The 144179-nt window shown below is 41.3% G+C and overlaps 4 protein-coding genes across 5 annotated transcripts; 1 reads left to right on the top strand and 3 right to left on the bottom strand.

Moving 5' to 3' along the window:
* Positions 1-11696: 11696 nt before the first annotated feature.
* On the bottom strand, positions 11697-34012 carry LOC124148198. The gene is made up of 5 exons (XM_046519175.2): positions 33625-34012; positions 22474-22528; positions 18749-18866; positions 12500-12673; positions 11697-12091 (listed from the first exon to the last, which is right to left on the bottom strand). Exons 1-5 carry the CDS (start codon positions 33953-33955, stop codon positions 11966-11968), a joined length of 804 nt encoding a protein of 267 aa, XP_046375131.1. The 5' UTR covers positions 33956-34012; the 3' UTR covers positions 11697-11965.
* A 24656-nt stretch (positions 34013-58668) lies between these two features.
* On the bottom strand, positions 58669-75429 carry LOC124148197. Its single transcript, XM_048382955.1, has 5 exons — positions 74837-75429; positions 70834-70888; positions 66285-66402; positions 64078-64251; positions 58669-59006 (listed from the first exon to the last, which is right to left on the bottom strand). Exons 1-5 carry the CDS (start codon positions 75156-75158, stop codon positions 58863-58865), a joined length of 813 nt encoding a protein of 270 aa, XP_048238912.1. The 5' UTR covers positions 75159-75429; the 3' UTR covers positions 58669-58862.
* A 10500-nt stretch (positions 75430-85929) lies between these two features.
* Positions 85930-115167, top strand: LOC124148194 (endoglucanase 4-like). Of its 2 annotated transcripts, XM_046519172.2 has the most exons (16): positions 85930-86048; positions 88319-88374; positions 88936-89130; positions 90141-90396; positions 92428-92493; positions 94527-94684; positions 97937-98141; positions 99144-99314; positions 101094-101278; positions 102696-102855; positions 103888-103999; positions 104751-104901; positions 106091-106238; positions 109315-109483; positions 110901-111091; positions 115075-115167. In XM_046519172.2, the coding sequence occupies exons 2-16, from the start codon at positions 88366-88368 to the stop codon at positions 115134-115136; spliced, it is 2238 nt and encodes a 745-aa protein (XP_046375128.2). In that variant the 5' UTR covers positions 85930-86048; positions 88319-88365; the 3' UTR covers positions 115137-115167. The 2 variants fall into 2 exon arrangements, with proteins under 2 accessions (XP_046375128.2, XP_046375129.2); XM_046519173.2 differs by lacking the exon at positions 88319-88374 and having other exon boundaries at positions 85964-86048.
* Positions 115168-134788: 19621 nt separating this feature from the next.
* On the bottom strand, positions 134789-139356 carry LOC124148193. The gene is made up of 4 exons (XM_046519168.2): positions 139258-139356; positions 138557-138734; positions 137503-137752; positions 134789-135615 (listed from the first exon to the last, which is right to left on the bottom strand). The coding sequence occupies exons 2-4, from the start codon at positions 138728-138730 to the stop codon at positions 134849-134851; spliced, it is 1191 nt and encodes a 396-aa protein (XP_046375124.1). The 5' UTR covers positions 138731-138734; positions 139258-139356; the 3' UTR covers positions 134789-134848.
* Positions 139357-144179: the final 4823 nt, after the last annotated feature.

Raw genomic sequence — 144179 nt, 5'->3', positions numbered from 1 at the left:
TCTATGCTTCTCATCGATCTGAAAGGTCTTGTATTGATCAGCAAGTAAGGTTTTAAGTGTACAACCCTTCGAGTACACACTAAGGACAATATGACTACATTTCACTGATAAACAAAAATCATGGACTTGACAAACTCAAGTTAAATGTGTCAATTATAAATCAGCATGTGTAGGATAAAACACGCCTCCTCGGTTTTGGTTGAAAATGTAAAACAACGAGCTCAAGGTTTTACATTTTCAAGCAAACCCAAGGAGGCGTGTTTTGTTCAACTGACGAACCGTCCAAATGCAAGAAATACCAGAAACAATAAGAATATAACGAGACACCTTAGAGTGGAACAATATAGTATGTCGCCGTATAAAAGGAATTTGATCAAACCATGAGAGAGAAAAACACACGTGCAGCATGGACCAGCCGGAGTCATGACATATAAAACTGAACACGTTTTCATCACCTTCCCGGTGGTTCAGTGGGAAAACGGTGGGTTACAACTTAAGTAATATTCTCGACACGTTTCCATCTATATTAATTAAATAATTTTCAATACTTAAACATTCATTTGTTACAATTCTATACATGGATCCTTAGGAAGATGTATCTCTTGCAGCTATCGGGCGGTCGGGTAGCCTAGTGGATAAAGCGTTCGTTCGTCACGCCGAAGACCCGAGTTCGATTCCCGACATGGGTACAAGGTGTAAAGCCCATTTCTGGTGTCCCCTGCCGTGATATTGTGGAATATTGCTAAAAGCGGCGTAAAACCATACTCACTCACTCACTCTCGCAGCTGTCCAGGATTGCGACTGGATATCATTTAGATTTATCTTTAACTGTATTTTAAGATAACCTGTACTTTGAAAAGTTTGTGACATGGTCTTGACAGAAGTTTTGATCTACTTAAGCCCTTAATCTGTAAAAAAAGATCCGCATTGTGCGAGACTCACCGCCAATTAGCCAATTAGCTTGTTAATATCGTGATCTGTTTTAATTATTTGTATTCTTTCATCTTATGCTTTGTTTAATTTTACTTTCATGTATAATGGATTTCTGTATACTCCGTTTGTATCATAAAACGGTATCATTCACGGCGTGTCCATCGATTTGGCGCCCACGGTTAGCAGAATCCCTCGAATTATGAGTTCGACATTCCCGAGACTTTTTGATATTCCAATATGGAGTTCGTTCCCCATGACCGATGTAACAAAAAATAAAATAATTGTTCCAGGTAGTGTAACAAAGGAACAATAATATGTAGTGATTAATTGTGCACAGAAGAGTCGCTCTGGTGGACAAAAGCCATTTTGTCACTCACTGACAAACACAAGTATTATTGTCGTTCTAATTACAATAAAACGTTTTATCCCTGTGACTTTTTCATTACAAGTGAAGGTTACAACGCATTTCATCCAGCCAGCCAGCCAAGACTGCCTCCGTGGTCTAGCGGTAGGGGGCCCGTCCGGAGGGCTAATTATAACAAGCACGGGTCGTTCCTCGTCGCTGTAGTGGTGCAATATTTATTTGTTTGTTTGTTTTATAGATGTAAATTATGGTTAGTTGGTTTGTTGTTTAACGCCGCACTCAGCAATATTCCAGCTATATGACGGCGGTCTGTAAATAATCGAGTCTGAACTAGACAATTCAGTGATTGACATTGTCGCCTTTTACTTTTGCTTTGGCTACGCCTGGATTATGCCAGATGTTAGAAATGTTTATCTTTTTATGTCTCAGTTTAAGCAACGTGTTACCGGTTACAACATCCAACGATGGCATTCATCAATATCATCCAAGCCAAAGCTAACGGCAAATTCAACCTACAAATCGGTTTTACAGACGAAGTGTATCTTACACAAGTCGACTCTACGACTCTACACAATTGAAACAAGCGCTGTCAAGATTTATATGTGGCTGTCATCGGTTGATGATCGAAATGAGCGATCTATCGATCCAGAATGTCACTTGTGTAGATATTGTCTTCGATTAATTATTAGTCTAGTGGAAAATGTATTACATTTTGCACTTGTATGTCATGCATTTAATGAGTTAAGATATCGATACATTGATCCTAAATACTTTGTAAGTCCGTCACTGGAAGCCCTTGTTCACCTGATGTCTTCTAATCCCAAACCTACACTTGTACAGTTATCAAAATTCATATTGAATGCCATGAAATTGTATAACTCACTTTATCAGTAATTGTATTCCTGTAATGTTACATCTATGGGTCTGTGGCCTCTAACTGGAAACAAAGGTGTTGTTGCAGTAGTCGTCTTGTACGGCAAGCAAGGGTTTCTGAAGATATTCTACTCCGCATCTTCAATAGTTTTTAACGCGACGTTTAACCCCATTCCACCTCACCTCATTCAGCAAAACACTAAGAAAAAAATATTTTCTATTTCATATACGACAGCTGAAAGAAAAGCATAAAAAGCTTTACTGATTCACAATGACGCCCTCTTGACGCTCTTATAATTGTCGCCTCTAACAGCAAGCAAGTGTTGCTGAAGACCTTTTCCAACCCGGATGTTCACGGGACCCTAACGACGCATTCTATGAACACATCCAGCGTGTCAAACGAGGAAATAAATTTCTTTTATTCAACTTAAGTTATAAATGATTTGTCCCACAGGCGATATGCCAGAGCTATTTGACATCCGCAGGCATCCGTATATGAATAATATCGCGTTCAATGGGAGCAAAATATATGAATATATTTTTTTGACAAACATGAAAGACTTACTTGAAAGAAGTATAGAAACAAACTTTCCTGTCTTGTTTGTTTTTGTCCATAATTAGTAATTATTCTTATTTGTTTATTTGCTGATAAATATCAATACTATGAAAGACGGAAATGTCAAGGATAGGACAATGGGACGATGTGTGTTGTGTTTTGAAGATCAGTCTGTGTAAATATAAATTAGCAGCACAAACCACTACGGGAAAAAGAGAAGGTTCCAAACCGTTTTCTTGGTTTAGTCTCTGAAGGCTGTTACTGCCTCTGCGGTATAGTGGTAGAGCGTCCGTCCGGAGAGCGGAAGGTCCGGGGCTCGATCCCTGATCGCGCCGTACCAAAAGACGTTTACAGATGGTACTTTGTTGATGGTGTGTCAACGGATCCTGACGGCTTGGATCGTTGCTGATACTATCAATCACTGTGTGACCATTTGAGAAATATGAAAAAAAATGAAAAATACTCCCAACTGCATGTCACAAAAGCAGCAGGCGCGTGATGTGATGACATTGAACTAGGAAGTGATGTAACCATACACCTGTCACGATGTCCTGTCGGGCGTGGGTTCGAAAAGCAGATTCACCCCCATTAACATTGTTGGTTTGTTGGACCCCGTGTTAAACATCCAACAACCTCGTAAAAGTCCACGAATTGCGTCACTGTGTGCTTTGCAGCGAGTTAGGTTGAAACGCTATAATTGTGATATTGTCCAAGGTGGCGTTGAACTAGCTCACTCACTTACACCCATTAAGATCCGGGGTAGAATTGGTCTTCAGCAACCCATGCTCGCCTCGTTCGGGGCGACTAACGGGATCGGGTGGTCAGGCTCGCTGACTTGGTTGATGCATGTCATCGTATCCCCGTTGCATAGATCGATGCTCGTAATGTCAATCACTGGATTGTCTGGTCCAGACTCGATTATTTACAGGTCGCCGTCATATACCTGGACTGTAGCTGAGTATACCAGAGTACGAGTGAATGATATTTTACGTCGCAGTCAATCATATCCCAACTACGAGTATATCATAGCGGTATTTGCACAACTGCGTCTGTGTTGGTCAAACCACTGGTTTCAAGCGATTGCATGAGCCAAGTACCGTCGGGTCAGGGTGACCTGGAAACAACCAGGTCACACATGGTCCCCCCTAAACCCTGATTTGTCAGCTCCTACACCCACCCGTGAAGGCGACTATGCTTGTCGTAAGAGGCGACTAAAGGGATCGAGTGGTCAGGTTCGCTGACTTGGTTGATGCATGGCATCGTATCCAAATTGCGCGGATCACGATATCAATCACTGGATTGTCTGGTCCAGACTCCATTATTTACAGACCGCCGTCATATAGCTGGAATATAGCTGAGTGCGGCGTTAAGCAACAAAGAAACAAACAGCTCTTATGCCAAGCATGACTCACTTGCACTGTACTGCATATACTTCACTCAGGGAGAGAACGAATGAACTGCAAGAATAACTACAAAACCCAGGGGAGCAATGGTGCATCTGGTAACTTAACAGTCTGACACAAAGGAGTCGTGTGAAATACAAGATATAGTGTAGCCCATGAAAAGTGTTGTGTAAGGTTTCTGTACATATTGTGAGCGCCAATGTGCACGCGCTATTACGCAGAAGTCACGTGCCCCAGCTTCGGGAGTGACGTCATGGCTATGAACCTGTGATCAGCTTCGAATAAATCATCGTTCAGTTCAGACGTCTTGTTGCTTGATGTTCCTCCCAATTTAGGTGCGGGTCGTACAAGTACCTGAGCGTGATGTACAGTCTGACAACTTCACTACATGAAGCATACATGTCGACACACCCAACTGCTCGCCCTTATATACTGTATAATAAGAAAACGGAAAAGTCTCACATGGATTTACGAGTATTTTATTTTGAACGTTGTAACAGTTACTCTAATGCAGAGGGCACGGGTGGCCCAGTCGTCTAAGGCGCCCCGATTCGCTGTGCAGAGTAGCGTCCCTGGGGCACGCCAGAAACCTTTGATTGTGAGTTTCCTCCCACATTAAGCAGACACGCCGTGATATAACTGGAATACTGTTAAAAGCGGCCTTAAACCCAACTCACTCACTCACTCATCAACCAAGACAGCGAGTCTGACCACCCGATCCCGTCAGTCGCCTTTTACGGCAAGCAAAGGTTGCTGTAGACCTATTCTAACCTGGATCTTCACGGGCCAAGATGCAAGCGCACAACATCATCCTCTGTCGCGACTTAGAGTTAAGATACCTCTTCAGAACGTATCAGCTACAGGTACTTAGGATGTGAAACATCTCCCGGGCAAGGTAGATACATTAATATCGTATTCCCCTATATGCTGTCGTTGGTGTCTCCTTCAGAGTTTCTTGTCATAACAGGAGTGTGGCATCAGGGAATATTACATTCATATACATAAACATGAAACAAAAACATACGTACCGTATATGTAAGTCAATAATTTTGATGTATATAACACTTGTCTGAAGTAAACTGACGTCCAAAAGAAACTTTACCAGAGTTTGAAATCACTCTTGCTCAAAAACAACAAAACGTACATGCATGAAGTAAAGTGTATTGAGAAGATCAATATATCAACATAATCAACATAATCAACACTGAAAATGACAATCATACCGCGACCGAGAATGACGTCAGAGCCCCCCAAAGTTGGGTGTGGTACAAAACTCGAGCTTTCAGAATCATGCACAATAGGCAGAGTACAACAATCGCTCACGTTCAATAACAAGTCATTAGTAGCGTGTGTGACCACCAAATGCCTCAATACACGCAAAAACTCTTCGACGCACAGAAAAAGTCAGTCGTCTGATGAGGTCACGTGGGATTTGACGCCATTCTTCTTGGGGGGCCAAGATCTGTTCTTGCCGGATGGCTGGAGAGTGGCGTCGTTGTCGAACACGACGATCCATCTAGTCCCAGAGGTGTTCTATGGTGGACATGTCGGGTGAGCGTGCAGGCCACGGCAGGGCGTTGACGTTGTTGGCTGCGAGGAAGTTAGTGACAATTCTGGCTGTATGGGCTCTAGCGTTGTCATGCTGATAAATGACACCACTGGATGCTGTTGGAGAAATGGTAGGACAACTGGACGAAGAATGTTATCCATGTAACGCTGAGCTGTCAAGTTTCCGTCAACGATGACCAGCGGTGTCCTTTCCTGCCCACAGATCCCTCCCCACACCATGACACTCCCTCCACCATATGGTACGACCTCCTGCACGCAACACGCCGCCGTTCGTTCACCCCTTCGGCGGTAAACACGTTGTCTTCCATCAGCCTTAAACATACAGAATCGACTTTCGTCAGTGAAGACAACCCTCTGCCAGTCACGTCGTTGCCAACGTCGTACAGTCCGGGCCCATCTCAATCGCAGACGACGATGTTGCGCTGTTAATGGCTGTCCTCTGTATGGTCTAAAAGCCCTGATTCCATGAGCCCTGAGTCTCCTGGCCACTGTCTGTCGACTAACCCTGTGACCTAAGGCATTTGTCGCCGATGACGTCACTGTCAGGAAGCGATTTCGGAGGTGCAAGGTACGCAAGTACCGGTAATCATGGGGCGTGGTCATCCTGGGTCTGCCTGTTCTTGGCCTGTCAGCGGTCCGCCCTGTCTGTCTGTAACGTTGCTTCAAATTGGTAACGGCAACACGGGAGCAACCGAAGGTTCGTGCAATATGGGCGTGGGTGGCTCCCATCTGTACCATACCGAAGGCTCGTTCACGTAGTTCGACTGTGAATCGTGGCATTTCTTTTGTGTTTTTTTACCACTGTGGATATCTGACGTGCCGTTGCAATCGTTTTATACCCTTACCCGCACGTGCATTTGCAGTTGTCCGTGGTGCACGTGTTTTTAATTTTTTCGCGTGTCATCTCGCAAACATGTAACAGACGATTAAAATTTTCTGCATACACTTAGTTGTATTTAGGTTATGTGTTTTAGATAGACTTCATCGAAATAAAGTGTGACTTCATAACGTCATGACGTCACCCAACTAAACCGTATGGCTCCTAATTGTTTGACTCTGACTTACTTCTGTAATAATAAATTTTCGTTGTGTTATTTGAAATTTCTGCATTCTGATGAGCTGAATTGGCCACGTGTTATTGCATTCATTTCCTAATGAATGTAAAAAAATTACGCCACGCACATCGAGGAGCACTTCTTTTATTACTGGAATGTCGGGGAATCCCAATATTACAGTAGAGGGAACTCCCTTTCTGCTCACGTGTATCGTCATACACAGGGCCTTTAGCGACATTCATGCATATTCATTGTCCAAATTACCCTTACAACCCACAGGCCGAGAAGGAATGAAACAGCAAACGTGCAGGCTCGCTCGCCTGTTTTTCCCCCGTTCGCCTCGGTTCCACAGCTTTCGTGTCTTCGGGTTTCATTTCTAACTAGCATTTTTCCAACTGTGTTTTCCAGTTTTCAGGGAACTAATGTTTGAATCTGGCGGTAACTGGCCATGTCATTTGAAACAGCCGACATATTTCTCCCGGTTCGTTCCAGTCTGACAGTTCGTCTCGCCTTATGCCTTGATTGACAGGTCCAATTAACATTGTTTGGATCCTACTCTCTGTTGATTGGCTACTGACTGTGTAGGCGTGTCAAGTTATGCGCATGAATAAAACACTCACCTGATTCGTGTCACGCCACAGTATGTATTCCTACACTTTGAATGTTTATGAATCTCGTCATTTTTGTCTGCTTTGATATATACAACTGTTTTTGGTTAAACTATTGTCGATAAAACCTATTTTAGTTGTCGAATTTAATTATAAGCATTGACTGTGTATTTTTTCCGGTTCATGTGCACATCGGTTTTTCGATTCATACCTCAATGAACATCTTAATTTGAAAACAAAGCATCCATTCAATCCAACTGTTTCATGACGATAGGTCATTGGCCTATGAACAACAAAGTTACAACAATGCATGTACACTATTCTGTACACAATTGTATAGGCTTAAACATGATGTTAGGATATGTATCTATTGATACTGAAATTATTATCTCCTTCGCAATATAGAGAAAATATGAACACCATCAGGCTCGATGACTTGGTTGATGCATGTCATCGTATCCCAGCTGCAATTGCGTAGATTGATGCTCATGATGTCAATCTCTGGATTGTCTGGTCCAGATTCGATTTTTTACATACCACCGTCATACAGCTGGAATATTGCTGAGCGCGGTGTTCAAAACAACCAAACAAACTTAATCTTCCCTGATATAGGAACTACACGTAACAATGCATCTTGTAAATAGTGTCGCGGACGTCATCAATACTCCAGCTATGTGATGGCGCCCTGTAAGCAACAGTCCACGCCGTTTGGGTAACGATGACAGGCAATCAACCGAGTCTGACCCCCGATCCACCTGTGTGGACGTTTCTTCCGCCAGGTATGCACTGTGTCTTAACCAAGGCTTGTAAACTGAATTTGTCACTTGATTTTAATTTATGTTTTTAGGATGTTGAGGTTTATCCAAATCTTCCATGTTTGCGTTCCCGTTTGGATTCCGGGACAGAATTAGTGCCAACTGTATTGTGTACAACAAGTACCATCTTTTGGAATGACGATGCCGGGGATAGAACCCCGGACCTTCCGTTCTCCGGGCGGACGCTCCACCACTAGACCACTGTGTCTGAGTGGGGTATTCATGTTAAACTGCGGCATGGTATCTCAGTGAGCTAGCACTATAAATCGGCATCAGTCCGGACTAGCACAAGCAGGCACACAAACACACATGTACATGCACGTCGCTATATAAGTGCAATAATCTTGGACGCGACGTTAAACCCCATTTCTCACCACCTCACCTGTCCATGTTTTGCCACGGTAAGGGGGCAGCTGAGCATAAATGTTTCAAAACACAACACTAAGATGCTTGAATCGAAAGCGTTATTTTATCTAAAATACAACTAGAGAAACAGAATCATACCTACGACGATAAAATAGATTCATTATATTTAACTGGTAAAATATAAGGCACTATGTAAATAAAGGCACTTTGTACACAATAAAAATAATGAAAAGCGACAAAAACCTTTCCAATCTCTGCTAAATGTCGTAGATGGTTCCATTCCGACTGGGGCGGTCGGGTAGCCTGGTGGTTAAAGCGTTCGCTCGTCACGCCGAAGACCCGGGTTCGATTCCCGACATGGGTACAATGTGTGAAGCCCATTTCAGGTGTTCCCCACCGTGATATGGCTGCAATATTGCCAAAAGCGGCTTAAAACCATACTCACTCACTCACTCCGACTACATCATTAGCATGTGTTTATAAATCACTATCAAATAGTGATGAGACAATGTCCCTGGTGTTCAATTAAAGCACGGTCTAACCCAGAGAGAGGGAGAGAGAGAGGGAGAGAGAGGGGGAGAGAGAGAGAGAGTGAGAGATAGAGAGAGAGATAACATAAGCGTACCATGTAGAATACGGGGTTACATTGCAGATTATATAACATATTATTGTATTATACATACATCATTATAAGAAGATATTTTTATCCTGCAGATATCATTTGTTTTATTCATCATATGAACCAACTTTTGGGTGATATTTTGAGTATATTTTATTGTTCGTGACGTAAGCAGACGAATGATAGTAAGTTTTCAAAGGTCGCTGTACGCTGCAGTGTTAAGTAGATACGGACCAAAAGTATTTTAAAATAATGAAAGACGGGCAAGTTGAATTTCTTTATGTGCATAAAAAGTGTTAGTGTAGACTTGCCCTGGGTTCAGCAAATAATCTCTTATGTTTTAACATGGTAGATAAAATACCACTTATACAGCAAATGACGGCTGAAGTTCACTTGAGAATTGGAACGGAAAAGAAAAACAAACATAATCTAACTAAGCAACTCAGTCATCACAACAACTGGTAGTCAATCATTATTTAATCGGCGGAGAATGCGATTTATTGATCAGCTTCGTACTAATTCATCTGTTTACTCTTTAAAGGCAGACATCGAGTACTGATTCCAAGCGCTGCTTGATCTCAAAACGAGGCTTTCATTATCGTGTTATGTTTAGCATTATTTCATAATTCTAAACTGGTATTGTAACATTGTCGTGTACAGAAAAGGAATTCAAGTGCGTGTGTTGGCCACGTGTTACTTTAGGTCTTGCAGCCTTTGGGTATCGTAAAATGATGATCAACTTAGAAAGTATTTGTTCGTTGTCATGTATGTATGAAATGGGCTATAACCTGAGGTAATCACCTAACACCTGTCCCGAGGTGATGACCTCACAACGTCCCGTGCATTCTCACCGGTGCAAATGTCACCGAGTTGGGACTGGGCTCAAAATATTTCTGTTATTTTACTTAATTGACATGTTTTTGTTAGTTTGTTGTTTAACGCCGCACTCAGCAATATTCAAGCTATATGACGGCGGTCTGTAAATAAACGAGTCTGGTCCAGACAATCCAGTGATTGACATCATGAGCATCGATCCACGGAATTGGGATACGATGACATGCATCAACCAAGTCAGCTAGCCTGACCACCCGATCCCGTTAGTCACCTCTTACGACAAGCATAGTCGCCTTTTACGGCAAGCATGGGTTGCTGAAGACCTATTCTACCCCGGATCTTCACTGGTCTAATTGACATGTGCGTTGATGGGGTAGAAATTTAAGGATATGTCCTGCATTATATTTGCTTGGAAATATGATGGAATAGTTAAGAGCTATGAAACGGGATGAGTATTGGGAGGTTGCAGTTTTGGAATCCAAAAGTATTTGTTGTTCTACAGATGATTTCTTGAGGTAGCATTTACCTCCGCTGATGGTGGATATGAATCTTTCCTTCTGAATGTTGTGTTTTGTCTTGCTACGAAACCTTTACACTTAGCCAATATAGGCACAACATTGTTGAACTCACAATGTGCCGCTAGCACATATGTCCTGTACTTTACAGGGTTCTTATTTAGCCGAATGTTCTCCATGAGTTGAACGTTCGTTTCATATGGTCTAAAGTCGACAATGTCATATATTCCTGTATGGTCGCCTTCAGACTACTCATGGTTTGGGCGACAGTATCTGATTCCCGGACGTTATATTAACTGGCGTTATCTATGACAATGACACCTCCTATAATAATATCCTTATAAAAATCACCAGTTTTCTTTTTCGCCTCGAAAAGTAGCACACATCCATCACAAAGCCCCATATCACTGGTTGCAGCGTGCAAAACAATGACACGATGACCTTTACCTGATGGTCTGTGGGTGCTCTTTGTCCATCTACCGATAGCCACATGTAGTAAGTGGAATGATTCATCAAGGTAAATTATCTGGACGCCCTGACTGTGATAGTTATGAATGGTGCGGAGATAATGTGACCTCATAGACAGGATGGAATATTTTCCCCTGAAAAGTTCTCGGTCATGGCCACACGCAGTGTATCGAAATCCCATCTCTTGGAGGGCAATAGTTACTCCAGTTCACATTAATTGTATCTTTAATTCCTCCCAAAATCTACTAAGTCAGGGTTACCTTCCGCTCATTAAGCTTGTACACTATACGCCTAATCACCATGTATCAAAGTTGACCAATATCCTTTTACGTCCTAGTTTTGTTTTTGAGACCACCCCTATACCTGTTTTGTTTTATTTATCATAATGTAGACTTGATGGTATGAATTTAAAACAATATAGCTTTGGCAGTTCAGTTATTCACCCTATCTAAATTAATAAATGTTTTCCCTCTATCTCTCCTTAGTGTAAATAACTTGTAATCATATCCACGTACAGACTCCATATCGTGGACCCTGGTTATGGCGATGCAAGTGTAATGTAACATGCATCATAGGAGCAATGTTAACAAAACAAACGCAGCGTCATTTTGTCATTTTAGACGATGCACATCTAGAATTTTCTCAAAATGATTTTTGTGTGTGGATTAGATGTTTTATGAAGACTACATTATTATCATTATAACGGAGTCACGTACGAATGTTTCTATAGTCCGTTTCAGACTGCCATAATTGGACTTAAAATAATAATAAACTTCCTGTTTTCGTTCGAATTTGTCTCTTGTAAACTTGTCGATAGGAATCCTTGTGACTGAAATACTTCAAGCCACAGGTAGGACGGTCGGTAGTTACTCGATATTTCAATAACAACACTCTGAGAAAAATTATCTCCTTTTTTAACAGGCAAAAAGCAGTTTTGTAGCATTTCCGACAGTACTTAGTCCATATACTGACACTTCTCCCGACGAACTACACTAAGCTTATCCTTCTCCGGGTCCTGCTCCCAATAACTCTCACAGCGTCGAACTCGGACCATTCACCAGTAGTAGCAAGGTCAAGGTCAATCCTGATGGCGTCCGTCTTGAAATCGGGTGGCTAAAGAAAAACGGATGACAAATCGATACGAGCAAAGTTGCACATTAAGTAACTTATCGATAGGATACAGGAGAAAACACCCCGTATTATTAAGGGCATCGATCCACGCGATCCACGCAATTGGAATACCATGACATGTATCAACCAAGTCAGCGAGCCTGACCACCCGATCCCGTTAGTCGCCTTTAACGACAAGCATAGTCGCCTTTTCCGGCATGGGTTTCTGAAGACCTATTCTACCCCGGAATCTTCACGGGTCACAGGCAGCATGATGCTAGATGAGGATGCTGACTATACATGCCCAGATATCAGCTGCCCAATGCAGCGTAAAATTACTGTGACACAATATGGAACTAAAATTAAATAAAAACTAAAACTGTTTATTATAGAAATACAATTCGGACTTACTATGAACGTAGGCACGAAAATCCGACTTTCCTTTATCTTCGACAAAGTGGTAGCGCTCCAGATTACCATCCAGTTGGAGTTCGAATCCCGGACTGAGACCGACTCAACGCCACCAGCCCAGAAGACCTCATAGATGTGGATCTCCGTGATGTAGATGGCCTCAGCTATGCCGAGCTGGAAAAAAACAGTGTTAAAACTAGCGGTATTCAGAGAGACATATTAGGATAACGATTCACAATATATTTTTCACAAAAAGTACAGTTAGCGACAACACCGATGTTTACGGAGTTTGGAACGGAGGCTGGCGTAACCCCCAATAGTCTTTCCAAATTTGACCCATCAGTGACCAAAATGATTTCCGATGCAATTCCCTATTTTGACTTTCCCTACGTTCCCGTGTTTTCGTCAGGTGAACAATTGACTTGCCTTTGTATGTGTTTGTGACGGGTGCCACCGGTGGGGCAGAATACTTTCACCTTTCGCGAACACCTGGTATTATCACTATTTGATAGCGATTCATCAACACAGTCATGCTTATGACATAGTCGGAATCGTACTTTCGACTCTGCTTTTGACAGTAGGTTTCTTATCAATATGGAACAAGGGCAACTGTAGTGTCGTTGTGACAAAAGCGTTCACTCGTCACACCAAGGACCCTAGTTCGACAGACAGACAGACAGACAGTTTATTCAGTAAGAAGGCCATAGGCCCATAATACAGACAATGTTTGATTGCATGAACTACGCATGCCAAGGAAGTAGTCGATTTAAGTTTCTCTTAGCCGTTGGACTTTATATAGATATAAACATGTGTTATATACAACATCAAAGTTTTCTGATGAAATAATTTCAGTAAAAGATGTTACAGTTTGAAACTTGATATACTGTTTAAGATACATATTTCTTAGGGCTGAATAACGCTCACATACAAGTAAAACATGAAATTCATCTTCAATAAAAGGTATACCATTTTCTATACAATATTTACATAAGCGTTCAGTGTATGGGACATTTGTGTATCTCCCCAAGTCAATTGCAAGTTTAAACTTGCTACATCTGAAACGAGTCATACATATTCTCAGATGTACTGGTATGGGGAGTGTAAGATATTTTTCTACATTCAACAGGGATTTAAAATGTTTATAATAAAAGGTATCAGATATACTATTGATAGAACTACACCATGATTGTTGAAGGTTATCAAATAATCTTTGCTTAAAAAGATGAATAAATACCTTCACATTGCCAACACCTTGTGTTAACCATACATATCCAAAACCTAATTTAAACAAAATATTCTTAATGTGAGTAGCCCATGTGGTGCGACCAGAATGGTCCAGTGATTTGAGCATTAAATAACATTGGCGAGGCAGTCTGCGCTCGTCCAAACGCAGTAGCCTGTACCAATACTTGATGGCCCTTGTGGTATACACAAGTTGGAGAGGGGCTCTTCCGCACTCTCCTAAAACCATTGCATTGTTTGTTGTTTTACCTGTATTTAGAAACCATTTACACATTTTGTTCTGTACATCTTCAATAATTTTACAATATGAGATGCCCCATATTTCTGCGCCGTAACAGACAATAGGCACAATCATAGCATCAAATATCTTAAATAAATCTTGACAGGGTATATTACCAACTTTCTTTTGATATCTATATAATGTCATAATGGCCTTGTTACTCTCTGCAGCAAGAGTATTTAGTGCCTTAGTCCAAACAAGTTTGGGCGTGAACACAATACCCAAATATCTATAAAACGACACGGTTTCAATATATACACTATTAAATTTCCATTTTTCATAATGTCTAAGGGGTCCACCATTTCTGAATACCATAACTTTGGTTTTCTTCAAGTTTACCTTCATGCCTGTGGTATTGCAAAAATGTTCCAAGGCATTGATCTTCTTTTGTAAATTTAAAGGTGTATCAGCAATAGATGACACGTCATCAGCAAACATAAGTGCATATATTGCTGGGCAGTCTTTAGTAATAAAGACAGTTTGTCCTCCATAATTTTCCATAAAATTTACAAGTTTATTTATGAATATTAAAAACATCTGAGGGCTGAGGATGCATCCTTGACGGGTACCTATATTACACTTAAAGTATTTGGATAACCCAGTAGGTGTTCTAACACAGGCACACAGTTTATTGTACATTGATGTAATAATAGACAGAAACTTTCCGCAGACACCAATATCAGCCAAACTCTGTAACAACATATTGTGATCAACATTATCAAAAGCTTTTGAGAAATCTACAAATAAGCAGTAGAACCTTCTTTTCTTTTTACATGCATACTTTTGGATAATGGCCTGTAGTGAAAATATATGATCTGTCGTGGAATAGTTGGGTCTAAATCCAGCTTGAGATTCGTCAATGATATTGTTATCATCACACCACCTCTGTAGTCTAGCATTAAGAATAGATGTAAATGCTTTGCATATGGTATCAATGAGTGATATACCTCTATAATTGTTGGCATCATTCATATCACCAGACTTGAACAGAGGACAGATGATACTTTTCCCCCCACACATCTGGAAAGTTACCACTCTCAAAGATTTTGTTAAATGTAATAACTAAAATTGGTGTAATTTGTTTCTCTGAAGACTTTAAAAATTCAGCAGCAATACCATCAGGCCCAGGGGATTTATTATTCCCAAGCTGTTTTATTTGACTTGATATTTCTTCTGCTAGAATAGGAATGTTAATTGTTAGATCATTATTGTCAGGGATATGGTACATACTGCTATCAAGTGCAAGATCCTGCCTAAAAAGAAGAGACATAAAATGGTTAGTCCATTGCTCAGTATTAATTGATTGAGTGACTGCATTAAATGGTTTACTATCCTTGAGCAGTTTCCAGAACAACTTTGGGTTGTCTCTTGCAGCTATCAGTTTTTCTCTCTGTGCTTCAAGAAATGATTTTTCTTTCTACTAAAAGCATTTTTAAACATTGATCTTAAGTGTCTAAAAAGTGAAAAATCTTCCCCATGATCTCTGTGAGCTCTCAGGGATTTGTATTTGTCATGTTTAATTAATTCAAGTTCATCATCCCACCAGGGAGGCTGCTGATTTCTCCTGAAGTTAGAATTTAAACCATATACTTTTTTGGTGTGTTCTGCAGCTTCTTGATAATAACTGACTAAACAAGATACTGCTGTATTACAATTATTATTAGCTAGTTGTAAAATATAATCATAATGCTCTACTAATATACCCTCAAGCTTGTGCAAGAAGGTTTCTTTAGCACCTTCATTCCACACATATTTCTCCCAACTGCCTCCACCTTCCTTTTCCAGATTACAGTTGGAGTTACTCCTTGTATTACCTGGGGCTGGGGGTTGACTATATTTACCAGATGAGGTACCCTGAATATTGAGTGAGCAATATAAGGGGAAGTGATTGGAGTGATCCTGTGTACCAACCCCAAAGTTAGAGAAATATGGAAAGAGAGAAGAGGAGGCAATCATGTAATCCACAGCACTTGATCCATTATGAGTGAAACATGTGAATTCACCATTTGTATCATTAAACAATCTCCCATTCAATGTGTGAATACCAAAGGTCCTACACAATTCAACAAGTCTTTTGCCAAAATTATTATGTGTCACTGAGTCTCTGTTTTTTCTTGGCATATCAAATGTATCAGAGGGATAATCATCAACATCTCTCTGAATAAAGTCAATATTGTCATCCGGGATATAGTCAAGGAAGTCCTTTGTCCTTGCATTAAGATCACCAGCAAGAAATATATGCTTGTGTGGGTGTTCCCCAACAATAATGGTCAAGTAGTTTTCAAGATGAGTAAATCCATCACTATCTATATTCTCATTAACTGGTGAATTTTCGGGTGAGATATAAGTAAATATCAAAACACAGTCAGAGTCCCATGATAAACTTGATGTTTTGAATAAAAGTACAACAGTATTTTCAAAATTATCATAAAGCCTACATAACAGTCCACTATCTAGCCAATGAGAGCGTATCAAAACAGTGATACCACCACTATATCGCCCGAACGTGTGTGTCTTGGGACGGACACAGTTTAGCGCACGAAAACCGGACAAGAAGTCCGAGAATTCATCGGACCGTCTCACAAATGACTCACAAAACGCGATCAAGTCAAAATGTTCACAAAGACTTTTTACCTGAGATGTCGAGTTTTCATATTTTCGCAGTCCTTCTATATTCCACGAGAGAATATCAAATGTTGGGCCGTGGCCGTCACATCACTTACCAAAATTGTCAACATTGGGAGTTAACTCCCCTGAAGGAGGTGTGTCTCGGTTTGTGTTGCTTCCGGGTCCAAACAAATCACTCCATGAACGATCGCGAAAAGAGGGCCTTGCATCACGATGCGTACCCCCACATGTAGACACCTTCTTCACACACTTGTCTTGTCGGTCGTACATATATACCTGCCCTTCCACAATAAGCTTGTTAACACGTATCTTAGGTCGTTTCCCGCTGTCTCTGGCTTCTTGAAAGTAGGTAGACAGTGCGCGTCTATCCTCTCGTATTTTCTGTGGGAAATCCTCTGTTACACGTGATCGGTGATTTCTATCTTGTTGTTCCCGTCCTCTCTTGAAAATATCACTCTTGTCTTTTGTCAGTAGGAATTTAGCTAGGATAGGAGAATCACTTTTGCCAGGGTTGAGGCGGTGAGCACGAATAATAACAATATCATTTGCCTTCTCCATGTGTAACTCGTCGCGCAGAAACTCTCTCACGTTTGACTCGGACTGATCCCATGTTTCGCCCCTCTCTCCAGATATTCCATGGAATATTAAGTTGTTTCGCCGCTCACGACACTCTTGATCCTCGAGTTTTTCTTCCAAACTAGACAGAGAAAGTCTCAGTTGTGTATTTTCATGTTGAAGCGAGGCTAGCTGCTCGTGGAAATCAGACGCCATTTTTGTGACCTTGTCATCGAGTCTCTCAAATTTATTGTTTATGTCCGTGGTGTTAGATTTAATGTCCATTAAAATCGCCATCAAGTCGCTGTTTTCATTTTCCGTTGCTGATATCTGTAACGATCCTGTTTCAGACACGGACAAAGTTGACTGATTTCGGGTATTGTGTGCGGGGCCGGACTTAGGTGGGCCTGGGTTCGTCTCGACACAACCATCTGCTACAAGTAGCAAACTCAGACGGATCAAAACCCGTAGGCACATCGAGAAACACTTTTTGCTAATTTTGATACCTTTCATGCTTCTTCTCGCTTTGTTTGGTTGTACAAACAGTCCTATTTTAGCTCTATATTGGGAAAGAGAGATCCCCATGGTGGGAGCTAAGAAAAACACGTCCACCCTGTTCAAACTCACGCATGCGCCGACCCTAGTTCGTGTCCCTGTAGTTGTACTGTCCATTCTTGATATTTCAGGAAGATTGATGAAATGTGATGTCCGAGCATAAAGAAATCGCCTCTGCCAACAAGTATTGAATAATTTTTAGCTAGTGAACTGCAAAAGGTTCGAAAAGTCAATTATTTACAAAGTACAGTAAAGTACGGTTATAACGAACTCAAAGGGACTACTAATTTTAGTTCGTTATTACCGTAGTTCGTTATACGGATATATACATCATAACTACAGCAAATGGTCGGACCAAAATAGTAAGTTCGTTATATCCGGCAGTTCGTAATAAGCGTGTTCGTTTACTGTAGTTTACTGTACAAACTATTTTCTGTTCACATCTTCATGCTCAGACCCATGGGCGGTAAGCTAAGCGCCCGTGTGGTATATAACGATGTATGCTACATACTCAGTTTATTATATGTCAGTTCTCTACTGACAAATACCCTGGATCATTTCGCTTGTTTATTCCGACTCTGTATGCCACGACACCGAGTAGAGGAATTCTCTGCTCAGTGAGGGATGTGACGCCACTTTCGAAATAGAACTATGGTGGCGAATAAATCCAGGTTATCCATCATGACCGCATGGACGTAGATGCTCGGGAATACTGGTGTTAGGAATTGAAACATTTTTGTATTTCAAGGCCGTTTTACCAAGTTTGAATTACTTGGTTCGGTTTGTGTCGGACTTTTTTCCATTTCAATTTCTCCGTTTTGGTTTGTGCCGTTTAGGATTTGTCCTGGAAATTTGGGGATTTAAGGCACTAACTGTTGTGAGTATGAATGGAGAATGCTTTATTTGTAGCCAATATATATTTTTCTGCAGTTTACACGTTGTAAAACGGTACATTTTGATTGTTTTATCGGCGAATGACAACGACTTACCTCCACATACTGGTTTGAGTCTCTGGATTTTGGGCACCAGGCTTTCTCAGTGTTGCCATAATTGGGGTAGTAGTCGGGGGGACCTTTCATGCTACTGGCCGGATAGCTACTGATCCAACTGCAACCACCAACTGTATAAATACTCGAAACCGAATGTAAATTTTGATCATATTATCAATATCGACAACAGGAAAATAATAATAATTACGATGTTTGTACGTGGTTGTTCGGACTGATGAATCTGATCAGACTGTGTGAGTGAGTGAGTGAGTATGGTTTTACGCCGCTTTTAGCAATATTCCAGCAATATCACGGCGGGGGACACCAGAAAAGGGGTTCACACATTGCACCCATGTCGGGATTCGAACCCGGGTCTTCGGCGTGACGAGCGAACGCTTTAACCACTAGGCTACCCGACCGTCCTCAGACTGTGTGAACACAAGTAACCAGTCTCCAAACAAACCAGGTTTTCAGGTCCATCGTGCCCAGTAATCTGAGGAGCAGCATCTTGCTGTGAAGAAATGTGTCGTGCTAGAAGCCTATGATTCGATGACCGTGACAAAAGAGGTAAGTTGATTGGTGGACTGACATGGTAAACTGGCTTGTCCTTTCATTTAGGACTGACACGTGTACGCTTGACTGACATTGCAGAGTGATTCGGTTAACCGAAATCGTGTCTCGATAGCTTAACGTTTCTGGTGGAGCCTATATTGTGGGCTCTCGGTGAACTAAAGTTTTACAGTTCCCGGTTAACAAAAAATGTAGACGCTCTCTTCATCTGGCTGAACTAAAACCGCCGATGACCACGGTACAATTTAATTGCAAATAGACACGGAGGACTGATGTTGTGGACTGATAGGAATAACTGTGTACAGGGAACTTGAGATGAAACTTACAGCTTACTACGTGATCCCTATTTGTGAAATCAAAAATCTGATAGCTCTCCCAGCTTTAAACGTTCGCCAAGCTAGAAAGGGGAACTTGTCTTCTCCGACGTCCGTGTGTCGCGTTTAAGAACCTTGGCGCTTTCACATGCCGCCACCGCCAGGATTCGCTAGACGTAGACGGGTCGTATTGTTACTGGGTGGTCAGGCAGAAACTTAGTCTCGCTAGTTAGTAATTATGTGGCGATTTTGATCTTGTTCTGACTTACCCAAATTGTTACTGCGCTAAACGTATTGGCTAGGGTGTTATACCCTTTTACTTGTAATCCGCGAATGACCAATTTTCCGGGATGGTCTCTTTTGTCAAGTACCTTTTTATAATTGTGAGTCAAGTTACTCTTTTCGTGAAGTACAGTTTTATTGTTGTGAGTCTAGATACTCTGTAGGTCAAGTACCTGTATTTTTGGGAAGTCTAACTTAGGGATAGTGCCCAGATCAGTACCCATTCCTCCCTATCTAACCAAGCTGAGGTTATTTTTGTTGATTAGCTGTCAGGTGTTAATTGGTCAAAGCCGACTTAACTGTCTGTCTGTGCGTCTTGTCGATTGTCCTGTCCGGGTGTTGTTTTAGCTATCTTTTGTAACAGCTGCTGTACAGTTGCTTAGCTAATCAGGTTGTATATTTGTTCATGGGTCATTAATCAGGGATCATTGTCAGTGTCATTTGGGGCCTTGATCCTATAAATTGTACTCTTTAAGTACATATAACTGGTAATAGTGAGTGAGTGAGTTTGGTTTTACGCCGCTTTTAGCAATATTCCAGCAATTTCACACATTGCACCCATGTCGGGAATCGAACCCGGGTCTTCGGCGTGACGAGCGAACGCTTTAACCACTAGGCTACCCGACCGCCCCTAACTGGTAATAATAAAGCTGTGAACCTGTACGATGTTTACTAGTATTACTTTATATTATGTAATGTCACCATGGTCTCTGGAGCACAGCTTCGTGCCAATCAGAAAAAAAAAAATCGGCGTAAACTCACTCACTCACACAAAAGAGGTGAGGTGGAACAGGGATAACGTCGCGGCACGATTACAGAATTTACATTGGCATGCGCTATTGCCAATGGTGCTATCCCACCGAGATACCATACCGCAGTTAATAATTGATACCCCCTTCAGAGATGCATATTGACTCCGAGCCTTGTTTTAGCTCCTTAATGCCAACACGTTTCGTCATTTATCATTAGGACCGGTGAAGATCCGGGGTAGAATAGGTCTTCAGCAACCCATGCTTGTCTCCCCGTGAAGATCCGGGATAGAATAGGTCTTCAGCAACCCATGCTTGTTTCCCCGTGAAGATCCGGGATAGAATAGGTCTTCAGCAACCCATGCTTGCCGTAAAAGGCGACTATGCTTGTCGTATGAGGCGACTAACGGGATCGGGTGGTCAGGCTCGCTGACTTGGTTGATGCATGTCATTGATTCCCAATTGCAAGGATCGATGCTCATGTTGTCAATCACTGGATTGTCTGGTTCAGACTCGTTTATTTACAGGCAGACGTCATATAGCTGGAATATTGCTGCGTGAGGCGTTAAACAACAAACAAACAACAAATTTATCGTTAGGGAATTGAACCATCAATTTTCCCATCACCGGGCAGACTCTTCCCACTAGGCAGCGGAGGAGGTTTCAACAGAAGAAGCGCCTTTCATTTTAATAAGCTGAAGTGACATCAGTTGCAGTTCATTAGGTCTAGTGTAACAGTGTCACGCACGTGTCATATCTCGTTGCTTGAGTTGAATATTTCTTCAGATGAACTCACTTGACATGCACGCAGTCAGCTATGGCCAATTATATTTATTCCCAAGGGACAATAGTGGATGTTGTTTCACATTAATTCTGGCAATAACTTGTACTTAAACTGGGGGCAAAAGAAAGTATCCCCATTATTTTGTTTTAATTTAACTGAAAATAGAAAGAACTGCTCTTAAATTTAATTATGCCCATTTGCCTATCACTCATTCCTGCAACTGTTTGTAACGCTTTATCTCTGGCTGAGTAATTTTGTGTTAATATGAATTGCATTTTGCAATTACATGACCCCTATACCATTTTTGAAATTTTGTACCGCTAAAAGCAATTATTTTTATTTTCAAAGACAAGATGTCTAAGATAACCATCAGCAGTTGCGTAACCGATCTCGTTTATTACTTCTAATTCAAATTTTATTTAAAAAAATACAGCCGTATAATAATTGTCTTTAATTGCTGACTATGCGGCAGTACAGTTCATACTATACTATATCGCTAACTAAAGATACTTTCAATTGAAAATCAAACCTATGATCAAATCAACTGAGTAAGGTTTCTTTTGATACTGAGTTTAGTATGGCGCTTGGCATTTAGGGGCTAAAACAAGCTGGTCTGCTCGGAGTCAGTCTACTGTATTTATGTTAAATTGCGGCATGGTATCTCAGTGTGCGAGCACTATAAAATCGACATTAGTTGGGACTAGCACGAGCACACACACACGCACGCATGCACGCATGCACGCACGCACGCTCGCACGCACGCACACACACACATGCAAGCACGTCGCTAAATTAGTGCAATACGGACGCGACGTAAACCACATTTCACCTCACCTCACATAGTTTTACTGAAAATAAACCCTGGCGGCTAATCCATCCGACATAGCGCCTTCTTGTGTTTCAAGAGAACCCGCCAGGCTCTAATATAAAGATAATTCTTCTGGCAAGCGCTGCGATCTGGCCTTGACGCGTGTCATGCGATAGTGTACAATTATTGACAAAATATGAACATAGATTTGTACGTACGAGCTGAAATGTGATGATTCTTTAATGATAGTAGCTATCCATGTGTCCACAGCATCTGAAACAAGAACTGCCTATTAATATATCTCAGCATGGTAAGAAAGAGAATATATGGAGGTCAACTTCTTTATTATGAAGAACACAACGTTTCGGAGTATATGCTTACTCCTTCATCATTCACCTGATGAAGGAGTAAGCATATACTCCGAAACGTTATTCTCTTCCTGATGTGAATCGCTTCTAAATGCCTTTCAAAGACCTCAGCATGGTACTTCTTGATTATGAAGAGTTCTATTTCGCAAACGTCACATAATGACGTCTTATTTATGCAAGTAATAAATATGGTGAGTGCTGGGTAACGCTAATAGCTCTTCCCCCGTGTGGACCCGGGGTAGAATGTGTCCACAGCACCCCATTGCTGGTCGTAAAAGGCGACCGAATTGGGCAACCTGTTTGCCGTGGGTTGCGCCCCTGTGTCGGCGAAGGACGGGAGTCTGGTGGTTGAGGGCACTGGTTCCAGGAATAGCGTTCCTTTGTCCAATACACCACTTCGACCCTGACTTCACCTAGACGGGTGGTAGAATGGGCCCGGTTCTATCAATCGGCTAGTCACGCCAAGCGTTGAGCACATATTGTGTTTAAACTGATTTGACTTTTTAACTTTCGGACCTGGCCAAATTATATATGTATCAAATCTTGAATTTTGATTGTTAATTGTTTCAATTGCCTAGAGTCGTATGCCCAGAAGGCGGTGACAAGATAGACACATTTTTATGGATAACAACTTCTTTAATACTGTAGTTGTTATCCATAAAATTGTGTCTATCTTGTCATCCGCCAACTTCTAAGTAATGCCTATCCAACAAGTCAGAAGGCGGTGGCTCATGAGCCAATCTGGTGGATTGATTAATTTTTTAGTTGATCTGCTTGAGTGTACCATCCCAGTATCCTTGGTGCTGCCAGTCGGAAATCCACTGGCTTACAGCATTGTCCTTGTGACACCCCGTGGCGGGTGGGGAGCTAGGATGGTGAACTGTTTACAACTTCACCATGGCTCAACTATATGGTTTCTTCAAAATCCTGCCCTGTGTTAAAACGCGAGTCCCAAATCCCGAGAGTCAAGACTGAACAAAATGTCTCATACCACGAAGATAAGAAGAGGGTTGCAGGTCTTATTGCAACCACTTCTACCCTTTCCTACTCTGCTGCAGTCTCTCGTCCAGCTGTAACCACTGTCTCTATTGATGCCAGACTGATCTGACACGGGTCAAGTCTGTTAAGCCAATTCCAACTGCTTCACTACCTAAACCTACTGTGACACTTTCGTCTGTGACATCTCCCAAACCAAAACCCTAAACAATGTCGAGTCTCAGACTCCAAAGCCAGTTACTGAAGCAGAACCAGAAATTGTTCATCTTACAAAGAGATAAAAAAAAGATTATCAAAACAAAAGCAGCAAAGAGAGCAGCTGCAGACACTTCCACCAAAGGCCACCTCTACTTTAGAGGTTCCCTTAGAGTTCCCATAAAGGTCCATAACTTCTTTGGTCCTCTTGACGTGGAGGTAACTCCACATGAGACACATTGGAGTATGTTACTGAAACATTTGATTATTTCGGATTGCGATCTAAGTTTTAAGACTTGACAGGGAAGGGAGGTAACTCCGAAGTTGTAACGGTGGTTCGAGGTGACCGGTGTGCTTCGCTGCGGTGAAGTAACCACATTGTAGGCATTTGAGGATCAGAAATTTTGTAAGTATAATTATGTACAGTGAGCAACATGTTCATCTATCCAATCATTGTATAATATAAACCTGATATTGCCAAATTCAACAACGACGTGCAGTTGTATCTAACCATGCTAACAGGTCTAGACCACATGGGTTAGCCTGAAATGGGGTTACATGTTTTCGTTAGTTTTACCTAAGAAGCACTTCAGTTCACTGTGGGTAATATTACTATTATTATTAGGTAATTACATTCAAGGTAAAGCTTTCAGTATCTTGCATATTTAATGATATTTGAATATCGAGACAGAGTGGAAACATTTTATTTGTTTTAGCTTGAACCGACGACTAATCATGGAATACAATGTACACGTGTAGAACACTGCGGTGTAAACAAAAATGTGAAGAGGAAGTAAAAATATCGAGTACAATGCCCTTTTGTTGTGCCTACAAAAGTTCAAGAAAATTTATGAAGGATAGAAAAATTCAGCAACATAAGCAAATATTTTGTCAATACGTCAGAGATTGACTCCAAAAAAACAAGTATGCAGGGAAGTGAATTGAACATTGGTGAATATGAGTTAGAACCACAGTTCGGCAGACAGCGTGGTGGTATAGTGGCAGTATATAACAGAAAAGAAAATCAGATCAGAGACATTTAAGAAGTGAAACAGATATCACTGTGGTTGATAGTGAAAAGGACTATTTGAAAGATATTCTACACAAATTGCATGAGAAAACAATTGAGAGACAGGAACTTGTCAGATAATCCAGAGGAGATTCATGAGTTGGAGTCTTATTGTTTGAAGATTAAAGACAGGTTTGATCTGTTACATTCAGATGTGTTGATGAGGAAGGCTGAGAGAAAAAGAGACATTAACATGAGAGATGACATGAACATAAGACATATATCAGTGAATCCAGATGATTCTGTTAGTCAACAAACTGTAAAAACATTGATGACTAAAGTTGCTGCTAAGAAGGCCGTACGCAAAACAACAATTGTTTTTAATTGCCTTTCGCGGCAATCCATCGGTCTGTCCGCTAGAGTAACTGCCCTTTGTCAAAGGGAAGCTACTCTAACCCTAGTCTATGAGACGTCACGCCACGGTCAGACGTTGTTTACAGTCGGTCTGTCCTGTCATAACGATAAGAAATGTACTCATGTACGAACAGCGACAAAACGAAACAAGGTAACAATTCAAACATATTTCCGTCAAATCCAACTAATTTAATTTGTGGAGAAGGTTTCAAGCCGCAGAGGTCTACAAGCACAGATATGGCTACTGACCCCGTTTGGCTGCGTGTTCGTGCTGAAGCATTAAAGAAGACTCAAGAGCTTACACGGCATCAGATGGAGCTTGAGGAATAACAAGAATCACTCAAACAAGAGACAGATATTGCAGTGGTAGAAGCAGAAGAACTTGTATATGTGGAATCATTTGGTGGAGGTACTTTATCAGCCGATAAACTTAATGAGTTATCTAATCAGATAAAGCGGGAATCTCAGCATAAACCTGAAGGGACTGATACTTTGCAACAGACAGTTGAACATGGTAATCAGCCACTGAATCCAAATGATAATGAGGCTTCAAGTGAGAAGATGGATCAAGAAAGATTGAGGCATGCAGCATTACTGAATGTTATTCATGAACAAGAACAGCAGATAAGAGCTCTCCAACAGCACCGAACCAGTGTTTGGACTCAACCAGAATTTCTACCGAAGTCTTATACTGCCGTTGGTCAGGATAATTTGGATCATGTTGAGAAGCGAGGTGCGTCTGATAGTCATGATAGTGGTGAGCAATTCCTGTCAATGCAGAGGCAGATGCTCAACATTCTTCAGTTGCCTAAAACAGAACTAATGACATTTGATGGAGATCCATTAAAATACGGGATGTTTGTACGTTCATTTGAGAATAGTTTTGGAGATTCTTGTGTCAATAACAGTGTCAAGTTAAATCGTCTGCTACAGTATTGCACTGGGAAGGCCTTGACTGTCATTGAATGTTGCGCAGTTATGGAACCTGAAGTTGGGTATTCCGAAGCAAGGAGACTGTTGAGTGAGCGCTTTGGAAATCAGTTTGTCATCTCAAAGGCCTGGATACAGAAGGTTACTGAGGGAACCTGTTTGAGATTTGGAGGTAGTGCAGAACTGCGACGATATGCAGACAATGTACGGAGTTGTTTTATGACTTTGACAACAATGGGACGCCTCAACGAAATTGATAATCAAATGTGAATAGGAAAGATAGTTGAAAAGTTACCACCCTTTCTTCAAGGAAGATGGCAGAAAGAAGCTGTTGGTGTTCTGAAGGCTACTGGATATTACCCTGATATTACACACCTGGCTGGATTCATAGAAACTGCTGCGGAGGAAGCGAATGACCCAGTTTTTGGAACTATCAATATTTCAAGAGATGACAAAATGAAAACAAAGAAGAATTCAATGGGGAAGTTTGCTTCTAACTAATATATTCGAACCAAAGCTGGTTACAGAGGAAGAGGAGTTTGTTACTGAGAAGTATTTGTGCCATAACTGTTTCTCCAATCAACATATGTCGTACAATTGTTTACAGCCAAGCAAATGTGGTGTAGATGGATGTACACGCAAGCATTCGAGACTGTTGCACATCAGCAGAAGCTGATGGACTGGGGCTGATGAGGCTAAAAAGAAAACTCAAGAAATCTCTACGCAAACAACAGTCCAGTCTCTCCACAATTCAGTTAGTAAAGTTAATGGGGCCGGCATGAGCAGGATAGCTCTTCCCATTGTGCCAGTTGTGATTCAAGGCAGTGAGAGTAAGTGCATCAGAACATACGCCTTACTTGACCCTGGAAGCGCAAACACATTCTGTACACAGGAACTGGTTAAACAGCTTGGTCTACAGGGTAGTAAAACAACTTTGTCGCTAACAGCACTCACTAGTGATGACTCCAAATCTGACACGAGTATGGTAACTCTGAATGTTGCTGACCTGAGTGGGATGCACTGCATTAAAATGCATCATGTATTTGTGATTCCTGAAATTCCAGTTTATGGAAACAGTGTGGCATCTCAAAGTGATTTAGACAAATGGCCTCATTTGAAAGATATTAATCTGTCTGAAGGGGCTAAGGTTGATCTTCTAATCGGACAAGACAATCCGTCGGAACTGGCACCAATTGACATTCGTAGAGGAGCGTCTGATGAACCTTACGCTGCAAGAACGGTGTTAGGCTGGGTTGTGAATGGACCATTGGAGAATGGCAGCCATGGAGCAGTGACATCTCATTATGTACAAGTAGTGCAGTATGATTGTGAGTTACAGTCTTTAGTTGAGAAGTTCTGGAAAGTGGATTCATGTGGTATGGATAGTGAAGTTACTATGTCTGTGAATGACAAGAGAGCTATCAACATGTGGGACCAAAGTGTAGAAATTGACAATGGACATTATAAAATGGACATTCCATTCAAGTCTGATAATCCAGAATTGCCAAACAATTATGGCATTGCAGAAGCAGGATTGGAATATTTGTACAAGAGACAAGGACCAGAACTTGTATGAAAGATATCAATGGGGGGATTACAGAGTTATTGGAGAAGGGATATGCAGAAAAGGTGACCGATGATGAAATTATTGCAGGAGGTAGGCCAGTTTGGTACATTCCACACCATGCAGTAGTTACGCCACAAAAGCCTGACAAGCTACGTATTGTGTTTGATTGTTTAGCACAGTTCGAAGGTACAAGTTTAAACACTGACGGGTTAGAGGGACTAGATCTTACCAGAAATCTGAGATTTCGTCATTATAGAGTGGCCTTTATGGGAGACATAGAGGCTATGTTTCACCAAGTGAAGGTGAGTGAGAAGCATAAGGATACACTGAGATTTTTATGGTGGCCCAATATGGACAGAACTAGACCTCCTAAAGTGTAACGAATGACTGTGCATCTATTCGGTGGGGTATGGAGCCCTAGTTGTGCTTCACATGCAGTTAGGCGTACAGCAGAAAATAATGCTGATGACTTTGATCAGGAAACAGTTCAAACAGTGCTTGAAAACTTGTATGGAGATGACTGTTTAAACTCCGTCCCAACAGAAGACAAAGTCATTCACCTCATTAAGCAACTATGTGAGCTACTAGCAAAGGGAGGCTTCAGGATGACAAAGTGGGTCAGCAACAACAGAACAGTATTAGATTCAATTCCGTGTGAAGAGAGGGCAAAAAAAATAAAGAACATTGACCTAACTAATGACCTTCTACCACAAGGGCGAGCTCTTGGAGTAAAGTGGAGCACAGAAAATGACACGCTTGGGTTTCGAATCCCCTGTAAATCAAAACCAGCCACCAATAGAGGATTAATAAGCATAATTAGTTTAGTTTATGATCCTTTGGGGTTTATCTGCCAAGTTATTCTAAAGGCAAAGATTATCTTTAAAAGTGAATGCAGACTACACAAAGGATGGGATGAGCCATTGGACAATGCCCGAAAATGGTTAGCTGGAACAAATGCCAATGATTGAGACTTTCTGGGCTGACCGATGTTTGATACCCTTAGAGTTTGAAAACTTGAAATGTGATTTGCATCACGTTGCAGATGCATCATTGGTTGGATATGGCACAGTATCCTATCTGCGGATAGTAAACAATGAAGGACACGTCCATTGTGCTTTTGTGATGGGAAATTCGAGACTTGCACCTTTGAAGCAACTTACAGTTCCTCGACTGGAATTATCAGCTGCTGTCATGGCAGTTAGAATTGATCAACTGTTTGCGCAGAGAACTGAGATTGGAAATTGATAAGTCCATGTTCTGGTCAGATTGCATGACAGTATTGCATTACATCAAGAATGAATCCCTGCGTTACAAGGCCTTTGTGGCAAATAGAGTGAGTGCTATTCATTCAGGATCTTCACAGGACAGTTGGCGATATATTGGATCAGATATAAATCCACCTGATGATGCATCCCGAGGTTTAGATGCCAATGATGGATTCAAGGTCCTAGTTTCTTGTGGCAAGAGGAGCACAGATGGCCAGTGATGCCAGAAATATTACAGGTATCTGAGAGTTCTTTAGAAACAAAGAAGGCAGTAGAATGTTTTGTACAACTACATACCCCTGTGTGTGTAATGGACAGATTACTGGAGAGATTCTCATCATGGCTGAAACTGAAGAAAGCCACGGCATGGCTTTTACGATTCAAACAGTGGTTGCTTCAAAGAACGAAGGGAACAAAATTTGATTCAAATGTTTCTCCTCGTAATCTGACAGTTGAGCTTCTGAAGTATTTGCAGAGATGTCATTTGCATGAGGAAATAGCTATATATATATATATATATATAGATATAGATATAGATATAGATCGTCTGAGAAGAAGGGAACGAGTGAAGAAATCAAGTACACTCTACAATCTTGAGCCTGTTTTGAATAATGTTGATGTCATGTGTGTTGGGGGTCGTTTGAGTAACGCACCTATTCAAGAAGAGTCTAAACATCCTATGATCATTCCGAAGAATCATCATGCTGGAAATCTGATATCATCTCACTGCCATGAGATCCTTGGACATTCAGGTCGAGAACATGTTTTGTCTCACATGCGGCAGAAGTTGTGGCTTATCAACGCACGAACCACAATAAACAGGATATTGGGGGAAGTGTGTCCATTGTCGGAGACATCAAGGCATCCAGAGTTCACAGCGAAAGGCAAGTTTACCAAAGGAAAGGGTTACTCCTCATAACCCGCCATTCACATTTGTTGGGGTTGATTGTTTTGGCCCGTTCCTTGTAAAAAGGGGCAGAATTTTGGTAAAACGATACGGATGCTTGTTCACGTGCCTAACAGTGAGAGCAATACACATAGAAAAACTTGACTCCATGGATACAAATTCCTTCATAAATGCATTGACAAGATTCGAGGCACGTCGGGGAAAACCAGAGATTATTAGATCCAACAACGGGACAAACTTCAAGGGGGCACATCAAGAGCTTAGACAAGCTATTCAGGAGGTGGATCAGACAAAGATCTACAACTCTATGCTGGAAAGGGACATACATCTTTAATCCACCCACTGCCTCACGTATGGGAGGTATGTGGGAAAGACAAATTAGGACAGTTCGCAAGGTTTTGTCTGCTCTGCTTAACAAACAGAATGGCCTCAGTGATGAAGGTCTCAACACATTGTTTTGTGAAGCTGAATCTATAGTCAATAGCCGACCAATCACTGTTGTGTCAGATAATGTGAATGATTGTGAACACCGAATCACCTACTGCTACTTTGATCAAACATTTCAAAACCACCAGGTAACTTTCGAATGGAAGATGTTTATGGTAGAATGTGGAGACATGTACAGTTTCTCTCAGATTGTTTTTGGAAACGGTGGATAAAAGAGTATCTACCATGCTTACAGTTACGGCAGAAGTGGTTAAAGCCTTGTGAGAACATGAGTGTCGGTGACATTGTGTTGGTGATGGAAGAAAACACACCTCGGAAGATGTGGCCTTTGTCTCGGGTCACCAGGACATTTCCTGGAAAGGATGGGTTTGTGAGATCTGTGGAAGTGAAATTGAGGGGTTCACTGCTGTTAAGACCCATTCACAAGCCGTGTGTGTTGGATCATGTGGAATGAAATACACCAGATACCAAGTGTATTGCACTATGACAATGAGACAGCGAAGACATTCAGATAATAGTTCAATCTTCATTGCTGAGGTAAAAACAGCTTTGATCCATACTAAACAACACAATCAATGTAAAACGTTCATCATCTTCTTAGATTCCCTGTCTTGCCTTCAGGCACCTAAAAGTGTCTCCTCGAATGACCCTATAATTCTAGACATTTAAGAACTTTTCAAAGATCTTTCAACTGGCTCACGTGACGTCGTCCTTTGTTGGTCATGCAGGCATAACAAGACTCCGAAGACGATAAAGCAGCTCGTGACAAATCTTATCTCAACGACTGATTCCGTACAGTGATTTCTAACCACCTATCAAGAATTATACTCGGGATCTCATGCAAAAAAGGTGGGACACCCAGGTAGGAATAAAAAAAACCCTTCATATAAACTAAAACCTACAATCGGTCATACCAACTTGGGTTGTCAGTCAAGACATGATGAGGTCATTTTACGACTATGTCGTATTGGCCACAGTCGGTTTACCCTCGAATATCTGCTTGAGACCGATGAAGACGAACCTCTTAAGTCTATCCCTTGTGATGAAAGTTTCACTGTCAAGCATATACTGTTTGACTGTGTGGTCTTTGCAACTGCAAGGGATTCACATAATCAAACAGTAAATCTGAAGGATCTCTTTGCCCGTGTAAGTGGGCATCTCATCGTAAGTTACTTAAAAGACACTGGTCATTGTTATAAATTTTGGTTTTTAAATTTGGTGTGATGCTTTTATCAACAAAGATTATCGAAGGCTCTGTCCGGGTGGTTAAAATACAGTAAAGTACGTTTATAACGAACTGATGGATATAACGAGCCTACTTTTTTGTCCCGACTATTTGCTGTCGTTATGCTGTATATATGCTTATAAAGAACTACGGTTATAACGAACTAAACTTAGTGGTCCCTTTGAGTTCGTTATAACCGTAGTTTACTGTACCGTAAAATAATTGCCCCCCTGTGTGACACGTAATTCCTGTCATAATCAATGTAACTATTATATTCCAACAAGACCCAAATCACCCACTTAGCTGAGATACTTGACGGACTGCAAATATTGACAAGCATGTGTTGTTTTCGGGAATCAAGACAACCAGTAAACTATGGTTATAACGATCTCGAAGGGACCACTAATTTTAGTTCGTAATAACCGTAGTTCGTTATAAGCATATATACAGCATTTATACAACAAATGGTCGGGACTAAAACAAAAGTTATAACAGTCAGTTCGTTATAAGCGTGTACGTTAAAAACATAGTTTACTGTACTTTAAAACAAAGATTGAATGAAAATGGTAAATCTTCAGACCAGTCAAACACAAGTACACTTAAAGTCTCCCCAGCTTAAAAGTGGGTGGGTGAGTGAGTTTAACGCTGCTTTTAACAGTATTCCAGTCATATCACGGCGTGTCAGCTTAATGTGGGAGGAAAACCTGAAGTCATGCAGGTCTCAGACGTTTACCATTTCATGATCAGTGGAACCAACGAGCACGAGTATGGTGTTGACACAACAAGAAACATTATCGGGGCGAACCGGGATTGGAACTAACGATCATAGGTTTTTTCCTAAGGGACCACAGATTAAGAAAGGAGAGTCATGTGCTTCAAAACAAATACTGTGTATACTGTGTCTGTATGCTTCCATTGCGTACCGTGGGCCTGCCTTTGGGTATTACTGAAACGGGGTGAGGTGAGGTGAGGTGAAATGGGGTTTAGCGTCGCGTCCAAGATTATTGCACTTATATAGCGACGTGCATGCACGTGTATGTATATGTGAGGCTGCTTGTACTAGTCCGGGCTAATGCCGATTTATAGTGCTAGCTCACTGAGATACCATGCCGCAGTTTAACATGAATACCCCACTCAGACACAGTAAACTGACTCCGAGCCGACCAGTCCTTGTTTTAGCCCCTTAATGCCGAGCGCCAGACAGGGTAACAACAAGTACCATCTTTTAACGTCTTTTGGTATGACGCGGCCGGGGATCGAACCCCGGACCTTCCGCTCTCCGGGCGGACGCTCTACCACTAGACCACGGAGGCGGTCTTACTGAAACGAACGTATCTATATTTGTGATCAACCATGAGATAAGGGACCGTATGGGTGAAAAATCACATTTTGTCTTCTTAATATATTTTACAAATACAGCATCTTAGGACCATAAAAATACGAGTCAAAAGCTGTAATTTATATTTATTATTGAGATGCATGGCATCAACATATTGACTCATTTTCTGCAAAGTTCCATTTTCAGACTTATAACTGTTTATTTAATGGCTGCAGTTTTTAAATATAATTTTGCTTAATTGATGGTAGGCATGTATGCTGAAATGTTTTGAAATGGCTTTATTATATTACGAACTAACGAAAGAGAAATAGGAAATGTTTGTTCAGCCTGCACACAAGGCAATTTTTACAGTAAGTTGATGTCGAACGTCTTTCTGTATGACGTCACGGCACAATTATATCCTACCTTCCATAAGGTCCCTTTTCTCCCGTTGGGTCGTATTTTTATCAAGTAACAGTGTACCACTACATTATTGGGTGAGTGAGTTTAGTTTTACGCCGCTTTTAGCAATATTCAAGCAATAAATCAGCGGGGGAACCCAGAAATGGATTTCACACATTGTACCCATGTCGGGAATCGAACCCGAGTCTTTGGCATGAAGAGCGAACGCTTTAACCACTAGGCTACCCAACCACCCTTTACACTAATACAGTGTCTAGGCCTCAGAGTGTGCATACAACATAACGTGTCTATTTTGTGCCGTTTACCTGCAGGGAGGGTGGTCTTCCCTAACGCCACAGCTCCCGGAGCGTCAACTAGCGTCAACGACGACAACGGCAAATTGTGGCAAGTACACCGCTGGTCAGTTTTGTCGTAAACGATGGCAACTTTAGTTCCGCTGAAGATACAGAACGAAATACATGCCAATTTTCCACTGACAGTTTGGGAGACTTTCACGGCTCCGCTGAACTTCTTGTTACTGTAAGATGAGGATGGGGTCCAGTTTAGATCTTCCAGGCACGTTCCAGTAGATCCGTGTACCACCATAGTCATCATCAGCCCGACTATTGTACTATACATATGCATATCCATTTTCATGTCCACATCACGCACAGAAATATTACAAAGACAGAGACTGCTGTCTCATCTCGGCAACCGCCCAGACGCAACTGAAGTAATATGTAATTCTATGCTTCTCATCGATCTGAAAGGTCTTGTATTGATCAGCAAGTAAGGTTTTAAGTGTACAACCCTTCGCGTACACAGTAAGGACTATATGACTACATTTCACTGATAAACAAAAATCATGGACTTGAAAAACTCAAGTTAAATGTGTCAATTATAAATCAGCATGTGTAGGATAAAACACGCCTCCTCGGTTTTGGTTGAAAATGTAAAACCACGAGCTCAAGGTTTTACATTTTCAAGCAAACCCAAGGAGGCGTGTTTTGTTCAACTTACGAACCGTCCAAATGCAGGAAATACCAGAAACAATAAGAATACATCGAGATACCTTAGAGTGAAACACTATAGTCTGTCGCCGTATAAAAAAACTCGATCAACCATGAGAGAAGAAAAAACACGTGCAGCATGGACCAGCCGGAGTCATGACATGTAAAACTGAACACGTTTTCATCACTTTCCCGGTGGTTTAGTGGGAAAACGGTGGGTTACAACTTAAGTAATATTCTCGACACGTTTCCATCTATATTAATTAAATAGTTTTCAATACTTAAACATTCATTACAATTCTATACATGAATCGTTTAGAAAATGTATCTCTTGCAGCTGTCCAGGATTGCGACTGGATATCATTTAGATTTATCTTTAACTATATTTTAAAATAATCTGGACTTTGAAAAGTTAGTGATATGGTATTGACACAGAAGTTTTGATCCACTTAATCTGTAAAAAACATCCGCATCGTGCGAGACTCACCGCCAATTAGCCAATTAGCTTGTTAATATCGTGATCTGTTTTAATTAATTGTATGTTTGAATCTTATGCTTTGTTTTTTTTTACTTTCATGTATAATGGATTTCTGTGTACTTCGTTTGTATCATAAAACAGTATGCATTCACAGCGTGTCCATCGATATGGCGCCCGCGGTTAGCAGAATCCCTCGAATTCTGAGTTCAAAATTCCCGGGACTATCTGATATTCCAATTTGAGTTCGCTGCCCATAACCGATGTAACAAAATCAAACTAATTATTCCAGGTAGTGTAACAAAGGGAAAATAATATGTAGTGATTAATTGTGCACAGAAGAATCGCTATGGTGGACAAAGCCATTTTGTCACTCATTGACAAAGTATTATTGTCGTTCTAATTACAAAAAAAGCTTTTATTCCTGTGACTTTTCATTAAAATGAAACGTTACAACGCATTTCATCCAGCCAACCAGCCAAGACTGCCTCCGTGGTCCAGCGGTAGGGGGCCCGTCAGGAGAGCCTGGCACTCGGCATTAAGGGGCTAAATAAAACAAAACACGCACTGGTCGTTCGTCGTCGCTGGAGTGGTGCAATATTTATTTATTTATTTATATATTTTATAGATGTAAATTACGGTTGGTTGGTTTGTTGTTTAACGCCGCAGTCAGCAAAATTCCAGCTATATGACGGCGGTCTGTAAATAATCGAGTTTGAACAAGACAATCCAGTGATTAACATAGTCGCCTTTTAATTCAGCTACGCCTGGATTATGCAAGATGTTGGAAATGTTTATCTTTTTATGTTTCAGTTTAAGCAACGTGTTTCCGATTACAACATCCAACGATGACATTCATCAAAATCATCAAAGCCAAAGCCAACGGCAAATTCAACCTACAAATCAGTTTTACAGACCAAAGTAAATCTTACACAAGTCGACTCTACACTATTGAAACAAGTGCTGTCAGGATTTAAATGTGGCTGTTATCAGCTGATCGAAATGGGCAGACGCAATGGCATCGATCCAGAATGTCGCTTGTGTAGATATTGTATTCGATTAAATGAATATCATTTTTCACTTGTATGTCGTGCATTTAGTGATTTAAGATATCGATACATTGTTCCTAAATACTTTGTAAATCCGTCACTGGAAGCCTTTATTTGCCTGATGTCATCTAATCCAAAACCTATACTTGTACAGTTATCAAAATTCATATTGAATGCCATGAAATTGTATAAGTCACTTTATCAGTAATTGTATTCCTGAAATGTTACATCTATGGGGCAGAGCCCTCTGACTGGAAACAAAGGTGTTGTTGCAGTAGTCGTCTTGTACGGCAAGCAAGGGTTGCTGAAGATATTCTACTCCGGATCTTCAATAGTTTTTAACGCGACGTTAAACCCCATTTCACCTCACCTCATTCAGCAAAACACGCCGAAGACCCGAGTTCGAATCCCGACATGGGTACAATGTTTGAAGCCCATTTCTGGTGTCTCCCGCCGTGATATTGCTGGAATATTGCTAAAAGCGGCGTAAAACCAAACTCACTCACTCACTGGTATCTCAGTGAGCTAGCACTATAACTTGGCGTCAGTCCGGTCTAGTACAAGCATCTACAGACACTCAGGCATGCACGTCGCTATATAAGTGCAATAATTTTGGACGCGACGGTAAACCCCACTTCACCTCACCTCACCCCTGAAGGAGGCAGCCTCCGATGATCAGAAAAACAGCGTCTATTCAGATGAAGCGGTATAACTTTTTGACAAAGAGATCGCAAAGCTTGGTCGTTGTTATAAATCCATCTCTAACAATGTGGTCACATTAAAACTGTTTCCAACATGGTGACATGTTGAAGAATACAAATCTCTTCATACTCAGATTGAGTCGAAAGCTTCAAATTGATCATGAAACCGGGCCATGTAATAAAGTTGGTAACCCGTGAGTATTCCGGGTTTGAATTGGTCCCAGGCAACCTTTGCTTGTTGTAAGAAGAGTCTTAATGGATCAGTGGTCAGGCTTGGTGACTTGGCTGATGGTGTGTCAACGTATCCACGGCTTGGATCGTTGCTGATACTATCAATCACTGTGTGACCATTTAAGAAATATGAAAAAAACCCTGAAAAATACTCGAACTGCATGTCACAAAAGCAGTAGGCTCGTGATGTGATGACATTGAACTAGGAAGTGATGCAATGTTACACCTGTCACGATGCATCGGGCGTTAGTTCGAAAAGCAGATTCACCCCGATTAACATTGTTGGTTTGTTGGACCCCGTGTTTAACATCCAACAACATCGTAAAAGTCCACGAATTGCGTCACTGCGTGCTTTGCTCTGATTAAGGTTGAAACGCTGAGAGATATAATTGTGATATTGACCAAGGTGGCGTTGAACTAGCTCACTCACTTACACCCATTAGGATCCGGGGTAGAATAGTTCTTCAGCAACCCATGCTCGCCGTAAAAGGCGGCCATGCTTGTCCTAAGAGGCGTCTAACGGGATCGGGTGGTCAGGCTCGCTGACTTGGTTGATGCATGTCATCGTATCCCAATTGCGTAGATCGATGCTCATAATGTCAATCACTGGATTGTCTGGTCCAGACTCGATTATTTACAGGTCGCCGTCATATACCTGGACTGTAGCTGAGAGCTCAAACACACAGAGATGCATTTGTGCATCAATGTATGTATTACTGTGTAACACTGAAAACCAAGGGAAGAGCCATGGTGCAAACAGCCCAAGGGTCATAATCGGGATCAGTCCGATATTCCAAAATACCACCAGGACTTATTGGCAGATTTTGGAGCGGTAAAGTGAGATGCGGCGCCTTGGACGATTTTTTTCATACTTCTTTTCCAAAACGGCCACCATGAAATGCTCTTGTGATATTTAAAGTTTCATAACTGAAGTATGCCAGAGTACGAATGAATGATATTTTACGTCGCAGTCAATCATATCCCAACTACGAGTATATCATAGCGGTATTTGCACAACTGCTTCTGTGTTGGTCAATCTACTGGTTTCAAGTGATTGCATGAGCCATGTACCGTCGGGTCAGGGTGACCTGGAAACAACCAGGTCACACATGGTCCTCCCTCAACCCTCATTTGTCAGCTCCTACACCCACCCGTGAAGGCGACTATGCTTGTCGTAAGAGGCGACTTACGGGATCGGGTGGTCAGGTTCGCTGACTTGGTTGATGCATGGAATCGTTTCCCAATTGCGCGGATCACGATATCCATCACTGGATTGTCTGGTCCAGACCTGATTATTTACAGACCGCCGTCATATAGCTTGAATGTTGCTGAGTACGGCGTTCAACAACAAACAAACAAACAAACAAACAAACAGCTCTCATGCCAAGCATGACTCACTTGTACTGTACTGCATATACTTCACTAAGGAAGAGGACCATTGAAGTTCAAGAATAACTACAATAACTCGACGCAGGGGAGTCATGGTAACTTAACAGCCTGCACTCAACACAAAGGAGTAGAGTGCACAACAAGATATAGTGTAGCCCTTGGGAAATGTTGTGTAAGGTTCCTTTACAAATTGTGAGCGCCAATGTGCACGCGCTATTACGCCAGAAGTCACGTGCCCCAGCATCGGTAGTGACCATGGCTATGAACCTGTGATCAGCTTCGAATAAATCATTGTTCAGTTCAGACGTCTTGTTGCTTGATGTTCCTCCCAATTTAGGTGCATGTCGTACAAGTACCTGAGCGTGATGTACAGTCTGACAACTTCACTACAGGAAGCATACATGTCGACACACCCAACTGCTCGCCCTTATATACTGTAAAATAAGAAAACGGAAAAGTCTCACATGGATTTATGAGTATTTTATTTTGAACGTTGTAATAGTTACTCTTATACAGGGTGCACGGGTGGCCCAGTCATCTAAGGCGCCGCGTTTCGTTGTGCAGAGTTGCGTCCCTGGAGCACGCCAGAAACCTATGATTGTGGGTTCGAATCCCGGTTCGCCCCGATTATGTTTCAAGTTTTGTCAGCACCATACCCGTGCTCGTTGGTTTCACCGAACGTCTGAGACCTGCATCACTTCGGGCTTTCCTCCCACATTAAGCAGACACGCCGCGATTTAGCTGGAACACTGTTAAAAGTGGCGTTAAGCCCAACTCACTCACTACTCTAATACATGAATCGTTTGATAGGCATTTCGTAGGGGTTGACGGTTGACAAAGTAGATAAAAGATTATGTGAAACAAATACACTGCAAAAGCGACGTTTCGGCATTCACCCTGAAACCGTTATCAAGCCGGATGACGATATAAGGACCTATCCCCTCCTGTATGTTCTAACAAACCAATGATCAATTTCTAGGCAAATTCGAACCCACGATCACATGGTCCTGATACGCCTAAGGGAGGCAACTCAATACAACTTAGTTTGTCACAGTGTTTTGTCATGTAGTTATTACAAACAGTGGCCACAAGTCACACTGCCAGGATGCAAGGTTGGTTGGTTGGTTTGTTGTTTAACGCCGCAATCAGCAATAGTCCAGGTATATAACGGCGGTCTGTAAAAAATCAAGTCTGGAGCAGACAATCCAGGGATTGATATCAAGAGCCTCGATTTACCCATTCGGGATCGATAACATGCATCAACCAAGTCACCGAGCCTGACCACCCGACCCCGTTAGTCGCCTCTTACGACAAGCATAGTCGCCTTTTACGGCAAGCATTGGTTGCTCAAGACCTATTCTATCCTGGATCTTCACGGGCCAAGACGGAAGCGCACAACATCATCCTGGTCGCGACTAAGAGTTAAGATGCCCCTATAGAACGTGTCAGCTACAGGTACGTAGGATGTGAAACATCTCCCGGGCAAGGTAGATACATTAATATCGTATTCCCCTATATGCTGTCGGTGTCTCCTTCAGAGTTTCTTGTCATAACGGGAGTGTGACATCAGGTAATATTACATTCATATACATAAACATGAAACAAAATCATACACACCGTATTTGTAAGGAAAAAAGTTAGATGTATATAACACGTGTCTGAAGTCAGGCTTTTGACGTATATTGAAATACAAGAAAACCATTGAAATACCGTATCTACCTTTGTAAAAGTAAAATGTTTTTCCTTTCACAGCGCCTTATGGTAACAGTTGACTTAGTGAGGCTACACTGTATTGAATATATGCAAAAGGTCAACATGCGTTTGTGTTCTTTCTAAATCTCTAATTCACAGTACTTTAGGAACACTACATTATAAATGTTGTCACTGCCAGGCCGTCACGTGTACGTATCCTGGTGCCAACCACTCGGACGGCGTCGAACTCGGACCAAGCGTTGGTGGTGTCAATGTCAAGGTCAATCCTTATGGCGTCGGACGTAAAGGCTGGAGGCTAGGTGTAAAAGACGAACACAGATAAAATTAAATAATTTCTTTGTGAATTAAATACATTCTTTGTGACTTGTGTGGTTCTGTTTAACAAAAGAATTAGATATGTTTTGGGGGGGTGGGGAAAGGGGGGTGGGGGTAAATTTTTGCGAGTTCTCACAGCAAAATTTTAGGTTGGAGTGGAAGCTCTTTCTGTCCAAAAGGGCGATAACTCTCCTTTTGAATTGATTAAAGCGACAATCGAAGCTAGTTCCCTGCACAATATGCGCTGCGACATGTGACATGATAGAAATTGAAGCGTATCTAAACTCGAAACTTGCATATGATATTCATTTTATCATTCTGGGTAAAATATTTTGCTACAACAAAAGCAACCATATAATCCTTCTTGCAAAAGAATACATTCACCAGTCAAGCATTTAGAAAACTCCATTATGTTTTCCTTTCTTCATAAAAATGTTGAAAGATGTATGTAAAATAGAATAATATATTGCAATGTAAAATAATAAAATTAATAAATTCGACAGAAAATGGACGGAATTATCAGTCTACTTATTTTAACAGTTACTTATCAGTCAATCCAATATATTTATGCACCCATATCTGATCATGTTTTAAGATACTATGAATTGTTCCAATTATATACTTAATGTACCAATGTTACATTTATATCTACTGAATGGAAATATAAATATTTTAAAAAAAATAAAATAAAATAAAGTTGTGACATGTGGAGGCTGAGCTAAACTGTTCCCGGCTGCACCTTATTTCGAAAACGGTCATTTACTACCGACTAGTTTTAACCAGCACGTGTTTTGTAGTTGTTTACCATGGCAACATGTGTTCGGCGTGCAAGTTCAACACGCATGTGCACGATGGAATGTGAAGGGGAAAGCCTCAAGAATATTTGTGTATTGTTCCGACCTTTTCTACGTCAGAAAACAACGAGACATCCGGCATCGCTCAAGTAATGCAGACTCACTTTATTGTGTCCGCCTTTGTGTTATTTCCCACTATAAAACTATTGAAGCATTCATCGCTAACAAAAAACTTTCATACAACCGTTTACTTGTATGAAGTACATGCGGAGATAGGACTTAACTAAAAATTGAAGAAGAAATAAGAATAAAAGCACTGATTAATAAATGTTACATTTCCTCTTACATCTAATTTCAATTTTATAAACTCAATAACAACAAATATTACAAATATAGCCAGTAGAAATCTACAATGATTTTATCAACCATACCAGTCTTCGTAGTTTGAAATATAACATCTAGCCATATTATTCTGTCCCTTAACATGTGTCCATGTGCCCATTATATAGTGCACCACAGGTGTTAATTATGTAATATGGCAGTGTAATGTTTTGTTAAAAATAATGATTGTAACTGTTACATTGTTTCTGTTAAGAGTCAGTAGAAGCTTATTGCATTCTATTTGGACAGTGATTAGTTAGTACTATTTAGTGTAAGCAGTGGTAAGGAAGTATTATATTTAGATGCTAGAATTATCTGCAAACTTCCGGAACAGCATGGATAGAGGTCAAGCATTCAGGAAACATGTGGAATGTTCTGTGATGTTCTATTGACACTGGACTGGTCAAACACCATGTGAAAAGTGCTGAAAGCTAGTTAGACTATGTAAGTGGAGAGGGCACGTGCCTGGCATTTCACATTTCATCTGACATTACATCAAGACCAGCTTCCGTGTGAAGATCACTATTCACCCTGGTGTTTCAGCCTAGGCCTGTATCAGAAGGTTGAGCATTGTTATGGCTAGGAGATCATTATTCATGTCATTGTCCTATCCACTTCTCTCAAATTTTAAACTGTCATTGAATATTGTACCACCACTCTATTGTGTAATGCCATTGTAATTACTGTTTAGTTATTTGTATTGATTTAATTTGATTAATTTTGTAATGAAATTGTTGATTGTATACAATTCGTTGGTTGTTTGTTGGTTTCACTAAATTTCTTTTCGTACAGATTTCTGGGTTAACATATTGGGAATCGTTTCAATTTGGGAATCAACATGTAACAATTAATTAATCAATTTTTATTTATAACATGCTTATATTCATGCTTTTAAAAAGGTAGTGGAGGTACTTACCTGTTTCTTTTACAATTTCATGAACACCCTTCCCTCATCGCAGTAATAAGGGGCGGTCGGGTAGCTTAGTGGTTAAAGCGTTCGCTCGTCACACCGAAGACCCTGGTTCGATTCCAATCATGGGTACAATATGTGAATCCCATGTCTGGTGTCCGCCGCCATTATATTGCTGGAATATTGCTAAAAGCAGTGTAAAACCATACTCAGTCACTCTCAGTGATATACCAACACCATACACGTGTTGCTGTCATAAGTCCCAATTTTCTGACCAACTTCAGAAAGCTTGCTTCAAAGACCTTCACATTTACGCGCACCATCACCTAGCCGTTGTATTGCAATGCTTGCATACAGCCTAACCGGAAATAACATGTCTTCCATATAGATACACCAATACTAACACTTTAAATACTGATTTTAGAACGTTAACAATGCGACCTGAAATTTACGATCAGCTGATGCCACCGCCTAGCTTCGGACGGCCGTTAATCGGTTTACTATAACAATATACTGTATGTTGTTTTTAAGAAAACACTGTTCATTGTTATGACGGAAGTGCTTTACTCAGTGCAAATAACCGGTGCAATTTACGGTGAGGATAGTCGCATTGATTTTGAGTCGCATTTTTGGCTGGGTCGTATTAATTTGGAGATGCATTAATTTCAAAATTAAAAGTATGCAACTGTGGACATGTCTGGCGTATCACTGAATCACAGACCGTATATATTTCCGGACAAGAAAATAGATATACCATTGTTTTGGCCAAAAGATCCACTGCCCACACATCAACGTTAAAGTTGCCAAGAAAAGTATGGCTATATGGGTTAACCGTTAATAAGTGTAAATGAACAAGTACCGATCGAAAGCTTTACTTCCGTCTCGTAAATACAAAGCGTCGACGCCAGACAATAGCCAGTCTCGATTATCCAACGAAACATTTTCCATTTGGCGCGAAATTAAAATTATACGAAATATGAACCTCCAATGACCTCATCCAATTGCCTTTTTCGGGTTTTCTAATTGGGCAAGGACAAAGTTGAAACCGGAAGAGACTTTGAATAAACATCAGGCGGTTTTACTTTTCAAGTAAGACCTCCTTTCAGGTGTTACTTGTGAATCATTAATAAGACATGTTTTACTTTTGAACTATACCAACTAATTCTTTTGACTGGTCAATATTTCATTTACATGAAACTCTAATGAGGGGAATCGATCATCAAACCTCTCATAACTTGTTAATAGTAACCCAGTGTTTCGCCACTGAACCACAGGGGCAGGTTCACTAAGCACATGGTTTTGTTACAACATCTGTCAACGATGATCAGTTCCATGTGGAATTAGTTCCAACTAGAACCAATATTGCCAGTGTAAACGTACCGTGGATAATTTATCCAAGCAACAAAATGTCCCCAAGGAATATTTCCTGTGGAGAAATATACTTCAAAGGAACACTTTCGCTAAAGGAACAGACTCTCTCTGAAACGTGCGCACCTGCAATGCCGTTGCTGAACTCGCTAAAAGGCCCTTATTATACAGGGGTGGTTATGAAATGTATACATCATATTTGATTAATGTGTGAATCAGTCAAAGAAGATGTCGATTGAATTCGGTCTTGATGCGTAATAAGAGCTGAGCGTATTTCGAAAAGTAACACATCGGCTATGCATATACATATGCCCTCAGGTCTTCTTACATCCTCCAAGACCTCATGATCATTTTTAAAACCTTAAGATCTTTTGACGCTATTTGACAGATGTTCGAGAATGTTCCTCGATATAAAATAAAAGTTGACATTTGGAACTTTGTAGTCATCCCTTCTATCATACAGACTTGTGGGAAGGTTTTTGTCACTGCTAATCTTTAGGCATGGATCTAAGTTTTAATTTGAAACAGATGAGGCGGTATCGCTGGCCTCCTCTATTTCTAGTTCAGGTGGGTAAATCAGTGGACGGATTAATTATTTGACCGTTTTTGAACAGTCTTCCATGTGCCTGCAGCTTTAGTTAAACTTCTACTTTGTTTTGATTTGCCAATCTGTCTTGTATGCATGAAAAAGCAGATGCGCAATTTGGGGAATCATTTATCAACTGCCGAGGTGTGTGTGAAGGTTGTCTACACAATGTGCAGAGTTCCAGCCACATCACGCAATAAGTAAGTTTGTTTTCTTTGTTTGTTGTTTAACGCCGCACTCAGCTATATTCCAGCTATATGAGTTCGGTCTGTAAATAATCGCGTCTCGACCACATTCTCTTTGGATTGACATCATGAGCATCGATATACGCAATTGGGACACGATGACATACATCAACCAAGTCACCGAGTCTCACCAACCGATCCCGTTAGTCGCCTCTTTCGACAAGCATAGTACCCTTCTACGACAAACATTGTCGAACTTCTAACCCGGATGTTCACGGGCCATTGTGCTAATATCAACCAAGAGAATAGCTGGTCTAGATTATCCGTCGAAAATGATTCCATTAGGCAGGAAGGGTAAAAGAGCTGTTGAAATTATATAAATGGACCACTGACAAAATCAGTTTCTGAATCAGGCACACCAGTTATGATTGATCCAATGACCAACGACCATTTTGTCCAAAGGAACCTCATTATTCGGGTGGGTTGGTTAGTTGGGTTGGGGGTGGGGTTACGCCGCTAATAACATAATGCAAGGTTCATCACAACACCAGAAATATGCTTCACACCTTGTTTTGTTTGTTTGTTGTTTAACGCCGCACTCAGCAATATTCCAGCTATACGACGGCGGTCTGTAAATAATGAAGTCTAGACCAGACAATACAGTGATTGGCGTCATGCACATCGATCCACGCAATTGGGATACGATGATAAGCGCTGACCAGGTCAGAGAGTCTAACATCCGATCCCGTTAGTCGCCTCTTACGATAAGCATAGTCGCGTTTTACAGCAAGCATGGGTTTCTAAAGAACTATTCTACCCCGGATATCTCTCTTACCCGTGTGGGGAATCCAACCCAGGTCACTGATACGAGTAATAAGATATTCAACCAAATTTATACACACCATGAAGTTTGGGATTAAGATCCGAGAGGTTTCTATTAGCTCTATAGCAGGTGTTCTCCACAGACCCATCCAGTTAGAGTTCGGATCCCGGACAGAAATAGACTCCACGGCACCGCATTTGAAAACCTCATAGATGTGGATCTCAGTGATGTAGATAGGTTCTGAGATGCCGAGCTGTGGAGCACAAAGTATTCATTCCCCTTATCTACTTCCCATCTTTGGCACAGTATCTTAAGCGACATGATGAGGGCGTCGTGGAAAATGATAAATACAAAATTCTTTGGAAGAGGCCCGTCTACAGTCTCAGAACTATCCAGACCAACAAACCTTATCTGGTCCTTTTTTGATAAATCCAATGAAATAATTTTATATCTATGAATTTTCTGTCCCTTTTGACACTAATGTGATAGCAAATTCGTTTTCGAAATGTCACGCTTGCATCCTAAGTACCAAGTTGTCCGACTCCACATTGTTCTCGGTGCCTTAGGTTTGATACCCCTCAATCTGTTGACTGACAGTGGGAAAGTACCCTGGTTTGCTACCAGGAATACAGCCCTTCTCACAATCTGGGTAATGCAGAAGGCTGCAGTGTTGGGGAGTTGTCACATTCTCCGAAAAGTTGTCGGTGGGTGACTAGGTAGCGCTACCTGGGAGAAGTCCCATTCGCTGTCTGGGCTGCGTGTAGAGGGGACAGAGGCCTTGTGGTGATGAAAAGCCTAACCAGCCTGACTGCCAGGATCACCCAAACCCTCTTTACTGCATTTGTATATTTTAATTTGTATACAACAAACAATAACTATGATGATAAGAAACGATGATGAGGCTATGATGAGAAGCAGTAACAATGATAATAATGACAACACCTATTTTGATGATGATGGTGGAGGTGGTGGTGTGGTGATGATGATGACGACGATAAACCGAGCAATGGCGACGGTCTGATGACTAGAACATGGTAGTTCGGGGAACATATGAAATCTAGTGACATGTATTCACGGGACGTTGGATCGCCCAGTAGGTGAAGCGTTGGCTTGTAAAGTCGAAAGCCCGGTTTCGATTCCTCACATGGTTACAATGTGTGTAGACCTTTATTGGTGTCCCGGGGTCACGTCTAAGGTGCCGCAATTCGCTCTGGAGAGTTGCTCCTTTTGTGCGCGCCTGAAACCTATGATCGTGGGTTCGAATCCCGGTTCGCCCCGATTATGTTTCTAGGTTTTTGGCACACCATACCCGTGCTCGTGGGTTTCACCAAAGTTGTTAACGTCTGAGACCTGCATCACTTCTGGCTTTCCTCCCACATTGAACTGACACGCCGTGATATAACTGGGATACTGTTAAAAGCGGCGTTACACTCACTCACTCACTCACTCACTCACTCACTCACTCACTCACTCACTCACTCACTCACTCACTCACTCACTCACTCACTCACTCACTCACTCACTCACTCACTCACTCACTCACTCACTCACTCACTCACTCACTCACTCACTCACTCACTCACTCACTCACTCACTCACTCACTCACTCACTCACTCACTCACTCACTCACTCACTCACTCACTCACTCACTCACTCACTCACTCACTCACTCACTCACTCACTCACTCACTCACTCACTCACTCACTCACTCACTCACTCACTCACTCACTCACTCACTCACTCACTCACTCACTCACTCACTCACTCACTCACTCACTCACTCACTCACTCACTCACTCACTCACTCACTCACTCACTCACTCACTCACTCACTCACTCACTCACTCACTCACTCACTCACTCACTCACTCACTCACTCACTCACTCACTCACTCACTCACTCACTCACTCACTCACTCACTCACTCACTCACTCACTCACTCACTCACTCACCTCTATATACTGGGCGTCGTTGTGATGTCCAGAGCGCCAGGCTTTGTCACTGAAGCCATAGTTGGGATAGAAATCCGCCGGTCCCAACATATTAGTCGGACTGTAGTCGAAAAAAGATCTAAAAACAGGAAGCAAACTTAAAAACGATAATGCAAACTTTGAAAAGTTTAAAAACGCCTATGTCCACCTTGTTATGCAAACACTAGCATGTGCCAGATAACGCATTTCTGATTGTTTTTTGCAGACCAACACTTCTTTGATAAATGTACACGATGTAAATGGATGGGCATTACAAAAAAATATATCGTTTTATTGTTATTGTTTATCACGGCACTGGCGCCATATTTGCGAGGTAATGTATCTAGTCGTGCAAGGCTCCTATAATCGGGGGTATCAATTTGCGATTTTTTCCGATTTTAACCCTAGTTTGTCAACACCAATTGAGGTGAGGTGGAATGGGGTTTACGTCGCGCCCAAGATTAATGCCTTTATTAAGCGACGTGCATACATGTGTGTGTGTGTGTGTATGTGTGCGTGTGTGTGCTTGTACTAGTCCAGACTGATGCCGATTTATAGTGCTAGCTCACTGAGATACCATGCCGCATTTGAACATAAATACCCCACTCAGACACAGTATACTGACTCCGAGCCGACCAGTCCTTGTTTTAGCCCTTTAATGCCGATCGCCAGACAGGGTAACAACAAATAGCATCTTTTCGCGTCTTTTGGTATGACGCTCTACCAATAGACCACGGAGGCGGTCGTCAACACCAGTGGTAAACGTCAAAGATCTGAATCACTTGTTGGCTCAGTTAATCAATTAGTAGTTTATTTACATGTATGTTGTTGTTTAATTTAATTTGTAAAACACCAACAATGTGAGCAATATGATATTAAATGAATCCTCAAATAATAACATGAAATATGTGGACATTATAATACGCTGTGATATAACTGACATACTACACTACTTCGGGTTTTTTTCCCACAAGCCGATAAGCTGTGATATAACTGAATTACAGTTCAAAGTAGAATCACACCACGATCACGCCACCTATGTAATCATAATGAATTCCAGGGAAACTAGAGACACTTCCGATGTGCTTTGTCCTTTACACTTTATTGTTCATACAAATGACATTGCTGATAAATTGACTGTATGACACAACCGTTTGCCGACGATACATCGATTGGCATGTCATCCAATGATAACAGTGTACTGGAACGTTCCTTAAGCACAAATTTAGCAATCTTAAGTGAATGGGCGAAACTTTGGCTGATAACGTACAATACCGAAAAGACTAAATCTGTCCTGTTCTCTCGCAAAGACAACATTGGAGGTCTAAAACTATATTTCAACGGAAATGAAATCAGCTCTGTTAATAGTCATAAGCACTTGGGTGTTATACTTGAAGCCAGTGGCAATATATACATGTATAAAATGTTCACAAGACAAACTTTGAATACGCATATGGGATGGTTGCACCGAAGAATTAGAATTAGAACAATTACAATTAGAAGCTGCACGCATTGTAACTGGTCTACCTAAATATGCCCCCAGGCATTCATTATATTACGAAACCGCTTGGGAACCCTTAGTTGAGCGCAGAAAGAAATGTAAACTTACTCATAATATGGCCCCTTCCTATCAAACAGATATTCTACCCTTTATCAAGCAAGTGAGAACCTACACCGGTGTTAGAACCTACACCGAAACGTCGCTCTTCATTGTAATAAAGAAGTTGTTCATCCATAAATTCTTATCCTTACTTAGTACTCCAACTTCTAAATGCCTATCAAAGAAACTGTGTCGATGGTTTGGTGGCTTGGTGGTTCAGGTTGTAGCTCGCCATAAAGCTTCATTCACAGTATCATTTTGACAAAATACATCAATAAGAAACAACTCACGAGTAGTAGGTCGAGGAAAAGTCGATGATGGCGGTGGTCCATGTGTCCACCACATCTGAAAAAAACATAGAGAACTACCAACCGGAAACCCATTTTTCCAGAAACTCTACGCTCTGTGGCCAGTCTCGGACAAAGGTATTTCCAAAGTTTGACATGCTATTTCTTGGGAATATACAACGTAAGGAAAAATGAGAAACAAATGTTTCAAAAACTGAAAATTTAACCTATTGTAACCTTTACCTTTCTATCGGTGTACATCGTGGCTCACCGCGGCGTAAAACAACAAACCAAAACATCATAGCATTATGTTTTACCATGCATGAACTAAGTCAGTTGTTTGTTAAACACCACTTGGAAAAGAAGACACTCCTTTGTCCCCTTTATTACCTTGATGCTGGAACAATTTCTCGAAAAACGTGTCGTCAACGGGATTCGATGGCTAACGAAAGTCGTTGTCATCCCTCATCATATATGTTACAGCAAGGGCGACTCACACAAGCTTCTTACAGTTAAGCACAGAGTTCTCAAATATATTTTTAATACGCTTATCAAAACACTTTTGTTTAAACTTTTATGGGGCTGAGGTTATTTGAAACCTGGTCATGGCATAAGTAGGTAAGGGAGCGCTGGGGTAGACCAGTGGTTAAACCGTTCGTTCGTCACGCCGAAGACCCGGGTTCGATTCCCGACATGGGTACAAAGTGTGAAGCCCATTGTGGTGTCCCCCGCCGTGATATTGCTGGAATATTGTTAAAAACGTCGTAAAACATTTGTCACTCACATATATAGGTAAGAGTACTCGGACCCTGGTGGCTAATCGATGACATCCGCGTCTCCAACTCTAAGTTCAAGAGAGGAAAAAGAGACCCTCGTAGATTATACAAAATCGGAATCAGATTCAGAATCATCACTAAGGGAAACATAGATAAAATACATGCTAGTTTTATGGATTATCGACGACTCTCTGCACGTCAGAGAACCAACACATAGCGTATATCACCCTCATTCTCTTTAGAAAACATTTGTTCAGAACTAATGGACTGTTTATGATAAATTCCATAGATAGACATCATCATCATCATCATCATCATCATCATCATCAGGGGCGGGGGCACGAGTGGCCCAGTCGTCTAAGGCGCCGCGATTCGCTGTGCAGAGTTGCGTCCCTTGAGCAAGCCAGAAATCTGTGATTGTGGGCTCAAATCCTGGTTCGCCCCGATTATGTTTCTAGGTTTGTCAGCACCATACCCGTGCGCGTGGGTTTCACCGATGTGGTAAATGTCTGAGACATCCATCACTTCGGGCTTTCCTCCCACATTAAGCTGACACGGCGCGATATAATTGGAATACTGTAAAAAGCGGCGTTAAACCCAACTCAGTCACACTCACGCATCAGGGGCGGTCGAGTAGCCTAGTGGTTAAAGCCTTCACTCGTCACGCCGAAGACCCGGGTTCGATTCCCGACATAGGTACAATGTGTGAAGCCCGTTTCTGGTGTCCCCCGTCGTGATATTCGTGGAATATTGCTAAAAGCGGCGTAAAACCATACTCATTCACTCACTCACTCATCATCATTATCCTTGTTTAGCCAACAGTTCAGTAAACATATATTACAATATATTGCTGCACGAGCAGACAAACAGTCGAACCCATAGAAACCCAGACACGCAGGCGGATGTTAAGAGTGAGAAATTCGGTTCAATACTTTACCCGCCGGAAGTGTTTCATGTTCAAAGGCCACCGCTCCTGTTGCTGGCACCAACGACAGCGACGCCAGTGGCAACGTATGACACGTACACAGCGTGGTGTTGGGGTCAAAGATGAAAGAAATCTTGTACCCTGTAACCACACAATGAGAGCTGCATTCTGCTACATTGGCTACAGTTTTGGATATTTTCACACTTCCAGACACTTTCTTGCTGCGGTACAGAGACGATGGTGCCATGTTCATGCTCTCCAAGCAGGCACCGTTGCTGGTACCACTCAGCAGACTCGCAAGACAAAACATTATACCACAAACGTGTGTATCAATATTGAAATTGTAATTATGTCTTTTTGTTATTTCCAGCGACAGTTATTTTAGTATCTCGGACTAGCCTGGATGAAGCAAGTCGGCTCCTTGCAAGATGCTGAGAATATGAACGACCTTTAGCGTACGTGGCTGTTTAAGCACTACAGACATTCATACAGCCTTAGATGTTGTTGCCACTGACAACAACCACTCTATTAACGTACTTGTATGAATCGTAATGTTTCTGTTCATGCATTGAGAGAGTGAACACTTAGGGTGAATAGCGCTTATCATTCGCATTCTTGATGAATATTATAACAACGTGGAAATCACTTTCTGTGACATAATGCACTGTAGATTAGTCAAAGCTTTTAAGCAGCGCCATTGTAGTGATGCGTCTCGTCGTGTCGCCCACAATTGAAGAAAATAATTGCCACTTTGTATGATATAAAAACACGTCTTTAGCCTGGCAAAAACAACAGCTACAACTACACTCTAAACACTTTCCTACTTTAACTCCGCTCACATATTTTCCAAAGCTGAACGCCGTTCTTGATGAGGCGGAACAGAGGTAAGTAGTATACAGTGCACTTTTGCCCATGATTTAATTGAAGCCCTCTCATTGGCTGTTTTCCGCCCGCAGGGCCCCCCTCCCCCATCCCCCAAACCCAGAGTAATGACGTCATAATTCTGTCCTCTCATTGGCTGATTTCACCCGCAGGGTCCCCCTCCTCCACCCCACCCAAACCCAGAGTGCACGGATTGCGACGCTGGTGTCGACTACGGATGTAAATGTTCTGATGCGGATAGTTGTCGGAGTTCGTGGACAGTGGCATGGATATTATGGATATTCCCGATCATCCTTCCTACAGGTATTTAAAAATTCGTTTAGATACCTACTACAAATTTCCTATTGAAATTAAGCAGACTCCTCTCGAGCTGGCCAAGTGCGGGTTATTCTACACGGGAATGAACGATTGCGTTCAGTGCTATATGTGTGGTATTAAACTGTAAAAATGGAAATATGAAGACAAAATCTTACGAGAACATAGAAAACATTCCCCAAACTGCGTCTACCTGAAGACCGTATTTGGCTCACCATCCACGACGACCTAAGACGTCGTCAACATCCACGTGTAGAGCATACGCACAGGTTCCTTATGGAACCACCAAATCTCACAAAAGAAAACTTTAAACATTTTGCTGAGACGCTTTCAATAAAGATAACCTTTCTCTATTTCTTTTTTCAGCTGGAGAATTTCACTTTGAAATCTAGAACTTCTTTTTATTGTTATTGTATACACTTAGTCTAGAATCGCTTTCACTAGGTTTAATTATTTTGCGGGCAGAAATCAGCCAATCACAGGGAAGGGTAAAATATACGTCATCGTTACTCCGAGGTGGGGATAATTGTGGCAGAAATCAGCCAATGACCGGGCAGAAATATATGACGTCATTACTCTGGGTTTGGGTAGGGGGAGGGGAGGGGGGGACCCTGCGGTAGAAATCAGCCAGTGAGAGGACAGAAATATATGACGTCATTTCTCTGGGTTTGGGGGGTTGGGGAGGGGGACCCTGCGGGCAAAAGCCAATGAGAGGGCTGCAATCAACAAACGGGCAAAAGTGCATTATATACTACTCGCGTGATTTTTTCAACTTACGAACCGTCTAAATGCAAGAAATACCAGAAAAAATAAGAATACATCGAGATACCTCAGAGTGAAACAATATAGTATGTCGCCATATAAAAGAATTCGATCAAAGCATGAGAGAGAAAAAACACGTGCAACATGGACCAGTCGGAGTCATGACATATAAAACTGAACACGTTTTCATCATCTTCCCGGTGGCTCAGTGGGAAAACGGTAGGTTACAACTTAAGTAATCTTCTCGACACGTTTCCATCTATATTAATTAAATAGTTTTCAATACTTAAATATTACATCCTATACATGGATCCTTTGGAATATGTATGTCTTGCAGCTATCCAGGATTGCGACTGGATATCATCTAGATATATCTTTAACTGTATTTTAAGATGGACTTGAAAAGTTTGTGACATGGTCTTGACACAGAAGTTTTGATCTTCCTAAGCCCTTAAACTGTAAAAAGCATCCGCCTCGTGCGAGACTCACCGCCAATTAGCCAATTAGCTTGTTAATATCGTGATCTGTTTTAATTTATTGTATTTTTTGAACTTATGCTTTCTTTGTATTTATACTTTCATGTATAATAGATTTCTGTGTACTTCGTTTGTATCATAAAACGGTATGCATTCACAGCGTGTCCATCGAGCTGGCGCCCGCGGTTAGCAGAATACCTCGAATTATGAGTTCGACATTCCCGGGACTATTTGATATTCCAATATGGAGTTCGCTCCCCATGACCGATGTAACAAAAAACAAACTAATTGTTCCAGGTAGTGTAACAAAGGGAAAATAATATGTAGTGATTAATTGTGCACAGAAGAGTCGCTCTGGTGGACAAAAGCCATTTTGTCACTCACTGACAAACACAAGTATTATTGTCGTTCTAATTACAATAAAACGTTTTATCCCTGTGACTTTTTCATTACAAGTGAAGGTTACAACGCATTTCATCCAGCCAACCAGCCAAGACTGCCTCCGTTGTCTAGCGGTAGGGGGCCCGTCCGGAGGGCTAATTATAACTAGCACTGGTCGTTCCTCGTCGCTGTAGTGGTGCAATATTTTTTTGTTTGTTTGTTTGTTTGTTTGTTTGTTTGTTTTATAGATCTAAATTATGGTTAGTTGGTTTGTTGTTTAACGCCGCACTAAGCAATATTCCAGCTATATGACGGCGGTCTGTAAATAATCGAGTCTGAACTAGACAATTCAGTGATTGACATTGTCGCCTTTTACTTTTGCTTTGACTACGCCTGGATTATGCCAGATGTTAGAAATGTTTATCTTTTTATGTCTCAGTTTAAGCAACGTGTTACCGGTTACAACATCCAACGATGGCATTCATCAATATCATCCAAGCCAAAGCTATGGCAAATTCAACCTACAAATCGGTTTTACAGACGAAGTGTATCTTACACAAGTCGACTCTACGACTCTACACAATTGAAACAAGCGCTGTCAAGATTTAGATGTGGCTGTCATCGGTTGATGATCGAAATGGGCAATCGATCGATCCAGAATGTTGCTTGTGTAGATATTGTCTTCGATTAATTATTAGTCTAGTGGAAAATGTATTACATTTTGCACTTGTATGTCATGCATTTAATGAGTTAAGATATCGATACATTGATTTTAAATACTTTGTTAGTCCGTCACTGGAGGCCTTTGTTCGCCTGATGTCTTCTAATCCCAAACCTACACATGTACAAAATTCATATTGAATGCCATGAAATTGTATAAGTCACTTTATCAGTAATCGTATTCCTGTTATGTTATGTTCTATGGGTCTGTGGCCTCTAACTGGAAACAAAGGTGTTGTTGCAGTAGTCGTCTTGTACGGCAATCAAGGGTTGCTGAAGATATTCTACTCCGCATCTTCAATAGTATTTAACGCGACGTTAAACCCCATTTCACCTCACCTCATTCAGCAAAACACTAAGAAAAATATTTTCTATTTCATATACGACAGCTGAAAGAAAAGCATAAAAAGCTTTACTGATTCACCATGCGCCCTCTTGACGCTCTTGTAATTGTCGCCTCTAACAGCAAGCATGTGCTGCTGAAGACCTTTTCTAACCCGGATGTTCACGGGACCCTAACGACGCATTCTATGAACACATCCAGCGTGTCAAACGAGGAAATAAATTTCTTTTATTCAACCTAAGTTATAAATGATCTGTCCCACAGGCGATATGCCAGGGCTATTTGACATCCGCAGGCATCCGTATATGAATAATATCACATTCAATGGGATCAAAAGATGTGATTAATTTTTTTTGACAAACATGAGAAAGACTTACTTGAAAGAAGTATGGAAACAAACTTTCCTGTCTTGTTTGTTTTTGTCCATAATTAGTAATTATTCTTATTTGTTTATTTGCTGATAAATATCAATACGATGAAAGACGGAAATGTCAAGGATAGGACAATGGGACGATGTGTGTTGTGTTTTGAAGATCAGTCTGTGTAAATATAAATTAGCAGGAAAAACCACTACGGGAAAAAGAGAAGGTTCCAAACCGTTTTCTTGGTTTAGTCTCTGAAGGTTACTACTACCTCTGCGGTATAGTGGTAGAGCGTCCGTCCGGAGAGCGGAAGGTCCGGGGCTCGATCCCCGATCGCGCCATACCAAAAGACGTTAAAAGATGGTACTTTGTCGATGGTGTGACAACTGATCCTGACGGCTTGGATCGTTACTGATAATATCAATCACTGTGTGACCATTTGAGAAATATATAAAAAACTGAAAAATACTCAAACTGCATGTCACAAAAGCAGCAGGCGCGTGATGTGATGACATTGAACTAGGAAGTGATGTGACCTTACACCTGTCACGATGTCCTGTCGGGCGTGGGTTCGAATCGCAGATTTATCCTGATTAACATTGTTGGTTTGTTGGACCCCGGTGTAACATCCAACAACATCGTCAAAGTCCACGAATTGCGTCACTGCGTGCTTTGCTCTGATTTAGGTTGAAACGCTGAGAGATATAATTGTGATATTGTTCAAGGTGGCGTTGAACTAGCTCACTCACTTACACCCATTAAGATCCGGGGTAGAATAGGTCTTCAGCAACAGATGCTCGCCGTAAAAGGTGACTATGCTTGTCGTAAGAGGCGACTAACGGGATTGGGTGATCAGGTTCGCTGACTTGGTTGATGCATGTCATCGTATCCCAATTGCGTAGATCGATGCTCATAATGTCAATCACTGGATTGTCTGGTCCAGACTCGATTATTTACAGGTCAGCATCATATACCTGGACTGTAGCTGAGAGCTCAAACACACACGAATGCATTTGTGCATCAATGTATCTATTACTGTGTTACACTGAAAACCAAGAGAAGAGCTATGGTGCAAACAGCCCAAGGATCATAATCGGGATCAGTCCGAGATTCGAACATACCACCAGCAGTTATTGGCAGATTTAGGAATCTGAAAAGTGAGATGCGGCGCCTGAGATGATTTGTCCAAAATACCTTTCACAAAAGGCCACCATGAAATGCTCTTGTGTTGTTTAAAGTTAAATAACCGAACAAGTATACGAGAGTACGAGTGAATGATATTCTACGTCGCAGTCAATCACATCCCAACTATGTCATAGCGGTATTTGCGTCTGCGTTGGTCTAACCACTGGTTTCAAGTGATTGTGTGAGCCATGAACAACGCCGTCGGGTCATGGTGACCTGGAAACAACCAGGTCACACATGATCCCCCCTCAACCCTCATTTGTCAGCTCCCAGAACCACCCGTGAAGAGCCGGGTTGGAATAGGTCTTCGGCAATCCATGTTTTTCCGTAAAAGGCGACAATGCTTGTCGTAATAGGCGACTATGGGATCGGGTGGTCAGGTTCGCTGACTTGGTTGATGCATGTCATCGTATCCCAATTGCGTAGATAAATGCTCATGATATCCATCACTGGATTATCTGGTCCGGACAAAATTATTTACAAACCGTCGTCATATAGCTGGATTATTGCTGAGTGCGGCGTTAAGCAACAAACAAACAAACAAACAAACAGCTCTTATGCCAAGCATGACTTACTTGCACTGTACTGCATATACTTCACTCAGGGAGAGAACGAATGAACTGCAAGAATAACTACAATACCCAGGGGAGCCATGGTCCATCTGGTAACTTAACAGTCTGCACTCCACACAAAGGAGTCGTGTGAAATACAAGATATAATGTAGCCCATGAAAAGTGTTGTGTAAGGTTTCTGTACATATTGTGAGCGCGAATGTGCACCCGCTATTACGCCAGAAGTCACGTGCCCCAGCATCGGGAGTGACGTCATGGCTATGAACCCGTGATCAGCTTCGAATAAATCATCGTTCAGTTCAGACGTCTTGTTGCTTGATGTTCCTCCCAATTTAGGTGCGGGTCGTACAAGTACCTGAGCGTGATGTACAGTCTGACAACTTCACTGCATGAAGCATACATGTCGACACACCCAACTGCTCGCCCTTATATACTGTAAAATAAGAAAACGGAAAAGTCTCACATGGATTTATGAGTATTTTATTTTGAACATTGTAACAGTTACTCTAATGCAGAGGGCACGGGTGGCCCAGTCGTCTAAGGCGCCGCGATTCGCTGTGCAGAGTTGCGTCCCTGGGGCACGCCAGAAACTTATGATCGTGGGTTCGAATCCCGGTTCGCCCCGATTATGTTTCTAGGTTTGTCCGCACCATACCCGTGCTCGTGTGTTTTACCGAACGTCTGAGACCTGCATCACTTCGGGCTTTCCTCCCATATTAAGCTGACACGCCGCGATATAACTGGAATACTGTTAAGCGGCGTTAAACCCAACTCACTCACTACTCTAATACATGAATTGTTTGATAGGCCTTTCGTAGGGGTTGACGGTTGACAAAGTAGACAAAAAGATAATGGAAAACAAATTCACTGCAATAGCGACGTTTCGGCATTGATCCCGAAACCGTTATCAAGCCGGATGACGGTATAAGGAACTATCCCCTCATGTATGTTCAAACAAACCAATGATCAATTTCTAGGCAAATTCGAACCCACGATCACATGGTCCTGATACGCCTAAGGGAGGCAACTCAATACAACTTAGTTTGTCACAGTGTTTTGTCATGTAGTTATTACAAACAGTGGCCACAAGTCAGACTGCCAGGATGCAAGGTTTGTTTGTTTGTTTGTTATTTAACGCCGCACTCAGCAATATTCCAGCTATATGACGGCGGTCTGTAAATAATCGAGTCTGGACCAGACAATCCAGTGATTGATGTCAAGAGCCTCGATTTACCCATTCGGGTTCGATAACATGCATCAACCGAGTCAGCGAGCCTGACCATCCGATCCCGTTAGTCGCCTCTTACGACAAGCATAGTCGCCTTTTACGACAAGCATAGGTTGCTGAAGACCTATTCTAACCTGGATCTTCACGGGCAAAAATGCAAGTACACAACATCATCCTGGTCGCGACTAAGAGTTAAGATGCCCCTATAGAACGTATCAGCTACAGGTACCTAGGATGTGAAACATCTCCCGGTCAAGGTAGATACATTAATATCGTATTTCCCTATATGCTGTCGGTGTCTCCTTCAGAGTTTCTTGTCATAACAGGAGTGTGGCATCAGTGAATTTGACATTCATATACATAAACATGAAACAAAAACATACATACCGTATATGTAAGTCAATAAGTTAGATCTATATAACGGGGCGGTCGTGTAGCCTAGTGGTTAAAGCGTTCGCTCGTCACGCCGAAGACCCGGGTTCGATTCCCGACATGGGTAGAATGTGTGAAGCCCATTTCTGGTGTCCCCCGCCGTGATATTGCTGGAATATTGCTAAAAGCGGCGTAAAACCATACTCACTCACTAGATGTATATAACACTTGTCTGAAGAGAGGCTTTTGACGAATATTGAAATACAACAAAACCATTCAAATATCGTATTTCCCTTTGTGAAAGTAAAATTATATTTTTCTTTCACAGCGCCTTATGGTAACAGTTGACTTAATGAGGCTACACTGTAGTCAATATATACAAAAGGTCCTGTTCCAGTGACGACATTCAACGTGTCCATGACGTCAACGTGCGTTAGTGTTCTTTCCAAATCTCCAATTCACAGTTCTTGAGGAACTACATTATGAATGTTGTCACTGCCAGGCCGTCACGTGTACGTATCCTGGTACCAACCACTCGGACGGCGTCGAACTCGGACCAAGCGTTGGCGGTGCCAAGGTCAAGGTCAATCCTTATGGCGTCGGACGTGAAGGCTGGAGGCTAGGTGTAAAAGACGAACACATTTTAGGACAGATACAAATTAAATATATTCTTTGTGACTTGTTGGTAGGGTTTTCAAGTGAGGTTCTGTTTAACAAAAGAATTAGATATGTTTGTTTTTTTGGGGGGTGGGTGTAATTTTTTGCGAGTTCTCACAGCAAAATTTTAGGTTTGAGTGGGTGGTCTTTCTGTCCAAAAGGGCGATAACTCTCCTTTAAAATTGATTTAAGCGACAGTCGAAGCTGGTTCCCTGCTCAATGTGCGCTGCGACATGTGACATGATAGAAATTGAAGCGTACCTAAACTCGAAACTTGCATATGATATTCATATTACCATTCTAGGTAAAATATTTTGCTACAACAAAAACAAATATCTTTTCAACCATATAATTCTTCTTGCAAAAGAATACATTCACCAGTCAAGCATTAAGAAAACTCCATTATGTTTTCCTTTCTTCATAAAAATATTGAAAGACGTATGTAAAAAAGAATAATATATTGCAATGAAAAATAGTAAAATTATAAATTCGACAGAAAATAGACGGAATTATCAGTCTACTTAATATAATTTATCAGTCAGTCCAATATATGTATGCACCGCTATCTGATCATGTTTTAAGATACTATGAATTCCTTCACTTATTTACCTAATGTACCAATGTTACATTTATGTCTACTCAATTGAAATAAATATATTAAAAAAAGCACCCAAAAACAAATACAAAACTTGTGACATGTGGAGGATGAGCTAAGTTGAAACGGTTCCCGGTTGCACCTTCATTCAAAAACGGTCGTTTACTACTGAAAGTTTTAACCAGCACGTGTCTTGTAGTTGTTTACCATGGCAACATGTGTTCGGCGTGCAAGTTTAACACGAATGTGCACGATGGAATATGAAGGGGAAAGGCTCAAGAATATTTGGGTATTGTCCCGGCCTTTTCTACGTCAGAAAACAACGAGACATCTGGCATCGTAAGGAATGCAGTCTCACTTTATTGTGTCCGCCTTTGTGTTATTTCCCACTATAAAACTATTGAAGCTTTCATACAACCGTTTACTTGTATGTAGTACATGCGGAGATAGGCCTTTACTAAAAATTGAAGAAGAAATAACGTGCAGAATAAGAGCACTGATTTTATAAATGTTACATTTCCTTTTACATCTAATTTAAATTTTATAAACTCTGACAATAATTACAAATATAGCCAATGGAAATCTACAATGATTTTATCAACCATACCAGTCTTCATAGTTTGAAATATACTATGTAGCCATATTATTTTGTCCCTTATAACATGTGTCCATTATATACTGCTCTAAGTCATCACAGGTGTAAATTATGTTATATCGCAGTGTAATGTTTTGTTAAAAACAATGATTGTAGCAGTGGTAAGGAAGTATTATATTTAGATGCTAGAATTATCTGTAAACTTCCGGAACAGCGTGGAAGGAGGTCAAGCATTCAAGAAACATGTATAGACTATATAAGTGGAGAGGGTACGTGCCTGTCATCACACATTTCATCTGACATTACATCAAGACCAGCTTCCGTGTGAAGATCACTTTTCACCCTGGGCCTAGGCCTGAATCGGAAGTTTGGCCATTGTTGTGGCTAGGAGATCATTATTCTTGTCATTGTAATTTCCACTGCTCTCAAATTATAAACTGTCATTGAATATTGTACTACCACTCTATTGTGTACTGTCATTGTAATTGCTGTGCAGTTATTTGTATTGATTTAATTTCATTAATTTTTTAATACAATTGTTGATTGTATACAATTCGTTGGTTGTTTGTTGGTTTCACAAAATTCCTTTTCGTACAGATTTCTAGGTTAACATATTAGGAATCGTTTCAATTTGGGAATCGACATGTAACAAATAATTAATCCATTTGTATTTATAACATGCTAATATTCATGCTTTTAAAAAAGGTAGTGGAGGTACTTACCTGTTTCTTTTACAATTTCATGAACATCCTTCCCTCATCTCAGTAATAAGGGGCGGTCGGGTAGCCTAGTGGTTAAAGCTTTCGCTCGTCACGCCGAAGACCCGGGTTCGATTTCCGTCATGGGAACAATTTGTGAATCCCATTTCTGGTGTCCCCCGCAATTATATTGCTGGAATATTGCTATAAGCGGCGTAAAACCACACTCAGTCACTCTCAGTAATATACCAACACCATACACGTGTTGCTGTCATAAGTCCAAATTTTCTGACCAACTTCAGAAAGCTTGCTTCAAAGACCTTCACATTCACGCGCACCATCACCTAGCCGTTGTATTGCAATGCTTGCATACAGCCTAACCGGAAATAACATGACTTCCATATAGATACACCAATACTAACACTTTAAATACTGATTTTAGAACGTTAACAATGCGACCTGAAATTTACGATCAGCTGATCCCACCGCCTAGCTTCGGACAACCGTTAATCGGTTTACTATAACAATATACTGTATGTTGTTTTTTAAGAAAACACTGTTTATTGTTATGACGGAAGTGCTTTACTCAGTGCAAATAAGCGGTGCAATTTACTGTGAGGATATGTATCATTCCACTGAGGAGAGTCGCATTGATTCTGAGTCGCATTTTTGCTGGGTCGTATTAATTTGGAGACGCATTAATTTCAAGATTAAAAGTATACAATTGTGAACATATCTGACGTATCCCTGAATCACAGAACATATATATTTCAGGACATGAAAATAGATATACCATTTTTTTTGCCAAAAGATACACTTCCCACACATCAACGTTGAAGCTGCCAAGAAAAGAATGGCTGTATGGGTTAACCGTCTGTAAGTGTAAATGAACAGGTACCGTTTGAAAGCTTTACTTCGGTCTCGTAAATACAAAGCGTCAACGCCAGGCAATAGCCAGTTTCGATTATCCAACGAAACAGATTCCATTGGGCGCAAAAGACAAAACAAAATTAAAATTATATGAAATATGAATCTCAAATGACATCATCCAATTGCTTTATTTCGGTTTTCTAATTTGGGCAAGGCCTTAAACTCAACCAAGTTGACACCGGAAGACACTTTGAATAAACATCGGGTGGTTTTACTTTCCAAGTAAGACCTGCTTTCAGGTTTTACTAGTGAATCATAAATAAGACCTGTCTTACTTTTGAACTATACCAACCTAATGTTTTGACTGGTTAAAAGTCAATATTTCTTTTATATGAAACACAAATGCGAGGAATCGATCATGAAACCTCTCATAACTTGTTAATAGTAACCCAGTGTTTTGCCACTTAACCACCGGGGCAGGTTCACTAAGCACATGGTTTTGTTACAACATCTGTCAACGATGATCAGTTCCATGTGGAATTAGTTCGAACTAGAACCAATATTGCCAGTGTAAACGTACCGTGGATTGATTATCCAAGCAACAAAATGTCCCCTAGGAATATTTCCTGTGGAGAAATATACTTCAAAGGAACACCTTCACTAAAGGAGCAGACACTCTCTGACACGTGCGCACCTGCAATGCAGATGCTGAACACGCTAACATAAGCCCATCTTATACAGGGGTGGGTGTGAAATGTATACAACATATTTGATTAATGTGTGAATCAGTCTAAGAAGATGTCGTTGAAAAGTCGGTTGACGACCTCGAATTCGGTCTTGATGCGAGTAATAAGACCTGAGCGTAGAAAAGTAACACATCGGCTATCGGCCCTCGGTCTTAACTTTTGGCATATGTCCTCGTGATCATTCTAAGACCTTAAGATCTTTTGACGCTATTTGACATCTCTAAGGGTGTTCGAGAATGTTGCTCGACATAAAATAAAAGTTGACATTTGGAACTTTGTAGGCATCCACTCTATCATACAGACTTGTGGGTAGGTTTTTGTCACTGATAGTCTTTAGGCATGGATCTAAGTTTAATTTGAAACAGATGAGTCGGTATCGCTGGCCTCCTCTATTTCTAGTTCAGGTGGGTAAATCAGTGGACGGATTGATTATTTGACCGTTATTGAACAGTCTTCCATGTGCCTGCAGCTTTAGTTAAACTTCTACTTTGTTTTGATTTTGCCAGCCATTCTGACTTGTAAACATGAAGAAGCAGATGCGCAATTTCGGGAATCATTTATCAACTGCCAGGGTGTGAGTGAAGGTTGTTTACGTCACAATGTGCAGAGTTCCAGCTACATCACGAAATAAGTAAGTTTGTTTTCTTTGTTTGTTGTTTAACGCCGCACTAAGCTATATTCCAGCTATATGACATCGGTCTGTAAATATTCGCGTCTCGACCAGACACTCTTGGGATTGACATCATGAGCATCGATATACGCAATTAGGACACGGTGACATACATCATCAAGTCACCGAGTCTCACCAACCGATCCCGTTAGTCGCCTCTTACGACAAGCATAGTACCCTCCTACGACAAACATTGTCGAACTTCTAACCCGGATCTTCACGGGCCATTATGCTAATATCAACCAAGAGAATAGCCAGTCTAGATTATCCGCCGAAAGCGATTCCATTTGGCGGGAAGGGCAAAAGAGCTGTGGAAATTAAATAAATGGACCAATGAGAAAATCAGTTACTGAATCAGGCACACCAGTTATGAATTGATCCAATGATCAACGACTTTGGTCAGGTCACCATTTTGTCCACCCGCACCTCATTATTCGGGTGGGAGGGTTGGGTTGGGGGTGGGGTTACGCCGCTAATAACATTATGCAAGCTTCATCACAACACCAGAAATATGCTTCACACCTTGTTTTGTTTGTTTGTTGTTTAACGCCGCACTCAGCAATATTCCACCTATATGACGGCGATCTGTAAATAATGAAGTCTAGACCAGACAATACAGTGATTGACGTCATGCACATCGATCCACGCAATTGGGATACGATGATACGCGTCAACCAGGTCAGCGAGTCTGACACCCGGTCCCGTTAGTCGCCTCTTACGACAAGCATAGTCGCGTTTTACAGCAAGCATGGGTTGCTAAAGACCTATTCTACCCCGGATATCTCACTTACCTGTGTGGGGAATCCAACCCAGGTCAACCGATACGAGTAATAAAATATTCAACCAGATTTATACACACCATGAAGTTTGGGATTAAGATCCGAGAGGTTTCTATTAGCTCTATAGCAGGTGTTCTCCACAGCACCATCCAGTTGGAGTTCGGATCCCGGACAGAAAGAGACTTCACGCCACCGCACTTGAAAACCTCATAGATGTGGATTTCAGTGATGTAGATAGGTTCTGAGATGCCGAGCTGTGGAGCACATGGTATTCATTCCCCTTATCTACTTCTGCATAACTTAGTTATATAATATATAAATAGGGACGACTTGACTGAAGCAACTTTCATGTAATAATAATAATAAAATTAATAATAATAATAATAATAACAACAACAACAACACTAATAACAACAACAACACTAATAATGACAACAACAACACTAATAATGACAACAACAACACTAATAATGACAACAACAACACTAATAATGATATAACGTGGAGACTCTTCATGATAGAATTGTATTGGCACAATTTTATTTATCTGATGATCTTTTCTGAAGCATGTCAAGACTCATGGTGAAAACAAGGGATTCCACAGTTTCCTTAACCAAGCCATGGATGTAGGACATAATCTCAATGTCAATGTTGACTTTCTTGATGGTTTCGTACTGCTGGACGCTACAGATATATGAGTGTCAACCAAGCGAAGTGTCCGGTCTAATTTTTTCAGGCTTTCTGAACGACCACAGGATCGAGTCTGTGTGCAATGTGTTGAGAAGATCAGCAACCATGCAGAGTCTTTCGCTTGGATGAAGTCGGTCGGCCTTAAAAGTGATACAGAAGGCTTTCTGTTTCAGCTCGGGATCAGTCACTTCGCACTCGAAACCGTCAATTTGTGATTTTGCATCAAAATGTAAATATAAAATGTAGATTATGCAATTAATTTAATGAGACTGTCCAACACATCGTCAGTGGATGCCCAGCTTGGGCATAGTATCTTAAGCGACATGATGGAGTGGCTCGATCCTTTCATATCGTCCTCGCCATGCTTGTGATTTTGACACAGAGATCCATCCATGGTACGACCCAGAATATGTGGAGGGCGTCGTGGAAAATGATAAATACAAAATTCTTTGGAAGAGGCCCGTATACAGTCTCAGAACTATCCAGACCAACAAACGTTATCTGGTCCTTTTTAAAAAATCCAATGAAATCATTTATATCTTTGATTTTTTTGTCCCTTTTGACACTAATGTGATAGACAAGACTCAAGAAAATCATAGCAAATTCCTTTTCGAAATGTCACGCTTGCATCCCAAGTACCAAGTTGTCCGACTCCACATTGTTCTCGGTGCCTTAGATTTGGTACCCCCCCCTCCCCCAATCTGTTGACTGACAGTGGGAAAGTACCCTGATTTGCCACCAGTAATACAGCCCTTCTGACAATCTGGGTAATGCAGAAGGCTGCAGTGTTGGGGAGTCGTCACATTCTCCGAAAAGTTGTGGGTGGGTGACTAGGCAGCGCTACCTGGGAGAAGTCCCATTCCCTGTCTGGGCTGCGTGTAGAGGGGGCAAGGGCCCTGAGGTGATGATGAGCCTAACCAGCCTGACTGTGCCAGCATCACCCAAACCCTCTTTACTGCTTTTGTATATTTTAATCTGTATACAACAAACAATAATTATACCAATAACGATGATGAGGTTTTGATGAGAAGCAGTAATAATGATAATAATGACAACACCTATTTTGATGATGATGGTGGAGGTGGTGGTGATGATGATGACGACGATAAACCGAGCGATGGCGACGGTCTGATGACTAGAACATGGTAGTTCGGGGAACATCTGTCAACGATACGTGAAATCTAGCGACATGTATTCACGGGACATTGGATCGCCCAGTAGGTGAAGCGTTGACTTGTTAAGTCGAAAGCCCGATTTCGATTCCTCACATGGTTACAATGTGTGTAGACCTTTATTGGTGTCCCGGGTTCACGTCTAAGGTGCCGCAATTCGCTCTGGAGAGTTGCTCCTTTTGTGCGCGCCTGAAACCTATGATCGTGGGTTCGAATCACGGTCCGTCCATATTATGTTTCCAAGTTTGGCAGCATCACACCCGTGCTCGTGGGTTTCACCAAAGTTGAGACCTGCATCACTACTGGCTTTCCTCCCACATTGAGCTGACACGCCGTGATATAACTGGAATACTGTTATTAGCGGCGTTAAACTAACTAACTAACTAACTCACTCACTCACTCCACAAAAGTTCTGATTGACTCACCTCTACATACTGGGCGTCGTTGCGATGTGCAGGGCACCAGGCTTTGTCAGTGTTGCCATACTCGGGATAGAAATCCGCCACTCCCAACATATTATTCGGACCGTAGTAGGCAAAAGGTCTAAAAACAGGAAAAAACAAACTTGAAAACGATAATGCAAACTTTGAAAAGTTTACAAACGCCTATAGATCTGTTATACAAGTCATGCTTCATATACTGAACACAAAGTGGAGTCTACTTTGTGATGCAAACACTAGCATGTGCCAGATAACGCATTTCTGATTGTATTTTGCAGACCAACACTTCCTTGACAAATGTACATGATGTAAATGGATGGGCATTACAAATATATATATATTTGCGAGGTAATGACATTGTGTCTGTCCGTGCAAGGATCCTATGATCGTGGGTTCCAATTTGCGATTCTTTCCGATTTTAACCCTAGTTTGTCAACACCAAGTGAGGTGAGGTGAAATGGGGTTTAACGTCGCGTCAAAGATTAATGCCTTTATTAAGCGACGTGCATGCATGTGTGTGTGTGTGTGTGTGTGTGTGTGTGTCTGTGTGTGTGTGTGTGTGTAATCAGCTCTGTAAATAGTCATAAGCACTTGGGTGTTATACTTGAAGCCAGTGGCAAATGGTCTTGTCATATAAATACAATAACAAAACAACTTCCAAGATGATTTACTCAATGTGAAAAGTCAAGCATCTACTTCACAGAGATACTATTAACAATATATACATGTATAAAATGTTCACAAGACAACACTTTGAATACATATGTGAGGTATGGGATGGTTGCACCGAAGGACAAAGTGAGAAATTAGAACAATAACAATAAGAAGCTGCGCGCATTGTAACTTGTCTACCTAAATATGGCCAAAGGCATTCATTATATTACGAAACCGGTTGGGAACCCTCATTTGAGCGCAGAAAGAAACGTAAACTTTGTCTTTTCAGCAAAAGTAATCATAATATGGCCCCTTCCTATCTAACAGATATTCTACCCTTTATCAAGCAAGTGAGAACCTACACCGGTGTTAGAACCTACACCGAAACGTCGCTCTTCAATGTAATGAAGAAGTTGTTCATCCATAAATTCTTATCCTTACTTAGTGCTCCAACTTCTAAATGCCTCTCAAAGAAACTGTGTCGATGGTTTGGTGGCCTGATGGTTCAGGTTGTAGCTCGCCATAAAGCTTCGTTCAGAGTATCATTTCGACAAAATACATCAATAAGAAACAACTCACGAGTAGTAGGACGAGGAGAAGTCGATGATGGAGGTGATCCACGTGTCCACCACATCTGAAAAAAACATAGAGAACTACCAACCGGAAACCCATTTGTCCAGAAACTCTCCGCTCTGTGGCCAGTCTCGGACAAAGGTATTTACAAATTTGACATGGTATTTTCTTGGGAATATACAACGGAAGCAAAAATGAGAAACAAATGTTTCGAAAACTGAACTTCAACCTATTGTAACCTTTACCTTTCTATCGCTGTACATCGTGGCTCACCGCGGCGTAAAACAACAAACCAAAACATCATAGCTCCTTTATATTTTACCATGATAGATAGATAGATCTTCTTTATTCTCTCCATTTCATGAACAGTACAGGGTATACAGTGAAAGGACAACATCTATAGTATTAATGTGCACACACACATATATATGTATATTACATATATGTCAGAAGTAGTTCATATACATATGTATCATATTGATTATTTGTGTTATTAGATGGACAAATAGCATGTGCTATTTACAAATGTACACTTGTTTACAATACATACATCGTTTAGTATAAGCAGCTTCGGATGACTTCATCCCACTTTTTAACTGCACCACCGATATTTATCATGCTCTCTGCCCATACGTTGTAGTCTAATTCAACTCCAGGTTGTTCAGGTAAACCGCCAAGCAGAAAAGTCAGAAAGGTATCACCGTCTGCCCAGATTCTCACGAATATTTTAACATCAAGCAAATCAATGATTTTATCATATATGATATTTCTTTCTTCTAAATTCTTTTGAAATGACATGAAAACGTGTTTCACTATATCATTCGCAACTGTTCCACAAATACATTCCTTTGATTCTATTGGCATTGAACCTAAGCGAACTATTCTAGCTAAGGAAGTAAAATATTCTGGTCTATCGAGAGCAAGTTTCCATAATCTATGTTCTCGTCCAGATCGTATTGTTAGATATCTTGACAGAGATAATCTGCTCAGAAGCGCATTGTTTATTAATTGTAATTCTGTCACCAGTTTTGACAATAATCGTTTCTTGATGAAACTTGAACACATTATATAATCATTAACCTCGTCAGATAAATTATATTTGGAGACAAGATGTAGCATGCTAAAGATAGGTGATTTCGTGTCCCACTTGTTCTTACTAACTAGTGTTGTTGTATATCTAAACTGTCCAAGTCAGGCTAGAAACATTTGTTTGAAAATATATATTAGGTTTGAATTACATAGCTTACCAAGGAGCAAAGCTTTTGTTGATTAATGTGTCCTTGTACTGATATAACACCAATTGTGTCTCTCTCTTTTTCTTTGGGCATACGTTTATTAAAACCCTGGATTTTCTGACAGAAATAGCGTTGAGTGATTTCTTGCATTTCATATACCTTTAAGGATAGTTTTCCCCACACATTACATCCATATAAGTCACAGGGTAATATCACTCGTTGCCAGATGCGCACGGCGGCTATAGGATTAAGTCCATCAAAGTACAGGCCAGAATCATGGTTTACATTTATCAATTTTCTCAGTTTTTCACATACTAACCTCGTTCTTTCTACCGAAGTTTTAGCAGTACTTATGTACACTCCCGCATAGACAATTGCCTTTCGAACAGGTAATTTTATCTTACCAATGTAAAGATGTTCAGGCGACACTGTTTTTTTACTACATCCAAAAGTTAGGACAGCACTTTTGAACACATTGTATTTTAACTGCCACTTGTTACCGTAATTTTCTGCAACGTTTAGGAGCATTTGAAGACCTGTTGTGTTACAGCTGATCAAGGTCGTGTCGTGTGCTATTCCTGGGCATCGTCCCCATGGGAGACATAGTCCACAACCAGAATTGCTTAGTTCATGAAGCAAATCGTTTATATAAAGAGTAAAGAGCCATGCTGATATGACACGACCCTGACTTACACCCTGTTTAACAGGGAAAACATCAGATTTGAAGCCGGCAAAGCTAACACATGAGTACATGGTAGCATTGAATAATACCATAATATGCTTTAATAAAGATCTTCCCGCATACTTAATATGTCCATCAGGTGGAGCAATTTCACGAAAAACGTGTCGTCAGCGGGATATGATGGCTAACGAATGTAGTTTTCTTCCCTTATATATACTCAACAACAAAAGTTCCTGTGACACCAATATTTTAGTGTATTTTTCAAACAAGTAAAGTTTGGTTTTCAGTATTGTAGTACATGTATGGAATCAAGTCACAAAAACGCAACTGCTACAGAAAAGCATGCATTCCATGCAAAAGGTGACTTTTATGCAAGCCCCATGCATTTCACTACCCAAGAATGGGTATTACAACATGTGCGTTAACGGGATTCCATATGCATTGTTTAGCATCGTGCTGACAACAACCACTCAGAAAAACAACAAATTTACGCAATTATTCATCATTACGAAATGCCACGCCTGTTTGAAAATGAGCGTCTGCGAGCCATTGGTATGCTTGAAGCAGGATCGAGTCAACGTGATGTTGCAAGACAATTAAACGTCCACAGAAACACCATTTGGTGTTTATTGCAACGTTGGCAACAGACGAATGCAGTCAGAGACCATCCTCAGAGTGTCAGGCCACGCGTAACCAATAATTGACAAGACAACTGGATTCGAACAACACACTAACGAAATCGATTCCAGCCAGCAACAGTGGCTGCAAGCAGCATCACTGGCCTTCAACGAATATCTTCACAACCGTACGTCGCCGCATCAGATGTGCAGGGATTGCCGCCAGAAGACTTACTAGACGTCCCATTTTGACAGGAAACCACCGTCAAGCACGTCTACAGCGGTGCAGACAGCGTCTACGCTGGACGGCCATGCAGTGGGAACAAGTTCTATTCACTGACGAGTCTCGTTTTCACCTCAGCCACAGCGATGGACGGATTCGTGTGTACCGACGTCGAGGTGAACGTTACGTCGATCATTGTGTCAGAGAAGAACATTGGTTCGGGGGCGGCAGCGTTTTGGTATGGGGTGGGATTACAGCAAGACAGAGGACCCGTTTGATAGTGGTAGAGGGAAATCCCCATGGACAGCGCTACCGCGACGAGATCATCGGCCCTGTTGTTCTACCGTTTTGGCGTCGTCATGGCCCAGGCATTACCTGAAGAAGTTGTTCATCCATAAATTCTTATCCTTACTTAGTGCTCCAACTTCTAAATGCCTCTCAAAGAAACTGTGTCGATGGTTTGGTGGCCTGATGGTTCAGGTTGTAGCTCGCCATAAAGCTTCGTTCAGAGTATCATTTCGACAAAATACATCAATAAGAAACAACTCACGAGTAGTAGGACGAGGAGAAGTCGATGATGGAGGTGATCCACGTGTCCACCACATCTGAAAAAAACATAGAGAACTACCAACCGGAAACCCATTTGTCCAGAAACTCTCCGCTCTGTGGCCAGTCTCGGACAAAGGTATTTACAAATTTGACATGGTATTTTCTTGGGAATATACAACGGAAGCAAAAATGAGAAACAAATGTTTCGAAAACTGAACTTCAACCTATTGTAACCTTTACCTTTCTATCGCTGTACATCGTGGCTCACCGCGGCGTAAAACAACAAACCAAAACATCATAGCTCCTTTATATTTTACCATGATAGATAGATAGATCTTCTTTATTCTCTCCATTTCATGAACAGTACAGGGTATACAGTGAAAGGACAACATCTATAGTATTAATGTGCACACACACATATATATGTATATTACATATATGTCAGAAGTAGTTCATATACATATGTATCATATTGATTATTTGTGTTATTAGATGGACAAATAGCATGTGCTATTTACAAATGTACACTTGTTTACAATACATACATCGTTTAGTATAAGCAGCTTCGGATGACTTCATCCCACTTTTTAACTGCACCACCGATATTTATCATGCTCTCTGCCCATACGTTGTAGTCTAATTCAACTCCAGGTTGTTCAGGTAAACCGCCAAGCAGAAAAGTCAGAAAGGTATCACCGTCTGCCCAGATTCTCACGAATATTTTAACATCAAGCAAATCAATGATTTTATCATATATGATATTTCTTTCTTCTAAATTCTTTTGAAATGACATGAAAACGTGTTTCACTATATCATTCGCAACTGTTCCACAAATACATTCCTTTGATTCTATTGGCATTGAACCTAAGCGAACTATTCTAGCTAAGGAAGTAAAATATTCTGGTCTATCGAGAGCAAGTTTCCATAATCTATGTTCTCGTCCAGATCGTATTGTTAGATATCTTGACAGAGATAATCTGCTCAGAAGCGCATTGTTTATTAATTGTAATTCTGTCACCAGTTTTGACAATAATCGTTTCTTGATGAAACTTGAACACATTATATAATCATTAACCTCGTCAGATAAATTATATTTGGAGACAAGATGTAGCATGCTAAAGATAGGTGATTTCGTGTCCCACTTGTTCTTACTAACTAGTGTTGTTGTATATCTAAACTGTCCAAGTCAGGCTAGAAACATTTGTTTGAAAATATATATTAGGTTTGAATTACATAGCTTACCAAGGAGCAAAGCTTTTGTTGATTAATGTGTCCTTGTACTGATATAACACCAATTGTGTCTCTCTCTTTTTCTTTGGGCATACGTTTATTAAAACCCTGGATTTTCTGACAGAAATAGCGTTGAGTGATTTCTTGCATTTCATATACCTTTAAGGATAGTTTTCCCCACACATTACATCCATATAAGTCACAGGGTAATATCACTCGTTGCCAGATGCGCACGGCGGCTATAGGATTAAGTCCATCAAAGTACAGGCCAGAATCATGGTTTACATTTATCAATTTTCTCAGTTTTTCACATACTAACCTCGTTCTTTCTACCGAAGTTTTAGCAGTACTTATGTACACTCCCGCATAGACAATTGCCTTTCGAACAGGTAATTTTATCTTACCAATGTAAAGATGTTCAGGCGACACTGTTTTTTTACTACATCCAAAAGTTAGGACAGCACTTTTGAACACATTGTATTTTAACTGCCACTTGTTACCGTAATTTTCTGCAACGTTTAGGAGCATTTGAAGACCTGTTGTGTTACAGCTGATCAAGGTCGTGTCGTGTGCTATTCCTGGGCATCGTCCCCATGGGAGACATAGTCCACAACCAGAATTGCTTAGTTCATGAAGCAAATCGTTTATATAAAGAGTAAAGAGCCATGCTGATATGACACGACCCTGACTTACACCCTGTTTAACAGGGAAAACATCAGATTTGAAGCCGGCAAAGCTAACACATGAGTACATGGTAGCATTGAATAATACCATAATATGCTTTAATAAAGATCTTCCCGCATACTTAATATGTCCATCAGGTGGAGCAATTTCACGAAAAACGTGTCGTCAGCGGGATATGATGGCTAACGAATGTAGTTTTCTTCCCTTATATATACTCAACAACAAAAGTTCCTGTGACACCAATATTTTAGTGTATTTTTCAAACAAGTAAAGTTTGGTTTTCAGTATTGTAGTACATGTATGGAATCAAGTCACAAAAACGCAACTGCTACAGAAAAGCATGCATTCCATGCAAAAGGTGACTTTTATGCAAGCCCCATGCATTTCACTACCCAAGAATGGGTATTACAACATGTGCGTTAACGGGATTCCATATGCATTGTTTAGCATCGTGCTGACAACAACCACTCAGAAAAACAACAAATTTACGCAATTATTCATCATTACGAAATGCCACGCCTGTTTGAAAATGAGCGTCTGCGAGCCATTGGTATGCTTGAAGCAGGATCGAGTCAACGTGATGTTGCAAGACAATTAAACGTCCACAGAAACACCATTTGGTGTTTATTGCAACGTTGGCAACAGACGAATGCAGTCAGAGACCATCCTCAGAGTGTCAGGCCACGCGTAACCAATAATTGACAAGACAACTGGATTCGAACAACACACTAACGAAATCGATTCCAGCCAGCAACAGTGGCTGCAAGCAGCATCACTGGCCTTCAACGAATATCTTCACAACCGTACGTCGCCGCATCAGATGTGCAGGGATTGCCGCCAGAAGACTTACTAGACGTCCCATTTTGACAGGAAACCACCGTCAAGCACGTCTACAGCGGTGCAGACAGCGTCTACGCTGGACGGCCATGCAGTGGGAACAAGTTCTATTCACTGACGAGTCTCGTTTTCACCTCAGCCACAGCGATGGACGGATTCGTGTGTACCGACGTCGAGGTGAACGTTACGTCGATCATTGTGTCAGAGAAGAACATTGGTTCGGGGGCGGCAGCGTTTTGGTATGGGGTGGGATTACAGCAAGACAGAGGACCCGTTTGATAGTGGTAGAGGGAAATCCCCATGGACAGCGCTACCGCGACGAGATCATCGGCCCTGTTGTTCTACCGTTTTGGCGTCGTCATGGCCCAGGCATTACCTTTCAACATGACAACGCCCGTCCTCATATTGCGCGACTTGTTCAGAATTCTCTTCAACAAAACAACGTGAAAGTCATTCCCTGGCCGGCTCGCTCCCCTGATCTCTCACCAATCGAGCACATGTGGGATGAGATGGATCAACCACGTGTTCCACATACACTCCAGGAACTTCGAAACATGCTCCAGCAGATATGGACAGCTATCCCACAGGACTTTGTGCGACGCCTGGTCCATTCCATGAGACGAAGATGTGTTGCTCATATCGCAAACAGAGGTGGACACACACGCTATTGATTTGTAGATTGACATTTTGGCATGTTCATGGTTTTTTTTATGAAATCACGCATTTTCTGAAGTCAGTATGGCATTTTACAATGTTGATAAAATACATGCTATTTTTATGGATTATCAACGACTCTCTGCACGTCAGATAACCAATACTTAGCGTATACTACACTCATTCTCTTTAGAAACCATTTCTACGGAACTAATGGACTGTTTATGGCAAATTCCATGGAAAGATATCATCATCATCATCATCATCATCATCATCATCATCAGAGGCGGTCGGGTAGCCTAGTGGTTAAAGCGTTCGCTCGTCACGCCGAAGACCCGGGTTCGAAACCCGACATGGGTATAATGTGTGAAATCCATTTCTGGTGTCCCCCGCCGTGATATTGCTGGAATATTGCTAAAAGCGGCGTAAAACCATACTCAGTCACTCCCTCACTCATCATCATCATCATCCTTGTTTAGCCAACAGTTCAGTAAATATATATTACCACAACATGCTGCACGAGCAGACAAACAGTCGAACCCATAGAAACCCAGACACGCAGGCGCATGTTAAGAGAGAAATTCGGTTCAATACTTTACCAGCCGGAAGTGTTTCATGTCCAAAGGCCACCGCTCCTGCTGCTGGCACCAACGACAGCGACGCCAGTGGCAACGTATGACACGTACACAGCGTGGTGTTGGGGTCAAAGATGAAAGAAATCTTGTACCCTGTTACCACACAATGAGAGCTGCATTCTGCTACATTGGCTACAGTTTTGGATATTTTCACACTTCCAGACACTTTCTTGCTGCGGTACAGAGACGATGGTGCCATGTTCATGCTCTCCAAGCAGGCACCGTTGCCAGTACCACTCAGCAGACTCGCAAGACAAAACATTATACCACAAACGTCTGTTTCCATATTGAAATTAAAATTATGTCTTTTTCTTAGTTCCAGCGACAGTTATTTTGGTATCCCGGACTAGCCTGGATGAAACAACTCGGCTCCTTGCAAGATGCTGAGAATATGAACGACCTTTAGTGTACTTGGCTGTTTAAGCACTACACACATTCATACAGCCTTAGATGTTGTTGCCACTGACAACAACATGACTATTAACCGTTCTTGTATAAATCGTTATATTTATGTTCATGCATTGAGCGAGTGAATACACAGGGTGAATAGCGCTAATCATTCACATTCTTGATGTGACACAATGCACTGTAGATTATTCAGAGCTTTTAAGCAGCGTCATTGTGGTGATGCGTCTCGTCGTGTCGCCCACATATGATACAATAATTGCCACTTCAATTCTCTTGGTATGATATTAAAACACGTCTTGAGCCTGGCAATAGCCACAGCTGCACAATAGAACTACACTCTAAACACTTCCCTAATTTTTCCTACTTTTACACCGATCAAATATTTTCCGAAGCTGAACGCCGTTCGCGACGACACGGAACAGGTAAACATCGATATAGCAACATATAGATATGTTAGGATTATTTAGAAAAAACACACGGGAGAGACACATTTTGTGCATATGTTATGTAGAGAGAGTGAGTGTTTTGAAAGCAATTTTGGAAGTATTCCAGTGCATTCACGGCGTGGCAGCTTGAAGTCCAAAATGGCGCACATCTTCGATGTATCCCACAATGCAACACAACAACACGGACGTTGACATGCGGATCATTGCAAGATTTAAACTAAAACTGACCTGTGTGTGCCCTTGGTAGTGTCGATCCATTATAAACACAGTTTGGAGCTTTCACGAAACACCCCGGGTTGTTCTGAGTGAGTGAGTGAGTTGGGTTTGACACCGCTTTTAACACTATTCCAGTTATATCGCGACGTGTCAGTTTAATGTGTGAGGAAAGCCCGAGGTGATGCAGGTCTCAGACCTTTACCACTTCGGTGAAACCCACGAGCACGGGTATGGTACTGACAAACCTAGAAACATACCGGGATTCGAACCAACAATCATAGGTTTCTGGCGTGCCATATGTTCCCGTGTTTTTTTTTCAGGTGAACATTTGACCTGCCTTTACATATGTTTGTCAAGGGTGCCACAGGTGGGCCAGGATACGATCCCCTTTTCGCAAACACCTGGTATCATCACCTCGGTGATGAACGTGATCGATTGATTGTTAAGAGCTGCTATTTGCTTCTTGAAACTTATAGTTTTTTTAACGTGTTTATTACGGATTTTCTGACTATATCAATGTTGTACCCATTGCCTTAAACCACACGTGTGCGCAATTAAAGTAAATAATTTATACAAACTTGATTACTAATTGTTTACGAGTGGAGTTTGGACCATAAACAGTTAACAGACGTCAGGAGTAATATTATGCTGACAACGCTGCATTTTCTTTTACTTGACACTTTGACTTGAGAGAGTGAGTGAGTGAGTGAGTTATTATTTAACGTCACATGGGCAATATTTCAGCCATATCGTGACGAGAAATTACATTTATGATACATTTATGATACATATATTTAAACTGAATAAAAAGCTGTCAACGAAGGACAGTAGAATAACTAGAATATCACAGACTTGATTTAAAACTAGTTGAGAATATTAAAAGGCAGTAAGCATTAATGAACACCACAATTTAAAAATGGGCTAGAAATCGTCAGCAACTGAAGGGAGATCACCATACTGGGGACCATGGGGACTTACAGTACTTTTGCTTCCTGCATGGACCCCGGCAGGATTTATATCATCCCTTCAGTCACTGGCGACAGTGTACCAGTTAAGCCTTAGATTAAAATAATGAAGATACTACGTTTAAAAGCCTAGTGTGCAGAAAAATACTTCGAATGATTTGGGACTTACACACCCTCTTAGGGGGACAATAATTTTACGCTACTTCAACCCCCCTCAAGGGTACAGCCACTAACAATCTAAGTTATGAATTTCGCACTACCAATTTTTAAAACAATACATTGAACACATCAAAATTTATGAACAAGTTCTATTTCCTTTAAAAAACATAATATTAAACGAGAATTAACATCATTAAAAAGGTCCTTAATTGTTTTTACATTGAAATATTTATCCCTTGTGATGGAAAAATCAACACAGTCAAGCAGGACATGCTTGACCGTGATTCTTTCATCACAAGGGATACAAAACGGAGGATCCTCACCTTGTAATAAATATTCGTGCGTATATCTGCTGTGGCCAATACGACATCGTCGCATAATGACCTCTTCAAATCTGGACTGACAGCCCAAGTAGGTGTAACCGATATTTGGTTTAATTTCATGTAATTTATTGATACCTACTTGGGCGGCCCACTTCTGTTGCATAAGATCTCGGATGTAAGTTCGAATCATGGGTTTAAAATCAGTGTATGGGATCAGAAGTGGTGTCACAGATTTGTTGAGGGCTGCTTTTGCAGCAGCATCGGCCATTGTGTTACCAATGATACCAACATGGCTTGGTAACCAACAAAAGACGATGTCATATTGGCCAGTAGCAAGATCATTAAATAATTCGAGAATTTCGATTAAAAGTGGATGTTTTGATGACATATTTTTAATTGCCTGAAGGCATGAAAGAGAATCTGAAAACAGTATGAATTGTTTATGTTTAGCTTGATTACTGATATATTTAAGTGCTGTAAAAATGGCGTTTGCTTCTGCAGTGAATATGGAACTGTTATCAGGTAAACGTGAAGATATTGTTCTGGATCCAATGACGGTGGCACTAGCAACTGCGCCACCATCCTTGGATCCATCTGTAAAGATAGATTTATAAGTGTCATAATTGTTTCTTAATTGACTGTATTCTTGTTGGTAAATTAATTCGTTAGTGTCTGATTTCTTTAGTTTTGTTAATGTAAGGTCAACCTCTGGCCGTACCATTTGCCAAGGAGGTGTTGAAAACAGTTGAGTTGGAGCTATATCTTGCAGTTTAATATTGGAAGCAAACAAGGCAGACTGGATTCTGATTCCGAGAGGTGGAACAAGAGATGACTTTTTATTGTACATATCTTGGTAAAGAGGATTGAAGACGCAATTAAAAGCTGGATTGGACTGATTAGAATATAATTTAGTGACATATTGTAAAGATAATGTTAGACGGCGTTGTTTAAGAGAAGGTTCATCCGCTTCTACATATAGACTGTGAATTGGAGACGTCCTGAAGGCACCAAGGCAAAGCCTCAGGCCCTGATGATGTATCATATCAAGTTTTTTAAAATTACTTTTACAGGCTCCACCATAGACGAAGGAGCCATAATCAAGTTTTGAACGGATGAGTGACCTGTATAAGTGTAAGAGGGTTGTTTGATCCCCTCCCCACTTTGAATTAGAAACAACTTTCAATAGATCGAGTGCCTTCAGGCATTTAGCTTTTAGGTATTTAATATGCGGGAGGAAAGTTAAGTGATGATCAAAAATAAGTCCCAAGAACTTGGCTTCCTTAACAACTTTGATAGGGGTGCCATTCAGAAATAGTTCAGGGTCCTTATGCGGTTTATATTTTCGGCAGAAATGTATGCAATTAGTTTTTGATCTGGAAAATTTAAACCCGTTTTCTAGACACCACTTGTTAATTTTATTAAGACATAATTGTAATTGCCTTTCAATTGTGTGCATATTTTTACCCCGGCAAGATAGATTAAAATCATCCACAAAAAGTGATCCATCAACTGAATCATTTAAAACTTTTGACAAACTGTTAATTTTTATACTGAATAGAGTGACAGACAAAATACTGCCTTGTGGGACACCCTGATCCTGATTATAATGATCAGACAGGGTTGTACCCACTCGGACTTGAAATTGCCTGTCTGTTAAAAACTGGGATATAAAATGAGGCAGTCGGCCTCTTAATCCAAAATCATGAAGATCTTTTAAAATACCATGTTTCCATGTTGTATCGTAAGCTTTTTCTAAATCGAAAAAGATCGATACAGCATGTTGTCTATTTACAATGGAATTTTTAATGAACGATTCTAAACGCACTAAATGATCGATAGTACTTCTGTTATTCCGGAAACCGCATTGTATATTGGTAAGAAGATTATTTGTTTCCAAGTACCACACTAATCGATTATTTACCATGCGTTCCATCGTTTTACAAACACAGCTAGTTAGTGAGATAGGTCGGTAATTCGATGGATCAGAATGATCCCGCCCAGGTTTGGGTATTGGTATAACAATGGCATTATGCCATGAAGTTGGAAACGTCCCAGATGTCCAAATGTCATCGAATATAGTCAACAAAGTTTCAAGGCATGATTCGGGCAAGTGTTTCAGTAGCTGATAATGAATATTATCAGCGCCTGCTGCTGTATCATGAGCTTGCCCTAGGGCAGTATATAGCTCATGTAGTGAAAATACCTCATTGTAATCTTCACCATTATCAGATGTAAAATTTACTTTTTTCTTTTCCTGTTGGAGCTGATATTTTTGAAATTCAGGAGCGTAATTAGATGAGGAAGAATGATGAGATAAAGTTTCCCCAATGCTATTGGCAATGGCAGATTTATCAGTTAACAAAGTATCGCCATCCTTCAGATGGTTAACTGTAGAATTGGATCCCTTGCCTTTGATCTTTTTTATCATGTTCCATACCTTGGACATAGGGGTACGAGAGTTAATTTTTGAGACATAAGTCTGCCAGGATTGACGTTTATTTTGCTTAAATAGACGTCTAGCCTTGGCATTTGAAATTTTAACAGTATTTAAATTATGGACAGTGGGATGTTTACGGAAGTACTTCTCCGCCTTCTTACGACATTTCCTAGCTTGTTTGCAATTAGCATCAAACCAAGGTTTACGAACACGTGGGTTGACAGAGGACTTAGGAATTGATTCATCAGCAATTTCATTCATTTGAACTGAAAACAACTGAATCGGGTCAGTAACATTCTGAAAAGACGTAGGTTTTAATTTATCTTTGCATAAAGATTGAAATAAAAGCCAATCAGCCTTCACAAAATTCCATCGAGGTGAAGGTGGATCATCAGCGGGATTAATGGGCTTAAGCACCGTGGGGAAATGGTCACTCCCACATAGGTCATCATGGACGGACCATGAGAATTCATTTAACAAAACGGAATCCGTCAAAGACAGATCTAATGATGAATACGTACCAGTTGCAGGGTGTAAGTAAGTGTCTGAGTCATCATTAAAGATGCAAAGGTCATTATCAGAAACAAAATCCTCGATCACTTTTCCCTTTTGATTAATGATAGAACCTCCCCATAAAGGATTATGCCCATTTAGATCACCAATGATGAGACAGGGCTTTGGGAGCTGGTCGTACAATCTTTGGAGATCATTACGCTGAAGGTTTGAAGATGGAGGAATGTATAAGGAGCAAAGTGTGAAGGCAATATGCAGTGTAAGTCTAACTGCAACTGCTTGCAAATTCGTGTCAAGCGGAACAGGACTGTGAACAACGCCCCGCCGCACCAAAATAGAAGCTCCTCCAGTAGCTTTATCTCCCGGGGGAGAGAAGGAATGATACGAACTGTACTGCCGTAAATCAAATTTATCGGTTTTTTTAAGGTACGTCTCTTGTAAAGAAATTGCTGACGGAAAAATATCCGTTGTTAATAATTGCAGTTCGTTAAAATTGTGCCTAAGTCCTCTGCAATTCCATTGTATAATGTGAGAAGAGCTACTCATGGTGGCTCAACTGGAGATCGTGAGCGGGAGGGAGGTCCATTCCCATGGACTGGGACTGAGGGACTAACCTCCATCTCCAGAGGCTCAAAAAGATTATGAACCTCTAAAGGTGTAGGTATAGGAGAAGGCGCCTCCAAGTGCTGGAGTGCCCTGCCTTTCTTCTTCAATTGCTTTTTAGTCTGCTTTGACAAGTGGGCTTCACCTGAAACTGTTTGCATTTTAGTTGATGTTTCTGGTTCTATCAGTTCAGTATTTTTAGGCGTCGCAAGCAAGGTCTCTGTTTGGGAAGCAGATGTTACTTTTGACGGAACTATGGGAGATGTCATGGTTTCATCAAGGGTAATCTGTTCATCCTGAACCCAAGAGATATCGGTTTGTGTAGAGATTGTCGATACTTTCACTACTTGAGTTGGAGAGGACACAGCAGCTGAATACGTCTTGGTTGACGGGGTTTGCAATGGAAGTAACTTTTTGGCCTCAGTGTAAGAAAGGTTGTTTGTGACTTTGATTTTTAATATTTTGGCTTCATGTTCAAATATAGGACAGGATTTAGACGAGGACAAGTGCTTTCCGTCGCAGTTTGCACATTTGATGTCACTTGTGCAGTCTGAACTCTCATGAGTTCCACTGCAACGGAAGCATCTTGTCTTAGCAGTGCAAAATTTAGCTCCGTGGCCGAACTTTTGACACTTATAACATCGGAGTGGATTTGGGACATAAACCTCCACTCCGATGTTAAAGTAACCAGCTTTAATTGATTTAGGAAGAGTTGACATTGCAAAGGTGAAAAGATAAGTTTGTGTGTTGACAATCCTACCATCCTGTGCCTTCTGGTAAATCGTTTAACTGCAGTGACGCCTTGGTTTTGTAACTCAGTTGCTATGTCCTCTTCTGCCATGTCTGACAGACAGCGAGCGCGATCTCTCACAATACCTCTGCAAGAATTCAGTGTCTTGTGCACTGAGACAACAACATTTGTGTTAACAAACTGCTGGAGACCCAGCAGATTACCGGATTGTTGTCTCCGTGCACATTCAACAAGGATGGAGCCAGAACGAAGACGTGTGACATTCTTGACTTCCCCACAGGTACTTTGGATTCCCTTGGAGATGACAAAAGGATTGAGCTTTAAAGGAGAGCCATCAGCGGATGAAATGACGACGAACCTAGGCCAAGAATCGGCCACTTGAGGAGAGACATCTTCATCAGACGAGACAGAATCTGTATGCCTACGCTTGTTTGTTTTTGAAGAACCAGAGTGCAGATTTAGAGACATGTTGTAAGTATAAGTTTCAGCATCCCTGCTCCCCACCCGCCATCGAGTGTCAACAAGGACGGTGCGCAGTGGAAGCCAGTCTACAACACCAGGGATACAGGGATGTTATACGCCAGCAAATATGACTTGAATAGCCATATTTATCTACCAGATATAGTGCCAGGCAGGTTCAGTCCATGACAAGAAACTGGAGACATACAGAATACAGAGGTCAACATCACCAGATTGGCCCATGAGCCAACGCCTTCTGGCGTAAGACTCTAGGCAATTTATTCAATTCAAATTGGAGAATTCATACAAGTAATGCACGGCCAAGTCCAAAATAGACATTAAAATACAGTTGTGCGTGCACCATATTACGCACAGGGCCTGGCATGACCAGCCGATTGATAAGACCGGGCCCATCTTACCACCCGTCTAGGCGAAGTGAGGGTCGAAGTAGTGTGTTGGGCAAAGGAACACAGTTCCAGGAACCAGTGCCCTCAACTACCAGACTCCCGTCCTCCGCCGACACAGGGACGCAACCCACGGCAAACAGGTTGCCCATTGTAGTCGCCTCATACGACCAGCAATGGGAGGCTGTGGAAATATTCTGCCCCGGTTCCACACGGGGGAAGAGCTATTAGCGTTACCCAGCACTCACCACGAGGAGGTTGCTCTTCACGAGTGCCTTGACTTGAGAGACAAACTCTAGATAGTAAACACAGGCTAAGATGCGGGAATAGTTAGCATGCTATTGATTCATATCCACAGCAATGAAGGGAAAAAGCAAGAAACTTAAAGTACCAAGAAGCTATGTTTGCAGCAGCCGCCGTGTCTGAATTCCAGGTGAATAAATAATTTATTCTCGACAAAGCGAACCAGTGGTTGATAGCATGAACCGCGACCCATGCCATCGGGGTGATGTCGCACAAAAGCACAAAATAACACATTGCAGCTATAATGACACAAAAGCTCTCTTAGAACCACTATTTAAACATAGGTTTACAATAGTCGAAGCGTCGAGATCACTTTGTGTAGACGGGCCCTGATCCTCGTTTTAGTCGTCTTGCACGGTTTGGGGGCGATCGGGTAGCCTAGTGGTTAAAGCGTTCGCTCGTCACGCCGAAGACCCGGGTTCCATTCCCGACATGGGTACAATGTGTGAAGCTCATTTCTGGTGTCCCCCGCCATGATAGTGCTGGAATATTGCTAAAAGCGGCGTAAAGCTGACTCACTCACTCACTCACTCACTTTCACGGCTCGCGTGGTGTGTTGGGGTTTATTATACGCCGGGATGCCCTCCGGTGTATCTGTCAGTTATTATTGCCAGGAATATGAGTAACTCTGGCCAACAGGGTGTGCGTTAGAAAAGGCCAGTGAACCGCAGGTTAGTTTAAGCAACAAAAAATACATTAGCGCATTACTTGTCATAACTGCTGCTGAATGTACCGTGATGTGGAAATTATAGTCGTTTGATGTTTATATAGTCGTTTGATGTTGATATAGTCGTTTGAAGTTTTTCCCGTTAAGTAATGTGTCCATTGATGCCGTCGTATTGTTGATAGTCAACTTAGAGACATAAATGGGAAGTTCCATTAATGCGAACAAAGGCCACTCGCACATCGCATTTAGTTCACGTTCGTGTTAATTTCAAGATTTACAGTATATTATTTGATTTATATATATATATATTGATTTAGCTTGGTGTCAATCACTGCATATTCCGATGTAAATGTCATAATTTAAATGTTACGAAATATCCGCAGATAGAATAAAGCTGCTCTCACACTTTGCCTAGGGGGTTGCCGAGCTCTCCCGAGCCTAACTCGATTAGGACTCGGGAAGAGACTACATATACCAGTATCATACGAGTACGCTACGAGTGTGTTACGAGCCCCATAGGAGTCCAATAGGAGTATAATAGGAGTCTAACAGGAGCCTAGTAAGAGTTGCATACGAGCACAACGATCTCGATACGAGCTGTGCGAGTTTTGTACGACTTTGGTAAGAGGTGGCTCATTCGTATAGCTCGTATTAGACTCGGTCAACTCGGCAATTAATTTTGCAGACGATCCTCATACGAGTTCTGTACGAGCACCACGAGGTCGCCACGATGGTACTACAAGTAGGACGAGTGTGTTACGAGTTTGTTAGGTGTTGGCAGGCGGCCCGACTGTTTTGAGCAGTTCCCAAACTCTCGTAGATCAGTACGAGGTATCCCGAGTTACCCCGAGTTTAGTACGACCTCGCTACGAGCTCCATACGAGTACCCCCGAGTCAGCTCGGGGCCATATTCGGGACGCAACTCGGCAAAGTGATAGAGCCCCTCAACGCTTAAATTTTTTTTAGAAAACATCATTTGAACAAAAACAATTTCCATAATCATCTGCTTAAAGCTGACTCCGTTTAGTGATTCCGACTATAGGATAGGTTTGTGTTTATGAAGCACTGGCAAATTGTTATCATACCAGGTGTTTGCGAGAAGGTAAGCGCATCCTGTCCAAATTGGTGGCACCCGTCACAAACACATGCAAAGGTTTACCTGATTTGGTTGGTTGGTTTGTTGTTAAACGCCGCACTCACCAATATCCCAGCTATATGACGGCGGTCTATATATAATCGAGTCTTGACAAGACAATCCAGTGATTAATATCATGAGCATCGATCAACGCAATTGGGACCGATGACATGTATTAACAAAGTCAGCGAGCCTGACCACCCGATCCCGTTAGTCGCCTTTTACGACAAGCATAGAAAACCTTTAACGGCAAGCATGGGTTGCTGAAGACCTATTCCAACCTGGCTCAACACGGGTCAAGGTTCACCTGAACGGACACGGGAACGAATGGTAACCAGTTTGGTTACTGGAGAGTCAACTCCTATAATTGTGAAAACTCCCCGAAGGCCTTGAATAATGTAATAATGTAATGTAAATCGTTGAATTAAGTTAAAATGAGTTAAATTTTGTGTCATGATTTTGTATCAAATACATTTATGTATTTGCGAAACAAAAACATGAGTTTTAAGTATAGGAACATGTTCTCGCCCATGGGCCTACTCTTCGCCCATGGGCCACACTTCCCCATGGGCAGGCCCATGGGCGACATTGTGTAAATATTGATTTTTTGAACATTGTTTTTTCATTTTTTCTTCCTTGGTATGTTCCTATGAAAACAGCAGGTTTAATTTTGTAAATACCTTTGACCGAGACTGGGTAAAGACCGTAGAGTTTCTGGACTATTAGGTTTCCAGAATTAAAATGGGACGTGTTAAACCAAGATCAACAACTGTAGTATGGCGCTCTTTTTAATCTTCGAAGGAAAAGCATGCTCGAGTGTACCTCCGCCAGTGTGGAATGAAGACACCAAAGGCTGGAGCTTTTGGAATATTGCATGGTATAAGGGTAAAGCTGACTTTTGGAAAGTTGAATATAAAAGGTCAACGCCGGATGTGAACCAGTCTCGATTTTCCATGAGTCATCCCTCTTGTCACACAGTCTTGTATACAGTCAGTGTTAGTGTACATGCATGAGTTACGATGGTCGTAGGACCAAGATAGCTTTGTGCAAGTGGACCAAGGTCACAGTGAAAATATCTTTCACCATTGGAACGACCAAATTAGGAAAGAATCAAATGTCTATGCTATTAAGGTAGTTTGTAGACATTGCAATTAGATTTAAACCTGAATTGTTAAACCTATATGCATAACAATTGGTCAGAAGAGCATTCACATGCCGTTGTGAACATCATGCTTTAATCACATGGCTTTACTTACAAGGCTAAACGAGTGTATTTTTAACACGATTAAGATAACACTGAAATAGCGCTCCCATGAGAACGAGGACAGCTGGAGCTGTCTCCTGACTGTGGTCCCGAGGGCACATTGTATTTTCCTGGCAAAAAGAGGTAAGACCGATCATTTTCACCTGGTTAAAAAGACAACTAATGTTGTACATCGTTTTTATTGAATTTGCAACTCAAGATTACTTATATCATGTAGTACATGATGTACGTAATTCTAATTATCAATCCCTCTGAACTTGATGACACGTTTATAGATAATAACTTCCTTGCTAATTGTATTGAAGACGTTCTTTTCAATAAAAGTTTCATGTCTTCAAAATCGTATTTAAATTCTGTTTGTATTGTCCAACTGATAGCTGTTTTGTATACTTTTTTTCTTCTTTTCAAAAAGGAGCATCAATTGACGTAAACTGAACGGAAATTTTATCGATCATCAGAAACAAAAAAACTGAAATGTGTGTAGAAATCCCATAATCAAATTATTTGCTCTCTCTGGTTGGTTAGTGTTGTCCCATATTGTATTGGCATAATCGACATTGTTTTTCAGCATGTTAGTTGTCAGTTTGTTGATAGGAGAGTACCCTTAATGTATATGTTCTTCGTGTATGCAACAACAACATCATGCCAACAATATAAAAAAACAAATACATGTGTTTAAATCAATAATGTATGTAAAATACAATAAAGGGACACCACTGCGTTGCTTGTACAGATTAGTGTTATCCTTTGAGATTTCCTTTTTACACATTTTCTTTTTTTAAATCATGTTAGGGATCGATGTAAACATTAACAAGAATCTCATAGGGGATTAACCATCCTGCCGGCAACAAACAAGATTGTACTAAGATACTTGATATTAACCAGTCTTGTCGTAAAAGGCGCCTAACGGGATCGGGTGGTCAGGCTCGCTGACTTGGTTAATGCATGTCATCGTATCCCAATTACGTGGATCGATGTTCATGATATCAATCACTAAATTGTCTGGTCCAGTCTTGATAATTTACAGACCGCCGTGATATAGCTATAATATTGCTGAGTGCGGCTTTAAACAACAAACAAACAAACAAAACCTAATATTAGTCAGCACAGGCACTCCATTAGGTCAGCAGTTCCATAAACGTATAAAAGTAAAAATTAAAAGTATCTTTTAAAAAACCGCCACAGTGGGTTTTTGATTATAGACACGAACACAGGTACTCATCCTCGATTAACAGGGGTATTATACTTTCATTCGACTGTGCTAACACCATGGGGCTATTCGACACTGCTTCGTTTATAGCGCTATTTCAATGAGTAGAGGCTGACAACACCCACCCACCCAATCACTCATGAACTCATCCTAAATCAGCGATAATATAGAATGTAGATGGCGACGTCATTCAGATACGGGGGGCACGGGTGGCCAAGTCGTCTAAGCCGCCGCGATTCGCTGTGCAGAGTTGCGTCCCTTGGGCACGCAAGAAACTTATGATTGTGGGTTCGAATCCCGATACGCCCCGATTATGTTTCTAGGTTTGTCAGCACCATACCCGTGCTCGTGGGTTTCATCGAAGTGGTAAACGTCTTAGACCTGCATCATTTCGGGCTTTCCTCCCACATCAAGCTGACCCGCCGCGATATAACTGGAATACTGTTAGACGCGGCATTAAACCCAACTTACTCACTCACTCACTCATTCCGATACGAAGCGTTGGTAGCGAATGGGTCCTGGATATTTATCATAATGGAATGGATACATTATGAACCAATTTAAGTAGGTATATGTTTATGATGATAAAGTTATGTGTCTGTATCAAATATGATAATAATGTTTATCAGATGATGGATTCTGGTGTTGATGATGGATCGATATACATGTACCAATCGATAAACTGCATTTAGTCAGATCGATTCTCTGCCTCCCGACGTCGATCGACATGTTATTGTTTATGTGAAGATGGCTGCAAATTAATTGGCAGCATAAAGTAAACGACGTTTATAACAAACACGCTTATTATGAACCGACCGATATAACGAACCTAATTTTAGCCCCGGCTGTTTCGTGTATACTAATATAATCTGTATATATGCTTATAACGAACTATGGTTATTACGAACTAAAATTAGTGGTCCCTTTGTGTTCGTTATAAACGTTGTTTACAGTAGTGAGTTAGTTATGTTAATGAATGAAAATATGTTCAAACCTAGATTATTTTATTAATAACATATGGCAAACAGATTATTACACTCACGTGCCTCCGTATCATAAATATTATATATTAGGAATAAAATACATGCATTATGATCGACAACTGCTTAAATAATACATTAATATTTACGATAGGAAACACTCTCGGCTAATCTTTTTATGTATTTTTTATATTTCACATTAGGTACCTGTATTTTACAACATACCCGACAGGACCACGTGGCTGACCTCATGATCACGGTTCGTAGTAGTCCAGACATAGACATGGCTTGGGCAGAGCTTCTCATATTCGCTCTGTCATTACTTGGTCCATTTTCTGATGAGTGTTAATAATTTGTACATGGAACTCTAGTTTATTGACAATATTTGTACTCATATATTTGTTCACACTTTGAAACGTTTGGGCCCTCTGCGAACATTAGCTAGTCTTTAGCCATCGTAGTACCCAACTCCGCCCTTATTTTGTCTAGAACAGTCCTCCTTTAATTAGAAGTTTCGCCATTTAGAAATGAATCTGAAATTGTTTCATGACATTCAAAATATATGTTGTAAGTCATCCGATGGCATGCGCACTTTTGTTTTCTTGACAATAACATCAAGCTTCGCCCACACTTCATAATCATTGATGGTAGTGAGCCAAACTGTTTTTCGAATTATTATATTAAGCCCTTGAAGTACGTGTCATGTCATGTAATCTAGTCTTCACATGGGTATAATCTGTCAATCACATTCCTGGAGTGATATTGCTAGAATGTTCATAAAACCGGCTCCAAAGAGCCACTCACTCTTTGTTTCTTTCAGACCGAACGGTCCGGAATGTTGGCCATCTTCTTACTGGGGGCCTGCATTGGGTCCTCCTTGTCCTCGATCGTTCCTGTAACCATTGGCAACCATTGGAGCGGAGGTTTCCAGGGAAACTTTTGTATGCCTTTTACCATTGACGTCACTTCCTGGAAAGCACACTTACAATTCGACCAGCCTACTACATCCTTGGAGGTATGGTCTTTGAGTGATTGAGGTTTAATGTCGTTTTGAACAGCTCACTGTGGTAGGAACATGTCTTCAACGTTTTCGACTTAGATGCTAATCCAACGAGCTAATCCAGGAGCTGACAAATCTTCAAAAAAATTATTAGGGCGAAGCTAGGATTCGAACCCAGGATCTTGGGTTTCTGGTGCGCAGATAAGTTGTGATGGATCTTCGTCACACGTCCAGATGGGCCACCATGGGTATCTCATTGATTGGACTGGAACTATGAAACCGAAATAAGTCCATATAGAGCACGTCGCTATCATGAATAATTTTGAACGCGATGTTGAACCCCATTGAACCAATACTATTTCAGTCAATCCGTCCACGAATACACTAGTCATGCTAGAGAATAATCTGTCACACTCAGACCTGGTTATTTCAGAGTAGACGTGGAACTGGAATATTGCTTACTGTGGTGTTAGCTGTATGTCCTTACTATAATAATTCAACTAATACACCAGGTAAAATGATTGTTGTCTCCTGTGATCTCTGACCAAGTTATGCATCACGAACTCTGATTTGCCTGTGGGGGCTCGGATGGCCCAGTCGTCTCAGGCCCCGCGATTCGCTGTGCAGAGTTGCGTCCCTTATGCACACCAGAAACCTATGATTGTGGGTTCGAATCCCGGTTCGCCCCGATAATGTTTCTAGGTTTGTCAGCACCATACCCGTGTTCGTCTGAGACCTGCATCACTTCGGTCTTTCCTCCAAATTTAAGCTGACACCCCGTGATAATACTGGAATACTGTTTAAAAGCGGCGTTAAATTCAACTCACCCACTCACTCACTCAAAATAAGCTGAAAAATGACCCCACTTGCATTTGTAGGATTAAATGTTGAAATTGAATATCAAAGCGATGCATAAACGTCGAAAATTAGACACCAACATCCAAAAGGTACGTCGCGATATAACTGGAATACTGTTAAAAGCGGGGTTAAATCCAACTCACCCACTCACTCTGATTTGCCTGTAGATCTGGCTGGCGGACATAGAGTCCCAGACCTCTGATGGCCGGGAATACGTCCTGGTCAACAAGCCCTTCAATGGGGCCGAACACCCCGGGGACAAACTCTGTGTGACCTTCCTTGGTCACGGCACCGGCGACATCACTCCTACTGCCAACGTCGTCATCGAGAACATGCCCGACCCCACCACGCCTATACCTACCAGTCCACCTACGACCACGCCCACCACACCCTCCACCACGGTCACATTCCCTCCTGGATACAGTGAGTTGAGATGTCCCTACAGTCAAACCTCCTTCAAACTTATTGACATCGGGGGGCGGTCGGGTAGCCTAGTGGTTAAAGCGTTCGCTCGTCACGCCGAAGACCCGGGTTCGGTCACTGACACGGGTACACTGTGTGAAGCACATTTCTGGTGCCCCCCGCCGTGATATTGCTGGAATATTGCTAAAAGCGGCGTAAACAGTAGTCACTAACTCATTAACATCGGATCTTTTATTCCACTACGAGACTTCTTTGAAGATCTGAGAAGCCCTCAATAGGACGCACAGGAGAACCCTGAGTGAAGTTACAATCCCAGTCTATATGTCTGCATCCTTGAGTCAATTGTCAGCTTTCTGAATGATGCAGCTTCATTTCTTTAGCACATGGATTGAAAAGTCGATTTTAATAATGGACCCAAAACAAAGAAGACAATTGTACTCCCTTCTTGGTGTAGAGGGGGCACGGTTGGCCCAGTCGTCTAAGGCGCCGCGATTCGCTGTGCAGAGTGGCGTCGCTTGAGCACGCCAGAAACCTATAATTGTGGGTTCGAATCCCGGTTCGCCCCGATTATGTTTCTAGGTTTGTCAGCACCATACCCGTGCTCGTGGGTTTCACCGAAGTGATAAACGTATGAGACCTGCATCACTCCGGGCTTTCCTCCCACATTAAGCTGACACGCCGCGATATTACTGGAATACTGTTAAAAGCGGCGTTAAACCCAACTCACTCACTCACTCACTCATTCTTGGTGTAGAAGACCGCCTCCGTGGTCTAGTGGTAGAGCGTCCGCCCGGAGAGCGGAAGGCCCGGGGTTTGATCCGCGTCATACCAAAAGACGTTAAAAGATGGTACTTGTTGTTACCCTGTCTGGCGCTCGGCATTAAGAGGCTAAAACAAGGACTGGTCGGCTCGGAGTCAGTATACTGTGTCTGCGTGGGGCATTCATGTTAAACTGCGGCATGGTATCTCAGTGAGCTAGCACTATAAATCGGCATCAGTCCGGACAAGTACAAACAGCCACACACACACACACACACGTGTATGCACGTTGCTATATAAGTGCAATAATCTTGGACGCGACGTTAAACCCAATTTCACCTCACCTTGGTGTAGATGCGCACACAAACGGCAGGATCTTATGAAATAGATCACCATAAAAGCACGGCCTATATTATGACCATTCAGAATTGGCCGTTTACGTTTGCTTTCGAGAAGTCCGACATGCTGATCTTAACGCTTCTCTCGCTCGCTCATTTGTACAGAGACTTTTGAAGCCTCAATGTTGATTACAAGTTCCACTGAGGTGACATATTGAGGGTTTGTTAGATCTTCAAGCAGAGGTATGGTTAGGGAGTACTAGATTTGATTTTATGAGAAGGAACGTTATTCCTGCCCTATTAATCGAGAAAGCATGTCCTGCTTGGAAGGCTTGCATATGGTCGTAGTGCTATAGCCTCGTACCCATGGTTCGGGACACTCGTTCATCCGGAGGTTATCACAGGACCGTCCGGATTAACAGAGTTCTGCTGTATACTCAGCTCCGAATACAGAGTTTGAGGACGAACTGTAACAAGGGCCCTTTGGACCCGCTAGAACTGCAAAAATGTAAAGAAAGTGTTTGAACCTGGTGAATGTGTTACACAAGTTTTCAGGCGAGTTGGGGCAATCGAGAAGTAGCATTTGCCGGAGCGAACCCTCGACGGGTGACCCTAAAAAGGTTAGGGGGCACGGGTGGCCAAGTCGTCTAAGGCGCCGCGATTCACTGGGCAGAGTTGCGTCCCCTGGGCACGCCAGAAACCTATGGTTGTTGGTTCGAATCCCGGTTCGCCCCAATTATGTTTCTAGGTTTGTCAGCACCATACCCGTGCTTGTGGGTTTCACCGAAGTGGTAAACGTCTGAGACCTGCATCACTTCGGGCTTTCTTCCCACATTCAGCTAACACGCCGTGATCTAACTGGAATACTGTTAAAATCGGCCTTAAACCCAACTCACTCACTCACTAAAAAGGTTATGTGTTTTTTTCATTGCAGCTGGCACCCGAACTCCCCCTACGACAGAAGGTACCACACAAACAACCCAGGAAGGCTTTAACTTAGGTAGGCCTTCCAATTCTATGACAAAAATGATACCTAATTCAATTCCTTATTTTGACTTGCATCGTAGTTTCCGTGTATTTTGTCAGGTGAACAAATGACCATGTGACGGTTGGAGCAGGATATACGATCACATGTTCGCGAACACCTGCTATCTTCACTATATGATAGTGATTCATAAACACTTCCTTATCACAGAGTCAGAATCCTGCAGTGCACTTTTAGCAGAACAGTCTTGTGATAATGATGATGTAAATGTGTGCTGGTCGCTCTGTACACAGAAAGGCTCTTCTCGGACCTTCAGTGACAAGTTGACAGCCCCGTGTTCTGGTCGCTATGTACACTGAAAGGCTATTCGCGGACCTTCAGTGACAATTTGACAGCCCCGTGTTCTGGTCGCCCTGTACACTGAAAGGCTATTCACGGACCTTCAGTGACAAGTTGATAGCCCCGTGTTCTCGTCGCTATGTACACTCGAAGGCTATTCGTGGACCTTCAGCGACAAGTTGACAGCCCCGTGTGCTGGTCACCATATACAGTGAAAGGCTATTCGTGGACCTTCAGTGACAAGTTGACAGCCCCGTGTTCTGGTCGCCCTGTACACTGAAAGGCTATTCACGGACCTTCAGTGACAAGTTGATAGCCCCGTGTTCTCGTCGCTATGAACACTGAAAGGCTCTTCCCGGACCTTCAGTCACAAGTTAACAGCCCCGTGTGCTGGTCACCATATACAGTGAAAGGCTGTTCGTGGACCTTCAGTGTGCCGGTCACAATGTGCACTGGACAGTTATTCGTGGAACATGAATATTTGGCTGTGATAGAGAATGTATGACATTTATGTAGGACTGTTTGGGAGGACAACTGTAGTTTTATATTCAGATAAAATATTGCTACTTATATAACAGAAGGTTATGTAATACACCTGTTGAACTAGGACTTTCATTTTACCCTGAATGCAATGCGACACTTTCAAGCTGTAATCTCCCTAATGTCTGAGTAATTGTCATTAGTGAAATGCATTCATATACCAACAGGTTCAAGTTACCCTAATGCAATTGCCAGGGTCCCGAAGGTATACGAACACTTAAGTTCTGCTTGTGTTTTCATGTTTACCATCAGGTGAGAGTCTTCATCGACAACATAAATATTTTAATCTCCTCTCCTTTCAATGTACAATAGTTGTCGTAAACCATTGTTCAAGCGTTCGTATTGTCCTTTATACTTCGTTTTCTTGCGTTCTAACATTCGAAGACAGAGTAAAAAGTTCAGTTAACCACGTCACTGCAGCGGCTGTCAACACTGTGGTGAACGTCTTCCATCCGCGTCACTGCGGCGACTTTCAACACCGTGGTGAACGTCTTCCACCCACATCACTGCAGCGGCTTTCAACACCGTGGTGAACGTCTTCCACCCACGTCACTGCGGCGGCTTTCAAGACCGTGGTAAACGTCTTCCTCCCACATCACTGCGGCGACTTTCAACACCCTGGTGAACGTCTTCCACACACGTCACTGCGGCGGCTTTCAACACCGTGGTGAACGTCTTCCACCCACGTCACTGTCGCGGCGTTCAATACCGTGGTGAACATCTACGACCTACGTCACTGCTGACTTTCCTCCCAAAATTTAGCTGATATGCCGCGATACAGTTGAAAAGTGTGCACAGTGATCCTCAACTCACACCGGCGAATATACAATATTTAGCTTTTAGAACATCTGTCAGTCTGTTTTTCCTTGGGCGGTTAGGTAGCCTGTTGGATCACGCGTTGGCTCGCCTCTCAACAGATCCGACTTCGATTCCACACAAGGGTACAATGTGTGATATGTGTGATTCTCACGCACTAACTCGATCACTCGGTCACTTACTCACCAACCTATCCTCCCACCCACCCAACAACTCATTCATTCACTCACTCAAAATCCACGCACGCACGCACGCACGCATGCACGCACGCACGCACGCACGCACGCACGCACGCACGCACGCACGCACGCACGCACGCACGCACTCACTCGCTCACTCACTCTTTGTTTCAGTGACTGCGCCGGCAGGGGGAGAGGCAATCAAGGCCGACATGAAGGTAGCCAATGATTGGGGGAACAGGTTCGAGGCCGAGTTTGACTTCCCCCTGACCCAGGATGTGGAGGGTTGGGAGGCTGTCGTCACGTTCAACCTACCAATCACCAAGCTGGACGTAAGCTGGTCATTCCACTTAGTTCGTATCTTGTTTGCTGTTCAACGCCGCACTCAGCAATATCCCAGCTATATGACGGCTGTGTGAAAATAATCGAGCCTGGACCAGACAGTCTTGTATTTGACATCATGAATATCGATGTACGCAATTGGGATACGAGAACATGCATCAACCAAGTCAGCGAGCCTGCCCACCCGATCCCGTTAGTGGCCTCTTATGGCAAGCATAGTCGCCTCTTAATTTAGCTACGCCTGGATTATGCAAGATGTTGGAAATGTTTATCTTTTTATGTCTCAGTTTAAGCAACGTGTTTGCGATTACAACATCCAACGATGGCATTCATCAATATCATCAAAGCCAAAGCTAATGGCATATTCAACCTACAAATCAGTTTTACAGACCGAAGTATATCTTACACAAGTCGACTCTACACTATTGAAACAAGCGCTGTCAAGATTTAGATGTGGCTGTCTCGGTTGATCGAAATGGGCAGACGCAATGGCATCGATCCAGAATGTCGCTTGTGTAGATATTGTCTTCGATTAAATATTCGTCTCGTGGAAAATTACATTTTGCACTTGTATGTCGTGCTTTTAATGATTTAAGATATCGATACATTGATCCTAAAAACTTTGTAAATCCGTCACTGGAATCCTTTTACGACAAGCATGGGTTGCTGAAGACCTGTTCTTTAACCTGCATCTTCATGGGTAGTTCGAATCTCATGAATAAACAAATAAATCAAGCATTGCAAAACATTGTATGGCCGTGTCATCACGTTTCCATTGATTTCTATCTTCCTAATATCGATACATCGCTCTCATCGCAATCCGTAAAGGCAAAACATATCATTTTATCATTCAGTTGAAACATATGACCAAATGCTGCGGCGCCTTTGTTGATCATATCAAAATAATCCCATTGACTTCTCCCTGTATGTGTCCATCATAATAATTTTACAATATGGTAATGTATTTACATGATAATATTATTTATCATATAATGGTTAGGTTTCTCGGCAGGATAAAGCCAACGGATAAAAACGATATCCGTTGGGGTCATATGCGGATAGAGATGCAAATATCAAAGGTCAAGTTGGGACTACTTTCACTGTTTATAAACAAACATGGCGTAGTCCTTGTCATTCGGCGATCGAGTCAGAATTAACCATCGGGAATGTGGAGATAATTGTTATCATTATGAAAAGAATAGTCTAATATACTGAAAATCAGTGTCTTGGCAACTTTGGAGATATAATTTGCGAAACAATTTAGCGAGGGCACTAGCCAAGCAGGATCACTTGCATATCTGTTCTTGTAGACCTGTGCGGCTTGGAACCTTTTCTATAAATTGAAACAGTTGGGTTTGGCCGAATTGTTATCTTGTTCGTTTTGTCACTGTGTGTACATTTGACTGCACTTCTAACGTTATGACAAAACAGGCCGACTGTCAACAAGGTCTGAACGTGACCGTGACGTCTCAGAGACTAGGGTTAGAGTAGCTTCCCTTTGACAAAGGGCAGTTGCTCTAGCGGACAGACTGATGGATTGCCGCGAAAGGCAATTAAATAAAATTGTTGTTTTGCGTATATGTTGCTTCGCCACTGTATAAGAAACAGATTCCAGTTTCTTATATAGGAACTTTATTGGCTACTGTCACTTTCCGACTGACATATCACTAACCCTGTGACGTAATAAATATTAATGAGCGCATTCCAGGAAAACTCGCAATGTTTCGCTAATGTTTGTGAGAGAGGGAAAGCGATTTTGAAGCACAGAATTAAAGAAAGATATAAAATGATAAAGAGGTTATCACGCTTGTGTGTTTGGGGATGGTAAATATCCTGTATTAGGAATAAACACAATGTATTTAGCTCGCCAAGGCTCGCTAAATACAATGTTTATTCCTAATGCAGGATATTTACCATCCCCAAACACAAAAGTGATGATGGATGATAAATAAAATCTCACCCTCGTGTCTTTTGATATCAAATAAATCAACATGATTTTTTCCACTTTTATCAACGAGTGTTGATATATTTGATGTAAAAGGACACGAGGGTGAGATTTTATTTATCATCCATCATCACTTTTCATTTTGTAGACAGTAATAAGAAGTGTCTTAAGTATAAAAAGTACTGCTAACATTTTCCGTAGCAGAACCATTGGTTAAGTCATTTGATCTTAACGTCATGGTAACAATGACGTCACAATGGTCTGCAAAGCATTGTGATGGAGTTTCAATACAGCGATATCTACAATCACCCAAGTGATATCTCCTGTAGGAGCCAGCTTTTGATAATAATTTGAAATGTTAGATTTTATATCATGTCTTCGTGGTCACTTTTTAAGGCTAGCGGGAATACAACAAACATTCTCCAATCTCGAAATATCTGCTGGACGGTTGTGTAGCCTAGTGGTGAGAGTGTTCGCTCATCAATTACGGGACAGTGTTTGATTCCCTTTATGGATACAACCACTAAAACCCTTCTTGGTGCCGCACGTCAGAAAGACTAACTTGATATCCAGCGATCTAAATGTTTTGCCATCCTACATCTGTACGTCGATTGTATGGTCATTGGCAAGAGTGCTGAAAACGGTGTAATATCTCTCCAGAACAAAACAAAATGTGCATTTGAGTCGAACCGGCTTTTGAATGACGGGCGAACACCTAACCCACAAGGCAACCCAGAGCACAATAAAAAGCAGGATTCATTTGTTATTAATATCCAATGCATTTGTCGATATATTCTATAGTATATTGATCGAAACTTCCCGTTGTTCTGACTGTCAATCTTTGCTCCAAGACGTTACAAGATACTTGTTGTTACCCTGCCTTTCGCTCGACATTTAAGGGCTCCAACAAGGACTGGTTCTATCTAGTTATTACATCCCTGGCCTAGTCATACCAAAATACGTTAAAATATAGTACTTGTTGTTACCATGTCTGGCGCTCGACATTTAGGGGCTAAAACAAGGTCTGGTCGGCTCGGCGTCAGTGTACTGTGTCTGAAAGGGTATTCATGTTAAACTGCGGCATGGTATCTCCGTGGGCTAGCATTATAAAAGCGGCATTAGTCGGGACCCACCCAACCACACGTGCATGCACGTCGCTATACAAATGCAGTAATCTAGGACGCGACGTTAAACCCCATTTCACCTCACCTCACCTCACCTCACCTCACCTCACCTCACCTCACCTCACCTCACCTCACCTCACCTCACCCCATTTCACCTCACCTCTCTGCTCCAGCTCCAACATGCTCGAGTCTTCAAACAGTCAGCTGACGGGAAGACGTGGGTCCTCATCAATATGATGGACAGCGAGTTCTACGACAAGGGGACAACGCTCAAACTCCGCTTCTTCGGGAACCATCAGGGCTCGGACAAGGTCACCGGCTCGGCCACGTTCTTCAACATGGGGGTCGACAAGAACGGCGTCGCCAAGAGAAGGAACAGTGAGTGCTTAGTCTAGGCAGCACCATCGCGTTACCTGGAGACCACCCCCGTGGTTTAGTTGATAAACACCATGACTGCCGAGAAAGTCATACACCTTACGCCCCATGAACATCCGGGTTAGAATCGGTCTTCAGTAACCCATGCTTGTCGTAAGAGTTGATTGTGCTTGTCGTGAAGATCCGGGTCAGAATACGTTTCAGCAACCAATGCTTGTCGTAAAAGGCAACGGGATCGGGAGGTCAGGCTCGCTGACGTGGTTGATGCATGTCATCGTATCCCAATTGCGTGGATGACATCAATCACTGGCTTGTGTGGTCCATACTTGATTATTTACAGACCGCCGTCACATAGCTGTAATATTGCTGAGTGCGGCGTTAAACAACAAACAAACAATCTACACACTACACGCATGGGCTAGGCGTGACGCAACACCGTATACACCCTGGGGATTTGCATGGAACCCGACCGTTAAGTGTGTGCAATCCGTTTGCAACCCGTCCCAAACAATAGGTGGAGCACCAGGGCCCATACGTGTCCCATGTGTTCTCAATTAATTGGCAATTACAGTGAAACGTACCAGTGCAAGCAAATATATTAGTAATTATTGGGATAGGAGAGGTGAAATGCGTTTTATTGCACTCAAATAGCGACGTGCATGTGTGTGCGTGCGTGCGTGTGCGCGCGTGTGTGTGTTTGGGCTTATACTAGTACGGACTGATGCCGATTTAAAGTGCTAGCCTACTGAGATATCATGCCCCTTTTTAACATGAATTCCCCACTCGGACACAGTATACTGACTCCGAGCCGACTAGTCCTTGTTTAAAAACCCTTAATGCCGAGCGCCAGACAAGAACCATCTTTTTACGTCTCACGCGGCCGGGGATCGACTTTACGATAGTCGGGTGGTCAGGCTCGGTAACTTGGTTGATGCATGTCATCATATCCCAATTGCGTGGATCGGTGCCCATGATCACTGGATTGTCCTTTCCCTGTTACTGCAGCCGACGGCACCAAATATAACTACGACGACGTCTTGTACAAGTCCATCCTGTTCTACGAGGCTCAGAGATCCGGGAAACTCCCAGCGTCCAACAGGATCCCCTGGAGAGGGGACTCCGCCCTCGGGGACAAGGGGGCTAACGGGGAGGATCTCACCGGAGGATGGTATGACGGTGAGTTGGACTGTACAATGGGGGTAGGGATGGGTTGGCATTGGGGTGAGGTGAGAGGTGACTTCACCATGGATGTCAAGGGGGCTAACGGGGAGGACCTCACTGGAGGATGGTATGACGGTGAGTTGGACTGTTCAGTCGGGGTAGGGATGGGTTGGCAGTGGGGTGAGAGGAGACTTCATCTTGGGTGACAAGGGGACTAAGGGATAAGATCTCACTGGGGGATGGTATGACGGTGAGTTGGACTGTACAATGGGGTAGGGATGGGTTTGAAGTTAGTGAGGAGTGGGGATGAGGGGAGACGTCATCCTGGTGACAAGGGGGCTAAGGGAGAAGATCTCACTGGAGGATGGATGGGAGTTGGACTTACAGTGGGGTTAGGGTTTGGTGGCGATGGGGTGAGATTAAGGGGAGACTTCAGTCTGGATGATAAAGAGGCCAAGTGGGAACTTCTCACCGGAGGGTTGTGTGACTGGGACTTGCAGAGGGGGTGGAGATGAATGGGCGAGGTAGACGCTGTCCTTGTGACAAAGGGTCTAGGCTGGAGGATGGTATAACGAAGAATGGGATTGTTCAGTAAAGGGAGAAGGGTGATACGAGACCCAGTCCTGGGTAACAAGGGGCCATGGAGAGACATCACTTCCAGTGTGCCAGTGAGTTGGTCTGTAAGAAGGGGGATGGAGGGACTGAGTTAGAGGCTGTCTCCTTGGAGACAGCACCCTAGGGTGAAGTGAGGTATGTCTGAAGGGTGGTGGCGAGTACAACATCAGTGGGGCTGTATCATGACGAAACACTACCGCCGTCTGACGGTGAGGTGTCGAACTGCAACAACAAGAGTGAGTGATTATGTGAGTATGGTTTTACGCCGCTTTTAGCAATATTCTAGCAATATCACGGCGGGGGACACCAGAAATGGGCTTCACACATTGTACCCATGTCGGGAATCGAACCCGGGTCTTCGGCGTGACGAGCGAACGCTTTAACCACTAGGCTACCCGACCGCCCCTTGCAACAACAAGAAACAACTGGGTTCTACTTTATGCGTTCAATTATGTATCAGGGCAAAGACCCTCTCGTATCAAGCGACCTCAGTCGTTGAATATGCATTCCTCAGAGACCATTTACATAAGGGACTGATAATTCATTTTAGAGGTGGTTTGGGGCAATAAGATTCGTCTTACGATTGTTTCAAAGTTTTGAGCGAGAGTGCGAATATAGTATTACGCCTTTGTTAGCAATATTCCAGCAATATCACGGCGGGGGACACCGGAAAGTGGGCTTCACACATTGTACCCATGTGGGGAATCAATCTAACCCGGGCTGTCGGCGTGACGAGCGAACGCTTTAATCAATAGGCTACCCCACGGATCCTTCAAAGACCCTCGTGCATGTAACATTTTCCATTTGCCCCCCCCTATACTACCTAAGTAATGTTCAAATAATGTTCAACTTACATTTTTGAAAATATAGAACAGTATCATATTTTAAGACACCCCCCCCCCCCCCCCCCCCCTAAATCCCCCCCCCCCCCCCCCCCTCCCCCTTTATCTAAACCGGCTCCACCCTCATACGATATGGAAACAAAGCATCAGCTTTCCTGTGGAAGTCATTAACATCCGGTGGAATCTGGAAATGTTTTCAAAGTTATTATAAACAGTTATAACTGTCAAAAACGATAGCTTCTGAGAAAAAAGTCTTGGATAATCAAATTAGATAAAGACAGTCCTATCACATTTGTCCCCGAGGGCTCTCCCTTTAAATGTTGCATGTCGTTGGCAGCTGGTGACCACGTGAAGTTCAACTTCCCCATGGCGTACAGCACGACCATCCTGACCTGGAGTCTGATACACTGGCGAGATGCATACGAGGCGTCCGGCCAGCTGGACAATATGTACGACTGCATCAAGTGGCCCCTGGACTACCTCCTTAAGTGCCACACAGGCAAGGACGAGCTGTATGTGCAGGTAGGAGGCTTGAGCTGGTTATGTTTTAAGTTTGTTTTGTTTGTTTGTTTGTTTGTTTGTTGTTTAACGCCGCACTCAGCAATATTCAAGCTGTATGACGACGGACATACAGCTGTGTTACACATTGTGTATTACCAAAAGGCGTGCTTATGTACTCTCAGAACACGTTTCACGAACACATATTGAAAGCTCTCAACATCCCTTGGCTTATTCAACTACATTGCGTGTGGAGATGATAGATCACTGAGAGGAGCTTATGCACACTCGATGACCCCTGGGACTCGTTCCACAAAGCTATCGTTGCGCTACGACAGTCGTAAGTCTATGTTAAGGTATGGGAGTTACGATCGTCTTATCGCTTTGTGGAACGTGGCCCAGTAATCTTGTTGCTAGACTGACGTCACATGGCATTGTTTCGCCAATGGATCTTGCAACAAAATACCACATATTATTGTGACGTGATTGTAAACTTTGAGGTGCAAGGCCCCGTTCCGCGAGGAGATTGAACTGTAGAGCAACGACAGTCGTTAGTGTAAGTTAAAGTGTGTGAGTTGCGATAACCTTAGCGCTTCGATAATTTTGTGGAACACACGTCTGAATTCTAAAGGTGGACCGTTGTATGGTATTAAATTCATACGTTTCAACTTTTGACGTGTTTGAAGTATTATTCTGTTAAACTCAATTGGATATTGCCGTGGATCATGTAGGTGTCAGCCTATTCACACTCAACAGTATAATTCTAAAAACGTTATAAATGGGAAGTAATAAATATAATACTAAACTCGCTCCCGTGTTAATGCATTTTATGAAATTAGTGAATAGTTGTGGCCTTCGCTCGTCATATACCACAACTATTAAGGAGTTTCATAAAATAGGTTTTACACGGGAGCTGTTTACCATTCCATATGTGGATATCGCTGCAATGAAATTGCATCACAATGCTTTGCAGACCAGTGTGACGTCATTGGGCACGGGTGGCACAGTCGTCTAAGGCGCCGCGATTCGCTCTGCAGAGTTGCGTCCCTTGGACACGCCAGAAACCTATAATTGTGTTCGAATCCCGGTTCGCCCCGATTATGTATAGGTTGGTCAGCACCATACCCGTGCTCGTGGGTTTCACCGAAGTGGTAAACGTCTGAAACCTGCATCACTTCGGGCTTTCCTCCCACATTAATCTGACACGCCGTGATATAACTGGAATAATGTTAAAAGCGGCGTTAAACCCAACTTACTCACTCACCCTGGCGTTTCAACATGAGTCTAAGACCTGGAGTGTGGTATAAAAACCTAAAATAAACCTATAACGATATGTCTGCATGGTACACATGTGAATACATGTGAAAAACATAGTCATGGGTTCGTAAGGTGCTGATGCGGCATAAATCAAATCACTCACTCTTTTCTCCCTTGTCTTCAGGTAGGCGATGGCAACACCGACCATAACTTCTGGGGAAGGCCAGAAGACATGACCATGGCCAGACCATCCTACAAGATCGATGCCAGCAAACCCGGAAGTGACGTAGCTGGGGAAACCGCTGCCGCAATGGCCGCTGGATCCATCGCCTTCGAGACTAAAGGTCAGTTTGAAGAATGCCCACTGCAATGACACCATGTGGCATCAGCCAACACGGGAGGATTTCAGGTTGATGCGCAGACTGGAGGACTGTTTTCAGTAATTAAATCTTAATTCAGTTCCCCTAATGTCTGTATGGGTCCTCGCTAATCGACACAGACAACACCTAACAAGAGAACGAATACACCTGTTTCGTTTCTGCCTTAGTACAAATGGGTTGATGAAGTGATTGGTCTGAAACCGACACGTGAAGATCCGGGTTAGAATAGGTCTTCAGCAACCCATGCTTGTCTCCCCGTGAAGATCCGGGGTAGAATAGGTCTTCAGCAACCCATGCTTGTCGTAAATGGCCACTATGCTTGTCGTAAGAGGCGACTGACGGTATCGGGTGGCCAGGCTCGCTGACCTGGTTGATGCATGTTACCGAATACCAATCGTGTAGATCGATCCTCACGATGTCAATCACTGGATTGTCTGGTCCAGTCTCGATTATTTACAGACCGCCGTCATATAGCTGGAATATTGCGGGAGTGCAGTTGCAAACGACAAGTGAGTGAGTTTGGTTTGACGCTGCTTTTAGCAATATTCCAGCAATATCACGGCGGGGGACACCAGAAATTGACTTCACACATTGTACCCATGTCGGGATTCGAACCCGGGTCTTCGGCGTGACGAGCAATCGCTTTAACGACTAGGCTACCCGAACGCCCCTGGTTGATGCATGTTACCGAATACCAATTGTATAGATCGATCCTCATGATGTCAATCACTGGATTGTCTGGTCCAGTCTCGATTATTTACAGACCGCCGTCATCTAGCTGGAATATTGTCGGAGTGCAGTTCCAAACAATAAACACACAATATCCGCTTATAACAAACTGATCATGACGGATATGACGAACTTATATTTTGGTCCCGATCATTTCCTGTATATATGTTGCATATATGTTTTTAAAGACCTACGGTTATAACGAAACAAAGTGAGTGTCCCCTTTGAGTTTTCTGTATGGTCTGAAGCCTGCCATTCTCTCCGCAGACCCCGCCTACTCCCAGAAGTTGCTGAGTCATGCCACGGATCTGTACAACTTCGCCATGAAACACAAGGGGAAGTACAGCTCCAGTGTAGGGGCGGCCTCAAGCTTCTACCCGTAAGTATACCCTGAGTATTTCCTGAATACAGGGATTGGATAAGGGGGGGGGGGGGATACCCTGGAAATACCCATTACATGTTCTTCACCAATTCTCAAGTATCCGACTCTGGAACATATACGTTCACTGCCAATGGCCAATCTACTTCAGCCCAGTTGACGGTTACAGGTAATCCTTTTTATTCCTGTTACTTTTTAGTACAAAAATGTCTGAGGATAGTTGTTTACTAATGAGAATATGCTCCATTTGAATTTAGTTGTAAATAGTTGATCTCATGATATATCACGCATACATTTGGCAACTGATCACAACTTGAATCTCGGATTGTAACTCTACAGTGGACACATTATATTTTAGGGATGAAATATGTTAGGGGGTAGGGGCGACCTGAGGTTTCTACAATGAGGTTTCTACAATGAGTATACCCTTGACTTTTCCCTGATTACAGGAGTGGGGTGAGGTGGGGGTGGTGGGGTGAGGTGGGGGTGGTCGGCGACCTCAGACATCTACCCGTGAGTATACCTGTGATACCATAAGCTTGCATTCCAGCGAACTTTTCCAAATCCTGTTTTACAAAAAAAGCAAATTATGTTAAATATGACGGTACAAGCCTAAATCCACATTTACATAAAATGTATCTACATTTATAAACGTTAAGGTTTACAACCTTGTGAAGGGGATGTTTCATTCCAGTGAACTATTCCTTGGCTCATTATTACGTGGAGCTAGCATGTTGTGATCGTGTGTCAGGTCCACCAACACGACGGACGAGCTTGCGTGGGCCGGACTGTGGATGTACATGGCCACCAACAACAGCCAGTATCTCACTGACGCGCAGCAGTTCTACCAGAACGGTGCATGCTGGGGCATGTCATGGGACGACAAACAAGCAGCCAATCAGGTGCAACTTCCGGCAACACATATATACTCACCGCCAAAAGAAACGCGAACCACGGAAACATTCAGAGAAGTTGGTTAGTTGGTTAAACCGCAATCAGCAATATTCCAGCTATATGGCGGTGTTCTGTAAATAATCAAGCCTGGACCAGACAATCCAGTAATTGATATCATGAACACCGATCCACGCAATTGGGATCGATGACATGCATCAACCAAGTCAGCGAGACTGACCACTCTAACCTGTGTTGATATGTTTACATCTATTGGTCATATCAACACAGGTTAGAGTAGACAGGTTCATCCATTCACACGAAACACAAATGAAAAACTGACAGCGTTTTTGGATGAGTAATCTAGACCCATTTTGGAATATACTGTGTTGAAAAACGAACATGTTTCTTAAACGTTTCTCTTTACGTATCTTTAAGCATCTCCGAACTTGTACACAGCAGACGTAGCAAGAGTCTAATCTTAGACGCTATTATAAAAATATACCTTTCCTTTTTGACGTAAAGTTCAGTGACTTCACAGTCTGTTATTGTTCACGTTGCATGGATGGTTTGGTTTGGTTTGTTGTTTAACGCCGCACTCAGCGATAAACCAGCTATATGACGGCGGGCTCTAAATAATCGAGTCTAGACCAGACAATCCAGTGATTGACATCATGAGCATCGATCCACACGCAAGTGGGATACGATGACATGCATCAACCAAGTCAGCGAGCCTGACCACCCTATCCCGTTAGTCGCCTTTTACGACAAGCATAGTCGCATTTTACGGCAAGCATGGGTTGCTGAAGACCTATTCTACCCCGGATCTTCTTGGATATGCATGGAAGGGGTTAGCTTCTCGACAGGGTGATTTAAATCGAAGACACTTCAGATGAATGTTATGTAGGGATGATAATGAGTGCATTCTAGTATGTTACGTATTCTTGTCTTTGTAAACGTCAAAGCCAGACAATCACCCATGGATAGATCCCCTAGGACGTAAACGGTAAAAGGTGATGATAATCATAGGAAAGTGTCACTAAAAATAAGTGAAAAGGGTAATCATGTTCTGCTCTATCGCGAGAGCACAATTTTCATTATAAACGTAAGTACAAGTGAGTAAGGTAGTGTGAAAGCTCATGAACAGCATGGGATGTGTCATGTTCAGCAAGTTCCTCTTTTAACATTGGATGTTTTCAGTTTCTGTTCTACAAGTTGCTTGGAGACGACAAATACAAGCAGGACATCGAGGACACCTTCCAGCACTACTGGTTCCCCGGGCAGGTCATCAAGTACACACCCAAGGGCTTGGCCTGGCGCCTACAGTGGGGCTCACTCCGATACGTCTGTGAGTCACGTAGATTAGTTGGAGACATTTTCGAGTGGTTTAACACCTTGAGTGAAATCGTTGTCCACTGCAGCGAGCCATGAGGTCATGCATTTGTAAAGGACAGCTTTGAGCTTTTAGAACTAATAATTAAGCTTTCCTAAATGTTGTGTTTGTTTGTTGTTTAACGTTGCAGTCAGCAATATTCCAGCCATATGACGGCGGTCTGTAAATAATCGCATCTTGACCAGACATAAGCATCGATCAAATGGGATACGATGACATGCATCAACCAAGTCAGCGAGCCGGACCACCCGATCCCGTTAGTCGCCTCTTACGACAAGCCTTGTCGCCTTTTACCACAAGAATGGGTTGCTGAAGACCTATTCTTCCCCGAATCGTCATTGGTCCCTAAATGTTATGACTTCTACACCTGAAGGTGAACTTTGATATTATCTTGTGTTACTTTGGTAGATCGAGGTTCTGTAAAGACTTGTCAGAAAGGAGAATAACACATGGCGAGTAAATAGTTAACTATCATCCGAATGTACTTAGCGTGTTACGTTCACCACTATCGGTTGACGTGATCAGGACCCGATTTACTTCAATGCCGTCAAAGTCTTGAGGTTCATTGGAAGTATAGCGGTTGGTCGATCATCTGTCAGCAATTCAATGTCCCAGCTTATCCAAATCCTGCGGGTTTTCGTTTAAAGATGTAGGTCCCCATCAATATTCCTGTCGTAACAGGTGACTCAATGGATGGGGGTCAGGGTCACTGACGAATGTCATCTTTCCAAATTGCGTAGGTCGATGCTGATGATGTCAAAAACGGGATTGTCTGATCCAGACATGATTATTTACAGATCGCTATAGATGGAAAACTGGAAAGTGCGGCGTTAAACAGTGAGTGAGTGAGTGGGCTTCACACATTGTACCCATGTCGGGAATCAAACCCGGGTCTTCGGCGTGACGAGCGACCGCTCTAACCACTAGGCTACCCGACCGCCCCCGGCGTTAAACAAAACCACAAACAATTCCCAAGTATTCAAAGCCCAAGGCATGTGATCGATATGGTGTCGGTGTCGCTTTCTGCTCTATGTTTAAGTGGACACGTCTCCTTAACATTAACATGTAACACTTCTAGGTGTGCTGTAGTCATATACGTGCGCTAGATGCATCCATCACAGCATAAAGAGGATAATCCACCGAGTAAAATATCTTGAAAGCATTAACGGTATGGTATTTGTTAACTCGATATAGATAGACAGAGCAATGTTTATACTCCCATAGACAGATTATGAAAACCAAAATAAATTAATATAAAATTAAGAAACATGTGGACAATTTCTAACATATTCTGTACAAGTCACGTATATAAACACAGCTTAAACGTTTTTAGTGTTTGGCGTCCATCAAGATGCAGTTCCTGTGTGCAATAACGCATGGATCAATGGAATCAAATCGCTACAATTATATACCTACTTAGAATAAGCATACTAATTTGACAGTGTGTGGCCTACTTATGAATGTAAATATTGAAGGACTACTTCCCTCTATCTGTACAAGTGACCCGTGAAGATCCGGGGAAGAACAGGTCTTCAGCAACCAATGCTTATCGTAAAAGGCGACTATGCTTGTCATAAGAGGCGACTAACGGGATCGGGTGGTCAGGCTCGCTGACTTGGCTGATGCATGTCATCGATCCCAACTGCGTGGATTGATGCTCATGATATCACTCACTGGATTGTCTGGTCCAGACTCTATTATTGACAGACCGCCATCATGTAGCTGGAATTGTGCTGAGTGCGCCGTTAAACAACAAACAGACAAACAAACCAAATCTCTGTATCAGAAATCAATGTCCTAAACAGTGTATACTGTCAAGTAAATACTGTCAAGTATCATGGTTGTCAAGTAAATACTGTCAAGTATCATGGTTGTCAAGTAAATACTGTCAGGTTTCATGGGATCATCCTAGCGGTGAGGAGTATTGTACAGATTGCTTAACGACTCATTTTGACCTTTCATTCTGCCCCATAAAATGTGTCTTCAAAAGACAAAACCTTTCCACTACAATTGTGTGACATTTGTACATGTAAATTGATGCCCTTTGGGGAAAATCGTTATTCTCATATATCTGTTAGTCCAGGGCCTCGCCGTTCTGGTCAGTGTGTTATGTAAATGGGTTTGCCATGAACGTACAGAGGGTATGTTTGCTTGAACTTAGCTGAACGCAGAGTTAGGAGTGGGATGATACGTTTACAATCCACTTGTGAAAAATCCTGTGTTGATTGTTTCATGATTAATATATTATTATTTCTAATAGGAAAGGAGATATGCGTGATGACATAACTGCGTATGGGTTGATTCAGTTTATTTTTCTCTCGCAGTACAGAGCAAAACAAACACCCATACACAAAGGGGAATGAGATAAGTAACTTGTACTTGTACACTGGGGCAGAGAAATGTTTAACTTTGAAATTCAAAAGGGCGTTTTAGTGAAATCAAATATTATCGAATATGCAAATATCACACGATAAATATTAGTATTATGTATAAACATGCATTCGGCAAGTTTATGTCCACACTTATATGTCAACTGTGCAAATGTAAAACAGGCATGTAACAACCAACAACCGTGTTGTTTAACGCCGCGCCCAGCAATATTCCGGCCATTGTATGGCGGCACTGGAAATAGTCGAGTATGAACCAGACAATCCAGTGATGGACATCCTGAGCACCGATCTGCGCAATTGTGGCACGATGTCATGCATCCAAGTTAGCGAGCCTGACCACCCGATTTCGTTGGTCACCTCTTTCGACAAGCATAGTCGCCTTTTACGACAAGCATGGGTTGCTGAAGATCTATTCCACCCCGTATCTTCACGGGTCGACAAGCAGAATATGACTAACGTCTTCCTTAAGCACACGTGTATTCTGACTGTAAACTACTCAATCGCAACGCAGTAGAGAAGTACGGAGCGACTTAAAGTACGGTCCCAACTGCCACAGGAGAATTAAGAGACTCAAGCGATTGTGTGTGACGACGGTTTTGTTTGACGCCACTGATATGTAAATAATTGCATTATTTTTGCAGCAAATATGGCCCTTGTTGCTTTGATGGCTGCCGACGAGGGACTTTATCCCGATGAGTACCGGAAGTGGGCTGTGTCCCAGATCCATTACGCTCTCGGGGACACTGGCTTCAGTTACCTCATCGGATATGGAGACACTGATTTCCCGCACAGTCCTCATCACAGATCTAGGTTCGTTTGTTCTTGTTTAATATTCCAGCTAGACGGCGGTCTGTAAATAATCGAGCCTGGACCAGAAAATTCAGTGATTAGCATCATGAGCATCGATCCACGCAATTGGGACACGATGACATGCATCAACTAAGTAAGCGTGCCTGACCACCCGATCCCGTTAGTCGCCTCTTACGACAAACATAGTCGCCTTTAACGACAAGCATGGGTTGCTGAAGAGTTATTCTATCCCGGCTCTTCGCGGGTTCATTTGGAGAAGTATCTAGTCGTCTCTTCACGGGTACATACACGTATTTCTGTTTAAGATCAAAGAGTTATCAAATTATGTTTCCTGCCTTGTGTAAAGTATGTTTTGAACAATATGAGTATTTTGCATAAAATAGAAACATAAAATCCATTTGCTTTTCATGGTAAGTAATATCTTTCTGTGCCAAATCCACGTATAAGCGTTGAAGATTCATCACATGTGCTTAACTGCAACCGTTATTGACAATGAGGCGAAAATAACGGTCTGATATCTCAGTGCAAAACAAATAATACTTATATTTTGTCATTGATGATACTTGCAACATTGTTCAAAGTAGGTATAAGAAAACTACCCCCTTCCAGCATACATACGAATAATATAATATATTATGATGAACCTCCACAGCCTTGTAACAGACCGGTTTGACCTTTGTACTCTGTCCGTCCCCCTGAAGTGTCCCAAAATGCATTTCTCCGCTCTATTAACATCGTCTCCCCAGAAAGCACAATTTACAAAAAGCTATTATGTAAACATCTTCTATGGTGAACTTGTCAGTGTGAGGAATCTTTGTCATGTTACTTCTTGTCGACCCGTGAAGATCCGGGGTAGAATAGGTCTTCAGCAACCCATGCTTGCCTAAAAGGCGACTATGCTTGTTGTAGAAGGCGACTAACTGGATCGGGTGGTCAGGCTCGCTGACTTGGTTGATGCATGTCATCACATCCCAATCGATGCTCATGATATCTAGGTTCGTGCATATCATCGTTTCCCAATTGCATGGGTCGATCCTCATGATATTAAACACTGAATTGTCGATTATTTACATTCCTCCGTCATACAGCTGAAATATCTGAAACAAAAACGTCCTGTCGTTACTTCTGTTTCGTCGAAACCTATGGAATATGGTGTTCGTTTTTGACTCCTCGGCATGTATGTAAAACATATTTGGATATCAATTCTGACAGCAGCATTTGTTTAACTGTACAGTGAGGCCCGTTCATCCGGATGGACCCTTTTCAGAGCAATGCTCTGGATTAATTGTTGTCTGGATTAACGAAATGCCTTTGTATACTAATATATACACTCTCTTGATGGCGTTTTTTATATAACCTACACACATCATTGTAACACAAACGTCGGTCTGTATCCAAATATATTAACTCCACACAGCTCCTGTCCGTGGGCACCGGCTCCCTGTGGTCCGTTCGTGATGTCCAGCCATAAACAAAATGTCCATACGCTGTTCGGAGCTCTGGTAGGAGGGCCTGACGACAGTGACGGCTATAAGGACGACCGCTCCAACTACGTCAACAACGAGGTGGCCTGTGACTACAACGCCGGCTTCCAAGCAGCCGTTGCAGGTGCGTGACACAGATGCTTTAGGAAAGATGAAGACAAGCGTGTACTGCTCTTCACCTTAAAACATCAGTTTTCATTTAATCACATGCTAATGCTAGAGACAACATTAGTTTATGCCAGAACAACCTCTTTTTGTAACGACGTTCGTTGTCTGTGTGCTATAACGAAGGGGACACATGCTTATATGGTTTATATCAGGACAATGTGCGACATGAAATAAATTCAAAAAGGTAAAAGTAGGTTAGATAATTTTTTGCAAAATCTATGTTAAAGTTTTAATGATTCAGAGGATTTAAAATTCAAGTCAACGAATAACAGCTCAAATCGTTACATTTTATACCATTTAATTCATTTGAAGGTATGAAAATGTGCTAAATGAAAAAAACCCAGTTAATTTCATTAACTCTAAGGTTTGCCGCATTGTCACACTTGTAGGTCTTTGCTATATCAGAAGCGCATAAGTGAAGCATTAGTTTAAGGATATCAGAATATTTACGATTCATTTTTGTATTAATTTCTTTTGCTGTTATGTTTGTTATATTTCTTATGTTTGTTGTTGTTTCTTGTTGTTTTGGGGGAGGTGTTTTTATTTTTGGAGATAATTTGTTTTGTTGTTTAAGGGTAGTTGTGTTTTTTTGGGGGGGAGGGGGGTGGGGGATGGGGAGGGTGGGTGGGTGGGTTATATTTTTTTAATCTCACATATTTTTTTTAAAATTAGATTATTCCCTTACCCATGCTTTGTTGTCCAAAGAGTCGTTTCGCACAATCTTTTCAACGTGACAACGGAACAACCTAATAAGTTTACATGCGTTCATCTCACGTGCACCACTCGGGGGCGTTATACGGTTTCGGACATTAGGTTAGGAATGCCGGTGCCAACAGTGACAGATGCATAACGAAGTTCCAGGGGACGTGTACTAAAGCGGTCTGCACTACTAAGAGCTCACTATAGTTCGCACTATGTACACACTTCTCACACAGAGGGTAAATGAACTGCGAATACTCGTGATAATGCATATTTAATAACTAAGACCAAAGTATTAATAAGGAAGAGAATTTATGGATGTCAACTTTTCGGAACACAACGCTTCGGAGTATATGCTTCATCAGGTGAAGGAGTAAGCATATCAGGTGAAGGAGAAAGCATATCAGGCGAAGCAGTAAACATATCAGGGGAAGGAGTAAACATATCAGGCGAAGGAGTAAACATATCAGGGGAAGGAGTAAACATATCAGGGGAAGGAGTAAACATATCAGGAGTAAACATATCAGGGGAAGGAGTAAACATATCAGGGGAAGGAGTAAACATATCAGGTGAAGGAGAAAGCATATCAGGTGAAGGAGTAAACATATCAGGGGAAGGAGTAAACATATCAGGGGAAGGAGTAAACATATCAGGGGAAGGAGTAAACATATCAGGGGAAGGAGTAAACATATCAGGGGAAGGAGTAAACATATCAGGAGTAAACATATCAGGGGAAGGAGTAAACATATCAGGGGAAGGAGTAAACATATCAGGTGAAGGAGAAAGCATATCAGGTGAAGGAGTAAACATATCAGGTGAAGGAGTAAACATATCAGGTGAAGGAGTAAACATATCAGGCGAAGCAGTAAACATATCAGGTGAAGGAGTAAACATATCAGGCGAAGGAGTAAACATATCAGGTGAAGCAGTAAACATATCAGGCGAAGGAGTAAGCATATCAGGTGAAGGAGTAAGCATATCAGGGGAAGGAGTAAACATATCAGGGGAAGGAGTAAACATATCAGGGGAAGGAGTAAACATATCAGGGGAAGAAGTAACCATATCAGGGGAAGGAGTAAACATATCAGGGGAAGGAGTAAACATATCAGGCGAAGGAGTGAGCATATCAGGCGAAGGAGTAAACATATCAGGTGAAGGAGTAAGCATATCAGGTGAAGGAGTAAACATATCAGGTGAAGAAGTAAGCATATCAGGTGAAGGAGTAAGCATATCAGGCGAAGCAGTAAACATATCAGGGGAAGGAGTAAACATATCAGGTGAAGGAGTAAACATATCAGGTGAAGGAGTAAACATATCAGGTGAAGGAGTAAACATATCAGGTGAAGGAGTAAACATATCAGGTGAAGGAGTAAACATCAGGTGAAGGAGTAAACATATCAGGCGAAGGAGTAAACATATCAGGCGAAGGAGTAAGCATATCAGGTGAAGGAGTAAACATATCAGGTGAAGGAGTAAACATATCAGGTGAAGGAGTAAACATCAGGTGAAGGAGTAAACATATCAGGCGAAGGAGTAAGCATATCAGGTGAAGGAGTAAGTATATCAGGCGAAGCAGTAAACATATCAGGCGAAGCAGTAAACATATCAGGTGAAGGAGTAAACATATCAGGCGAAGGAGTAAACATATCAGGTGAAGGAGTAAGTATATCAGGCGAAGCAGTAAACATATCAGGCGAAGCAGTAAACATATCAGGTGAAGGAGTAAACATATCAGGCGAAGGAGTAAACATATCAGGTGAAGCAGTAAACATATCAGGCGAAGGAGTAAGCATATCAGGTGAAGGAGTAAACATATCAGGTGAAGGAGTAAGCATATCAGGTGAAGCAGTAAACATATCAGGCGAAGCAGTAAACATATCAGGGGAAGGAGTAAACATATCAGGTGAAAGAGTAAGCATATCAGGGGAAGGAGTAAGCATATCAGGTGAAGCAGTAAGTATATCAGGTGAAGCAGTAAGTATATCAGGCGAAGGAGTAAGCATATCAGGTGAAGCAGTAAGTATATCAGGCGAAGGAGTAAGCATATCAGGGGAAGGAGTAAACATATCAGGGGAAGGATTAAACATATCAGGTGAAGGAGTAAACATATCAGGTGAAGGAGTAACCATATCAGGTGAAGCAGTAAGCATATCAGGTGAAGGAGTAAACATATCAGGTGAAGGAGTAACCATAAGAGGTGAAGCAGTAAGCATATCAGGTGAAGGAGTAAACATATCAGGTGAAGGAGTAAACATATCAGGCGAAGGAGTAAACATATCAGGGGAAGGAGTAAACATATCAGGGGAAGGAGTAAACATATCAGGCGAAGGAGTAAACATATCAGGCGAAGGAGTAAACATATCAGGGGAAGGAGTAAACATATCAGGCGAAGGAGTAAACATATCAGGGGAAGGAGTAAACATATCAGGGGAAGGAGTAAACATATCAGGGGAAGGAGTAAACATATCAGGGGAAGGAGTAAACATATCAGGCGAAGGAGTAAGCATATCAGGCGAAGGAGTAAGCATATCAGGGGAAGGAGTAAGCATATCAGGGGAAGGAGTAAGCATATCAGGCGAAGGAGTAAGCATATCAGGGGAAGGAGTAAGCATATCAGGGGAAGGAGTAGGCATATCAGGGGAAGGAGTAAGCATATCAGGCGAAGGAGTAAGCATATCAGGTGAAGGAGTAATCATATCAGGTGAAGGAGTAAGCATATCAGGGGAAGGAGTAATCATATCAGGGGAAGGAGTAAGCATATCAGGGGAAGGAGTAAGCATATCACGGGAAGGAGTAAGCATATCAGGTGAAGGAGTAAGCATATCAGGTGAAGCAGTAAACATATCAGGTGATGGAGTAAGCATATCAGGTGAAGAAGTAAGCATATCAGGGGAAGGAGTAAGCATATCAGGCGAAGGAGTAAGCTTATCAGGGGAAGGAGTAAGCATATCAGGGGAAGGAGTAAGCATATCAGGCGGAGGAGTAAGCATATCAGGCGAAGGAGTAAGCATACACTCCGAAACGTTGTGTTGACATCCATACAACCTCTTCCTTATGTGCATCACTTCTAAATGCCTTTCAAAGACTTGAAAGTATAAATAAATGCATAAATAGAGCTATGAAATCAAAGGTTGTGAATGCAAGTGTCATATTTGTGGAATGTGTGATAACTGTATGAATATATGTAATCAAACTATGTTTGGGGATCTACTTGTGACTGGGGCTTTGTTTATATTTCAGGTCTCAAGTCTCTCGTCTTTAGAAAACTTCACCCAGAACAGACATCCGGTGGCTCAGCATAGATGTAAGATCTGAATAAACCCGCAAATGTAATGTTGTTATTTATTTACGTGTGTCTATATAATACCTTGTTTTCAAGGATATTTTACAATCGTTCATGGATTTATAATTCAAACGTATAACGGCGACTAGGAAATCAAAATAATCATAGTAAAACATATGCAAGCGTCCGAATCAATGAATGTGTCATTGATAGCTACACCTTGAAGTTTGAAATGGACGAGAAGGGTTTCGTGCAAAATTACATGCATAGTCTGATCCTCGAAACGGTGATTTTAACTGATTTTGTCTAAAATAGCATAAACCATGACACAGACATCGATACTTCTTTTTAACGTGTCCTGCATTTTACTGGATGCCGCATTCATACTCAAAAAGAGTAAAACGTCTTAATGGGCGTTTAAGGGAAAGAGTACGGCTCAGTGACACTTTCGTAAACAGATGCACGAACAACTCTTCACAAGGTTTAGATCAGGTAAGAAATCAGATAAATTAGTCCCTTATAAATGACGTAATGATTATAAATCGCACATGAGATCTAAAAGTTGCTCCTGCAGATTAAAACAGGTCGACATTCCAGAACATTCTAAAAAGCAAATTATTTTGTAAATAAATAAACCCCATGTGTAATCACAAATGTTATCAATCACAAATTAGCACTGGAGATTGGTTTAATTATTTTACATGTTTGTTGAGGGAGACAAACTCCACGTGAATGATAATAGCCACACTGCAGACCACAGAATCGATTCCCTGTATCTTCTATGCAGGTATCAGGTATCAGGCGATATATAAATTAACTATTAACCGCAAAAAGCCTTCTGTCATAGGATAAACAGTATATTCAATAGATTTCAACTTGTGCAACATCGCACGTGGCTTCGCCCGAAAAATAGAGTAAATGAAATTGGAAACCTTTAGACCCAATATCCCTCGGGACGGGTAAACATAGCATTTCTTTCTGCATCGCTGCTTGTTCTTAAATGTTTGATGGTATTCGATTGATCTACAGTTATACTCTTAAAATTACCGTGTCTCGTTTGAAAGGAATTCCAATGATACGTTTCTTCATTGAGGTAATTAAATAAAACGCTTAAAAATGCCCATTGTGCAAGGCTCCAGTGCGAAGCGATATCGTCATCGGACCATTATCAGGGCCACGTCAGTCCGAAGATGCCATGCCTGCTTCCACAACCGGAACTACATGCCAGTCCCCGCTGTGGCATGGATATACAATTATTTCTGTTGCTATGGTTACAAGTAGCCAGTATCGGAACTCTCCAAAGTATATCTAGCAAGACAAGGGTCGGAGAGGGGGACATATACTCACCGCCAAAAGAATCGCGAAACAGAGACATATAGGGAAGTATGTTAGTTGAGAAGAGATATTTCCAATGTGTACCAATTAATGACAAAACTAACAATCAGTCAGGTGTATTAATCTCGCGAGAGCCCTTGACTCGGCGTGTATTATGACACGAACGAAATTATCTCCCCTGAGTAGCAGAGCACTGTCAACAAAAGCTCCGAGAAAGGTGAAAAATTGATCATTCTAAGGTGAGAAAAGCCAACAAACCCGACAAAACAACACCATGGGAGTTCCAATCGAGATTTGGCGAGCAAAAATTGGAAGATTCCAGCCTCCAAAAGGGCTATAACGGGTAGGAAACATTCAACCCTACAACCCCATGTCGGACTGGACGCCACGTATGGCGGTTGCCTACAGACTTCTGTTGTGCGGGACTGTATTACTAAGTGTGGTAGGTTTAGGATCTGCTACAGCAACATGGATACAAGACATATCGCCTACGCTGATCCCTCCTACATTGTGTTTGCATGGCTTACAGAGTGAGAGTTTACATACTTTTTCAACGACACTGGCGACGGGTACATTGTTTACATACCGAAAACAGGACATATGCAATGTAGATACTCTCCCTGGTAATACGTTCATACCATCAATGATACATACATCAGGAGACGTAGAACTAAACCCAGGGCCAACGAGTGAAGAACTAAATGAATTAAAAACAGCGATCATCGACCAGATTAAGAATACGGAGGATAAACTTTCCAAAGACATCAGATCTATTAAAGAGAACATAAAATCCATGAAGGCCGATATCAGCGAGTTGAGGTCAGAGGTAAACTCAACTAAAGCTGTACAAGAGATAATGAGAATTGACATTGATGCACTAGGTGTAAGGGCAGAGGAAGTAAAAAGTTACTATCGGGACCTAGAAGCTCGATTAGAAGACCAGGAAAGGAGAAGCAGGCGAAACAACATTATTTTATACGGTATTCCGGAGAAACAAGACGAAAAATACACTGAAAGCAAAGACAAGGTACTCGAAGTCCTAAATAGTGCCAGACTACATAAAAGTCTACAACCACTAGCTGCAAGAGACATTGAAAGGCACATCGTATCTCTACTAAGAATCCCAATAAGACAAGGCCAATTATTGCTCAAATGTGTAACTGGGAGGACCAATGGCAGTCTGTGAAAATGAGGGAAGTCCTCAGAGAGAAAGGAGTTGGTATAGCCAACGACCTGACCAACACACAGAGACAGGAATTGCTTAGACTCAGAGCCGAGAATCCAAATATCAGGTATTATTATAAAGGAAATAAAATTGTAGAGGTGGCTAAGGAGGAGAACATACAGATAGGGCACAATAGAACACCTCGCGACCCACACAGGAACGTTGACACTGGTGTGGAACATCAACGACGAACTACAACTGGATCACCACGACTGACCAGACCCAACTCCCGCCCGTCCTACAGGGGACATACCCGATAGGAATGGGGCCAGGGTCATGTTAGAGACAGCACCCGATATTATATGACTCTTCATGATGCCATAAAAACAGACACTTGTGATAAATCTGAGGACTTGTTTGTGAATTTTATATTTTGGAATATTTCCGGTATTTCAGAAAAATTAACAGAAACTGACTTCTTGAACTACATAAAGTCGTTCGACGTAGTTGGAATAACTGAAACATGGACTAACAGTTTTGACCTACAATATGCTTTCCCAGATCATAAAGTTATTACTAAGGATGCTGATAAAATATCAAAGAGTGGAAGACATTTGAGTGGGACCTATTATTGATAAAAAGACAGTTCTCCAAATTTGTAAAATGGTACAAAATAACAGAAAACTCTGTTTTTATATTATTTGACAAAACACTTTTTAGTCTCGATTCTGATTTATTATATTCATGTTTGTATGTCCATCCAGAAGGGTCAACCTGGTATAACAAACTTGGCTTGTATTGCAAAAATGGAATAACAATATTCCAAGATATTGGACTTATAGACATCCTATCTAATCTCCCGAATGTGTTTATTTTGTGTGGTGGAGATTTTAATGCTCGTACAGGCACCAAACCCGATTTTGTTGAGGACGACATAATTGACCGCACTGAAAGTCAAAATCACTCCTTTTGGGATTTCCTTCTTGATTATTTTAACGTCCAGCGATTCTCAGCTGACAAAATTGTGAATAATTTCGGTAAATGTCTGTTAGATCTTTGTTCAGTGTTACATGTTCATATTATGAACGGACGATGTGGCACAGATTCCCAAGTGGGAGATTATACGTTTATATGTGCAAATGGCGCAAGTGTAATTGATTATGTTATTGCCTCATCATCGCTTTTCGAGTACACGAATGATTTTACGACACCGTCACATACTGAATCGACACATCTTCCGCTCACACTGAAATTACGCTCACCTCACGCGTGCCGACAATTATCCGATGAAAGTAAATGTTATAGGTCGTTTAGGTTTGTATGGGATTACGACAAAGTGGAGCTCTTTAGACAAAACTTTTTAACAGATAGTGTCCAAAAATTTCTCAATAAATCTGTCGAAATAGCGTTTACCAATATTGATAGCAGCGTAGAATATATCGTAGAAGCTATATATGTTTGGCTTGTGCCGATATGAAACGACAAGCCCGTAATGTAAAATCAGATGTTGTTGTTAATAAATGGTTTGACGCTGAGTGTGAGAGATTGAAAAAGGGGGGTCTCCTCACTTTACCACCACCTATTGTTTGGAATAGGTGATGCAGTCATGTGTGGTGATTGGTAGAACAATGAGAGTCACCAGGGCTCATCTCAACATTTTATTGCACATTAGTAGATAACTACACATGTTAAACTGGTCTGAAGAGAATCTGGTTTGTAGACCAAACCGTTGGACATTTCTCCAGATGGCTTGTCTATAGTGGAAAAGACAACCTTTAAGTTGGCATTGGAACACATTCACAGCAGCATTTTAGGCAGCAACTTCAAAGTCGGTCATCATATAGTTGGGTTGCAGATTAACATGACACTTCTGCTTTACAATAATAAATAATGTTATAGATGTAGATTGTTTCTTATCAGACAATAGCGCATAGACCAGGGGGTACATTTTCTGACCTACAAAAGCATGGAAAGTGTACAGTTGGGAATACAATTTCGGACAAATATTGAAAGTGGTATCAGCTGCTGCAAGGTGCTCTAAGTTGGATCTAGTTGAGAAAATCAGCATATTGTCGTCGGAATGGAGTAGGAAGTTGTCGCCACCGGAGGTCTTGGTATAGATGTCTGGAAGGTCGATCTCCGAGCGTTGACGTGGTAGAGGCGGAAATTCCTTGGCCCTGGCACGGTAGAGACTGGATTGGACGCTGTAGAAGGTTGGCGCTTCTGCTATCACATCTGCTTCATCTCTCCGCAGTTCTAAAATCAGACAAAACCCAGATTAAGTTAATTAAGACAATACTTAAGACACAAATACACATTACAAATGTTTGATATCTTTGAAATATTAAGTAAATAAAATTATGGACATTATAATAAGAGGTAAGCTCAACTCATGCATACCATTTAAATCTGAGAGGTAAATTGAAGGAATGGATCTGCTGTCCTTCTTAACCATGTTCTTCACTGAGGCGATAAACTTATCAACAGCAATTTTGGTATGGTTTGCGTCGTGGTTGTGGATGTTGTTGACTGTGGTGATGTAGTCGTTCGATGTGTTGATGGTACATGTAGCTGGGCATGTTGATAAGCAACACTTCCAGTGGATGCTGGTACCTCTGGTCCTCTTCACACGCTACTTATAACCTTGATATACAAGGCTTCTGGCACCACGACTGTTGGGAATGGACTGAAAATCCACCTGTGCATTTGCCATTTTGCAGTGAATGAACTTACTTACTTACTTACTTTGGAGATTTAACGTGCGCTTTCCGACTGATGCGTATTTCGCACACGGGCCCGGCCAGGCCATTTAATGTGTTTCCGAAAGGGGCGAAGGTGGTCTGTGCAACCCAAGAGGGGGGTTTTAGGGGTTGCTTATATAGAATTTGGGAATTTTGAGATTTGGAATAGATGCCGATGGGATTGGGGAGGAGAACTAAGGGAGCTGGGTATGGTGGATGTTTGTTTGTTTATGTGATTTTGATTTGGTGAGTTATTGTGTTTTTAGATGCGTTTTATTAGTTCCGTTTTGATTAAGAATACGCCTAGGGCCTTGAAGTTTTCTAGTTTATTTTGTGGGTTTAGTATTGCTTCTAGAGTTAGAGCCTTGTTTAGATTGAGGGTGGTTTGTAATGCGGTTCGATGTGTTAGGTAGTGTGTGCAGTGGATGAGTGCGTGTTCTGGGGTTTCTGGTTGTTTGCAGTGTGGGCAGTTACCTGTAGTGTGTTTTTTTAATTTTTTTAGGTGGTTATTTAGGTTGGTGTGTCCTGTTTGGAGTTTAGTGATTACTCTGTCGATTTTTTTGGATGGATGGAGAATTTTTGGTTTGGTTAGTGGTTTGCTGAGCACTTTTTTGATTTGGCTATTTGAGTTAAGATATAGGTTATGCCATTTTTTGGTGATTTTTTGCTTGTTTACACTTTTAATTTCTGATTTTGAGATGGGTAAGTTTAAGCTTATTTCTGGGATTTTGAGGGATAGTTTAGCTGCTTTATCGGCGTTTTCATTACCGTATATTCCTACGTGGGCGGGTATCCACAAGAAGGTTATTTGTTTGCCTGCCTTAGTTAGGTCGTTGGAGCTTTTAAGTATTTGATTTATTAATTTAGGTCGGTTTTTGGTATTCGCCTTCAGGCGAAGGAGTAAGCATATCAGGGGAAGGAGTAAGCATATACTCCGAAACGTTGTGTTGACATCCATACAACCTCTTCCTTATGTGCATCACTTCTAAATGCCTTTCAAAGACTTGAAAGTATAAATAAATGCATAAATAGAGCTATGAAATCAAAGGTTGTGAATGCAAGTGTCATATTTGTGGAATGTGTGATAACTGTATGAATATATGTAATCAAACTATGTTTGGGGATCTACTTGTGACTGGGGCTTTGTTTATATTTCAGGTCTCAAGTCTCTCGTCTTTAGAAAACTTCACCCAGAACAGACATCCGGTGGCTCAGCATAGATGTAAGATCTGAATAAACCCGCAAATGTAATGTTGTTATTTATTTACGTGTGTCTATATAATACCTTGTTTTCACGGATATTTTACAATCGTTCATGGATTTATAATTCAAACGTATAACGGCGACTAGGAAATCAAAATAATCATAGTAAAACATATGCAAGCGTCCGAATCAATGAATGTGTCATTGATAGCTACACCTTGAAGTTTGAAATGGACGAGAAGGGTTTCGTGCAAAATTACATGCATAGTCTGATCCTCGAAACGGTGATTTTAACTGATTTTGTCTAAAATAGCATAAACCATGACACAGACATCGATACTTCTTTTTAACGTGTCCTGCATTTTACTGGATGCCGCATTCATACTCAAAAAGAGTAAAACGTCTTAATGGGCGTTTAAGGGAAAGAGTACGGCGCAGTGACACTTTCGTAAGCAGTTGCACGAACAACTCTTCACAAGGTTTAGATCAGGTAAGAAATCAGATAAATTAGTCCCTTATAAATGACGTAATGATTATAAATCGCACATGAGATCTAAAAGTTGCTCCTGCAGATTAAAACAGGTCGACATACCAGAACATTCTAAAAAGCAAATTATTTTGTAAATAAATAAACCCCATGTGTAATCACAAATGTTATCAATCACAAATTAGCACTGGAGATTGGTTTAATTATTTTACATGTTTGTTGAGGGAGACAAACTCCACGTGAATGATAATAGCCACACTGCAGACCACAGAATCGATTCCCTGTATCTTCTATGCAGGTATCAGGTATCAGGCGATATATAAATTAACTATTAACCGCAAAAAGCCTTCAGTCATAGGATAAACAGTATATTCAATAGATTTCAACTTGTGCAACATCGCACGTGGCTTCGCCTGAAATATAGAGTAAATGAAATTGGAAACCTTTAGACCCAATATCCCTCGGGACGGGTAAACATAGCATTTCTTTCTGCATGGCTGCTTGTTCTTAAATGTTTGATGGTATTCCATTGATCTACAGTTATACTCTTGAGATTACCGTGTCTCGTTTGAAAGGAATTCCAATGATACGTTTCTTCATTGAGGTAATTAAATAAAACGCTTAAAAATGCCCATTGTGCAAGGCTCCAGTGCGAAGCGATATCGTCATCGGACCATTATCAGGGCCACGTCAGTCCAAAGATGCCATGCCTGCTTCCACAACCGGAACTTCATGTCAGTCCCCGCTGTGTCATGGATATACAATTATTTCTGTTGCTATGGTTACAAGTAGCCAGTATCGGAACTCTCCAAAGTATATCTAGCAAGACAAGGGTCGGAGAGGGGGACATATACTCACCGCCAAAAGAATCGCGAAACAGAGACATATAGGGAAGTATGTTAGTTGAGAAGAGATATTTCCAATGTGTACCAATTAATGACAAAACTAACAATCAGTCAGGTGTATTAATCTCGCGAGAGCCCTTGACTCGGCGTGTATTATGACACGAACGAAATTATCTCCCCTGAGTAGCAGAGCACTGTCAACAAAAGCTCCGAGAAAAGTGAAAAATTGATCATTCTAAGGTGAGAAAAGCCAACAAACCCGACAAAACAACACCATGGGAGTTCCAATCGAGATTTGGCGAGCAAAAATTGGAAGATTCCAGCCTCCAAAAGGGCTAAAACGGGTAGGAAACATTCAACCCTACAACCCCATGTCGGACTGGACGCCACGTATGGCGGTTGCCTACAGACTTCTGTTGTGCGGGACTGTATTACTAAGTGTGGTAGGTTTAGGATCTGCTACAGCAACATGGATACAAGACATATCGCCTACGCTGATCCCTCCTACATTATGTTTGCATGGCTTACAGAGTGAGAGTTTACATACTTTTTCAACGACACTGGCGACGGGTACATTGTTTACATACCGAAAACAGGACATATGCAATGTAGATACTCTCCCTGGTAATACGTTCATACCATCAATGATACATACATCAGGAGACGTAGAACTAAACCCAGGGCCAACGAGTGAAGAACTAAATGAATTAAAAACAGCGATCATCGACCAGATTAAGAATACGGAGGATAAACTTTCCAAAGACATCAGATCTATTAAAGAGAACATAAAATCCATGAAGGCCGATATCAGCGAGTTGAGGTCAGAGGTAAACTCAACTAAAGCTGTACAAGAGATAATGAGAATTGACATTGATGCACTAGGTGTAAGGGCAGAGGAAGTAAAAAGTTACTATCGGGACCTAGAAGCTCGATTAGAAGACCAGGAAAGGAGAAGCAGGCGAAACAACATTATTTTATACGGTATTCCGGAGAAACAAGACGAAAAATACACTGAAAGCAAAGACAAGGTACTCAAAGTCCTAAATAGTGACAGACTACATAAAAGTCTACAACCACTAGCTGCAAGAGACATTGAAAGGCACATCGTATCTCTACTAAGAATCCCAATAAGACAAGGCCAATTATTGCTCAAATGTGTAACTGGGAGGACCAATGGCAGTCTGTGAAAATGAGGGAAGTCCTCAGAGAGAAAGGAGTTGGTATAGCCAACGACCTGACCAACACACAGAGACAGGAATTGCTTAGACTCAGAGCCGAGAATCCAAATATCAGGTATTATTATAAAGGAAATAAAATTGTATAGGTGGCTAAGGAGGAGAACATACAGATAGGGCACAATAGAACACCTCGCGACCCACACAGGAACGTTGACACTGGTGTGGAACATCAACGACGAACTACAACTGGATCACCACGACTGACCAGACCCAACTCCCGCCCGTCCTACAGGGGACATACCCGATAGGAATGGGGCCAGGGTCATGTTAGAGACAGCACCCGATATTATATGACTCTTCATGATGCCATAAAAACAGACACTTGTGATAAATCTGAGGACTTGTTTGTGAATTTTATATTTTGGAATATTTCCGGTATTTCAGAAAAATTAACAGAAACTGACTTCTTGAACTACATAAAGTCGTTCGACGTAGTTGGAATAACTGAAACATGGACTAACAGTTTTGACCTACAATATGCTTTCCCAGATCATAAAGTTATTACTAAGGATGCTGATAAAATATCAAAGAGTGGAAGACATTTGAGTGGGACCTATTATTGATAAAAAGACAGTTCTCCAAATTTGTAAAATGGTACAAAATAACAGAAAACTCTGTTTTTATATTATTTGACAAAACACTTTTTAGTCTCGATTCTGATTTATTATATTCATGTTTGTATGTCCATCCAGAAGGGTCAACCTGGTATAACAAACTTGGCTTGTATTGCAAAAATGGAATAACAATATTCCAAGATATTGGACTTATAGACATCCTATCTAATCTCCCGAATGTGTTTATTTTGTGTGGTGGAGATTTTAATGCTCGTACAGGCACCAAACCCGATTTTGTTGAGGACGACATAATTGACCGCACTGAAAGTCAAAATCACTCCTTTTGGGATTTCCTTCTTGATTATTTTAACGTCCAGCGATTCTCAGCTGACAAAATTGTGAATAATTTCGGTAAATGTCTGTTAGATCTTTGTTCAGTGTTACATGTTCATATTATGAACGGACGATGTGGCACAGATTCCCAAGTGGGAGATTATACGCTTATATGTGCAAATGGCGCAAGTGTAATTGATTATGTTATTGCCTCATCATCGCTTTTCGAGTACACGAATGATTTTACGACACCGTCACATACTGAATCGACACATCTTCCGCTCACACTGAAATTACGCTCACCTCACGCGTGCCGACAATTATCCGATGAAAGTAAATGTTATAGGTCGTTTAGGTTTGTATGGGATTACGACAAAGTGGAGCTCTTTAGACAAAACTTTTTAACAGATAGTGTCCAAAAATTTCTCAATAAATCTGTCGAAATAGCGTTTACCAATATTGATAGCAGCGTAGAATATATCGTAGAAGCTATATATGTTTGGCTTGTGCCGATATGAAACGACAAGCCCGTAATGTAAAATCAGATGTTGTTGTTAATAAATGGTTTGACGCTGAGTGTGAGAGATTGAAAAAGGGGGGTCTCCTCACTTTACCACCACCTATTGTTTGGAATAGGTGATGCAGTCATGTGTGGTGATTGGTAGAACAATGAGAGTCACCAGGGCTCATCTCAACATTTTATTGCACATTAGTAGATAACTACACATGTTAAACTGCGTGTTATACAGATTGTTTTAAGAATTCATACATTCATACATTGCACAGCAAATAATCTGACATTACATTTAGCATTTTGATACATTCATACACATATTTACAGTGTATTTCATTATTTCATTATTTTATTCTATATAGCACTTCATATCATAGCATTAAATAACATTACATGTAGCATTTTGATACATTCATACACATATTTACAGTCTAATGAGATGTGACACTGAATCGGCATACTTATGGATGTTTTGGTGCCAGCTAGAAGAAAGTCCTTTTCTCTTTGAAGACGCTGGTCTAGTTCTCTGTATTTCTTCTTACGTGGAGGCTGACGTCCACCTGCTCGGAGTTGGCTAATGATCATTTCAGTATTGGATTGTTCTTTCTGGATGATGTTGATGAACTTGAACAAGTTGGGGTGGGAATGTCCAGTTTTATTCATTTTGGCATGCCAGCCCTCAACATGATTAGTTGTTCTGGCACCGTCGTTGTTGAAGTGGTTCCACATGGATCGGCCAGGAACCTCCACCCAAGTTTCTGTCATGTAATCTGCAAGATGGAGGATGGAAGGGTTGAATAAGTCGGCATCTTGAAGATGTCACAAAGTCTCAGCAGAGGCAGGGCACAGGCGTGGCGAACAAGAAGATTCACAGCAAGGTCTGAAGAGAATCTGGTTTGTAGACCAAACCGTTGGACATTTCTCCAGATGGCTTGTCTATAGTGGAAAAGACAACCTTTAAGTTGGCATTGGAACACATTCACAGCAGCATTTTAGGCAGCAACTTCAAAGTCGGTCATCATATAGTTGGGTTGCAGATTAACATGACACTTCTGCTTTACAATAATAAATAATGTCATAGATGTAGATTGTTTCTTATCAGACAATAGCGCATAGACCAGGGGGTACATTTTCTGACCTACAAAAGCATGGAAAGTGTACAGTTGGGAATACAATTTCGGACAAATATTGAAAGTGGTATCAGCTGCTGCAAGGTGCTCTAAGTTGGATCTAGTTGAGAAAATCAGCATATTGTCGTCGGAATGGAGTAGGAAGTTGTCGCCACCGGAGGTCTTGGTATAGATGTCTGGAAGGTCGATCTCCGAGCGTTGACGTGGTAGAGGCGGAAGTTCCTTGGCCCTGGCACGGTAGAGACTGGATTGGACGCTGTAGAAGGTTGGCGCTTCTGCTATCACATCTGCTTCATCTCTCCGCAGTTCTAAAATCAGACAAAACCCAGATTAAGTTAATTAAGACAATACTTAAGACACAAATACACATTACAAATGTTTGATATCTTTGAAATATTAAGTAAATAAAATTATGGACATTATAATAAGAGGTAAGCTCAACTCATGCATACCATTTAAATCTGAGAGGTAAATTGAAGGAATGGATCTGCTGTCCTTCTTAACCATGTTCTTCACTGAGGCGATAAACTTATCAACAGCAATTTTGGTATGGTTTGCGTCGTGGTTGTGGATGTTGTTGACTGTGGTGATGTAGTCGTTCGATGTGTTGATGGTACATGTAGCTGGGCATGTTGATAAGCAACACTTCCAGTGGATGCTGGTACCTCTGGTCCTCTTCACACGCTACTTATAACCTTGATATACAAGGCTTCTGGCACCACGACTGTTGGGAATGGACTGAAAATCCACCTGTGCATTTGCCATTTTGCAGTGAATGAACTTACTTACTTACTTACTTTGGAGATTTAACGTGCGCTTTCCGACTGATGCGTATTTCGCACACGGGCCCGGCCAGGCCATTTAATGTGTTTCCGAAAGGGGCGAAGGTGGTCTGTGCAACCCAAGAGGGGGGTTTTAGGGGTTGCTTATATAGAATTTGGGAATTTTGAGATTTGGAATAGATGCCGATGGGATTGGGGAGGAGAACTAAGGGAGCTGGGTATGGTGGATGTTTGTTTGTTTATGTGATTTTGATTTGGTGAGTTATTGTGTTTTTAGATGCGTTTTATTAGTTCCGTTTTGATTAAGAATACGCCTAGGGCCTTGAAGTTTTCTAGTTTATTTTGTTGGTTTAGTATTGCTTCTAGAGTTAGAGCCTTGTTTAGATTGAGGGTGGTTTGTAATGCGGTTCGATGTGTTAGGTAGTGTGTGCAGTGGATGAGTGCGTGTTCTGGGGTTTCTGGTTGTTTGCAGTGTGGGCAGTTACCTGTAGTGTGTTTTTTTAATTTTTTTAGGTGGTTATTTAGGTTGGTGTGTCCTGTTTGGAGTTTAGTGATTACTCTGTCGATTTTTTTGGATGGATGGAGAATTTTTGGTTTGGTTAGTGGTTTGCTGAGCACTTTTTTGATTTGGCTATTTGAGTTAAGATATAGGTTATGCCATTTTTTGGTGATTTTTTGCTTGTTTACACTTTTAATTTCTGATTTTGAGATGGGTAAGTTTAAGCTTATTTCTGGGATTTTGAGGGATAGTTTAGCTGCTTTATCGGCGTTTTCATTACCGTATATTCCTACGTGGGCGGGTATCCACAAGAAGGTTATTTGTTTGCCTGCCTTAGTTAGGTCGTTGGAGCTTTTAAGTATTTGATTTATTAATTTAGGTCGGTTTTTGGTATTTTTGTTTTGGAGGGCTTGCAGTCCACTTAGGGAGTCGGTAAGTATTAGGATTTTTTTGTGGTTTTTGGATTCTTGATTATGGAGGGCTGAGGCCATGCCCATTAGTTCTGCCGTGAATATTGATTGGTTGTTTGGGAGTCGGAAGGATTGTGTGGTTTTAGTTGGTTGTGTGGTATGGACTCCGAAACCTGTGTGTTTGGAGGTCGGATCTGAGGATCCGTCCGTGTAAATGTGACACCAATTTGGCCAATTTTCGTGTATGTATGCTAGTGTGGTAGTTTTAGCTATGTTTGGGTCGGTTTGTTTCTTTATTTGGCTAGCTAGTGTTGTGTCTATTTTGGGTATTTTAAGTTTAGGGGTGAAGATATTTGATTGTTTGCAGTTTTGTTTAAGATTTTTAATTTGGTGTTCATTTAGGTAGTTTGTTATTCTTTGGGATATTGGGGTAAGTAAGGGGTGTTTACGAGCTAGAGCTTGGTTTTTGGGGCTGATGTTTTGGTTTATTAAGTTTTGGATGAGAGGGTTTGATTGGGACGCGGCCCAGAAATTTAAGCTTAGCTGTTCCCTGCGTAGACTTAGTGGCATTTCTCCTGTTAAGGCCTGAAGTGAGGTGTAGGAGGTGCCATGTTGGGTGCGTGTAATTAGTTTGAGAGCCTGATATTGTATTGAGTCAAGTTTTTTAGATAGAGAGTTGTTTAGGGTGTTGTATATGGCGCAGCCGTAGTCTAGTTTTGATCTAATTAGTGATATGTAGAGAGAGAGGAGGGTATCTTTGGATGCTCCCCAGTTAGAACCAGTTAGGCATCTTAGGGTGTTTAGGTCTTTACTGCATTTAGTTGTTAGGTTTTGGATGTGTTGTTTTTTCTGAGTTAAGGGAGAAGCCCCATTTGTCAGCCCACTGTTGTATTTTATTAAGAGATTTTTGGAGTAAATTTTGGACCATGTTCATGCTTTTAGTGCGGATCCAGATGGCTCCATCATCCGCGAATTTTGATGTGTTTACTTTAGGGGATAGGCCCTCGAATAGATCGTTTATCATTATATTGAAGAGGGTGGGGCTGAGGATACTGCCCTGTGGAGTACCATTTTCTAGGGGACATTGGTCCGATAGAGTTTGGTCTATACCCACGGTTATTTTACGATTGTTTAGGAAGTCCTGGATGTAGTTTATTATCTGACCTTTGAGTCCTATTTTTTAAAGTTTTTGTATTAGCCCATCGTGCCATACCATGTCGAAAGCTTTAGAGAAGTCTAAGAAGATGCCTGTGGTATATTGTTTATTTAGCTGTCCTGTCTTAATATCTTGTTCTAGTTGGGTGAGGTTATCTAGGGTTGAGCGGCCAGGAGTGAAACCGCTTTGATCTTGGTTTATGATGTTATTTTGGGTTAAGTAATGTTGTAATCTATTTTTAGCCATTGATTCCATTACTTTACATAAGTTTGAAGTTAGGGATATTGGTCTATATGAGTTAGCTTGATTAGCTGGTTTATTAGGTTTAGGGATTGGTATGACTAGGGCCTGTTTCCAGGGAGTAGGAACCTGTCCGTTTAGGTAGATGAGATTGTATAGTTTGAGTAGTGCCTGGAGTAGTTTTAGGGGGAGTTTTTTAATTATTTGGTAAGTGAATGAACTGAAAATTTACCTTCTTATATAGCAGGATCTACAAACTGAACGTTGATCGTTAATCAGTAATTAATCAACAAATAAGAAAATTCGCTCACCAATATTGCTAGTGAACACTTTTGACATTAATTGAGGGGGTGAACTCAGTTCAGTATTTGGTGACTTTGATATGGCCCCCATGCTTGTATAAACATTGCTACTGTTAATCCCTGGTGGCCTGGTGGCAAAGTGAGGATAAACCGAAAACGGTAAGATGCAAACTTCTAAATAGGTTTAGAAAACAGAAAGACACAAATTCGCTAGATGAGTACAATTACATTAGATATAAGTATAATGCTGTGTGTAGACAAAAGAGAGATTCATTTTATAAACAAAAACAACAGTGTTTGGAAAAAAGCATATATGATTCTAAAAGATTCTGGTCTATCCTCAAAAGTGTAAATAAAAAGCATGCATCTAGAAATAATATTATATTATTATATAATATTATAATATATTATAACTTATTGAAATTAAGTGCTTCAGCGATATCATATCCACTGGCTAAATTGTTTAATGTATCCCTGGATAAGTCTACTTTTCCGGTAAGTTGGAAAGAAGCTTCCGTTGTGCCTATTTATAAGAAAGGTAATATTAATGAATGTAGTAATTATAGGCCTATAGCTCTCACGTGTTGTGTGGCTAAAATATTCGAAAAATGCGTTTTCAAATATGTTTTTAATTACTTAAGAGATAATAATTTGCTTACAAATCTTCAATCAGGTTTCATGCCAGGGGATTCCACCGCTAACCAGCTGTCTTACTTATATGATTTTATTGCTAGAGAATTGGATAAAGGCAAAGAAATCAGAGCAGTCTTTTGCGACATTAGTAAGGCCTTTGATAAAGTCTGGCACAAAGGCATTATCCATAAACTCAAATCCTATGGTATTGAAGGGAAATTATTGAGATGGTTTGAAAGCTACCTAAAACATAGATGCCAACGGGTTGTTATCAATGGGTATATTTCAGACTTACGACCAGTTACGGCCGGAGTTCCACAAGGGTCAGTTTTAGGACCGCTACTGTTTCTAATTTTCATAAACGACATTATAGACGATATTGATAGTAATATAAGATTGTTTGCCGATGGCACATCCCTATATGTCGTGGTAAATGACCCGAATACAGCAGCACATTGTCTGAATAACGATCTAAGTAGAATATCCTCTTGGGCAGAAAACTGGCAGGTCGATTTCAATCCTAATAAAACAGTATCTATCCAATTTTCCCGGAAGATTCTTCCAAATGCAAAACCAGTTTTGAAAATGAGTAACACTACTGTTCAGGAAGTTCATTCTCATAAACATCTTGGACTTACTCTCCAAGAGGATTGTATGTGGAACGATCATATTGATAGATAGTCAAGAAAGTCAGTCCAATGATTAACTGTCTCAGGAGTTTCAAGTCTCGTTTAAATAGAAAAAAACACTGCAAACTATGTATAAATCTTTCATATTACCGATATTTGATTATTGTTGCCACATATGGGACAACTGCACAAAAGAACAGGCGTTACTACTTGAAAAACTAAATCTAGATGCACTCAGAACTATTTGTGGGGCTGTTCGTGGCGCAAGTCACGGTAAACTTTATGAAGAAACAAATCTTATATCATTAGAAGAAAGAAGGCATTTTCAAAACTTAAATATTTTTTATAAAATGGTTAACAATCTAGTACCGGACTATCTCTCATCCCTAGTTCCAAATAGAGTGTCGGATGCAAGTGATTATAATGTGAGAAACTGCCCACAGCTGCAAACCACAAAGTGTAAATCAAATAATTATGCCAAATCATTTATTCCAGATACAGTTAATATTTGGAACTCACTACCTATTGAATACACCAATGCCAGTAGCTTAGGAAGTTTTAAAAGTTTTATAAAAAGCAGTGATAGGAATGGTATATACTTTGATACAAATTATGGATCAAGATTCTGTCAGGTTATACACTCCCGTCTCAGGCTTGGCTGCAGTGATCTAAAAGCCGACAAATTTGCCAGATTTATATCCGACAGCCCGAGATGTTGTTGTGGCTATCATACGGAAGATGCACTTCATTTCTTTCTTACGTGTCCCTTAAACAGTACAGTAAGGCAAAACATGTATTATTTCGTAAAAGGCTACGATTTAAATTCCATTCTAAATGGTAATTCAAATGTAACGACTGTAACAAATCTTGAAATTTTGAAATCGGTTGCACAGTTTTATTCTATCTTCTTGCCGATTTAGAGATTTTGTCTGAGATGATGGCTTTGCTATATGATACTGCGATGATGTTGTGCTGAATGTAAATAATAACGTAACTGTAGTTATGGAAGATAATCCAGTAATTAAACACTTACAGAACAATACTTATCTGTAATGCCAATTATACAATGTATGCTATTTCTCATGTCACTATCAATACATTGCTATTTGTATTTGTATCATGTTTGGGAGAGGCATTCAGATAAGCAAAATTTGCTTGTTTGCCAATCCCTCCACTTTATGGAAATAAATATGTTTATATCAAATAGTATTACCACCAATGATTGGTACCAACACTTTACAAATCTTTTGTTATCCCCCACCATTGAAGACCAGTCTGCCGCAGAGCCTACAGTACCAGATACATCCGCTCGATATGATACAAACAAAAATGTTACCGAGGATATTCTTGATTCTCCAATAACGAGAGATGAGATTTTAGACAGCATATATAATATTAAAAGTAACAAGGCAGCTGGTATAGATGATACTATTCCTGAATTCTTTAAACATTCTTCAGATTTACTACTTCCATACTTAGAATTAATATTTAATTTGATATTAGAAAATGGACATTTTCCAAAATCATGGTCGATTGGTATTATCGTCCCAATCCATAAACAAGATGATATGAATAACGTAAATAATTACAGAGGTATTACCCTTTTAAGCATATTCAGTAAGATATTTACATCTATCATTAACAAGAGACTAGTGTTCAGGGGTAGTGCTATGGATAAAATAAGTGAAGCCCAAGCTGGATTTAGAGAAGGATATACAACTATTGATAATATGTTTATACTACAAACAATCGTACATATATTTGATATTTGATTTAAAGATAAGTCCGATATTACTATATGGAGCAGAGATAGGGGGACTCAGTAAGCTTGAACAAATAGAAAAAGTACATTTATATGCCTGCAAAAAAATTTTTGGTGTTAAAGTTAATACACCAAGTGTTATGGTATATGGTGATTGTGGCAGATTTCCAATCTATATACATTCATATCTAAAGGTTATCAAATATTGGTTAAGATTATTGAATATGTCATCTTATAGGTTCCCGAAAAAATGTTATAATATGATGGTACTCTTTGATAAAAATGGAAAACGAAATTGGGTAACAGACGTAAAAAACTTGCTGTTTTCTGTTGGTTATGGCTATGTTTGGTGTGAATAAAATATACAATGTCATTCATATTTCATTAGATCATTAACACAAAGACTAAAAGATATATATTTACAAAATCGGTCTCAATCTGTATCTGAATCAAACAAATGTATTTATTACAAAATGGTAAAAAATGATTTATATCCCGAACAGCATTTATCTTGCTTTAAAAATGTAACAAAAATCCGAGTTTCCCTTGCAAGATTTCGATGTTGCTCACACGATTGATTTATTGAAACTGGCCGTTACACGGGTATTAAAGAGAAGAACGCATTTGTCACTTGTGCGCCCTAAATAACATTGAAGATGAATACCACTTCCTTCTTATATGCCCATTTTATGCAACATTAAGGGCTAAGTATATACCTGAATATTACCTTGTAAATCCCAATTTCTTTAAATTCACATCGCTGTTAAACAACTCTAAGTATCTACTTTTACAAAATGTATCTATGTACATTTACCATGCAATGAGACACAGCAAAAATATTATGTTATAGACTCTCCTACTCTGAATGTACAACTCATAAATGTACTATATGCCTGTGGCCTCCTTCAGTACGGAAATATAGAAATTGAACGGTATTAGAGGAAATATGGATACGTTTTACAGTTCATATGGTGGTGATCGATCGGCAGCCATTTTTTTATGAATCGATATGTAGGCTTTTGATGTATTCATGTATATGTTTATATTGATGTTTATGTGTGAAAAGGCTTAATGTATTTAAAAGGCGTTTCCGTAGCAAGAAGGAAACCTCTGTTTAACCAATCAGAATCAAGCTTGCATCAATGTCACTGTAGAATCACGTTCATATATCGAATCCACGTCACCCAAGTATTTAAAGAAAATGCAGGGTGTTTTCAGAGAAGGTACGGTGGATGTTGTCAAAAACCCTCTGACCCAACAAAGACCTGAGATATACGTGTATATGCCACTATGACTAAAACTGATTAACGTCTTATCTCCCCCAAAGTACATTTTAAACGCATATTATACGATGAAGTCATTCACACATGCTCAAGATGTAGTCAGAATCGTACATTGGACTTTAGTAGATATTTCTTATGATTATTGAACTGTTTCTATCGCTTTATATACGGTCTGTTTACCTCCTGAACAAGCACTGCATGCTTCTTGTGTGTCCAACAGATGGACATGCTCCTTCATTTAGAGAAAACCTGATTTTAATTGACTTTCAGGAATAATTTTTAAATTTTCATTTTATTTTTCAGTTTAAGGTCACTTGTTTTCTTCTTCTTTCATAAATTTCATGACACTGTATTACTATCACCAAAGGGTGTCCCAATGATTCCATTGTAATATGTTTATGTAAAGTCAAATAATGATACATCAAGAAACTAAACTGTAGCTTGATTTATTGCAAAGGATTACAAACAAGCATGGTTAACCCTTTGTCTCTCAACCAATGATATGACCCGGAGTCACGTCATTTGACAAAACAAAGTTCTTGAAATAGACGTACGAATCTCTTGTTGGCGCCCAATCCGGCGATGAACCACCAAAGAAGGTTGAGAAAAAAATTCCGTCGATGGTGACGCTGGATTTGGTGCGGAAGTTAACGTTGTTGATTTCATATACTTGTTTACCATTGTACCAAACTTTTGCTGTACCGTCCTGCTTTCCCGGCGTGTTTAGCTTCACCTCCTGAGCTATGTTCTGCCAGACTCCCTTCTTGAAGTGCCACGAATCCCTACCTAAAGAGTTACCGTAGTCGAAGTTGCAAATGTTCTTAGTGCAGAAGTCGGCGCGTTGTCCAGAGGGGATGTAGGCGTACAGTTCCCCACCCCCACCAGTCCTCCACATAAAGCGTGTTGAGAAACATTCCTCGTTGTGACGTCCCCCAGAACAGGTTTGGGACCCTCCCCACAAACCCGGTAGCTTGCCTCCCTTAACCCAGTCAAAGTTGGGGTCGAAGTAGATGTCGTAGCTCAAGGTCAGCGTCGTTTGGGGACTGATAGGGGTCCAGTAGAACTGAATCCCTCGGTGGCCCCGAACTTTGATATAGTGTCCCTTCTCGTAGAACACTTTCAGGACATGTTCCCCGGTACCGGCAGGGTCAAGGACAACGGAGCCAGAGTCTTCGTCGAAGCCTCCATGTTGTAGCACAGTTATGCCCTTTTTGTAATCACTCGGATCGAATCCATAATATTCATAAAGAACTTTGCCTGAAAACAGCAATGGACATTTGACATTTAAATCAAACATAGTATTCATATTGATATATCTGCCACACACAAACGTAAGAGCATACTGACAACCTTTTGGCGAACACCTGGTGTCATCACTGATTTTAACTGATTCATCCACATCAGGTTTACCACTATTTTCGGTGTATAATTGAGACTAATTTTTCTCTGGCGTCTATAGCCTGCAACCTCGGGGTATCGCGGTACTTGTCATGTACGCTAAACGGAACAAAATGCACTCACTAACCTCTATGTTTTTTCGTGTTCTCTGTATCAGATATCATTCATGTTATCAAACAATGCATATTTTACTGATAAAAGTTCATTATTTACATTAGTAGCTCCGAGTAAAAGCCGGGCCTCGCGTTCTGTTTGACAAGGGAGAGAACCCCATCGTATCGCTACAGAGAAAAGTTGTGTATGGAGGTCCAAATTGGACAAAAAGAGGACATAATTCTACCAACCATTGGTATGATCATGCCAGACATCAGTGATTTGTCAAGACAAGTGCAAAGACAGCACAAGTAAAATTCTAAATGTGTTATCAGCAAGAGGTATTCAATGCATATTTACCGAAAAGTAAGAGAAAAATATTTTTATAAGTCAACATCAAAATATCAGAAATGATATTTTAAGATTGTTTAAAAAAAAATTGGATGACAATAATTTGTCATAAAATGGAAAAATGTTAAAAGTCAACAATAAATATATAAAAAGCACTCCTAGTATGCCCAAAGTATGTATATATCTTTTGGTTACTAGTGAAGAACGTATTTCTAAGTTTGGCATTATGGCCCTTATGATCTCCCAATAGATTCTGGGCACAGAGCGGGAAAAAAATGTGCGGACTACGTAACTTCCGTTACCTCATTAGTCGCCATGAATATGCAAGTGATCTAGTTCAGGTCGATAGAGAAAGTTTACTTGGGGAACTGCGGGTTATATCGTTGGCCATTGATAGATGGGGGTAAGGCAATATTACAACAGATGCCAGAAATATGTATCAACGGATTAATAACTCCTTACTTACAGCAGACGGAACATTCCGAGGAAATTGAAATTGTTTACGAAGTGAGCACTTCCTGGTTACTGATTTGCATTAATAGACAGCCGCTAAGAGGCTTGTCCCGCTTGAACCACCGGAAATCACAAATGCCGCGATACGATGAATGCCTCGGTACCATGGGGTCCGAGTATACATTCAAGACCATTGTATACACCAATCACTGTCAATGTTTGACTGGATACCTACACTATAAGGTATGTGATAATTCATTGATAACAACTAATATCAGCAAACCGTTTAAACTTATAACGTACTTTGCGACACAAGTTTTGTGTGGGTTACCTAAACATTGTTTTGCTGCTTGGACAAGGGTCAATCATACATGTTGATATGAAATTGAAAATGTGAACGGCTATTATACACGATTAAGGGTAGGGAACCTTTCCCCAGGTAACCCAAACAAAACCAAAAAGGTTTTGGCAATGGAGGGACCTCATCAGTTACCTGGCAATACATTCAGTGACTTGGACGGTCGGGGAGGCTAATAACTGTCAAGTAAAGTGCTAAATAAAAGTGACAAAACCATTTCCATAGTCATAAGAAATGTCTACTAAAAGCAGAGTCGATTGCACGACTCCGACAATTTCATGAGCATGTGGTGATACCAGTGTTAAAAAAAAGTGAAAAAAACATTTCCATAGTCATAAGAAATGTCTACTAAAAGCAGAGTCGATTGCACGACTCCGACAATTTCATCAGCAGGTGAGTGTACCCTGTTCCACTGTTGGCATCCGTCACAAACACATGCACAGGAAAACAATTGTTCACCTGAAAAAACACGGAAACATAAAACATTTTACCTGTGACATAGCTAAACGTTTGTGGCGTGCCCGGTTTGGCTGTATGTCTGATGGGTTTCTGGGTAGCTGATACCGGGCCGTCCATGCCTTCAATGTAGAACCGGGCTTTTGGAACGATGTCACCAGTGACACGTCCAATTAGCTTCACACACAGTTTGTCGCCAGCCTTCTGTTCGCCATAAGATGCCTTGTTGACCAGGACAAACTCTTTACCTCCATTCAGAGTTTGCTGAACATCAGCAACCCAGATCTGAAAGATGTGATGGTTGAAACTTTATACGTAACACATCGGAGCTTTCTGTAAGAGGATACTAGCATGGCAAAGAGATGTCTTCCAGGATCTGGAGTATGTCTGATATGGAGATTGTATCAAAGGACTCCTGTATGCCAGAAAGACTCACGGTAGTAGATAGTAGAGATGAGATGTCTGCTTACATACCTAGGTTTGTTTGTTTGTTGTTTAACACCGCACTAAGCAATATTCCAGCTATTTGACGGCGGTCTGTAAATAATCGAGTCTGAAACCAGACAATCCAGTGATTGACAACAGGATCAATGATGACTAGGTACTCTTGCGGATGCTGCAAGAGGGATCCGCACAACGACGATACCTCTTGAAGACCTGGATACCTCTTGGAGACCAGGATACCTGTTAGCGAATGACTTGAACATGAGAGATGGTTAGTAAGTGTCAATGTACGTATTGGGACATCTGCCGCTCTTACACTGGCCACTACACCTAAATGGATGCAACTGTTACGTTGTCCGAAGTTGAGAGTGACCCCGAGGAGGTTTACTTCACTGAAGTTGTATTTCTCTTATTTACAAACCAGATACACACTCGTGTGGCATTCTTACGCTCGGGGGATCGTGGAGTAGCCTTGTGGTTAAAGTGTTCGCTGGTCACGCCGAAGAACTGGGTTCTATTCCCCACATGGTTACTATGTGGGTAGCTCATTCTGGTGTCCCCTGCCGTGGTATTGCTGGAATATTGCTAAAAGCGGTGTAAGACAATACTCACTCACTCGTTCACTCGGGAGATAATGCCACTTACGTCTAGCGTATCGACGTGATGGTCAAAGATGAGATGAGCTGTCCAGTGATGCATGGTTTGAGTGATAGGTTCACAGAAGTCCGACCGAAAACCACCATCCCAGTGTTTTGTAATGGGAATGTCCATGGCAACCGCCGATGAGAGAACAAACAGAACAGCGAGAAGGGACACCATGTTTCTTTAAACGAAAAACCGAAAACATATTTGGACATTTATACTTGAAATTCATCTATCTTTAAATCGTAGTTGATTACACTCCTTGTTCAGTATAAGTGGCCGTAGTGTCCTTTTCAGGGATCAGAACATCCAGGTCCTGCCATGGCCCGCCAGGTCTCCAGATTGAAACCAAATCGAATATTTATGGGACGCACTGGATCAAGAGTGCGAGGACATCAACAATTGTCAGGCAGAAAGGATGAACATAGCCAGGCCAGAAATCGGGATCTGATTGCTTTCATGGGACGACGATGACAGTCAATTGTGGACTCTTATGGTGGCAATACAAGAGATTGAGAACAGATGATCTTCACCTTGAAAATCTACTGTTCCATATGGAACCATAAATTACATCGATGTGTGTCGATACTGAAACCATCTGTTGATTATAAATATGATCAGCAAAACCTAAATCTAAATTTTGCAGAGTATATAATCAGGCTATTGCAAACCGATTCATATGATACACAACATCACACACTTACCACTTTCAACACTGCCGTCTTGCCCGTCTCCCTTACCAAGACATAAGGGCACTGATTATATGTGACTAAAATGTAGCGGTGTTAAACTGATAACCTGCAGGTTACGAGAGATGTTTCTAACACCTGTTTAGGCAGTGGTGACATAATTCCATAGAAAGCGTGTATAGCGATAAAATGTTGGTTTTTTTGTCATTAGTTATAAATACAAGTCATGCTATCGTTTTGGCCGTTTGGAATCTGAATAATAATATTTAAAAATGTCAAACCCTTTCCATGTTGAAAATACATCCCTGCCAAAACATGGTCGTTTCCATGAGTGAGTGAGTGGGTGAGGTAGGGAGGGAGGGAGGAGTGAGTGAGTGAGTGAGGGAGGGAGGGAGGGAGGGAGGGAGGAGGGGAAAATATTTAACATCAAATCGGCAATATTTCAGCCATATCGTGACGAGAAGTTATTTATTATTGATACATGTAATCAGTCCAAATGAAAACCTGTCATCGATGGACGGTAAAATAGCAAGAATATCGCAGTACTATTTAAAACTAGCATACAACCACAAAAATATATCAATATAAGTTACAATACAATATAAAAAGGGCCTATAGATCGCCAGCAGCTGAAGGTAGATCACCATGCTCGGGTCCATGGGATGAGTGAGTGAGTGAGTTAAAACGGAACGTCACGTCGGCAATAGTTCAGCAATATCGTAACGAAAACTGACACATAATACAAAGATGTATTTGGAATAAAAACCTGTCAGCGAGGGACAGTGGGATAACTAGGGTATCACAGTTTCGATCTTAAAATTAGGTAAGAACAGTTAAAAGAATACATTTTCAATCAACAATACAATATATAAATTAGCTATAGATCACCAGTAACCAAAGTAAGGCCACCTTACTAGGGACTGAAGGGACTTACAATACCTCTGCTACCTGCACGGCTCCCCAGCAGGATCTACACCACCCCTTCAGCTGCTGGCAATGGTTCGCAATAATTAAGGCAACAGTTAAAATAAACAAATATACTACGTTTAAAACTGAGGTAAGAATAAATGTACTTTGAATGATGAGGTCTTACATATTCTCTCAGGGGGACAATACTTTTACGCTACTTCAACCCCCTTTGAGGATATAGCCACTAACAATCTAACTTACAAATTATACTTTACCAATATAAAATATAGCTATTTACACAATTCAAAATTTATCAAAATTCTTTTTAAAAAACTATAATTAAATGAGAATTGATTCTATTAAAAAGATCCTTTATTGATGATGATTTGAAATATTTATCAATTGTGATGGAAAAGTCAACACAATCAAGCAGGGCATGCTTGACGGTGATTCTCACATCACAAGGGATACAAAATGGAGGATCCTCACCTTTAAATAAATAATTATTTGTATACCTGCTATGGCAAAAACGACATCGTCGTGGTATGACCTCTTCAAATCTGGACTAACAATCCAAGTTGGTGTAGCCAATAATTGGTTTAATTTCATGTAATTTATTATACCTTTTTGAGTGTCCCACTTCTTTTGCATTAGATCACGGATGTAAGATCTAATCACGGGTTCATAATCAGTGTATGGAATCAGAAGTGGTGTCACAGATTTGTCGAGTGCTGCCTTGGCGGCAGCATCGGCCATTGTGTTACCAATGATTCCAACATGGCTGGGTAAACAACAAAAATGATGTCATATTGGCCATTAGCAAGTTTATAATATAATTCAATAATTGCAATTAAAAGTGGATGCTTACATGACATATTTTTAATAGCTTGAAGAGTCCGAAAATAATATGTAATGTTTATGCTTAGTTTGTTTACCAATAGCTGTTAGAAATGCATGGGGTTCGGCTGTAAAAATATTATAGAACTATTTTCTGGTAGTCGTGAAGACATAATCCTGGATCAAATTGACGGTGGCGGGTCCATGGGTACTTACATTACTTATGCTACATTCATGGACCCCAGCAGGATTTACAACGTCCCTTCAGGTGTTTACAACTATTAGCAAATTTAGCCGAAAGTTGACAGAATACATATTCTACGATAAAAATTATGACAGGAATAACATACTTTGAAAGATATGAGTGAGTGAGTGAGTTGGGTTTAACGCCGTGTTTAACAATATTCCAGTTATATCACGGCGTGTCAGCTTAATGTGGGAGGAAAGCCCGAAGTGATGCAGGTCTCAGACTTTTACCACTTCGGTGAAACCCACGAGCACGGGTATTGTGCTGACAAACCTAGAAACATAATCGGGGCGAACCGGGATTCGAACCCACAATCAGAGGTTTCTGGCGTGCCAAAGGGACACAACTCTGCAGAGCGAATCGCGGCGCCTTAGACGACTGGGCCACCTGTGCGCCCTTGAAAGATATGAACTTACTATACCCTCTCAGGGGGACAATAATTTTACAGTACTTTGACCCCCGTCAAGGTCAGACACGCAAACAATCTCAGTTCATAATTAGACACTACTAATTTAAGAAAGAACATTTATCTATTCTTTAAAAAAGCCTAAATTTTAATGAGAACGAATACTATGAAAATATCCTTAAGAGATGATGATTTGAAATATTTATCCCTTGTGATTGCAAAATCAATACACTCAAGCAGGACCACCTTGACTGTGATTCTCTCATAACAAGGGATACAAAATGGAGGATCATCACCTTTTAATAAATATTCATGTGTATATCGAGAATGGCCAATATTACATCGTCGTGAAATAACCTCTGCAGATTTGGACTGACAACCCATGTATGTGTAAGCGATAGTTGGCTTAATGTGATGTCATTTATTTATACCTACTTGGGTGTCCCACTTCTTCTGCATAAGATCTCGGATGTTACATCTAATCATAGATTTATAATCACTGTATAGAATTTGAAGTGGTGTCGCATATTTGTTGAGTGCTGCTTTTGCTGCAGCATCAGCCGTTGTATTGCCTTTAATGCCCACATGACTGGGCAACTAAGAAAAGACGATTTCGTATTGTCCAGTTGAAAATAAAATAAATAATCAAAATAATTGGATGAAAATGAGAGACATTTTTCAGTGCCTGAAGACAAGATAGAGAATCGGGAAAAAATGATAAATTGCTCACATGCAGACTGTCGTTGAATGTATACCAGGGCTATAAGGATAGCATTGGCCTCAGCAGTGAAAATAGAGCTATTGTCTGGTATTCTAGATGATAAATGTTTTGGTCCAACGACAGTGACATATGCCTCTTTGCCACCGTCTTTAGATCCACCAGTAAAGATTGAACAGTGAGCGTCGCACTTAATTCTTAATTGTACATATTCCTTTTGACATACTAGATGATTTGTATCAGATTTAATAAAACGCGTTAGAGAAACATCTACTTCTGGCCTCACCAGCTGCCAGGGATGAGTAGACAAGAGCCGATATGGAAAGATAATATAGATTTATGTTTGCAGCAATAATATGTGATTTGATCCGAATTCCAAGTGGTGGAACCATCTTTGGTTTTCTCTGAAACAGTTCTTCACATAGGGGATGAAAAACGGAGTCATAGGCGGGATGAGAAGGATTGGAGTGTAATTTAGTGTTATATTGAAGAGACAATTCAATGCGGCGTTGTTACAACGAAGGTTAATCAGCTTCGACATAGTGAGTGAGTGAGTATGGTTTTACGCCGCTTTTAGCAATATTCCAGCAATATCACGGCGGGGGACACCAGAAATGGGCTTCACACATTGTATCCATGTCGGGAATCGAACCCGGGTCTTCGGCGTGACGAGCTAACGCTTTAACCACTAGGCTACCCGACCGCCCCAGCTTCGACATAGAGGCTGTCAACAGGAGAAGATCTAAAAGCACCAAGGCATGGTTTTGGTCCTTGATGGTGGATTGAATCTGGTTGTTTTAAATTACTCTTACAAGCTCCAGCATACACGATGGAGCCATAGTCGAATTTGGAGCGGATTAATGATCTATATAAGTGAAGGAAGGTTGTATAATCCCCTCCCAACTTTGAATTTGAGACGACTTTCAACAAGTCTAGGGCCTTCAGGCACTTTGTCCTCAGATATTTTATGTGTGACAAAAATGTCAAATGGTGGTCGAAAATTAATCCCCAAAATTTGTCTTCTTTTACAATTTTAATTTGCCATCTACAAAGAGACCTGTGTCTTTATGGGGTTTATATTTCCGACAGAAATGTATACAATTAGTGGTGGCCTGTGAAAACTTAAAACCATTCTCAAGACACCATTTATGAATTTCATTAAGGCACAACTGTAATTGTCTTTCAATGGTACGCCTATTTTTACCACGACATGAAATATTTTAATCATCTGCAAGCAATCAATTGAGTCATTTAATACTTTAGATAAACTATTTATTTTTATACAAAACAAGGTGACAGACAAACTACTGACCTGTGGAACCCCCTGATCGTGATTATAATGATCAGACAGTGTTGATTCAACACAAACTTGAAATTGTCTGTCTGTTAAAAACTGCGATACAAATTGAGACAGGCGGCATCTTAAACGCTGATAAAAGTTTAACTTTGAGACCTAACCTAACTTGAGTTGCATATATTATTTTGTTTCCCATAAGTTTTTTTTATATAAATACAACATTAGTCGATTTTGATTGTTTGAATGCAATGAATGCCATTAACCATCCAGACCAACACAACCCATCCATTAAAACACATCTGTGACGTCATTCTATTGTTTGAACGCTCCATTATTTTTCAGGAATGGAGAGTTGCTTGTCAACTGTACATTATCTTGAAGCAGTATTTGAATTTTTCAAATATTTTCAACCACAGAATATTTTGTCCAAGTGTAAAAGTAGGGATGAGTTTTAAGTAGGGGAATATCCTCGTAACTCTCCATTCCTTAAAAATAATGAGCCTCTGCTCCATTATTTTTAAGG

Source organism: Haliotis rufescens, unplaced genomic scaffold (genome assembly GCF_023055435.1).
Source record: "Haliotis rufescens isolate VD_foot unplaced genomic scaffold, xgHalRufe1.0.p SCAF_42, whole genome shotgun sequence".
NCBI lineage: Eukaryota > Metazoa > Mollusca > Gastropoda > Lepetellida > Haliotidae > Haliotis > Haliotis rufescens.
The sequence above is the reverse complement of the archived record's forward strand: the minus strand, read 5'-3'. Positions and strand labels throughout refer to the sequence as shown.

Bases quoted from the DNA above. Each gene is read 5' to 3' on its own strand.
- LOC124148193 (XM_046519168.2), bottom strand. From the start codon at position 138,730: ATGGTGTCCCTTCTCGCTGTTCTGTTTGTTCTCTCATCGGCGGTTGCC. The intron at 137,753-138,556 runs GTAAGTGGCATT...CACATCTTTCAG, and splicing joins ATCACGTCGATACGCTAGAC to ATCTGGGTTGCTGATGTTCA. The intron at 135,616-137,502 runs GTAAAATGTTTT...TGCTGTTTTCAG, and splicing joins AACGTTTAGCTATGTCACAG to GCAAAGTTCTTTATGAATAT.
- LOC124148194 (XM_046519172.2), top strand. The intron at 89,131-90,140 runs GTATGGTCTTTG...ATTTGCCTGTAG, and splicing joins AGCCTACTACATCCTTGGAG to ATCTGGCTGGCGGACATAGA. The intron at 101,279-102,695 runs GTAGGAGGCTTG...CCTTGTCTTCAG, and splicing joins AGGACGAGCTGTATGTGCAG to GTAGGCGATGGCAACACCGA.
- LOC124148197 (XM_048382955.1), bottom strand. From the start codon at position 75,158: ATGGAAACAGACGTTTGTGGTATAATGTTTTGTCTTGCGAGTCTGCTG. The intron at 64,252-66,284 runs GTGAGTCAATCA...TGTGCTCCACAG, and splicing joins ACGACGCCCAGTATGTAGAG to CTCGGCATCTCAGAACCTAT. The intron at 59,007-64,077 runs GTGTGTATAAAT...TTTTACACCTAG, and splicing joins TCTTAATCCCAAACTTCATG to CCTCCAGCCTTCACGTCCGA.
- LOC124148198 (XM_046519175.2), bottom strand. From the start codon at position 33,955: ATGAAAATGGATATGCATATGTATAGTACAATAGTCGGGCTGATGATG. The intron at 18,867-22,473 runs GTACGTACAAAT...TGGTGGTTGCAG, and splicing joins GAATCATCACATTTCAGCTC to TTGGATCAGTAGCTATCCGG. The intron at 12,674-18,748 runs GTAAGTCGTTGT...GTTTTTTTCCAG, and splicing joins ACTCAAACCAGTATGTGGAG to CTCGGCATAGCTGAGGCCAT.